The sequence below is a fragment of the Astyanax mexicanus genome, chromosome 23, assembly GCF_023375975.1.
Source record: "Astyanax mexicanus isolate ESR-SI-001 chromosome 23, AstMex3_surface, whole genome shotgun sequence".
NCBI classification, from domain to species: Eukaryota; Metazoa; Chordata; class Actinopteri; order Characiformes; family Acestrorhamphidae; genus Astyanax; species Astyanax mexicanus.
The window spans coordinates 11,040,171-11,184,349 of NC_064430.1; the positions used below are offsets into that span (position 1 = coordinate 11,040,171).

Below are 144,179 nucleotides of genomic sequence, written 5' to 3' on the forward strand. Positions count from 1 at the left end.
TGTGTATATGCCGTTACTTGGCAACACGTCCGCGGAGTGATACAGATTTAGCGTAAGAAGGCCATGCTGTTATCACAAATATTAGCATGGTTAGAACACTTCTCAACTTCTCAATCAGATTGTAAGATCGGAACTAACTGTTGTATAATCTGTAATGCAGCACACATGCTATTTCAATAGGACATCACTTGTCCACATGCTGCAGATGTCCCAACAGCAATTGTATGTTTAAATTTAACATTCTTTTATCTGGCAACACACCAAACATGGCAATACCACCCACAGTGGACAGTACAGTGGATGGTCATGATCACGACTGACAATGTCCTGTTAGGATTGTCAGTGCAAACAGTCAGTGGTGACTTCGGCAGAGAAATCACAATTCATACCACATTTTCTAAAATTAAACCTCTGAAACCAATGCTGAGAGTCTACACTTACAGTCTACAACCTCAGCTTGATTGTTTATTGCAAATCTAAGATGGTATACAGAGGAAACATTACAAAAATTGCCACTGTCTAAATGTCCTTACAGACCTGACTGAATATTCAATATCAATGTTTTTTCATATGGCTTATCCTGGCAATATCAGTGCAAGCACATATTTGCATTGATATTGTAAGAATGATACATGCAGAATCCATGCAGGCTACCTCTTAATATCAGAGTGAAGAAATTCATTGCCAACAACCAGACAAGATTTCATTACATGTGAAGCATTAGGACTCTACTGTCTGTAGATGTTCTGAAATAGTAACACTAAAACGTGGTAAACGGGCTGTGTTCAGACTACCTGCCTGAATCTAACCCTAGTTTTGTAACTGTAAATGTCTAGTTGTATTCAGATTCGTTTCTGAGAGTCTGGACAGATAGACATGATATGAAATCCATGAATTGTTGGATTCAAATCGCCATTTGGAAGTGATTATAACTGGATTTGTGATTATAACTGGAGATGAGTCTCAGTCTAATTGCTTTAGATGGTTAAATCAGATTTCAACAAGACAAACAACGAGCTCATTAAATCCAGAGTGAGGAAAAAAAGTTAGTTGCTGACTCCTCCTTCATTTCCATGGATACATTTGTGATGTCCAGGCATGCAAATCCAATCTGATATTTTAGGGTGCACTCATGTCTATGTTACCTTCTGGCCCTCTCCCTTTAGTTAGACTATTATAGGCAGATCTGCTGGAATATAAAGCCACTCTCCCAGGGAGTCAAAACATGTTAACACGGTGACTTTAACATAATGGATTTCACTGTGCAGATTTGGTTTGAGAAACAAACAAAAAAAATCTGATTTACCTGCAGTGTGAACACAGCCTAAGTTAACTCTCCAAGCTTAAACCAGGATGTCAGTTAAACAAGAGAAGTCAAAGCAAAAACGAATATCCCCGAGCTGTAGTTTCTTCTTTTGTTAAAGTACAAGATCATGCAGTTTGGAGGTAGGCTGCCAGACAGGCTCCATATGTGCAGGCTTGTGGAGAGTCTATTTTCACAGAAAATAATCTACAGGCTGTTATTATTGTAGATGTGGAGCCCCGGCGGCACAGGTTGGCCCCCCGCCAGGGCCTGCAGACTTTGTGATTTGTTCATCTCTGGTAGTTATTATTGGTGGGGACTGTGGCACGAATTTCACTGAGGTTGGAGCGCCTGGACCACTTCTAACAGCCCAACGCTAGCTGCTACGAAATGACTGGTTAGAGAGAGAAACACTTCGAGAAAAAAGGAGAAAGAAAGAAAGAAAGAAAGAAAGAAAGAGAGAGCGAGAGACAGAGTGAGAGAGAATGTGATTAACTCTTGTTGGAAATGAGCCAGGGTTGTGGTCAGTAGTCTTGGTCTCTCTCTCTTTTTTTTCTCTTCAATGTTCGAGAGAAAGAGCAATGTCTGGAACAAGGAACCATTTTTCTTCTGTCTGAAGAATGCAGTCTAAATACAGGAACAGGGTTTGGACACACTTCATTGGACACTTCATGTTTTTTTTTAGTAATAAATAGAAAAAGTACACAGATTTGTCCTTTTCTCCAAATGTAATCAGTCAGACTAGACTAGAAGTTTGGTATGTGAAGTTACCTTTATTATGCCTGGCCCATGATACAGAATTTTTGGGATTGTAGATGATTTTAAAAGTGTGTAAGATAGACAGAAAGACTGTCTTTCCTGACAGAAATTTCCTGTCTTTAATTGTAGGTGTTCATCAAACTCCCAACAAACCACCCTACTATCAAACTATCTGCTCTGAATAAAACACCACACTGTTTAGAATTAGCTAAACCATTGCGATAGTAGTTGTGATGTGTTCTGCTCAGAAAAAGACAAGCGACGCTTCATTGGCAACAGTAGACGTTCGCCAGCATTTTGCTTGATGATGTGAGGCTTGAATGGAGCCGTTCTACTGCCACATGACGACCTAAGTTTCCCAGTCACCTTTACTTTGTTATAATATCACTGACAGTTGGCTGTGGAATATTTACTAGTGAGGACATTTTAAGAATGTATTTGTTGTACAGGTACAGCCATCCTATCGCAGTACCACTAATGATTGTAGAAGCACCGCCATCTCCGGTGGGCCATCAAATTAAGAGAGAACCACTGCTTGATGATGGTTATTACTGTCACTCTCCCTGTTCCAGTAAAGTTATAATATATACAGGATAATGGCTTGAGCTCTGCCTCTTTGATGCTATAGTACATTTGAACTCTGTCTGTACATAAGAATGTTTGACAAAGTTTTTTTTTTGCATTGTTCTTTCAAGAATTTCCCCTCGGGGATCAATAAAGTATCTATCTATCTATCTATTGTTTTCGGCCACAAAGTCTTGAATGGAAATGATGTTATACCTACAAGCTTGAATATCTTGAAAATCTTCTCTCTAGCACCAAAAGTATATTCCTGCCTGGCCAAGTTGGTCAGGTCTAGGTTCAGCAACAGTATGTGCTGAAAGAATGAGGTCAGCTGACTACCTGAATATACTGAATTTAGAACAGGTTATTCCATCAATGGATTTATTTCGTCCCTGATGAACACAGACATATTCCAATATGACAGTGTCAGGATTCATGGTGCTGGAATTGTGAAAGAATTTCAGGTTCAGGGAGCATGAGATCATCATTTTCACACATGGATTGAGAGAATTCACCACAGACCTTAAAGTCCAGATCTTAGCCTCATTGAGAATCTTTGGGATGTGTTGGATGGAGAAGAGCTGCTTTGAGCAGCGGTCAGACTCCACCATCATCAATGCTACAAGATTTTGGAGAAAAATTAATGCAACACTGGATTAAAATAAATCTTGTGACATTGCAAAAGCGTATCGAAACAATGCCACAGTGAATGCGTACCACAATAAAAGCTAAAGGCGCTCAAATGAAATATTACAGTGTGTGATCTTTTTTTTTTTGGTGGCAACATTTTTTTGGCAAGGCAATGTATATTGTTTTAATATACAGTAAGTGTGCTACAGTAGAACCTCAGGAATGCATTAGAAATAATAGCAAGTTTAAAATCCAACTTAATAGACTCAGCATAGGAAGGTTTTTAATACTGTTTGCTCCAAAAAAACAGTTTGGATCAGTTTCTGCATCATTATGTTAGAATTTGCACAAATAAGCTCTTGGTAAGCACATTCATAATTCACAGCACATCAGTGTAATGATAATGCGAGCTCTGTCCAAGCTCCAAGTAGGCCAGTGTTAGACAAATGTCTTCCAAAAGCATTTGCGGACTATTTTTGGGTTTGGGATTTTTTTTAGCCATGCTACCCAGGAGCATCATTCATTCAGCGGTGGCGTCCCCATACCAAAGCACCGCAGAATATGTATGTGTGTGTGTGTGTGTGTAGCAGCATGGAGAGATGTAAAATGATAGCATGTCGCATTAGGGGATGAAATTAACTCCATGCAGCAAATCAAAAACAAACAACATGTCAGTCATGGAAGGGCATGTCTTGGATTGTTTGTGTGTGTGTGTGTGTGTGTGTGTGTGTGTGTGTGTGAGTGAGTGATTGTGTATGTGTGTGTGTGTGGGTGGGTGTAGATAGGCCCCTACATCTATGTGTGTGTATGTATGTGTGTGTGTTTATATATGTGCCAATGACATGTTTACGTTCAACCCAATATAACCCTGCATATTCCCTATTTTTACGTTGCCATTTAATACAGATGGTGTTGGGTCGGGAGGTCAGCGCTATGCTATATTCTGCATAATGAAACTGAACAAGTCGGCAAGAAAACGATGATTTAATAACTGATAAGACAGACAAGCAGGCAAGGCAGATTTCTCATGTTTATTACCATTATTTTAATAGTAAAAGGCCTGTATACAGGAAAATCACATTTTTCTTACTTTTTACTTTTTTTCGTCTCCACTGATCATATAAGACACTTTGTAGATGTATTATTACAGATTGTAGTCCTGTATCTGTTTCTGTGCATACTTTATTATTATTATTATTATTATTATTATCCTCCTACTGCAAATCCTTCTACAATACAATCTGTTTGGTAATAATAAAAACTCTGTGAGTTAAAACAGATCCATTGCTGCTCTGTTTGTAGCTGCGCTATAAGCTCTGCATAATTGCTAGGTTACCTGTATGTGGCGGAGTAATACATGACAAGCTTCCGTTACAGTGCATTACCGGCTGATAATGTCACTCATAAAACACCTCACAGCCAATCACATTGCAGGGTCAGAACTTACTGTGGTATAAACACAATTATCCACCTATATTAATGTAGTCCATGGCAAAAAGCAAACTGTTTTTTTCTCCTTAATGTAAAAGAGGGGGCTAAAGTTAACACACATCCGTTTCAGTGCACTTTGTGACACATATGAATGCAGGAGCCCCATTTCCTCCTTTCTTGTCTTATGCTGTTCATTCACTTACCCCTTAGTTTACAGTTTCCAGCTCACATGTTCCATTTGCTGCCTTATCTGATGGAATTTCCGCAGCTTGGACTGAGCAACAGAATAATAACATGCACACATACGCATACAAAGGGTCTACAGTTAGTCAGTTAGTATACTCCAACATGCTCAATGAACCCCTTCAACCTCGGGCTTATTATTAAGTAATTAATACTAATGCAGAATCTACTGTAAATTATGTGGTAGCCATTTGGTTTAGGGTATCTTGTGGTGTCCCACAGGGCTCTATTTTAGGGCCTATGAAAGTGATGGTAAATAAGACAGTAATGTGGTTATTAGAGTGAAGAACTGAAATGTGGGCTTAAATGCAAAGTCTATAGGGTTTTATAAGCATGTGCACAAGTCTACTGTACAGGCCAAAAGTTTGGACACACCTTCTCATTCAAAGCATTTTCTTTATTTTCATGACTATTCACTTTGTAGATTCTCACTGAAGGCATCAAAACTATGAATGAACACATGTGGAATTTTATGTACTTAACAAAAAGTGACCTGGCCTCCACAGTCACCGGACCTGAACCCAATCCAGATGGTTTGGGGTGAGCTGGACCACAGAGTGAAGAAAGCAAAGGGGCAACAAGTGCTGCTAAACACCTCTGGGAACTCCTTCCTTCAAGACTGTTGGAAAACCATTTCAGGTGACCACCTCTTAAGGCTCATTGAGAGAATGATGCCAAGAGTGTGCAAAGCAGTAATCAGAGCAAAGGGTGGCTATTTTTAAAGAAAATAGAATATAATTTTTTTGTTGAATACATAAAACTCCACATGTGTTCATTCATAGATTTGATGCCTTCAGTGAGAATCTACAATGTAAATTGTCATGAAAATAAAGAAAATGCATTGAAAAAGAGAAGGTGTGTCCAAACATTTGGCCTGTACTGTATATGCCCCACAATACACTGAAAAAGGGCAATATATACCGGCAAAAGTATTGGGACACTTTCTACTAGATTTTGGAGCATTGCTATGAGCATTTCATTGCATTTTTGACTGTCAAAAAAAGGCCAGGATTTAGTTCACAGCTGCATAAAATGCAGTCAAACACATCAGACATACAAAACACACTTCACTACACACTCAGTTGACACTAATAACAGTGATATGTTTATACCCTTATATTACATTTACCACATCGCACACATGTTGAGGCCTGATAAACAGCACAGCACCAAATCATGTGATCACCTTGATCTTCCAACTGACATTTACAAATCTCCATCAAAACAACAAAAAACACAAGAAAAATGTAAGTAATGAAAGCTTTTCTTTCTTTTATACACGTTTTTGTTTAATTCTTTCTTATTTATAGTCTCTCTGTCTCTCCTTTCCCTGTCTTTATTCTTTCTCTCTCATCTGTCTCTCTCCATATTTTCTCTCTTTTTGTCTCTATCTATGTATTTTTGTTTCTCTGCCCATTTCTCCTATATCTATCCATTTGTCTTTTGTCTCATGTCCCTTGTTTTGTCTGTTTTCTCACTTCGTCTTTGATGTCTGTTTCTTTCTTTCTTATCTATCTTTATTCTTTCTTTCTCTCACTCTCTCTTTCTCTCTCCTCTCTCTTTGCTTTTCTGCAATCTATTAATCTGTCTCCTTTTTATTTATATTCTCTCTACAGCTTGTTTCTGTCTCTCTCTCTTTTTGTGTCTGCTTTATATCTACTGTATTTTCTATCTCTGTTAGTATTCTCAAACATGCTCAACAAACCCCTTTAACCTTAGTATTAGTTTACTATTCAATGTTAATACTGATGCAGAAACGATTGTACATTTTTTGGTAGCCATTTGGTTTAGGGTATCTTGTGGTGTCCCACAGGGCTCTATTTTAGGGCCTATGAAACTAATGGTAAATAAGACAGTACACATGTGGTTATTAGAGTGAAAATTAGAGACATGTCTCATTCTATCTATATTCTATCTCTGTTGTCTCTGTCTCTCTCACTGTCTCATTTATCTCTGTGTTGTCTGTTTTATCCCCATCTCTGCTATTTATATTGTGTATCTCTCTTTGTCTCAGTCTCGCTCTTTTCGTCTCATATTGTCGCTCTTACTCTTTAGTCTGTCTCATTCCTTTATATTATTCCTTTTGTCTCTGTGTCTCTTTCATATCTATATTTTCTTTCTTTTGTCTCTGTCTCTTTCTGTTCATCTTTTGTCCTGTTTATAGTTTCTATCGTTTGTCTCTGTCAATATATCTGTCTTCTAACCTCTCTTTCTCTCTATATTCCCTCACTGTCCCTTTTCTATTCACATGTTAACTCTCTTTCCCTCTCTTTTTTCTTTGTCTTTTGCCTCTCCCTTTTTTTCTACATTCTCTCTTATCTCTGTCTCTCACTGTTCATCTTTTTCCTATGTATACTTTCTATTTTTTGTCTCTGTCAGTATATCTGTCTTCTCTACACTCTTTCTCTCTATAATTCCTCACTGTCCCTTTTCTATCCATATGTTAACTCTTTTTCTCTCTCTCTTCTCTTGTCTTTCGTCTCTCTCTCTTTCTTTCATATTTTTTCCTCTCTCTGTCTTTTGCCCTCACTGTCCCTTTTCTATTCACATATTTTCTCTTTCCCTTGATCTTCTATTTGTTTTTTGTCCCTCTCTCTCTCTCTCTTTCCTACATTTCCCTCTCTATTTTTCTTCTCTTTGTCTTTTGTCTCTCTCTTTCTTTTCTACATTCTCTCTTATTTCTGTCTCGGTTTCTCTTTAATCTATATTTTGTTTCTCCCTTGTCTCAGTCTCTTGTCTTGTCCCTTTGATTTCTATATTCTTTTTTATGTATGTCCCACTTTTTTCCATATGTTCTATCTCTCTTTTTTCACTGCCTTTGTCTCTAATATATCTATATTCCCTTACTTCCTGACTTACTGTCTCTTAATCTGCTATCTTCTGCTATTTCTCTTGTGTGTCTCTGTGTATATTTTTTCTTTTTATATTGTCTCTCTCTCTCTCTCTCTATATATATATATATATATATATATATATATCCTATCTCCCCTATTTTTTTCTGCATCACACAAACATATTTTCATTCGTTCCCTCTTTCTTATCCATTTTCTCTCCCTTTTTCTCTGCCTTTTCTACCCCTGCTCTGCTTTTCTTCTTGCCACTTCATTCTCTCTCTCTCCCTTTTTGCCCCTTACTTCACACAAAGATCATTTGCTGTTCTGAAGTTCATGTTAACATAATTTCCACATGAATATACCTTATCAACACCATGATTATTAAAAGTAAATAAAGCGAGAGATAGTAATAGACTGATGCAATCCATTCTGAACTCACTCTGTTCACACGGACATAAATAGAAATCATTGCATCACTGTTTATTTCTGTCAGGGTGAATCAGTGGAAAACACAATGGAGCATTCAAATGGCCTTACTTCATTGCGCATTATCACTAAACAGGCTTTTATCAGCCAAACAGTTACTTCCTTATTAATGTAGAACACAACAGTCTACGCTAACAGTAGACTCTGGAAAAAGAAACACTGTTTACAGAGAACTGAAGGCAAGCGCTGAATCTAGGTCATAATCTTACACTGGATTTGTATACCTCCAAGCGCCATATATTCTAATGCCATTGTCACACACTCGTCTCTTTTGCATGACTAAACATGTCAAATAGTGGTGGAACAGGTTCCGTATGGAGATAGTCAGTAGATGATTATCGTTAACAATGTGTTTATCTCATTCCTAGTCTTTATACACATCCTGCAGATAAGCCAGAGCACCAGGGTTCAACATCTTCTGCTGGACAGCCATGCCCATTAAACTACTGTATACTCTCAGTTTAGTGTGCTGCACATGGAGAGTCGGATATGTTTCACAAGTAGCAGTAGGATATTAGGGCATCATATATCAACATAGGACTCTATTTTATCAATCTATAGACCAGCCATCAACCGTGCACCATTTTCAGATTGATTGCAGATTGATTTATGGCATGTCAGTGTGTCTTTGCTATCATAACAACGGAAAAAGTACACCTTCCATGGCTTAAAATGCACATAAGGCATGTAGTGCTTCTCTTAAAAACTCATAGGTGTGTTTTGGACATAACGTGCAATAAAACCAGTGTGTCACTTGACATTCCCTTTAAGAACCAAGATTGCTAATTCTCAACAGAGGAAACTGACCTGCTCATTCACGCTCGTTCATTCTGTTTATTGTTGATGTAAAAGTTTGCATAGCTGCAAACAGACAAGTGCTATGGGTTTGTGCACTACTGCATGTCCATGTAAATGTAACCAGCAGGAGTATACGTGTGTTGGGGCTGCGCCTGTGTTGACAAATTACTGACAAGATAGCAATGAACATCTGATTGTCAATGTTTGCCTAGGTTGTTTTCAGTAAGTAGTACACCTGGGTTTTTTGTTGCCAAGATATAGCAATATGCAAGAAATGTACCTGAACAGATAGATTTTTAAGGAAAAAAGGAAGAGGGGAAAAAAGCAGAGATGAGAAAAGAAGGAAAGAAAGAAGAGAAATATAAAGGAATTTCAACATTTTAGAGGAACAAGGGTGAATGGAAAAGGTTAAAAAAAGAAAGAGAAAGAGAGAAAGAACAAAAATAGGGAGGAAAGAAAGAAAGAAAGAAAATGTGAAAGGGAAAGGTTGAAAAAGGAAAAGAAAGAGAGAAAAAACAAAAATAAGGAGAGAAATAAATCAATCAATAAATAAATAAAGTAAGTAAGAAAGAAAGAAAGAATAAAAAGACAAAGAAAGGAAAAGGTGAAAGGAAAAGATTAAAAAGGGAGAGAAAGAGAGAAAGAACAAAAATAAGAAAGAAAAAAAGAAAGAAAAGGGTAAAATGGAAAGGTTAAAAAAGGAAGAGAAAGAGACAGGAAAAAAATAAGGAGGAGAGAAATAAATAAATAAATAAATAAAGAAAGAAAGAAAGAAAGAAAGAAAGAAAGAAAAAGGTGAAAAGAAAATTTTAAAAAGCAAGAGAATGAGATAAAGAACCAAAATATGGAGGAAAGAAAGAACGAAATTAGACAAGATATTACACAAGACAAAATGAAACAAAGAAGATGAAAACCAAAAATATATATGAATATGTGGTGCAAGAGAAAAAAGTAGAAATAATAAATAAAGGAATGAGAGAAAGAAGGGAACAAAAGAGAAAAAACAAAAATAAGAAGGAAATGAAGAAAGATTAAATTAAGATGGAAAAGGGAAAGAATGAATAAAGGAGAGAAAGAAGGGAAGAAGGGGAGGAAGGAGAGGAAGAGGGGCGTGCAGTAATGAAATGTGTCAGTGTGTTGAGAATAAGAAACATACTGAGGCATATAATGTAATTACTTACCAAGTTTCACAGGATGTCAATCACGGCCGTATCTCTGCATCGTTTAATGGGATACTGAAATATCCTCTTCAGCTCGGAGGCAATGAAGGCTCGCACTAATTAGTATGAATGAGGAGCGTTAAAATGACTAATGCTGTGGAAGACAGGTTTTAATTGAGAATAATATAATGTAGTAGTCTGCAAATTCATCAAAGCTCCGCACTAATTACTCTCCAGACTGCCGCTGCCTTTGAGAGCTGTTGCAGAACTAGCTTCTCATAAGTATGTGTTGTCCCTAGCAGAGGTACGCTAATTACTGATCCGCCAAACAAGGCCCCTAGCCTGCGCTACGTATTCGGATATTCAAGATGTAATCTAATAATTACTCTGTTCCTGGTTAAAAAATAACATTTAACTGCTTTGTTAGCATGGTTTTGACACACCCTTCACGCAGCTATGGGGCTTTGGTACCACTCTATTCAACAAGCGATGAATTATTCATGCGCTTCCTCGTGAAAAACAACTATTCACAATGCAGAAATGTGTGGACACACTTGCAGGAGTGAGAGAGGGTTTAAAAGTAAAGCTGATGCAGTGCTGCTATATGATTCAACATGGAACCCAAACTCACTACTGTTGCCCAAACACTGACTATGTAAATGTGGGTTAGACTATTAGATGTTCACACCTGGTCAATGGTCATGTGACAGGTTTTTAGATTGTATCCTGACTGTATCCTGATTGTACTGGAGTTTATATATAAACTGCTAAAACCCTACCAAAGAAAAGATAACTCGCTCTTTTATGACCTATAACACTTTGGCCAGGCAGTCAAACATTACATAAAATAAAACTGAGTACCCAAAGGAAGGTATCCCTGGTAAGTCTATACACTAATGAGGAGCAAGGAACTCTCTGTAAATACAGTATACTGTCAATATCGTCGCTGTCCAATGAAAAATAAGTATCTACATTTTGGACGATTTTTTATTTACTTCATAATTTGAACACACAAACTCTCTCTTACACTGTGTCAAAATTTCTTGATGAACAGACTAATAGAAATTCTCCAACATTTCATCTCTCTCTTGTAAAGTTGCTGTTTTGGAGATACTTGTTTTTCATTAGCAATGACATACATTTAAAATTAAAACTACTTCTTTATGAACAAGTGATGAACTTTGTCCCTAACTAAAACACAGACGAGGACCAGGAGAGACACACACATATATATATTTCCTATATTTTTAGAAGTTTCCACACACTGTTATTGTAATTTTTAAAAGGTTCCTCCCACCTTTAACATTCACAATGAGAGGGAGGGGGGTTTCCTAGCTATTAAACCCAAAAATCTCACTACTGCTATTTTGGCATCAGCTTAAAATGATGCCAACGATTTTTGTGTGTGAAACACCTCTCCCTCTAATTATGAATGTTGAAGGTGGGAGGAAACTTAAAAAAAAATTCCAAGAACAGTGGGTGGAAACTGTTAGAAATATAGGAAAACTGTATATATATATATATATATATATATATATATATATATATATATATATATACACTACGGCCCTGCACTTTCTTCCTCTCCCCCCTTCTCTCTCTCCTTTTTTCCCTCTCTCTTTCTCTCCATCTTTATTGCAGCGTCTCCCTCTCTTTCTGTCCCCCCCTCTCTCTTTTTCCCCTCTTTCTCTCCCCATCTCTTTTTTCATCGTTTTCATCTCTCTCTCTCTCTCTCTCTCTCTCTCTTTTTTGTTTAATAAGAAAAAATACTGAACATTTCAATATTTCCTTTTATTTGACATTTTTAAAGCTGATGTCTGTCAGTTTTGGGATTTAGGGTGAGAATGAGTAATTGCACAAAGCATGCGAAAGAATTATTTTGAACTGGGTGGGTGTGATGCGGTCTCCTTTCAGAGCCGATGAATCCGATTCCAGGTTATGTTCAGTCAGAGAAATAGTGTCCGCTCAGTCAGAAATTTCACTCTTCCTTTCTTTGGTTTTAAGTGAAAGAGCTAATGAGCTCTGAGTTTCCCCTTCTGAAGTCTCCATTGCTCCACCAGCCGCTCGCGTTCAGTAAAACTGAGCCGGATCCTCTTTTAGAATCTGTACATGTGACGTAAGTACATAAAACTCCCACAAAAAGTGACCTGACACCTCAGTTTTTAGAATGAATATATAGGCACGAATGGTCATTCCAGCACACTGATACCATTACAACACAATATTTTGTTCCTTCTCCACTCAGAAATGCTTCTGCTTTCAGTTTGGATAAATAACACATACTGCCACTTTATATGTTCTAGTTATATCGCTGCTACATCACGTCTTTTTTTCAGTGTATTAATTTTAAGATTTTGGAATATTACTTTTAATAATGTCATCCAATCCATAGGTGTGTCACAACATTCCTGGAACATTATCTCTGTAACGTTACAGGATAACCTTCCCGGAACCTTTATTTTAAAACATTGTTAAACGTTCCTATTACATTTTCTGTTTGCTGTATCTCATTTTCCATGCCTTTCTCTCTCTCTGTCTTTGAATTATATGGCCATATTAAGTAAAACATGTACAGTATATACAGTGTATGTGTAGACTACAGTATGAGAAACCTATAATAATATATGTCTGGCTCATAAAATATGTATGGTTATGTATGTGAAATATATATTTTTTATTTTAAAACTTACTGCACATATTTTTTGTAATAAACTTGCATAGATTAATTTAATATATATGTTTATCATTACATACAGCATACGAATGTATATGAATATCTCTGTCTTTCTGTGCTGCAGTGTGTGCAGCTTGGATACATTCACTTTGCATTTTATGTTGCACTCTGGGGGGCTATTGCCTTTATTACAGCATTCAGTAATGATGTGAGAGAATAAAGATTAAATCTCTCTCTCTTTCTCTCTCTCTGGGTGCCTCTCTTTCTCCCTCTTTTACATACACAGCACATACTCAACTCACTGCACACATGCACAATTTGTTACGTTTATCTATGTGGATGGATCCATGGTTTTCTGTGGTATATTGCTGTTTTGTGGACTTACAGACCTCTCTGAGAATGAGCATAAGGAAGGATATGTTTACTGTAGAAATGTGTAGAGAGAGAGGAAGAGAAAGAGAAGGGAGAGGTAAAATAAAGAAGGAGAGAGAGGAAGAGAAAGAAGGAGAGAGAGAGAGAGACCTGCAGATTCCCCAGCTGTAATGGTTTTCACTCTACATAAAAAAAAAACTTCATTATTTGTTGAAAAGATGGTGGAACAGAAGAGAGTAAATTTACTCTTGTTTGATTGGACGAGACCTGGCTGCCCTTTCCTCATTGGCTATTGGCAGCCTAATACGACCTTTCAGATATGTAAACAGTGAAGCACTAGCCATCTCTCTCTCTCAGAGTCCATAATCACACGAGCTCTCCACATTTCAGCTCAGCTTCTCCACAGGGGAGCGGAGGATATATCTACACAAGCTCTGACTTCATCAAGTACTTGGCAGTATAATCCCTCCTCCATTATGAAATGCCCATTTGCAGTTTATTACACTGTACTGCTTTGGGTTATTACGGATTATCAGACTTGTAATTAACATATGTGGGTTTCCAGCACTTGTAGTGCTGTGATTAGGCATATTTAGCCATGTCATTTTCTGGAACATCATCAGGCTTTACTTTAGCACTGTGCAAACATAGGAGAACACCATTCAGTTCTTTTTCATTCCCAATTAAACACTCTTAAAAATATAGTTGCAGCTTTAACTCAAAAACTTAAGTTAAAAAGCTGCCTTAAAGTTGACTTAAAGTTAAATCAAACTGGTTTTACTATTTACTCATAATTAATTCTCTTAATTCTTATAATTAACTCATGATTTGAAGTCTGATTTGGCTTTGGACTTCAAATCAGAGAAAATGGCTGAAATAACATAAAAGATGCAGAGCTTTCAGACCTCAAATAATGCAAAGAAAACAAGTTAATATTCATCAAGTTTTAAGAGTTCAGAATACAATATTTGGTGGAATTACCCTGGTTTAATCACAGTTTTAATGCATCTTGGCGCGTTCTCCTCCACCAGTCTTACACAGTGCTTTTGGATAAGTTAATGCCACTCCTGCTGCAAAAGGTCAAGCAGTTCAGGTTCTTGGTTTGATGGCTGTGATCATCCATCTTTCTCTTCATTATATTCCAGAGGTTTTCAATTTGGTAAAATCAAAGAAACAAAATCATTTCTAAGTGGTCTCTTATATTTTTCCAGAGGTGTATAAACAGGGGTAGATATGTTTTTAGTAAGTTAAATGTACAACATTTAACATATATTTTACATGCATATGTTGATCATTTACTCAACTAGTGCCTGTAAATTTTAATGCAAGTAATATAACATACATAAGAAGTTATAAGTACATTCATGTACTTTTTAAAGCTTTGTACACTATGCCAGATTAAACAAGTACCAAAGTATCTGTATACCAAAGTATCTGGTCAAGGATCAACTTGCTAAGGAATATTAGATTAATTTAACCTGTTTTCTAGGAGCCACATTACTTCCAAACAGGAATGAACTCTAACTAGAGCCGCGCTTGGCCTTGTTTTGGGTCTCCGACAGCGCAGGTGAGACTAGCGATGAATAATAGGGCTTTGATGGCACCGGTGGCGTTCGCACATTGGCAGCTGCGGTGTCTCATTTCGAGAGGCCGCGCCGCAATGGAGAGATCACATCCTTAATATGAGGGGCGCATAAATAAAGATTATTAGGTTAATTAATTATTTTGCATTTATTATTCTTTTATACCTCCGCATAATTACTGTGGGCCGCTATAATTGAATTTGAACTCGTGCCAGCCGAGGATAATTTGTTGTCAGGTTACCAAATGGTGACAATGTTGCCCGGCAGAGAGGAAATGACACGTTGTGTGCGTGCGGCATAATTCATCGCTGCTCCAACACTGACACCGAACCCTTGGAGAGGAAATTAATTCAGTTCAAACCCCCCCCCCCTCTTCTCTTCCCCTCCAACCAGCATAAACCCACCCCCCCCAACCCCTCACCGCGTGGCCAAACAACATCACACAGAGAAATAAATAACAACAGCAAATCAAAGCTGCTAATTCGTGCCGCAAATGGCAGAGGAGTATTCATAAGCAAACATATCAAATACAATAACAACATATGGGTTATGTAGTGCTAGGGAACCATTTCTGCCTCTTATTGTGCTTGTGTGTGTTTATGTACACCGATCATGCATACCATAATGACCACCTCCTTGTTTCTACACCCATTATCTATGTAATTAGTTTGTTTAAGCACAGAGTGTAGTCCTGAAATTTGTGTGGGTTTATGTATTAGTGTATTGTGCTGAGTGGTTCAGCCACAGCAGTGCTGCTGGAGTTTTTAAACACTGTGTTTAATCACTTACTGTCCTCCACTCTATTAGACTCTTCTACCTACTGTATCTGCTCCACCACGTAGATAAAGTAAAGTCAGAGACAGAAAATCTGAATCTGTTGCTGCACAGATTGTGTTGGTCATCCTTTAGTCTTTCATCGGTGCTCACAGGATTCTGCCAACTAAACTCTGCATGGTCAGAGGATGCTGTTGGTGGACTGACTATTCTCAGTCCAGCAGTGACACTGAGGTGTAAGCCAACACAGATTTAGCAGCTCAGGAAATTATGAAAGATCACTGAAGGACAGGGTGAAAGGAGGATTAAAAAAAAGAGCAGAAAAACAGATTACAGGACTACAGTCTACAATTATAAAACATATAAATACAACATTATCCTATATTTAGCTCAGGGAAGCTGAAAAAAATGGAAAATGAGTGTGGAAACAAAGAGGTGAGGTCATAATGGTATGCTTAATTAGTGCGTGTGGTTTATGTGATGTATATACAGCTCTGGAAAAAAAATAAGAGACCACTTAAAAATGATGAGTTTCTTAGATTTTACCAAATTGAAAACCTCTGGAATATAATCAAGAGGAAGATGAATGAACACAGGCATCAAACCAAGCTGAACTGCTTGACTTTTTGCACTAGGAGTGCAGGCATAAAGTTATCCAAAAGCAGTGTGTAAGACTGGTGGAGGAGAACATGCCAAGATGCATGAGAACTGTGTTTAAAAACCAGGGTTATTCCACCAAATATTGATTTCTGAACTTTTAACTTCAAATTTGGGACAAATGTTGTGTGTAGTTTATAGAATAAAACACCAGTGATCCTGTTACTCAAACATATACCTATAAATAGCAAAATCAGGGAAACTGATTCAGAAACTGAAGGGGTCTCTTCATTTTTTTCCAGAGCTGTATATATATATATATATATATATATATATATATATATATACAGTGCCCTCCATAATTATTGGCACCCCTGGTTAAGATGTGTTCTTTAGCTTCTCATAAATTGAGTTTTGTTCAAAATAATATAGGACCACGATGGGAAAAAAAGTAAAGTCCAACCTTTAACTCAAGTAAATTTTAAGGGGGAAATAAAATCCCTGACTAAGAAATAATTATTCTTCATAAAATCACCTGTTCCACAATTATTGGCACCCCTAACAATTCTTAGGAAATAAATTTAATAAAAGTATTTCTGTCACTTCTACAGTAGTTTACGAAGTTGACCAGAGTATGTAGGAACATTTAATTAGTAATTCACAACTTCCTGTTTCCCTGGGGTATAAATATGACGTGACACAGAGGCCATTTATCTTCAACATGGGAAAGACAAAGGAACATACCATTCAAGTGAGGCAGATGTGTGTTGACCTTCACAAGTCAGGCAATGGCTACAAGAAAATCGCTACTGGCCTACACCTGTCCATATCTACTGTCAGAGGAATTATTAAGAAGTTTAAAACAACTGGAACAGTGGTAAACAAGCCTGGACGAGGACGCAAGTTTATTTTGCCACCACGCACAGTGAGGAGGATGATAAGAGAAATAAAAAGTTCTCCAAAGCTCACTGTTACAGAATTGCAACAAATGGTAGCTTCTTGGGGTCACAAAGTCTCCAAAACAACCATCAGGCTCTATCTACATGCCAACAAGCTGTTTGGGAGGCATGCACGGAAGAAACCATTTCTCACTCACAATCATAAACGCAAACGTTTGGAGTTTGCTAAGCGGTACTGGGACTTCAACTGGGACCGTGTGCTTTGGTCAGATGAAACAAAGATAGAGCTTTTTGGCAACAAATGCTCTAAGTGGGTCTGGCGTAACACAAGAGCTGAGTATGCAGAAAAGCACCTCATGCCCACTGTGAAATACGGCGGGGGATCAGTGATGCTGTGGGCCTGTTTCTCTTCTAAAGGCCCTGGGAACCTTGTTAGGGTGCATGGCATCATGAATGCTCTAAAATACCAGGACATTTTAAAACAAAATCTGGTGGCTTCTGCCCGAAAGCTGAAGATGGGTCGTCACTGGGTCTTTCAGCAAGATAATGACCCTAAACATGTGGCCAAATCTACACAGAAATGGTTCACCGCACACAGAATCAAGCTCCTCCCATGGCCATCTCAGTCCCCAGACCTCAACCCCATTGAAAACCTGTGGGGTGAGCTGAAGAGGAGAGTGCAGAGGAGAGGACCCAGGTCGTTGGATGATTTAGAGAGAATGTGCAAAGAGGAATGGTCAAAGATCCCTCTTTCTGTATTCTCCCATCTTGTGAAACATTACAGGAGAAGATTAGGTGCTGTTTTGTTGGCAAAAGGGGGTTGTACAAAGTATTAACATCAGGGGTGCTAATAATTGTGGCACACATGATTTTTTTCCTACTGAATAAATTCACTTGAGTTAAAGGTTGTATTTTACTCTTTTTTTCCATCGTGGTCCTATATTATTTTGAACAAAACTCAATTTATGAGAAGCTAAAGAACACATCTTAACCAGGGGTGCCAATAATTATGGAGGGCACTGTGTATATATATATATATATAGAGAGAGAGAGAGAATCATTCCATGCTATAAAATATTGACTCTGCACAGAGGGAGTGCTGGAGTGGGACTGCCCTCAAAACACGGATTATCACTCATCTCCCAGCATGACTTCTAACACTTTAGGTTGGAATTAATTAGCTCTATATGTCTTTGATCCGGGCCTTTGGGAATAGCCTATAGAACACTGGAGCTGTGATACCATACGTGCAACAAAGAGTAAAGCAAAAAATAAATAAATAAATAGCACATACAACATATGTGATCATATAACACACTGTATTGTGAAAACTACACAGGGAATATATTATAGGCCCGAAATTAGGGTAGGCCGCAAACGCTGCAGATGTAACGTGACATGTACAGCCTAAAGGGGCGGATATATTCGCTAGTTATTAGAATGCTATTAGGGATTTGCTCTCATTTGTGAGATTGAATATGATCCAGCTCGATTTAATTAAACCTTGGCACCGATGCTGCCTGCTCAAAATTAAGGACTAAATCATTAACTCTCCCTCCGCTGTGCAACCAATGGCAGTGGAGTTGACTGTTATTGAACCAATTGTTTCTACGTTACATTCACACGTCTGTTGTTTGTTGCTGCTGCCATTGTTGTTGGCAGCGTTCACTTTCGCAATCTCGCTCACTGGCATTTGGGATCATTTGCAGACAAGAGTTCTTAAGAGAGAGAGAACAGTGTTTCACAAACTTGGACATTTATACAGTACATATTAATGCAGTCGCTTTCAATAGCTGGACTGAAAATGCAACATAAAAGAAATGGTGAAGAAAACCAAACACTAGCAACAGTTTTTAAAGGGGATGTATTATACCTCTTTTTACACAAAGTTAGAAAAGGTCTATGACATATAGACAACATGTTCATGAAGTTCTTTGCACAAAACAGCTGTTGCTGGCCACGCCATGTATCATTCATGCTTAACTGTGATAGAAGCACAAAACTCATTATTTAAAAGTACTTACATCTCTCTCATTGCTCATACATCTCATCTCATTTGCCACAGACCCACCCTGACTTGCCACAGATCCCTCCATCAAACAAAGTCTGCTGGCCAATGCTGTAGAGTAATGTCTGAGGTTCTCAACCAGCAGTCCAAAAGTGGGTGGGGCTCTGGTGGGGGTTGACTGGTAATGGGTTATGCCAGGATGGTGCAATGTAGGTTTCCTTAAAAAATAAAGGGATGTTTGAGATGTACGAATCTTTTAAAGAGTTTTAGCTAAGCCAGCAATCTTCACTGAACTGTATTTAATATTTTAGTTAATATTTATATGGTTATATTTGTTTATATAAGATTGAGGCACAAAAGTCCAACTCTCACTTGCCTCCAGTATCTCTGTTTCCAGCACCGAGCGGCACTTTAGGGACCATGAGAAACCTATTTTACTGTTTGTAAAAAAATATATATATATATCCTCCACCAGTCTTACACACTTCTTTGGGATAACTATATGGGGTTTATTACATTAAACATTAAATTATTACAAATGTAAGGACAGTGGGGAAACATCACCTTATGCCACTCCTGGTGCAAAAATTACAGCAGTTCAGCTTGGTTTTATGGCTGGTGATCATCCATCATCCTCTTAATTATATTCCAGAGGTTTTCAATTTGAAAAATCAAAGAAACTCATTATATTAAGTGGTCTATTTTTTTTTTCTTAAACAGTTCTTAACCCCATTTCTTTAGATGTTGCTTGATGCATGTCAATTATTTGACCCTTTTCAGACCAATCTTTCCCACCACCACAGGATGAGTCTTTTCACATTGTCGTTTAACAAATGAGAAGCTACTCCCTGCATCAGTTAGGGTAAATAACGTGTTGCCAGCGGAAACATAATCACCCATGCAGTTACTGTATTATCAAATACCAGGCTCTAACATATTTGTTTAGTTAAATCCAGGTGGTGACCTATTTCTTGGCCAGCCAGTGTATATTGACATAAAAAACACACTCTACATTCAGGTAGTTGTGGCTACAGTTAGTTTCTCATTAAACTGAATGGGATTTGGAGCAGAAATCTCTAAAGCTTGTCTCACCTCGCAAAAGCTAAAAGAGCCTGTTTCTGGAGCCAGCATGTGCAGGTCAATTGCCTGAGTGCATTATACCTTCACGAATCATCTTGTTTAACAGTTTGGGATAGCCAGTGTGGACTAAAGGTGTCTGTTGGCTTTCTCCAAACATACAATAATTCTTTCCAGATGTCATGACTCATCAAGCCAGCGCTTTCTTCCACTGCTGCAGCGTCCAACTTTTCTCCCCATTACGCTGATTTATGCATATTTGCATACACGCAAGGTGGTTTCCAAATGCGGTTTTCATCATAAATATTAGCTTGATGACAATAAAATGGCACAATTTTAATTACGACTTGTCAAAGGAGGTTTGAATTGAGTTTTATTGGTGAACATTTTTTCTGCTGTAGTGAATGAGCTGTTTAAGTGCTGGTCTACCAGCAGCTTCAGCATGCAGCCACTGCTCCTCTTTCCCGAGGCGTTTTTTTTTCTTTTCTTTCTCTTTTTTTCCTCTCCGTGTTTGGCTTATGCTGTCATGATACTTTTTGACACAGCTCTCTTTGACACGTTAATGCATTCTGATGCCTCTGTCAGTGACACACTATACAACTGGACAGCATTAGACAGGCAGAATGGAGGCAATTTTTCAAACTGCACGAAACTGCATTAGTACTGTGTTTAATACTTTGTGCACTATGTTGTAATATTCTATTTCCTATTCTGTGTATACAGTTCTGGAAAACAACAAGAGACTTAATGATGATGTTTTCCTTGATTTTCCTTGATTTCCTTGATCCATCATCCTCTTGATTATATTTCAGAGGTTTTCAAAGGTTTTCAAAGAGCTGTATAATACAGTGAGTCTGTTTTTTGTATCAATATTGGTATATGTTTTTGTTTTTTTCTGCTCCTGGGTTAATATGAATGACATAAAAATAACACTTCCCACTGTTGTTGTTACATTTGTCCAGTGACATATAGTGGATTTATTAAAAGATAATGACCCTTGTGTAGCCTGCATTTCATTTCCCTGCCCCTTGTGGTCACATTATGAAAATATTCAGGGATGGATATTAACCTGCTCTCTTAGACACAGTTGTTGGATTTAGCACAGGTGGTCACAATCTCTCTCTCTCTCCATCTCTCCATCTCTCTCTCTCTCTCTCTCTCTCTCTCTCTCTCTCTCTCTCTCTCTCTCTCTCAACCAATAGCTTTATTCAATGCTAATCACAATATTTGTCTTGGCACAGTTCTGAATGCGTTATCATAAATAACCCGATTACTGATATGCCTGCACACACAGAGACAGATTAATTTACCAGTTTAGGCTTCTTTGGAAAGGCTGAAGAGGAAGTGGCCTATTCAGATGCAAACAACCTGCCTCGGATTTGCAAAACCAGTTTTGATATTTGAATACATCACATGAGATTAAGATAAAACATCTCCTGAACAAATCTGCTGCTCCATAGGACATATTGTTGACATAGAGAAGAAGTTACATCCATTGTTCATACTGTTATTTTTTTATTTGTTGTTGTATATGTTCAGTGGGCATACATGTGGCTGAAACAGGTAGCCCAAAGAAAAAAAGATTTACATTTCAATTACACTTCACTTTTATTCGTTTAGTAGTTTTAAACCAGTACTTTTAGATACTAGTGTCAGCTTCTACAGTAGATGTCAATGCAGAACACAATTAATGATATTGAAAGGTATACTCCAAATTCCAAAAAAATAAAATAAAATAAAATAAAAATACTGCAAATTGACTTCACGCTGGTGTGCTTGTACAACAGTTTAAGAACCACTGGTATAGGGAAACAAACTTTTGTGTGGTGTTTTGTGTGGTGAATTAACATTGAATCAACTTTCATGTTAATAAACCATAGCTCATATTCGGGATGCTCCAAATTGTATGGAAGTGGGGAAAAAAATGCATGCCATGATGAAAAATTTACAATTGTATTTTTTTGTTTGTAAAACTACAAACAAAAAGTAATTACTACAAGTAGCTAAAACTAGAAACTCCTATGGGTAACAGAGTGTTAACAATAAACATAAATCAACCCTAGGAACACAGTAAAAAGAACTAAATACTATTTTTTAAATAAATGCCCAGCTGCCCGCCATGTTCATCCCTCCACTCCGTTTCTGTTGTCAATGTGTAGAAGGGGCGTGGCCGCGTGGCACACTGGGCGTGGTTAACTCGGCATGGGGGCGTGGCCACTCTCGGCCGCGCGCTCCTCTCGTTCATTCCGCTTTAGGAACAACAGGCTGATGGAGATTGATGTGGCGAGGAGGGAGAAAGAGTAACTTACCGAGAGCCGGCGGTGTGGGAGCTAGCGAGCGCAGCGTTACGTTAACGTGAAGTTTTCAGTCTTCAGTTGTTTTCTTAGCGCTGGAAGCGGAGGATAATGCTGACGGACTGTAGCGGGGCGACTCTACAACTAACTCATCCCGCAGAATCAGCAGCAGCAGCAGCTGCAGAAGAAATGGTTAACCGTGCAGTGATTAGCTGTTAGTGAGCAGAACTGTAGTGAACCGGACCGCTGATGAGCTAGCTAAACAAGCTAGTTAACCTCACTAGCGTGCTAACTCCTTAACGCTAAAGTACGGGATTCTGTCATTTTGGCGAGCGAGTTTGATTTGATGCTGAGAGGAGCGCTGCTGAGAACTACTGAGGAGGACTAGTGCAGCCTTACCCTCAGTTTTGTTTGTTTTTCACTTACTTTTCTGGTTTCTGGCGCTCTGGAGAAGACTGAGCGTGTTGGAGAGCACTTCGCCGGTCGTCTCTGTGCGTTTTGTCCCCCTTTGTGTCCGTTTTGGCGGTTGGCGGAGAGCCGTTGCGCTCGTGGAGCTACTCGGACATTTGAAAACACGCACATTTATTTGAACACGAATTTGAATTTTCGTGTCGCGCGGGATTAACGAACTTTTCCACTCCTCTTTCTCTCCTTCTGGTCAAGCTTTCAGTCAGTTATTTCACTAGCTTTTCACTCTTTCTCTTGAACTAACTCTCCCTCTATCTTCCTATATATTATACGTTCTCCCTCTCGCTCCTGTGCGCGCGCGGATCGTAAAAAAAAAAAAAAAAGACACCGGGACTCGCGCTTGCTCCCTCGTGCAGCTGCGCGTGGCTGAGGAGCGGGAAACATGGATGTACGCTTTTACCCGTCCGCCGGGGGGAACCACCCGGAGAGCCTGGATTTCTCGCACTGCCTGGGCTACTACGGCTACAACAAGGTGAGCAGCGGTGGCTTCATTGCTCTTTGGCCTTTCAGACCTTCAGACCTTCTTCCCAACATCCCGCCTCTTGTTGGAACTAGGGCAGCAAAGATTAGTCGACTCAAATAAACTAAATAAATAAACATTGGTCGACTCGAAATTTCTGAGTCTACTAATCGTTCTAGCTAGTTGTAACTGCAATGAACTAAGCTGCAGAAAGCAGTCCAGCCTTTATTGTTTGTATTATCTTTGTTTACACAATGATCAAATTTTATAATTCTATAAACATAAGTCCATTAGTCCTTTAGACTAATATGCTAACAAACTAATATATGTGTTTCATGGGTCAAAATGTTTATTTGCTTGTGGAAACTATGTAGAGTTAATGCAGAAAGACTAGACATCAGAGGTCAAACATGCATTATTATATTGATGGTCGACTAATCTTGCAATGCAATTCTTATGATTAGTCGATCAGTCAACCACTACTGATGCCTGCTATCCCCTCAATCACTTCTTTCTGTAAACATTGCTTCTGGTTCTGTGCATGTTTCACTTTACCTTCTCAAGTCTGCACACCTGTGAATGCCACTCTTTAGCTTCAATGCTACATCAGGGCTGGATCATAGCTATCTGTTATGTATCTTGTTAGCTATATAATTATGAGGGGGGCAAGTCAGTGTTGTCATGCTTCATTAGGGCTTTGAACCTTAACCTTGCACTGCCTCATCTGGGAAGCAGGTGGAGAGGAGTTGTGGCCACAGCACAGATGCACTTGACTCTTTGGCTTCTTGTAGCTTGTTAAAGTTCTCACATCAGTGGTCAGTAGAAGAGAAAAAGTGATTTCATGGATTCACACACAGTGAAATGAAAAAATAACAGTGCATTAGGTTAGCGAGGTTAATGCGATTATATTGTTGTATGTAAATTCGATTTTATTCATATTTAGTTTATCTTCAGTCTCAGAAAACAACACTTTAGTCACTTTAGCCCTGTAGTCAGCTAGCTATGTATGTTTCATTGTCCAATCACTGGACTGTTGTATCAGATTCCATTGCAATTTGTCTTTCCTCAGCCTTTAATGTAACCAAACACTCACATACATTTTACACAGTTTGATACTTAAAGATACTCTGTAAGTGGTGCCCGGACACTTCTAACCTCCACCCTACTTTATATGTTTCTTTGGGACTCTCAAACAGGCCTACTCTTTCCCAAAGTGGCTTGTAACATCTGAACTGCTACTACTAAAACTTAATCCATCCCATAATGAAGAGTGTCACGTTGCATTAAGGCTATGATAGCTGATTAAGAAGAGATTTACACGCACATAAACCAGTGGTTATGTGAGCCCTCCCAAACAAAAAGCTGAGAGCTCCTGTTACTGGACAATGAGTGGATTGTGCTGCCCTTGCCACATCGGGGTTGATATGATCGGAATGTTTTTCATTGGAACAGTTGTGTGATTTGGGGGGCCTCAGTGTTGTGAGAGACCCTCTGGAAATGTTGCCATTGGGCCACTTGAGTAGGCTTTTCACGGAAAGATCAGCAAAGCTTCCCAAAGCACTTTTACAGGTATCTTAATCCAGACGGGGGTTTATTTTTTGTGTCTGGAAAGTTAAGTACAATTCTTTTTGTAGGTCTTTAAAGCATTTGTTTACATTACATGCCTTTGCCATCTCAATATAGATTAGAAATACAAGTTTAAAATGTGTGTGTATTAGGTAATGTATATTTCCTTTGCTTTAAAATTTCATTCATGTGAATTTGGTGCAGCAAACAACAAACATGCCTGTGAACACTAGAATATAAATAAATAGAAGCAAAGCACTATGCTGTAACCGCTTGTCAATGCACTGTTAAAACGGTCATAGATTATTGACCATTAAGGCTGTGGGGTGATGTGTGCTTACTTCAGAAAAATCTCATGTGTTCATCAACGCAACTCAATATCTTGTGTCCTTCAAGCAGACAAGCACAAACTGCCACATACACTATGTATACTCTAATGATAGCTTAACCTGATACTTTCAGATAATCCTCTGTTTGCATACTCTACTTCTCTCTCTCTCTGCCTTTTTCCTCCTCTTCTTTCATAGAGAAGTAGAACACAAAACATGGAAGTGTCCTTTTTTTTGCACACGGCATAATGACTTGTCATGTACCTCAACCCTGCAGCTCTGGAAGTAGGAGAATGAATATAAAAAGCCCTGCTGTGCCATTTTTCTCTCTCAGGCAGATGCTGTTTTCTAGGTTTCTAGTAGCAGAGATGGAGATGGGCTGAGGTTGGGGGGGTGTCAGTGGCAGTAATGAATGGTGAGAATGTCTGCTTGGAAGTGTAGACACTGAAGTTAGTGAGGGAAGAGTTCTGACGACTTAATTTATTTAGTGTAGGGTGATATAGCATATCCCCTTTCTTGTATACTTGTATAGATGTTGCTCACCATCACTGATTTTGATATGGTGTTAACTACTGGATACTACAGCTTAATATTTATGACATTGGGGGATGGCCTTTACTAAGTGCTTCACATTGCTTAAAAGTACAGATCAAAACAGTTGTACACTTTTTTTTACAATAAGGCTACAGTCTTGTCAGTGTTAAATTTAGGTCAGCTGTACTAAGCATTTTGTCTGTTAGATTCCCACAAAAAAATATATTGGTATTACCTACCTTGAATATTGGTAGATTTTGGTTTAACTGTAACAGAAAAAGTACTTATTTACGACAAATTTACATTATGTAACATAAACAGGATGCCCAGATTTCATGATTTTTATTGTCACATCTTTACCACATGCACCATATAAGCCACTCCTAATGATCATTCCATGACATTCAATTAAATTATGAGTGCTGCTCAGCCAAGGCCTACCTTAATTTGTTACGGTAAAATCTGTAACATACGATGTTTGAAAGGGTAGTGAGCCCACATGCACACACCCACAGATATGCCCTAGAAACATATCTGATAATAAACGTGTAACAAAGCATTGCAGAGGATGCCTCAGTAATGTAATATAGGCCACTTTGTCTTCCTCATTATTTGTGGGATTAGAAAGTGGGGCATATTGCGCTCAGTTCTGTTTGTTCTTAAAATAGTGCGAGTGCTTTGATGCCACAGTGATATTTTACTTTTTTCATGCTGTATCACCACCGACAACACCCTGTTTGTTGAGTGTTATGTGACTTAAAACACATATTATATATATACAAATATATGTGCTGTATATTAGTTTTCCTCAGATGAGCGTTTGCGTTACAGAACTTCTGTCAGAGGAGTTAATCCAGATTTAATGCCCGCAAAGTCCAAAGCTCTTTGAAACGTCACACACTGCTTTAAATCTACAGCCGTATCAAAACGAGTGGCACGGACCTTAATTAGGCTCCACGATCAGGTCTAATGAAGCTGTGGCTGACTTTGGACAGTTGGATAAGGGAGATGAAAAAAAAAAGAAAAAAGGAATTGATATAACATGAAAGGAAAGGGAGAAAGAGAATTGTAGTAGAGAATTGGCTCTCAGGCTGCTGTTAGTAAAATGTCCCCAGGCATGGGGAAAAGGGAAATGGACTTGTTGTAATGTAGTGGCATTGGGGATTACAAATCAGAGCTGCAATCACTGAGAGTTTACTGAGAGAAAAAAAGAAAAAACTCACTCACTCTCATTGGCAACATGAAACTGTTCTTCCATGTATTTGATATAAGTTTGAATTGCCCTAAGGTACAGTATTAGGGCTGAGTTACTGCTGGTTATGTGGTTTTGGATTTGACAGGCTCTGGCGGGATTTGGGGGCGCTAGTTAAAGGCCCCGGTCCGCGAGGCTGCTGATTGGCTGCTGCTGCGGGCCGGCGCGCTGCTCCATGGTCCTGGGGTAATGAGTGCGGTTTGGGCTCAGTCTTTCAGTTTAGACAGAGCGCACACATGTGGTAGCAGTCAGGGGAAATTTACAAGAAAAATGGCCCACTTCTGAAAGGCTTAAGCGAACACATGCCTACATTGTTTCGGACGATTCTGTTTTGTTAATGTCATTTTGCTGGAAGTCAAGTGGAATTCTTTAACTCATACGCTTAAATGCGTGCCATGGGATCTCTGGTTGTTTTCAAGTGCTTCTGAATGTCAGTACACTACACTTGGGCCTTTTGATTTGTTTGGCCTGTGTCTTACAACAATGTTGGACTGACAGAGTCAGAGCTGACATGCTAGACCAAAGGCGCTCGTCTCGCAGTCATCTGCATGCCATTTGCGGCAATAGTTCTGTTTTTATTGTAGCTTTACAGTGATGTCAGGTATGCAACCCATTAGAGTAGATTAGTAGATCAAATCAATCACAGTTAGTCACTGTGTATAAAGCATAACTGTGTAGTTAATGTGGTTAATATCAATGTTTTTATTATTGTCTGCCTAGCTGCTTGTTTGAGTTGGTGTATTATTAATACAGTGAGCTTTCAAAGTGGGCTGGCCAAAGAAAATACATGAGTGAAAAAAATGAGATAGCAAGAGTAATTTGCAAGCATTACAAATAATGAGACAGCATTTTTCCTAGCTGAGTTTGTCTGTAGTTTGGTAATTGTCAGCATTTCTCTCTCTCTCTCTCTCTCTCTCTCTCTCTCTCTCTCTCTCGCTTGCACATGTTCTCCCCCACCTCTATCTCTGATGAAAAGATTCATTCAGTTATGCAAGAATGGACGTTTCTCTTTGTGCTTCTCTCTCCATGGCGACCCCACTGGACTTTGTGTCAGGAAGTGTGTGTGTGTGTGTCTGTGTGTGTGTGCGCTAGTGAGGGTTTGTACTAACAGATGGCGAGTGTGTACACACACGGGTGACAAATTGCCCCAGAAGCACGGCATGGTGGAACACACACTAATTTCTTTTTCTCTCTGATCGCATATAAAACATATTGAGGAAATCATAAACAAATGGAAGTGACTTTAATGGGCGTATAGTTAGTTAGTAATCAGACTGCGTCAGGGTTTGTGTTGGCTGATGTATTTGATACTGGGTGGATAATGTGTGGGGATGGTATTAAAGCTGTTGATGTGATGGTAGTGTTGGGTGGTAAAGCTGAATATAGATGTATGTCTGAATATATCTATACAAACTACGAAGAAAAAACATATGGATGCTTTGCACATCTTGGCTTTCAGTTAACAGCTGTGCTGAACTTGTCAAGATTTAATTACTTGAATGTCTTGCCCTCTTTTAAAGTGGTTGAGAGCATCAGTTGTAAAGTTGTGAAGAGAAAGAGTTGGTATACAGTGAATAACCCTATTTAAGTAATGCTCTAATCTATATTATAGAAAGAACTACTCAACTAAGTAAAGAAAAAAAGTACTTGATGGAACTGGCACTAATCAGGACTACTTTTGGTGCCCAGGATAAGTTAATCAGAGTTACCAGTCTTAGAAACTGCAATTTAACAGCACCACAGATAAGAGCATCTAAATGCTGTACATGGCTAGAACAGTAATGTTAGATATCTCAATGCTTTAGCTTTCATTTAATGTAGTACTAACATGAAAAGACAGTATTTGGAAAAGAAACAATTTTTAAAAACTTCAAATATTAGCTTGTTGTGAACTTATTTTACTCTATTAGTGTTATAATATACAGTACTACAAATCTTAACCACTTAAACATATGTTTATTTAGCTTTTTATGACATATACCACTATTGTCACACAGTACAATTACTAGTTAATTACTGTTCGTAGTTAGGTTCTAAATACTGACTTTACCCTAACACAATTTAACTCCAGCTAAAATCACCCAGCAGTACATGGTGGAGTGGAGTTTATTAAGGTGGTATAAAGGAAAGAATTGCTGGAACAAAGGCCTGATTGTGCTGATTGTGTCAGCCCTTGGAAACTGTTATTTAATGCTCCTGTACAAAGAACAAAGGAAAAAAGGAAATGAGGTGACAACCATCAGAGATGGTAAATTACAGAGGTATTTAAACTCATAGACCCTTCTACTCCCCTAAACACACACACACACACACACACAACCCACACACACATACTCGCATGCATTGTTACACCAGCACAAAAGCAAACAAAAACACCCATTCAGATGTGATGTGACACACACACACATTTCCCTGGGGCTACACTCCACTCCATTGTGATGGATCAGGCATGCAGGGGTTAAACTCCTCGCTCTGTTCTGTTCTGTGTTTGCACTGTTTGAGTGTACACAGCTGCTGTCATTTCGTCATACACTCCACACTGGAAAAGTCTATACCTTCTATACCTCTGCGTGTATGTTTTTCTATATAAGAGCTTAATTCTTAGTGTTACCTTCCCAGATCTTTACCATATGACCTTAACATGAACCAGAGCTTTGCCATTCTTAAGGATAGTCTATTAAACTAATCATGCAGTCAATCATTCATCCCTTACCTTTTAAAACTGTTACTCATGGAGACTGCATTGAATTCACATTTAGATATGTGTAAAATGAACAAACAAAAAAAACAAACAAATGGCCTTGATAAATATAGTAAATATACTGTATGATTGTACTGCAGCCCAAATGAGTGCAGAGCATGGTAACATAGTAGTATGCGTGTACAAAATTCACACAAGCACACAAACACACACACACACACACTGTATGCTTGCAAACCTTTCCCTATTATACGTGATGTTTTAATGCGTGACTAATATCTCAGAGGCCTTATTAGACACATAGGATGAAGCCTGTTAATTAGTTTTGGTGGTTTATATAGCAAGCTAACAAACAAGGTAATGTGGTTCGCTGCATTCAGTTCTACAAGAAACATCATTAATTTAGCTTAGAATATGTTAAAAACCTACAGCTTGGACTTTTTTATTAAATTTTGGCCATTAAAGAGCCTAAAATGGCACATAATGTAGGCTACACTTCAATTCCTGGCTGTTGTAACTACAAATATTATATATTAGTTTTATTTTTGTTACCAAATAGTTGTTTACGTAGGGATGTGTGATGTGATAAAATAATATCACAATATGTTTAAGGGGACTTTTGTGATAATGATATTCTTGACAAAGAACTGAAAACTATTGTAATAATTTTAGGAATATACTACTGCAACAAAATACCAATTTGTATTTTGGTAACCGATGTTGTACCAATTTTATTTTATACAAAAATACTGTAAAACATTGTCAAACATTAATCAGGAATAAATAAATCTGTAAACTTTTCTGTACTTTGTAAACAACAGTAATAATAATGTAACAAATAAATTATAAAAATGTAAAAATAATGCAAAACAATGTTTGCCTGAATGTTTGAAAATGTTGTATAAAATAATATGTTAACATTTTTTTTGTTTCAAAAAATACCCTAGTGCAGATGGTTGCTGAAAACAATATGCTCATATGTTTGAAAATTCCACACCAAACAGTCTATGTGTGTGATTTATGACAAGAAATTAAAAGGCCTACTGACAGTAGGTCTTTTGATTTTTATATAGATGCCCCAATCCTTTTTAAGTTCAGTTCAGCATCTTCTTTAAATATTTATCATGACTCAAAATGTGCAGAACATTAAAGGGTTAAACGCAGTGACAAAAGCATAGGAGCACGTGCCCTGCACCTGTCCGAACACTACAACACTACACAACACTTTACATGTTGAACACACCCACAGCACAGCTCACCTTAGCCCTGCCTCTTCAGAAAAAGCCTGATTGATGTAAACTAATCCATAATCCAGGTTGGTTTAATATCTGGAGGAAGTGGATACCTGTTTCAGACATGTTTAAATTCCCCATCTCAATGTTCTGTCAGTCCAAAGAACATTTCTGCTGGATTTATTTGTCAAGTGCCGTGCTGTTCCAGAGATCACTGAGGGGAAAAATGGTTTTATTTATGTATTTTTAGCACAAAGTTGAACGGAGAGAGTGAGAAGGCCTCACACATCTAGGGACTGGCCATGCAACATTTATTTTCCTTTTACTGATTTATTCATTTCTTCATGCTTTAGTCTCTGTTGCTTAGGAAAGTCAGCTGCGCGATGTGTGACATGTTTTGGATTGTTTCTTTTGTGTTTTCAGTCCGAGACTTCTGTCAGCTCCTGCACTTCCTTAGCAACACTGCAACAACACTGATAACTGTTGCCATGACGGCTGCCCAGACAAAGTGTCCTTCTATTAGTAGCGAAAAACGCTGGTCGCCAGAATTATCAAGTGTTGAAAGGAAAACAACCCAGGGCTTCTGCGATCAGGTTTCCAATGACAGCTCTTCAGATGGAGATTCTGCTGAAGAGGAAGCAGATGTAACAGTTTTGTTTCATGTTTCCTCAGACGTGTGCATGTCCAGGGAAACTTCCAGACTTTATTTTACGTTATTTCATTTCATCACTTTGTAATATCAGCAGTAGTGGGTCGTAAAATGGTAAACTGTTGAAGATGCCGTTGTCATCTGGATTTGCTGAACGCGAGGACGACATTGTGCTGCGCGTAATGTGATGACAGGTTTTAAAATGTGTGTCAGCTTCTCAAACATGACATGAACGTCAAATACATGACAGAAACTCATGTGTTTGAAAAGATTGGCTTAAACTGATTTTCAACATGAGTTTTGAGTTTGTACTTGGGGGGGACAGTATGAAAATATATTAGCAGTATCCTAAAGTAGTTCCAGATACTACTTCCAGATACTTTTCTGAGGACATTACGGGGATTATATATTCTGTACTTTTGGAACAGTGAGACCCAATTTGCATCTCCAGTTAGTCAGGCTGAAATTTGATTGCTGTGTGGGATGACATGTGCACATTCGCTTGTTGTGATGAAGTAATTACTGGTTTTTCAGTTGTACTTAGTTGTCTATTGCGTCTTGGAGAGGTGAATGCATTCAAACTGCTGTAAAATCTGGCTTAAATTTCTGAAATGGTTTGTTTGGTTTGAGTGATCTGAATTGATATTGGTTTTATCCAGATATAATCCAGACACTTAAGATGCATACATTGACCAGATTGCAGATGCATACATTGCTTTTTTCCTGAGGCTTTTAAAGACTGAGCTTAGATGGTCATGCTGTTCTTGGGTGGGTAGATGGCGCTTTCTCCCCTTATCACCCTCATTGTGATGCTGGCTGCACTGGGGTTTGTTGGCTGATGTTGGCTGAGTTGGTGATGCTGCACTTTCCTTTGAGTGATGTTGGAAAAGTGGTGATGGTGACTCCAATTGTGTTCGAGGGGAGGCTTGTTTGTGTCTTTGTGAGTATGTGAGTTAATTGGCCTAGCTGAAATTTATAGTGTACACTGTATATAGTTGTTTAGCAGTATTTCAGTTACTTACATATTTTGTCATAATTAACAGTTGCATACAATGAAATATCCTCATCTTGGTCACAGGTATCTGTGTTTTCCTTCTGTGCCTTTCTAAAGGCATGGGACAAAATATTGGTTTCATGATATATCATATGGTTCTTGTTTGAGATACATTATCGATATGTGATGTCAAATATCAATTTTCTTGAAACGTAGACACAAAAGTTTCTATACTAAGACTTCATATCATAGTTATTGTGAGCAATATAACATGATGATATGTAACATATGGTATCATGGATTTCTTACTTCCTAATAGTGCATTTGTTTAGTGGTTAGCCAAAAAAATCCACCATAATTAATTTAATAAAACACGAGTGGGAGTGCTATAACGTATTATATTGGCACTGCTGTATTATTATTGCAATTATACTACAGTTCCATTATCTAGGTTTATTGAAATTAGTTTTTGAGCTAAAAAGGATGAAAAAATACAATCGGTTTGGCTATAAACACTTTTAAAATAGTTCCATTGCTGCTCTGTTTGTAGCTGCGCTGTTTGGCTTGTAAGAGCTACATAATTGCTAGCTTACCTTCATATATGCCAGAGTAATACAAGGAGCACTTTGGTTACTGAGCATTACCTGCTGATAATGGTATTCATAGCGTGCCTCTCATCCAATCACATTGCAGGGTCGGAACTAACTGCGGTATAATAAAACATAATCCACAAGATAATATCAGACTCTCTGTGACAGCAGACTATTGGTAATGTACTAGAAGTGAGCGCTGGTGAATGTACCTCTACTGTGAAGACACTGGATGAATGTCAGAAAGATGAACTGCACAGAGACAGTCACTGAAGTGACCTTCCAATCATATCATATTCTCTTCAGAAAGATGAACTGAAATCAAATGAAGGGCTCATCTCTCTCTCTCTCCCTCTCGCTCTCTCTCTCGCTCTCTCTCTTTATTGATCCTTGTCCTAGATGAACTTGGACTGTAATGCGATTGTGGTTCCAGGATGAGAGAGTCACTCACTGGTAACAGTTGTAGTCATGTATCCTATAAATACACCCTGTAAACATATCCTATAAATCTGAGAGAGTGTGCTGTGTGGTTGAGAGATTGAACAGTGCCCTGTTCAATGGAAACACGATGATAATACTCTCATGTCCTGTGCTGCACAATGCGGCCAAGGCCATGGCAATCGTATTAGTGTTTGATACAAGAAACATGGCCATTGTGAAGATGTGAGATGAAGATATCTTCTCTCTCTGGAAGTATCTGTTCGCAATGCAGTTCCAGCACTCACACATGCAGTAGTGATACTTTTTTTGATTGATTATCTAGGTATGAGTACATGAAGGGATGTTGTGCAGCTGATAAAGGTAATAATATTAATATAATTAATAATAATCTGTAGCTCACATCTGCCTTTAGCCAGTGTGTGTGATCAGCTGTTAAAACATGCATGTTTAACCTTGTTAACCTCACTGCTTCTGCTATTGCTTTATTTGCTTTAGGCCATTACGGATTCTTCATATTGTGGATGTTGGGTGTTGCTGGGTATCTATTAAATTATTAAATGGCACTGTTAAACTTTATTAAATTTAAATGATTCTCTATGAAATGTAATCCTGTCCCTAACTAGAGGTAGAAAATATCGATATTGTATCGTATCACAATATTTTGTTTTGCAATACTCTATCGATTGTTGAAAAAACACAGTATCGATATTTAACCAATAATTGTTCCAAAAATCGACAGTGCGCCTTATAATCCAGTGCGACTTTTGTATTATTTATTAATTCTACCAGTCAAGTACATTTTTATAAAGGAGTTTTTGTGAACTTTTTCCAGCACCAAAGCTGGAGCAGTATTAACATTAGCTGCTTACTGCGCTAAACGCTGGCTCTTTCATTGTTCAGGGATGAGTATATCGAACTGTAGCCTGCTTGTTTAGCATGTTAAAACAAGCTACGTGGGACAAACTGATAGCTGATAGTGCCCTGGCTTACTAGAACACTCAGGCTTCCTCAATGTAGTGTTGTCGGGCAGCATTCACTAGCACTAAGCACTGCTGCTAACCTCGATAAAATATTGGAAGTGCTTTACTCACCCAAATAAACAGTATTCAGGAGAGAAATCTGTGAAAATTAAAAGAAGAAAATGAGACCTGCTTAAATTGAAGGGAAACATGGCGACACCCTTGTTCCTTACTATTGCCGCTTATAGTACGCCTTATAATCCGGTGCACCTTATAGTCCGTAAAATACGATATTAGTTTACATGTAAAGATTAATGTCTGACAGAACCCTAGATTGAACCAACATTTTTAACCTAAGTTTATTTATTAGACATTTAGTTGAATGTTGGGTATGTGTAAGTTGAGCTTCTAGAGTAGACCATCTAACATGACCTGAAAAGACTATACAATTTTATAAATATAAGAGAAAAGGGTTGGATATGATTCTTTCCACTGCATTTTTATGATGCATGTGTGAGTTCTCTTGCTGCTCTGTGATGTTCAGTGAGTCGCTTTGCAGCTCATATTTTTTCATGTCCTATTAAGCTCCACTGATTATAGACTGCTGCAGTAGTTAAAATGCTGATGCTAAAACATCAAACAATTAACATCATATATTTTCCCTTACTTTCATGGAGGAATGCCAGTGATGTGCAGTTTACCAGAAGAGGGTGGTAATCATTATCTAAAAGCACATCCATCCATAAAAGCAAGAACGGGTATTAAAGACATAAAAGAATTAAAGAAAGAGTAAATGTGTTATGTTAGTGCTACTATATGGAATAAAGCTTTAACGTGACTTTTTTCTTGGCTTAAATGCAGTATTGAAGCATACACACTACACACTACTGCAAAGCTTTAATAGTACAGATAGCGGTTCACATAGAACCATGTTTTTTTGCTGGGTAAAACATTATTTTAGTGGGGGTCCTCTATTAGTGAGAGAAACCCATTTCAGTACTGTACTTTTTAGAAAAGTATTTTAGCGAGCCAGTAATTTTAGCGAGCCAGTATTGTTTTACATATTTTACATTAGAAATAGTCCCAAGACGCTTCTATTTTTAGAAGTGTAAATATAGTAAAAACAATGAGAGTAGAAAACAGTATACCCCATTGTTCTACATGTGTGCCATTGTTCTGTTCTCTTCCTTTTTTAAAGAAAGGCACAAATGTAAATGTTCACCATGTAGGGGTGTGCCATATCATGTTGTACACAATTATATCTAAAAAAAATCTGACACAATAAAAAAAACTCCATAGCGCCATATTGCAATATTCTGGAGAGCAGTTTATTTTGCATGTTTTTTTTTTAAATACAGTTTTGTTTACATAGGTGCTTCCCCCGGCTTCCTCATTAGAAGGGAAACATGGCGACACCCTTGTTCCTTACTATTGTCACTTAAAATGCACCTTATAATTCAGTGTGCCTTGTGTATGAAAATAGACCAGAAAATTGAGGTTCATTAATAGTGCGCCCTATAATACAATGCGCTTTATAGTTCGTAACATATGGTACGCTTTTTTATAGGGTTTTGGGTCTGTGTCATTGATTGTCTAATGAACATCATGCATAGAAGGATAGTAAAAAGCTGCATATTAAAAGTATTTGGTCTCTGCTATGTTTATTGAACACTTTTAAATGTAACCCAGACTTCTTAGAGTTTAAACTATCCATGCTTGCTTCAGCCATTGAGTAAAACTAATGGAGGGTGTAATATAAAAATCCAAAATATTTAAAACAAACCTGTAATAAAAAAAAGATGAAAAAAAAAAGACATTCCGTCCATAGATTCCTATTTTACTATTTAATGTGCAAACACATTTGCACGTTTGTGAACAGACTGAAACATAAAACATGATGTTGATGTGTGTGTGTGGGGGGGAGGCTTAGGGATAATCATGTACCACGGCACAGTTTCACTTCCTGATTGTGGGTTTAATCTAATTGCACTGTGTGTGCTTTGTGGTCTGTAACTTGAGAGAGTTTGGGCCTATTGAGCGGCAAATACCAAAGAAAGAGAAGTATGGTAACTAAAGGCCGATTTGACCCAATAGCATAGCATAGCATATCATAGCATAGCCATGGACTAGAATGTCTTCTGTCTTTTTTTTAGTATTGTTTTGGATTTGTATGTAAATCTCTGCTATTCATTTAAAAATTGTTCCTGTTCCTCTTTATGCAGGAAGAGTTGTCAGTTGGCTTGAGAATTCGGTGTGTCATGCCTTTATTGTAACAGTGGGTATCAGTAGAGCACTTACACACATGTGTATGTGTATGAATAAGAGTGTGTGTGTGTGTCTGAGATCCATGTTATTGTTTGACAGAGAGAAAGAAAGAATGGGGCCAAGAAAAGCAGCATTGATTAAGAGATGCTGAAAAGTGTCATCAGATCGTCCTCTGAGATTGCTTTGAACAAAGATTTCGAAGGCTCTTTTTTAGTCAGGAATTCGTCCTCCTCTGGCTGGCAGCTCACAGAGAACAGGCTCACGTTGCACCAATGCCAACAAACAATGTGGAGAAGGTTTAGAGTGTCCTTGTCCTTTTGTTGGGATACGACTCGACATTCAGAACTTGATGCCGTTCCAAGGCACTCCTCAAATCCTCATTGTTTAAGAAAGCCAGCAATGGACCAGGAATGATGATTAGTCACATTGGTTAAAAGATATTTCAGTTATAACGATAGCCTCGGTCAGGAAAACACTGAGGTAAGCTTTTCCATAGATTGTTTTAGTTAGTTTCACTAAGTGTGGGGTCTGTATCATTGTTTGTCTAAAGAGAATATCCTATTTAGAAGCATGTATTAAAGATGTTTCATATCAAGGATATCTGGTATCTGCTTTGTTTACTGTGTCAAGATCCATGTGGATGTGCTACAATAACTATCATCATTTCTACAGATGTTAATCTGAATTTAAGGCACTTCAGATGCTTGGCTTAGAGTCTGAGCTATTTTATTCATTTTATTGCCATATGTTCAATATATAAAGGATTTTATATCTTCTTGTTACTACCATTATTTATTTATTTACTTATTCACACAATCAAAACCGGCTAAGATGAAATATTGCCTATTTGCTCTGAACACACTGTCAACATTTATTAATTTGTATTATGTTGGTGTTGAAAGTGTCAGTATTTGTTTTAGGCCATTTTCACACCTGCATATTTTATTCTGGTTAGATCAAACTGGTTTGTTTTGTCCCTTGATGCGGTTCGTTTGGACGCATGTGAACACAGTAAAAAACAGCTAAAAACCAGCTAAACCGAGACCCTTGAGAGGTGGTGGTCTCTATCTGATCTCAAGGTAACCAAACATTTAACAGTGTGTGGCCTCAACCATTGCTTGTCTAATGAATATTCCATTTGAAAAGAAATATATATATATATATATATATATATATATATATATATATATATATATATATATATATATATATATATATAAATGCTTTATACATCAAAAGCTCATTTGATCCTCCTTTTTCTAATGTATCCAATTGTGTTTATGTTTCTGCTTGATCCTGGCTGCACTGGTCTGGTGCAGTGGATAACACCACCACCTGCTTGTAAGCCTCTACATCCATATCATGTGGGAGACTAGGGTTCAATTCCTGCTCTGGGTGACTGGATGTTGTGCTACACCAATCAGAGTCCTTGGACAAGACTCCTAACATTACATTGGACTAACTTTGTAACAGGAACAACCATTAAATAAGAGCGTCAGCTAAATACAATAGATGTAAATGTAAAACTATTTGGTATCCGCTTGGTTACAAGGTGATGACAGTACAGGCTCCTTCCTACCTGCACTCGCTCCTGAAGGCTTACGCTACCTCCCGGCCGCTGCGCTCCTCCAATGAACGTCGCCTCGCTTTGCCAAACACTCACACAAAGCAATCCAGACTGTTCTCATACAGAGTTCCCCAATGGTGGAACAAACTACCTTCCACTACCAGATCAGGAGAATCTCTCACTATCTTTAAGAAACTCCTGAAGACAGAGCTCTTCAAAGAGAACTTACTCTCCTAACACCTCTAACTAACTAACTAATTCTAACCTCATCTCCTTCTTCCTCTTCTCTACTCCTCTATCCCATTATTTCCCTCTGACCTCCTTAAGGCCCTATCTATAGATGCTTTATTTTTAACTTCTATTATTTTTGTACTTAACCTCTTCTATTATTTGCACTTCAATATTGTAAGTCGCTTTGGACAAAAGCGTCTGCCAAATGTAATGTAATGTAATGTAATGTAATGGTTTACTGTGTAAAGAACCATGTGGATGTGATCTACTATAACTAATAATCATCTTTTCTACAGACGTTAACCAGAACTTGTTTTACCGACACTTCAAATGCTTGGCTTGTTACTGTTGCAATAATGAGCTTTTTATTCATTTTATTGCCATATACTCTGTATATAAAAAGGATTTTATGCTTGTTTTTTGTTACTACCATTATTTTTTACCATCATTATTTTAACAGTGCAGTTGTAGCCGCAAGTTCTGAGGTTAAATTTAATTAGTAATTGCACTCTAATTTTCATGACCTTAACGCTGCAGAAAGCAGAAGAAAATGAAAACCCTGTTAATAGTGCAGTCCAGGATCCAGCAGAAACATAAACATAATTGGAGACATTTGAGAAAGCAGGATCAAATGTGCTTGCTGTTCTTGCTAGACATGCCAGCTGAATCCTTTCTACAGTTTGCAGATGTCTCTCTCTTTGAGAATGTTGAAATAATTAGGCCTATATTTGGTGCTGCGGGGGTCTAATGATTATTTAAAAACAATATTTTCAGTGCTCACCAGGCTGTTCTTTCCAGCTCTGTTCTGCTTTTTCTCCAAAAGCTCCGACGCCTCTGATTTATTAAAGGAAACACTCTCATTGCCCCAGGAACAGCCATTTCTCCGAGCTGTTTTCTAAGAGCCAGTCAGTCATTTGTCAGCGTACGGCTCAAGAAGTATTTTGTCCCATAAATGTTAGGCCTTGCACACCCACACAGTTCTATTTCAAAGGTTGCCATCAGATACCTATCCATTTCATTCTCTATTCAGTGTTCCTTGGGTTTAACCGGTATTTAAAAAATCATTCTGTGCAAGGCCATATGTGCAAGTGCTCATAGAGAGAACATGAGGTAATTATCGTGCTACTCGATTCAGAGTAGAGTGTTCTGAAAACAGCAAAAACATCTTGCTAAATGTCCTTTCTTTTATTTTATTTTTTTTTCCTTTAATCCACTGAACAGACGCAAGGTAATCGATCCATTGATTTGAAGTAGCATAGTACATACACAGAAATGCAGGTTTAAAATACAGGTGTACAATTGGAACTGGCTAAGTTGTGCTGTGAACATGCTCTCAGCATTTGGCCTATGTATTAATTAAAATATTTTGTCAGATTTGTCTTTTAGGGCATTTTCGCACGTTTTAAATATCTAGTTAAATCAGGTGTGAACACAGTAGTAAATTTAGCCACATGATGACCAAAACAACTGCACTCACTGAGACCCTTGAGAGTATAAGGTCTCAGCCCACTCTCAAATTAACTTTGGTGTTTTGACTGTTCAGAATATGCGCTGAATAATCTTAATAAAAGGCTTAACAAATGGTGAAAAGTTCAGTAACCTAGCTTCTGGTTAACTAGTTACCTTTAGGGCATTGTGCGTCTTCAGGAAAAAAAGGGGAGGGGGGGGGGTGGTGCAAAAATGTATTATTATTGTCCATGCTTAATTTTATCTGTGATGGGGGGCTAAAATTAGCTTTGATTAGCTTTTATTTTATTTTATTTTATTTTCTCATTTCCCCACTGTCATCTGTTGCACCATTTAAGGTGGAATGAGAAAGTTAGCCAGCTAGCTACTGATACAAACTACTAGTGATCTTTTTTTATGCATGTTATGAAGAATTCTGCCATAAAACATTGAAACTACACATTGAGAAGGAAGAAGGAAAGAAGGAAAATACTTACATTTGTGGGTTTCTTTGGTCGCTTGTTTCGCCATCTTACCAGTGATTTTCATACCCCTTGGTTTGAAGTGTGCATCTAAAACTTTCTGTATGAAGGGCTAACAAGTTCTATCCCTTCCCCTAAACTACCCCTCCAGCCTAACAAGAATCGAGACACCCCTACCCCTTGGCGTGCATGTGCAAAACAGAGGGGTAGGGGTAAGTGGTAGGGCCAGTTGGTTGAAATGGGATTGGGCCTAAGTCTCCACTCATTCTGCGTTTGTTTAATTCCTCTAGTCTTTTCCTATCTCAACATTATTTATTTGTAGTGATGGACAATGGGAGATCGAGTGCACCCAATGCCTTTTATTAATGCAGAATGCAGGAGAATATAATGAAGTTCTAAAGAATCTATTTTCATGAAATCATAGTGATCTGTTTATTGCATTCCATAGTCTTTTGTTTGACCGCTCCTTGTTGTGATGCCAACAATCATGTACAATAATACTGTGTGATTCCTGCTTGCCCCAGTATGGACTGACAAAAACAGCAGGTGTTCAAATACTAGTAGGGCTCTGTGAGCAAAGAGTTCAGAGAGTGGGTGTAAATAAAAGACTCATTTGAATGTGCAAACAGTGAACACACTGAAAACGACCTGCAGGGAAGTTACATCTCTTTTTTTTGTTTATTGTGTGTGTGTGTGTGTGTGTGTGTATCTCCTCGCTGACTAAAGTAAAGCCCCCTTTCGCATTAATTCTGCGGACTCAAGTGCAGATCGGCCAAAGGCCCTTTTTGACATTCTTTCGCCGCTGCCACTCTGCCATGTTTATCTTTTCTCATCCTGCGATTCTTTGGGATTTCCCAACCAGGAAAGGTCCTCAAGCACAGCTGGGTGCTGTGTTATGGAAATTGGGTAACCATGTGTGTGTTTGCTATTGGCTTAAAAAGGTCATCAGTTACTGATCTTCCAGCTAACCCCCATCCAGCTCCCCCTCTGAAAAAACGTCATGCACCACTATTAGGTAGCAGAGTAATGTCCAAATCCCTCCTAATCCAATTCCGCCCAAGGACCAATACCGTGCCATTTAAAGTCATCTTCACCCAATAAATAAACTTTAATAGTCTCTACAAAAAGCTAATATAAATTGGAAAAGCCCCATCATCTTCTCCCAGGATTTTAATGGGATCTTTTATAGGAGTGCATTAGGCTGATAAGAATAAAGACCCTTTGTTTTTCCCTGGGAATGTAATTCACCATCAGTTTAAATGAAATTTTAGAAATTGTGCCACTTAAAACATTTTTCTTTTTTGCTTCTTCCATTTTTTATCTGTCCTTTTATCTGTCCTTTTGATGATTTGGTTCATCTGCACATGTCAATTAAAGATCCATATCATCATCATCATCATCATCATCATCACCATTACTACAGATCTCCTACATTATTTTGCCAAAAGTAACCACTCACTTGCTTTGTGTTTAATGGTGTAGGGCTTGCATTGAAGCTGCTTGGACACGGAAATCCATTCCCTAAGGTTCTCAACACTCTATACTGTTCCCTTAGGTAGTCTGAAGGCTACATGAAGTTTGTACGTCTTGTCATTTTTTGTTATAATATCACTGACAGTTGACTGTGTAATGTTTATTAGTGAATAAATTATATCACAGTACCACATTGGAGTTCACTGAGCTCCTGAGACAGACCCATTCTTTCACTAATGAATGTTCGAAGAAGGTTGATTGGAACACAACACATTGGAATTCATTAATTTGGGAGGTTGAGCGAATACTTTTGGAAATATAGTGTATTTATAATGCAGTTGTGAATCCTTGTGAATGTCTTTCTGCTCTTCAGTTTGGCCCAATTCTTCACTGTCAAATGTCTGCTGTATACAAACTGTCAAAGAGTTTTTGCATAATTTATATTTAGAAGACATCCTTTACTTTACTCCTCACTCTGTTACCCTTTCAGTCCATGCCTAAACAAAATTTGGCTTGTGTACTCTTTTAGCCCAAGGACACTCACTTTTTTAAAAGCCTGGAAGCTCATCCTTTTGGCTGTGCTTGACAGATCTACCCATAGCAATTAATCATTGGACTGTAGCATGTGCTGAGATGATAGCAAATCAGACACGTGGAGGAAAACAGGGACCTTTCATACACATGTTTGCACTGTCTTCCAGTTCACCAACCATGAAATTGTTTTCGCGTCCATGACTGCATGTTTTCCATTGTAATACAAACCTCCAGCTTCCTACAAAAGCTGACAACACGCGCAGATTCTTCCCTTTCCAGCTCCTCTCTCTCTTTATTAATGTGGCTAAATGAAAGCACGATCGAGGTTGATCTTTTTGTAGCGTATTTTGACACGTTTTCGGTTTTGATGTCAAGCAGCAAAGAAGAGAAGAGAATTCGGTGAGCATTAATTCAGTTCTGAGAGGAAAAAAAGAAAAGAAAAGATGATTGAAGCCGTGTGAGCCTTTCATAGAAACATATGGTTTCCCTCAGTGCTGATATTTATTTCATGCGCGTATTAAAAAAGCAGAGTGGCCGCTTTGTAGTCGCTTTCCAAAAATCGTACAGTGATTGCTTCATTGCTGATGTGATTTTTATTGGCCTCAGAAGCATCCTTAACAAAAACTCCAGCCCATCCCTCTACACTACAGAGCAACCCGAATGTTGCGTTTAGGTTCTAATAAAGTCGTATTAGGGAAGCTGAGCAGCTGGTTTCCATCTGGTGCTTATGAGGAAAGTATTGACATGGGGTGGGGGCATACATACTCACTACCCACCCCTCTGGTTGTGGTTTGAGAGTTTTGAAAGATTGTGAAAACAACTTTACATGTTGTGTGGATGGACTCAAGTTTACAGAAAGTAATATACTGTATCTTTGCTGAATAGTTGCTGAATATCTGTTATGGTACAGTGAGCCGATACACTAATTGACAACAATGTATAGATGTATTTTATAGCCTGCAGTTTGTAGACACCTTTTTACCCAAAAGTATTTATTTAAAGTTCTCTTTTAATTGCATTCATAAATTAAAGAATCATGTTGCATTCTGAGTTCCCACTGGTCAAAATTCCTGTTTGTTAAAAAAAGGAAAGCCTCTACAACCCTGAGCTCAGAATCCAATATGTCTGCCCTGCACATGAACAGTCCTAAAAGCAAAAGCATTATGTATAGCCACATATTTTTTAGGACATGTTTCCATGGTGTTACTGCATTTCGTGTGCGCGTTTCCACCTAGATCCACGTAAACACAACAGTGAGTGGAAATGGAGGAGCTACTGAACTACGATGTCATGCGATCGCGAAAGCCTAAAAACTTACTGGTCCTCCTGTTTTTCGATTACAGTCTGAATGCAAGAGTTTTATCACTGAGTAGAAGTGTGAAAATTCTTTCCTAAGACTCGCCCCCAAAATAAAAAGTTAGTACATTTCTCTTTTGTTAGTTTTTAACTTTCTTATACCGTGGTTTGTGTTTCTGTTGTTTATCCTAATGCTGAATATCTTGTGGAGTCCCACAGTGTTCCATTACAGGGTCTATAAAACTAGTGCTATAAGAGTATCACATATATTGGGTTATATACAGGATTTTTAAGGAGTTCCTTGTTAAAAGCTTTGGCATGTTTGGTTATATAACTGCTTTATGTGCCAGATTGATGAAAATCATCTCTAACCTTCCTCAACCCTCACACTCCTCCTCCTTCTCCTTCTTATCCTTACAGCTACTTTAAATTGCAGAGCTAAATTGTCAGTCAGGTTTTCTCAGGAGACTTGCAAGAATACAGAATTTCCTTTCTTCCTTTTTTATTTTTTTGTTCCCTTTTTTTGTTCTCTGTATTCCGTGATGTGGGAACAGGCCGCTGAAAGATTACATCGTATCATCTCGGCATTAACTGGATTTTGATTAAAGTGTTACAGTACAGTTGTCCAAGGTTAACCAGCCATAATGAAAGAGCGTAAAAATAATGACACGCCGGTGTGGTTTTATGAAAGCTTGTGACTGTTCAGTTCAAATTCTCGCGAACCTTTTATCATGGACACTGTTTTCTTGAAGGATTGTAAAGGTCATTGTTAGATATCAGAGAGAGAGAGAGAGAGAGAGAGAGAGTGCACTCTGTTATGATGAGGATGATGATCTTTATTACAGGGCTTTTATGTGAGTGAGACTGAAATAGTAACGAAATAGAACCTTGTTCACTCGTATTTTCGACAGGAAATCCATTTGTTTCTGTATTGTTTTGGTCCTCACAATTGCAGCCGAGCATTACGGAGTTCATTCAGCCTCATAAAGATACCAGAATGGGTTCTTTGGAATGGTGCCATTGATTAACTGCATTTAACTCCGTGATAAACCTCTCAGCGAATGGCAGAGAACATTTCTGCAAACATTTTATTATATAATCTCATGGGACAACACTATAGAAATAAAACAGTCAGTGTACAGCTTGTACAGCAGTATAGATTAACTGTCTAATGAAAATAACTCAACACACAGCCATTATGTCTAAATAGCTGGCAACACAAGTGACTACACCTCACAGTTAACATGTCCAAATTCTGGCCAATTGTGTGCCATCCCTCATTAGAGATACAAGATCTCAGGTGTGCATAAGGAGTAGGGCTATTTAATTTGGTGTTTAAGTTACAGTTCTCTCATACCAATGGATATTCAACATGTCAACTCATGGCAAAGAACTTTCTGAGGATGTGACAGTCCTCAACATGGACGCTACATAGAGGAAACCTTAAACATCTTAGCAATCTTAGCCACCTTAGCAATTTGAGTGTGAAATGCTGTGTCTGTTGTTCAGAATAATGATCATTATCACCATATATTGAATATTTTACCTTGATTACGATTAATCAACTGGGCTAATTTATTTGAATGAGTTACGGACATACATGGCATTGCTCAGTTGGCTCAGTGTTTGAGTTCCACTTTATATTGCTTCATGCCTCTGTCTAAGTCTGGATGGAAGGGCGGAGTACACATGTATTAGCATGTATTTAAGGAGACGATACATGAACACACACAGCACTAAGTAGTAACAGGATGATATAACGATGAAGATGGATAAGATATTGGTATGATGATTTTCATACATTTTCGTTTGTTTAACCCAAGGTCATATCATAAATATGATATATTGTTTTTACCAAGATATTGTTTTTACCAAGGTTGCATCTAATGCTTGTTTTGGTAGTCAACTAATATGATTTTGAGCACTTTTTTAGTTGATTATTCAATTATTATTATTTCTTCAATACCCTCCATCACTATAAAGTGTTAGAAACAGAGTAAAGTTGGACCTTCACATTTCCAAAAGATGTTTAAAAGTGAAAAATACTGATATTTAATACTTATTTCTTTGCCCAGCACATTGTGACAACACTGAAATTTAACACTGAAATTTGCAGTGGACTATATTGCCCTTAAAATAGTTGTAGCTATATATTTTTTACCATATTGCACAGCTATAATTCTCTACCAGTTTTTTGTCCAAGCCAAGACCCACTTGTCCAGTCTTTGTGCAGTCCAAACATCCAGACCTGTCCAGTCTTTGTGCAGTCCAAACCTCCAGACCTGTCCAGTCTTTGTGCAGTCCAAACCTCCAGACCTGTCCAGTCTTTGTGCAGTCCAAACCTCCAGACCTGACCAGTCTTTGTGCAGTCCAAACCTCCAGACCTGTCCAGTCTTTGTGCAGTCCAAACCTCCAGACCTGGCCAGTCTTTGTGCAGTCCAAACCTCCAGACCTGACCAGTCTTTGTGCAGTCCAAACCTCCAGACCTGGCCAGTCTTTGTGCAGTCCAAACCTCCAGACCTGGCCAGTCTTTGTGCAGTCCAAACCTCCAGACCTGACCAGTCTTTGTGCAGTCCAAACCTCCAGACCTGGCCAGTCTTTGTGCAGTCCAAACCTCTAGACCTGACCAGTCTTTGTGCAGTCCAAACCTCCAGACCTGGCCAGTCTTTGTGCAGTCCAAACCTCCAGACCTGTCCAGTCTTTGTGCAGTCCAAACCTCCAGACCTGGCATGTCCAGGCCATTACACCGTGCACTCTGACAAGCCCTTTTGTAAGAAACGCTACAATGTCAAAATGCCCAGTTTGAGTGAAATGAGTTTGGAAGTTTTACAGCTCACTTGTTACCTTTAGCAGTCTCAGAGCAGCTCTTTATTTCAATTTATTTCAAAGTCCTGCCAGTGCTCATATAAAAATAAACACTCAGTCTCTGGATAGCATGTAATTCAGCAGATCTCTAGTGCATGTTCTGCTTTGAAGAATGTTCTCTGTGTGTGTGTGTGTGTGTGTGTGTATGGCTGTATCTGTTCACTTGTCCACTCGTCCCAGGGTAGCATGTAATTCAGCAGATCTCTAGTGCATGTTCTGCTTTGAAGAATGTTCTCTGTGTGTGTGTGTGTGTGTGTGTATGGCTGTATCTGTTCACTTGTCCACTCGTCCCAGGGTCACCAGATGTAGCAGAGCAGCTGCTTTGTTCAACAGTAGCAGAAGGTCTCCGATGCAAAGTCTGTCTCTCAGTTCAATGCTGTATTGTTTTATAACCATTCCCCCTTTAACTCACCCCTAATAAACCTCTCATAGGAGAGCATTCATCTTCTCCCACTTTCTTGGCTCGCACGTCAAATCGCTTGAGACTAGAGACTTAGAGAAATAGAGGAAAAGAAGAAGAAGAAAAAAAAATGCTGTTTGCACAAGCTCGCCTCGACCCCTCAGTCCACTCACTCCTCAGCACCAGCAGCATTTTGCGAGCAACGTAGTAAAATCTGGAGGAAAAAGGGAAAAGCAAGGTTACGATTGCAGCTAATGAGGCAGCAGAGGAGACTCAGAGAAAGGAAACACTGACTCTGTTTGACTTCCAGTATCTGTAATTACCCTGGTGATCAGCCATTTTTGCTCTGCCTCACAAAAAAAAAAAGTAAGAAAAAAATAGAAAGAAAGTGAGGCCTATTCATCTGTGTTCTGTCAAAGGCTGAAGGCAATTAAGTTGCTATCTGCTTTATCTCTGTCCCTTGGCCACTGTAATAGAGGTAGTTGAGATTAAGTAGAAACAGAAAGGGACAGTTTTCGGTCTGACGATGCATTTGCTGTACGAGAAATAATGCAAGAGTAATGTGTTTCTTAATTGGTTCATTGTTTAATCGGTTTATTGCATTGTATGTGAAGAAATCTATTGGAAACAATGACCATTGTAGGACCCAATTTCTTTTCTAGTTTCAGCCTTAATCGTGAGCACCTGAATAAGCAATCAGATGGCATGTTCAGAAACTCTTACATAGTAAACATTATTCAATAAAGTGATTAATAAAGATATTGTTCCAGTCAGATTTTTAATAAATTATAGTGTTTTAATTCTATTAAAGTAGTTTAGTCACTTGCAATTTATTTCCTTGCTTACAGTAGCACAATATATTGTGATATACTGTATCGTAATCCCTGTATCGTGTTACGTATGTAGATTTTTACACTACACAGCCCTAATTCACATGTTGTGTCAGAACTCGGATGTCAGAGTTTCTAGAAGTTCCTGGTAGGACATTTTTAACTGCAATGCCCTCACTGAATCATACTTAATAATTTCTCAATTCATTCTTAATCTCATTGCTTAGTTGCAATATGAGTTTTATTGTCAGTATAAACACATAGAAAAAGAGAGAACTCAAATTGCATTACTCATATGCAACAACAGAGGGAGTGCTTTACGCTGCAGACTGTGCTCATATGGCAAAACCAGAATAGAGGCATATCATAGCCTGGGAAAAAAAAAAAAAAAACTTTGGGAAGCTTATAGTAATCTGGTGTTTTACATTGAATATCAGGACATTTAATCAAAGTTATCACATATTTGTACAGCTGTATATCACTAGTGAGTGATACAACAACACAAGGAGGGTGATGTCTCTTTTTGAACTGCTGCTGATGATACAGCATTGTCGAGTAGCATCACAGCGCACTCGGAGGAAAGCGCAGCAACTCAGTTCTTATACATCAGCTCACAGATCAACATTACTTTAGAAGTGATGGGGGGAAAGGGCTCCATCTACCCACCCAGAGAGAGCAAGGCCAATTGTGCTCTCTCAAGGCTCCGGCAGCTGATGGCTAGCTGCATGACCAAGATTCGAACCAGCGATCTTTTGATCAAAGTGACCATTGTAGGACCCTATTTTTTTTTCTAGTGTCAGCCTTAATCGTGAGGACCTGAATAAGCAATCAGACAGCATGTTCAGAAACTTTTACTTAGCTGATGGCAGCTGATTGCTAGCTGCATGAACAGGATTCGAACCAGTGATCTTCTGATTAAAGTGGCAGCACTTTGATGCCTTGGACCACTTGGCAGCCCCAACAATACAAATTCTGTTTCATTGATTTTAGTAGAACTTTGTTTCTCAAAGAGTTCTTAGAGTTTAATCAAATTGTGCAGAGCTTTTGCTATAGTTTCTTTATCAAAGGCTGTTGTCATCAGTGGAATACACTGTATAAGCACTTCACCACCAAACATTTTTCATTCTGTCTATTCCTTTTTTGTCTTGTTATCAGCTTGTGTTTCACTGTGCTGTTTAAACACTGGTTATTGCATCAGGCATATACAGTTCCTAGGCTGTAGTGTAGTGTGTCTAATCTTAATAGTAGCAATATTGCAGTTAGAAAGTGTTTTTTTTGGATCTAGTTTCAGCAGCACTGCAGTGTGGTCTTGTATACAGTAATTGTTTAATCTGTGTGACAGCAGTTAGTTGGTAATCCCAGCACTAAATTACTGTCTAATCTCAGTAACTGTGTAACTGTGTGTGTTTGTGTTGCCACAGTGTTTAATGTCTGACATTACAGTGGGAAAGTGCTAGCGTCCACCGCGGCTGGTTCTGTAGCAGGAGAGAGAGAGAGAGAGAGAGAGCGTGTAACCCCTGTGATTCTGTGGCGGGAGAGAGTGTTTGCGTCTAATGACTGCGAGAGCTGAAGGGCTAGCCGAGCTGAGCCGTGATATTTGGAGTAATTCTCCGGCACGAGCGAGCGCTCGACACTTTAAGGGGACGCCGTCGGACGGCCACAAGGTTGAGAGCTAATTAGAGCTTTAAAAGCCTATCAGTAGTGTGTGATTGCTGGCTGTGCCGGCTAAACGGCTGTTATTTGGTATGCTTGGGAAGTTTCCCCCTCCCAGCGAGGGCTCAATAGACAGCAAATTATTTTGGTTTTAATTGCTTGTAGGTGGAGACACGAAATAAGGGGGCATATTTGTGTTCAATCTGCTGCATTTTTTTTTTTTTTCATCACAATGTGGAGGAAAACATTGTTAGCGGGAGTTAATTAACAAATATGAGTAATTGCTCTATGCACATACTCATCAGCGGTGTGTTCACAACAGGCGAGCCTGCGAGTGCTAACAACAAAGTGCTACATAAATCAAAGTGCTTTTGCTTTGCCAAAGCAGAACCCTTGGGAGGTACCTTAGTGCTTAATTAGAATCTAGAAGGATCTTGTTTTAAGTGTTGGGTGAACGAGCTCTTGAATAACAATGACGAATTAGGCCCCAGAACGCCAGCTGTGTGTTTTGGAACATGGAAAGCATTATATGCTATTTCTACATAGTTAATAAAGTGCTACGGGGAGGGCGGCCTGCCAAACACACTCCTGTTCAGCTAGATTTGCAGGGGGTTATTAATGCCGGTATTACTGTTACTGGCAGCCGCTCTGCCAAAATTAGTCCGGAGTGTTCATTTCAAAATTACCCAGATGGGGTTACATGGACTGTATCGATTTTATGAGTCTATTTATGAAAGATTTTGTTCTTTCACACAGCGTAATATATGGAGATGTGTTGTAAAACAGCATACAACTCCATAACACAAGACAGCGTAAGACAGCGCTGTGCTAGACTTAATTCACGGGCTTGTATGAAAATTAGATCAGCATGCTGTTGGCCACACAGTACGGCCGCTTTTCAGTACGGTGTTGCTCTGAGTGGTCTTGTTGAAAGACATCCAGCTTGAGGGTCATCAGCATGCAAATCGTAGTAGCGCAGTCAAAGAAAGCGAAGCCTATGCCCACGTAATTGGCCAATTATTACTGCTTAATGTAATCTGCAGCTTCATTTTTATTAGGGTTCAAGCTCAGAAGGTATGTAGGAAATCTTTTTCATCTTGTTATGTTTTTTTTTCCTGAGAAAAACTTTCGGGCAGCCTATACTGGAAGTTGTAGAGACGCAAAACATGGTAGTTTGATGTAGCTCTAGAAACATGAACCTAAATCCATACAACTTTCCAATTTGGACCGTGAAGCTCCCGTGAAGCGTGAATCATTTTTGCAAACTAATCCTAGGATTTTTGACCAATCCTGACATATTTGGTATTGAAATTTTAACAATTGGTCAACATACGTGAATTAGTTCTTCTGGATCAAAGGCAAATTTACTCCAACAACTATAACTTAAGACAAAATAATCAGTACATGATTTAAAAGTAGCATGCAAAGTTTGGCAGACATACGTAAAAAGGAGGCTGGGCCAATGCTAAATAACTGATTCTCTGCAACCGTAAATCCGATCAGGATGAAACTTTGCAAGCAGAACAGTTTATACAAGCTTTACAGGATACTCAGAGGGCAGCTTCATCATTTAAAATGTCTGGATACCATAAGCCAATCAGCATCCAGCAGTCATTTAACAGTCTTGTCAGCAGACTTATTATTATTTTTTTCATTCTAACTCATTGTTAGGCCTCATTTGGCATCATTGTTCCAGTTTTTATATATTTTTTGTCTCTGTTTGAATTAGCTTTTTTTGCTGTACACTATGACAATATGTTGTTTCACTCTATATAAATTGAAAGTCACGGAGGTCGTATATTTCTTAGTGGTACACACACAGGCCTGTGGAAGGCAGAATGCTGCCCTGAACACCAGCCAGCGTTTGTACCGCCACATTGCAGCAGCAATATGATCATTAACTCATCCCAACAAAGGAGGAGCACGTCATTGAAGAAGCTATAGAGATTGCAGTGACTGACACTTGTGAGAATAGTAATGCAGATGTGCCACAGACGGGCATATGGACTGTCTGTCTAGCTTGGCACCAGAAACAGCCATCTGGCCCTAATTATCCCTTAAACATGCTTTGTTATACATGACAACTCTGATCTGACAGCATCTCTACCAGCGTGTGAAGTGCGGTGCCTCTGGCTAGTGAGCGAGGGGAGAGTGACAGATTCGACTGCATCAGTCACAGGGAGTTTGATTTGAATATCACTGGATGAAATGAAAAGACCAGGGGGGAATAAAAGCCTCACTTGATCTTTGGAGCTGTCAATTTTCCCGTTTTTTAACTGAGTGCGATTTTCATACTGACCCTCATAAAGAGAATGATTACAGAGACACCTTGTAGAAGGATCAGCTTTGAAATGAAATCTGCTCTTTTGAAGAGCAAAATGAATATCCCAAGGCAAATTTCCTGCAGGCCACCAGATACCTTTGGACAGTTGAAGAAATGTTCAGTCAAAAACCCATTGAGATTTCTCATTTCTTCATTAACCTGCTTTCTCCTGTCTCTTGTGTTATCTTCTGAAGATTATTTTGAATTTGCTCTAAATTACAGCCTTAAATTACCTCAGTTTCATTCAAAAACAACAAATTTGTCAGCAGCATCTGACAAACCAGTCTCCTTCAAGACCGTCCTTCAAACCAAGTTAAACTAAAGCATTGATGTCTTTAACAGAGGCAGTATGAATGAATGGCAAGACGAAGACTTCCATTCTGTGTGTGCTACAGCAAAAGTACAAAGTCTTGGTAGAGTTATGGATGACCAATAATCAAATCATCTTGAATCATGTCAAGCAAATCTAACTTCTGTTGAAAATCTGTCATGCAGATTTTTTTTCTTACAACATCTGGAGAAATCCACTGTTTCTCACTAGGGAAGCCATCCAGGTGCTTGTGAAGTCTCTTGCTACTTCTACTCTTGTCTACTGCAACTTCAACTGTTCTGGATACTCTTCCTTTCTGAGCCATCAGTAGGGCTCTATGGTTTCACAGGGCCTATGATTTAACAGATTGAATCAACCAATTGAGAAATAAAAGCACACAAAAACCTGAAAATATCCAAAAAACTGTACATTTAAAAATAAGACTTTTTTCTAAACAATTTAGAAATGCCTCATGTTTCAAACGCCAATACCAAGAGCTCTTCCAGCTTCTCATACAGCTCTGCTTGACCCACCATCCTTCAAGACCTATAGATGTTGAAAACATACATTCATACTTTTCTCTGTCCTGCATCAAGGTGGTGGAATGAACTTCCATAGAGTGTCTGAACAGTAGAGTCACTCTATGTCTTCAAATGCTGACTGAAGACTCATCTATTCATCGGAATGGCAGCAGCTAGCTTAAAGTATATTTTGATTCTAGCCTTTGCAACCTAGCTAAGGATATTTTAGTTCCTTTGGATAAATGTGTCTGCAAAAGGCCTTTAATGTAACTATAAATGTATTATATAAGTGTGTTCATTTTCATGTTTTTTTTCTGACTTCCAGCTAAATTTCCTGGAGAGGGACTGTCAGAAAAAAATGGGTGTTTTCTGAGTGTTTTCTGCTACTGGCACACTTTACATTAGCAGTCTACTCCAGGCTTGACTCGGCCTGTTATTGTCAGTAATTGTCTGGGCAATTTGTATCAAGGTTGAGAAGGCCTTGCGCAGACCCAAGCTAACTGTGCTAAGTGTAGCCTACACACCAGGTCCCTGCAGACCTCTTCCATGCGACAGAGAGCTCGAAAAACAGGTCAAACGCACTGGCCTAATGAAGACAGATGACTGTGGAGGGCTATGCTGCTGCATGTGTTGGGGAAGATGCTTGGCTTGTAGGGTGTTTTTCTGGAGCTTGGAGTGTTTTCCCATTTATTTTGGTGCTTCTGCGCATTTTCCCATTTGGCTTTAGAGCTGGGGCTAAGGCTGAGGCTCATATGTTTCACTGGGTTTAGTGTGAGCGTGTAAAACTGTGGCTAAACCTAATTAGAGCTTAGCGCATTTCGGAGTACATTCTCACAAAAGCATGTTGAAGAAAATTTGATGATGATTTGAATGTTTAAATGATGGTGTGATTTGTGATGTGATCATAGTTCTATGATTGTTTCATTCTAAAAGAGCAGATCTATACTAGGGCTGCACGAAACTGGTAAACTGTTACATTGCAAATTTCTTGCGTCCGGACCGATCAAGAGCTGAGTCAGTGACGAGCATTCAAAACCCAAAGAAAACAGCAAAACAACAGTAATCTGACCTTTAATCAGGCATTTAGATGGCTTTTTAAAAGGTAAATAAGAGCATTTTTCTGGGATAAAAAATGTGAATTAAGCTGTAATTGGAAATATCTGTGGAAAACTGTGCTGCACTGAGGTGCACTGCTTTTGACACTTGCGTTAACAAGCACGTGCCCAACCATGTGGATGGAGGCCATGTTGGTTACGTTGTGTTTACTCCTGCCACTTCCCCTCATGCTTCTCAGGCAGCAGCAGCCTGTCACTCACACAGACACAGAGACAGCGCTGTGTATCTACTTCTTGTGTCAAGAATCAAAACATTGCAACATGACATGTTTGATTTAATTGCCTTCAGTGACATTGAAGTCAAAGTCACCTGTTTAAATGTCTAAATTCACGCAAATGACAATAATGGCCACAATATCAAAGACGTCAAAAATGATAAACATCAGGTTTATTTATCGTACGATGAGTTGATAACATTACTATCATTAAAGGCCTAAGTATAACAAAGCATTTTGACATGGCAGGGAATTGCATTATCAATTTAACACTTTTATATGTGGTATTTCCTTCATACTAGGGGTGTGCCATATCGTATCGTAAGTGAAAATATCGTGAACGATATTATACCCTGAAATATTGTGCCATATCACCCACCCCTAATTATCGCATCAGGGTTCTACTTTTTTGCTGTTTTTAGCAAGAGAAAAATTCACACTGTTCTCATTTCCCATTATATGTCTACTAGAGACAGATTATATGACTTTAATCCTGGATATATGGAGATATTTGGAGTGCATTACTAATATCATGACAATCTGAATCATTGACTTCTGTTACAAATCTGATAAAATTATTTTTGTTTAATATCTCAGTTAGCCATAAAATTCGAAATCATTTTTCTAATTCAGTGTTTTGTCATATTGCCAAAAGTATCGTAACTGTGAAAATACCATGAAATATCGTGATATTATTTTAGAGCCATATCGCCCACCTCTACTTCATACCTCTTCTTTCAGAGGTTTATCCCATAACCTGCATCAAAGTTCATGGTATTTCCCTGTATTCGTTTGTATAAGACTGTTAAAGCCATCATTTCTGCCATCTGCCATTTGCTGGAATGAAAGACGGAAGAAAGGACTGTTTCATCTTGTTAAATGTTAAACTCTGAACGATAAATAGGGGCCTGTTTCTTGGAATGTTACTTGGAGCTCGATGATTGACGTGCACATTAGTGGCGACTGCATACCAGCATGTAAAGAGGAACGTTTCCACTATTGCTTGTTGTTTTAGTGTCAGTGTCAGACTCTAAAATAAAAAGAAAAATCCCCTTAAAACCCCGTAAAAGTGTTTTTCCTTTCCATAATCACTGCTTTGCCGTTAAAACCGAGTTCCCGAGTTGCACCTCGTCACGAAATGAAGTCCCCTAAAAACACGGCCCAATTTCACGCTGTAATTCTTTGTTCTGTCATATTTAGCATTTCCTTTAATCTCCCTGCCGTCGCCCTGCATTTCGGAGAAGGAATCATTTTACAGTGCAACTGAACCAATCCTTCAGTGCGCCTTTGTTCACGAGCACTCTAAAATGTCACCGTAATGACGAGAAATGAATGGCGAAGATTAGGCATTGTAATTTCCCCCAACGCTGCTATCATAATCTCACTGTTCTTTTGAAATGGAAAATGTTTAAGATGACAGTTCAGGTGTAAATGTGGGGGGATAAATGAACAAGGTGCTCAGAACAGATTGCTCTTGTCAGCAAGAAGAAGAAACAAACCTTTTGGAAAACGTGAAGCTGTCAAGCTGCTGTGCTTTAAAAAGCTTATGTTGCTGCAAGCTTGTCAGTTAAGTGTGAATAGAGAGTAATTGATATACATTTGATATGGGAACATGATGCCACTGAATAGCTACATCTACACCTGTCTTTCTGCTCATAAATCCTCTCCTCATTAGTTGCTTAACATCTGAAATCTGAGACTGTAATTTGATTTTCAAGTTCTTTATTTAAATAATACGATATCGATTCATATAAATATGAGATTGATCGAAAAATAAGCCTATTTTTTCTGTGTGTTTCAATGTCATTCATCTGGAGAGCCAATATCTCAGTCACATTTAGAAAAAAAAAATTGTGTTCCGCCTTTGAACCTTTCCACCTGAATTTTTGCCTTAAATACACCAGTTTAACAGTTTCAAAACATGCTATTTCTTTTTCTTTCACTCGATGCTGCTAAAGCCTGCTAGAGTAGTTAAACAAGGTGCGTCTCTCTCTCTTTTTTTTTTTTGGTTTTATGTTTCACCTTATATAGTAAAAAGAGTAAAACAAAATCAATTCAAGCATTAAATAGTTTAATTCTATTCCAAGCCTTTTTCATGGACTTTAGACAGTGAAGTTCACAGAATCACAGTCAAGTGTCTGTTCACATTACAAGCATACTGTTGCTTTTACAGTATTTCTTGTACAAATACAACTTTAGTACTCTAAAAAAAACTTCTTTATGTCTAAACGAAACCTGTAATCATGACTAAAATATTATATTCCTTAAATCATATCCGAACCATGTGAATCTGAATCAAATTGATTCTATAAATCAGTGGTGATACCAAGCCCTACTAAACAGTCTCTTCATTTAACAGGTGAATAAGGGCTTTGAGTATATGCACTATGTTGATACTTTTGCCAAAAAGTAAAAAAAAAAAACAAAAAAAAAATAAAATGCACAGGGTTATTAAACATTGCGTCAAACTCAAACTGAACATGCACGTCCTCGCAGTCCAGTAATTTACGCTAATTAGCTTCAGTCACACTGTTAATCTTTCTCCGACCTGTTGATCGCTCCGTTTCTCGACACATTTCTGGAGGGCGGCCACAGCAGCGTTTTCAGCAAGGCCCTTTTGTCAGGAGCGCCAAGCTACACAGCCACAAATTGGAATGTGGCACAGGCCTGGGAAGGCAGCCAAGATTTAAATTAGACAATAACCTTTGCCCCCCCCCGGTTTCCTCTCCGCAGCTGTAGGCCGATCCATTTGTTTAATACACTGAAGCTCTGGCACAATAATGGACTGATATATGATTCAGCTCTTAGCAGTTTGTGTTTCACAGATTTATAGAGACTGAACAACCGGCTGGCGATGTAGCGTCCGCGGTCTTATCGAAAGGGCAATAAACGGGAACAGGGCAGCCGGGAGTGGGCAAACTGCAGCGTTGTTTTCATAAGTGCATCAAACCGCGCGGTGCTGCGGCGGAGAGGAAATGGAAAATAGTGTTGGCTAACATCAAGGAGAAACAGGGTTTTCACTGCTGAATGAGCATATCAAAGTAGCAGTGCATAAAATGGCTTTCAGAAGAGAGGCTTCTCTTCAGAAACGCACAAACTACACGCGTAATGCTTTTTGAGGATGAGCGATTCCTGTTTTGAAAATGGTCTCTTTTGAAGTGTTTTGAAGGCTGCTGTTCTGACACAGCTATATTCACTATATTCACATTTCTGCGCGAGCTCACTCGTGCACGTGTGTGAGCACATTTTTAATAGATGTGAGATGTGAGCGCTGCTGCTGCTGCTGGATGCCTGTGTAGGCAGGCTGATATGTGTAAACTTGTCTGTCAGTGCTCTTGGAACAAAACCACATATAATTTGAAAATACCAACTGCCTTTTACACAGTGTAGTGTGTCATAGTGTGTCAAACTTGCAGGATGAATAGACCAGAGCTTAGAAAAACTACAAAATGATGTGGAATAAAATCGCTTTTCCTTTTTGTTTCCTTTGAGAATTAAGAAGGTTTTTGTTTCACCTTTAAAAAGGAACATTTTGGAGATAAAAAATGCATGTTCTCAGAGAGCTGATATGCATATGTATACATACATACATACATACATACATATATACATATGTATAATAGATGATGGTTAGCTGACAGCCAAACCTTATTCAATGCTCACTATGATGAGCAGATCCAGGCTTTTTTAACAAATCGGGTATCTGCATTCTGATCTAATCTATGCACTATTAACTGAGCAAACACAATAAATAAATTCTTAATACATAAATAACCTCCTTAAATACCACAAGTGCAGTGTGGTTTCACTGTGTGAACATTTAAGTCGCAGACTGTAACTGCTTGATCATACAAGTTGGAATGCATGTTATAGAACATTGAAGAATGAATTTGACAGGGCATTTTTGTCCATACTGCAAAAATATCTCAGTTATGTTGGACTTTGCATTAACAAATACATTCTATTCCATTTTATTCTTTTGAATTACACCTGGTTTGAAACAAAACTATTGTGGAAACGCTCCAAAACAGCTCTAAACAACTCCTTTAGATCTTATAAGGAGGCTCAGTAGTGCACACACACTAAACAAAGCAACTTCTCCAGTGTTAAAGCCACTGTGAGTGTTAGAATGTAACACTTGCTCTGCTTATTTAATACTAACAATGTTGATTTAACAGTTTTGGCCTGGTTGAAGTGAGTTTACTGCAGACTGAAATATAAGATAAGATATTAAACAGATTATAATGTTTAAAATGTTGCTCTAAAAGTTGCTACACAACTAAATTCAGACTTTTTGACTTTTTTATTTTTTCCTGAGCAGTTTATATATTTTCATTTTTACTGGTGTATTCTAGTGATTATAAACAGCTTATAAACATCTGATACCACATATTAAGAACGCATTTCCACCACAAAAATGATGTAAAGAAAGGCAAGCTAGGTCCAGAACTTGTAGAAGACTTTTCAAAAGACTTACTGGACCTTCAAAGTTACTGCCATCTATAGGCAGTGAGGTGAAACTTCATCCACTTCTATTGACAGTGCAGTAGTACAGCAATGATTTAAAGAAGTTTAAAGTAAAATAAATGGATTTATTGTTTAACTGTAGTATCAGCAGTGTGTTTGAGGTTCTAACCCTAACCCCCTATTGTGGCCTAGTCTATTATCTCTACTCTTCAAGAGGAAAGAGTCTGAGCTCTTAGTAAGGATAAGCAGCAGCAAAAGAAGAAGAAGAAGAGGAAGAGGAATCTGGACTGAGCTGAGTGGTGACTGCCGTGGGAGAGTGAGAGCAGAAGGAGTTAATGGGGGGGTTCTCATTAATTGGAGGTGTTTAGACATGACAAAATGGCCTCGCTGCTAGGAACAGGTCTATTACACCACGGTAACAGATGCCGGGCCAGTGGGTGGCAGCTGATGTCATCAAACTCATTTCGGCTCGGCACTTCTGCCAGCTCCTCGGTCACACAATTTCGCTCCGCCAGAATGAACTGCGAGGCTTAAAGCTTTCTGCTGAGTTGGATGCAGTTTCAGATTGTGTGTGTTTGTGTTTGGCTCTCAGATTTCTTGTTTTGTGAGACTTTGCTGATTGGGCGTCCTCCGAAATCTTAGTTTACGAAGTCTCCGCTGATATCTACAGTACTTTGATGTCAGAATTAGATTTCTTCAATTGATTTGATGTTACAGCAAATATAGGGTAGCACAATGAAGTTACTTAACTGAAAATCTAATTTTTGAAAATGTCCCATTTACACAGTCAATCTACAGATTGTTGGACAAATTGTCACGTCATTACCCTTATTCCCTGCCATTTCCCTTCTGTGCTCGTTTTTCTCTGTTTGTTTACCTTTTCCTTCTTCCTGCCTGTCATTTTTCATTTTTAGCCTGTGTTCATTTGTAGCTCCGCCCCCTTATTACCAGTCCCCAGGTGTTACCTGTTTCCTTTCCTGTCTTGTTTGTGTATTTGAGCCCCCGTGTCTTCAGTGCTAGTTTGTCAGTTCCTGTACGTGTTTACATCTGTTTCGGTTGCGTTTATGTTCCTGTTTGTACCAGTGTTCTTGTTTGTTTGTTTTCTATTTTAAATAAAGCCGTGACACAAATAAATATATATGTATGCCAAATAAAGGTATATAGCTGCACAGCTACTGTAATACATATAGATGTTTAGATAAACAGTATATGTCCAAATATGTTCGGACATTGGGGCTGTGTGTTTGCAAGAACTTGTGCAACATTGCAAACAACACATCACGATACATGTTTTAAAACTCAATATTTTGCAATTATTTTAAATCATTTTTTTTAAAACAACTTTCGAAGTATAATATATTATTCTATAAATATATTCATACAATCAAGTTGGTTTTAATGACAGAGCACAAAATCAACCACTTCTGACACCAATCTTTACATGTAACTAAACCTTAATACCAGATCTATACTGAATCTATACAGTATTGCAAAACAAAACATCATGATACTTGGATATATCAATATTTTCATAGACTCCTTGTGGATACTCCTTCTAATAAATGCATCTGGCTACTTAAAAAAAATAAAAGATTTCTTTGCTTTGCTTTGAACCTGTTGCTGACAATAGCGTAGGATTCTCTGTATCAGGTATGCATGAATCTATTGGCACCAGCAGGTTGTCCAATGCCAATAGATTGTCCAGTTTACCCGCAATATGTTTAGAAAAGTATGTTGTACTATTTTCCACCCTAATACCATAGAATAATGTCATATTTCCCACTTCTAGCTACACACATCTTCTTGAATTTTTTGGAGCAGATAAACTAGTGGTTCTTTTACCTTCTTTCTGATTGGATAGGATATTTTTTCACTCATAGGTCTTAACTGTAACTGTATATGTTGTTGCTAATGTTGTTGGTGAATCACATACTAGCCTCCACAGCCTATTATAATCCAGTCAGCCGATCTCTTGCTCATTAATTAGCTTCAGCTGCCAGATGAGAGATGTTTGAATGGGTGAATGGGAGAAAAATGTCATTACTATAAAGCAGAACTCTACCTCCATCTGATTAATCAAGCGGAACACATGCAGGCAACAAGAATAGGTGCATTTCTCATTACCAGAACAGGAATGGCTAGCTTTTTTATTACCTGGAGTCAATTTCATGTCACGCCTATGCTGCCAGGAGTCGGACAAAAGAGCAGATCCAATTTCACTGCAGACTCTCCAGTTACCTAAGCTCACTTAAGCAAATGTGTTGCACACCTGATGCCTAAATGGGTTTCGAATAGAAGTATGTGTAATGCAGAAATGCAGCTTACAGCTACAGGCTGGAGGTTTAATACAGATCTTGGAAAGTTGCTTTTTTTTCAGACTTTTTTTTTGTCCGTTCCTCCTCATTCAAGCTATCGGCAGTGTTGATAAACACCAGCATGTTACCACAGTCACTGCAAGGCCCTTAAGCGCTGCTATCACATGTACTTCAATCTGTATAAGTACTGAACACAGATATAGAGCATGCACTGTAATAGATATCCAGTGACACGCGATAAAAAAATCGAAAAGAACTGAGCGATTTTTAATTGGACTGTCAAGGGTTAAAGTGTCCCCTTTGTGAACAGGCAGGAACAGCTCGGACAAAATGCACAAAGCAGGGAGAGAGAGAGAGAAGGAGATGGAGTGCGAGAGAGAGAGAGAGAGAGAGAGAGAAGGGATTGGAACAGCCTTTGAATGAAACTGTCAACTGCTGAATCCAGGTTTATGATAACATCAGCTCTTTTCTTTCGGCTTGTCACATGCTCTCTCTCTCTCTCTCTCTCTCTCTCTCTATCTTACACACGCACACACACACATCCTCCTCTTTTATCTCTATCTATCTGCTTATGTATTTTCTGGACAATATATTTAGTTTTTGTCTGTAAGGTTTGATTTAAAAGAGAAAGAGAAAACGAACAAGAGAGAGATGTTGATGGAGAGACAGTATGGCTTTAAGGTGCATTCTTTCTCTCTCTCTCTCTATCTCTCTCTCTCGCTTTCTATCTCTTTTATTACACACACACACATACTCCACTCTTTTATCTTTATCAATCTGCTTATGTCTTTTCTGGACAATATATTTAGTTTTTATCTTGGAGAAAGAGAGAGAGAGAGAGAAAGCGAGTGAAAGAGAGATGTTAAAGGAGAGAGACTGGCTCTAATGTGCTGCTCTCTCTCTCTCTCTCTCTCTCTCTCTCTCTCAGACTCTAGTCTCTTGCTGGGTTTAAGGCTGGTGTGTAATGATTTGAGCTCTAAACTGAGTTTTAGCAATCGATTTCTCTTGCGGATCAAAACAACCAAGCGTTAGCTCTCTCCGCCCGGCCCTGCTGGACCAAAGAGCAAGCTTACAAATGTACTTCTGTGATAGTGTGTGTGTGTGTGTGTGTGTGTGTGTGTGTGTGTGTGTGTGTGAGAGTGTGTGTGTTTATGTTTTCGTGTGTCTCTGTATGTAAGTGTGTGTATGTGGGTGTGAGTGTGTGTGTGCGCTAACACTCTTTGGGAGACTGCTTGCTGTTTTTGAATAGCCCCTGTGATCTATTATGGCCAGCTGCACATGCTCTGTGCTGTATTGGTTTGTAAATGAGAGTACATTTAGTGTAGAGAAAGCTCCCAAATCAAAGACAACCCCCACTGAGCCTCCTCTCCTTACCCATAATGCAGCAGGGCGCGTACCTCCGCCTCTCCACGCCGACCAATGAGAGGCCACGAGCTGGCAGGCGGCCAAATCTTAAAGAAGATGATAAAACGAATGGTTGGGTGGGAGAGCTTGCGAGGCGATGAGTGAGTGAATGAATGGGTGAATGAGCGAGTGAGTAAATGGGTGAGTAAGTGTGTGAATAAGAGAGTGAGTGGGCGAATGAATGAATGATTGAGTGAGTGGGTGAATGAGTAAGTGAATGAGTGGGTTGGTAAATGAATGAATAAATGATTGAGAGAGTGGGTGAATGAATGTGTGAGTTGGTGAATGAGTGAGTAAATTAATGTGTGAGTGGGTGAAAGAGTGAGTAAATTAATGTGTGAGTGGGTGAATAAGTGAGTGAGTGAATGAATGGGTGAATTGGTGAGTGAGTGAATAAATGAGTGGGTGAATGAGTGAGTGAATGTATAGGTGAGTGGGTGAATGAGCGAGTGAATTGGTTAGTGAGTGAATAAATGAATGCGTGCATGAGTAAGTGAATGAATAGATGAGTGGGGTGATTGAGTGAGTGAATGAATAGGTGAGTGGGTGATTGAGTGAATGAATAGGTGAGTGGGTGAATGAGCGTATGACTAAATGAATGTGTGAGCAGGTGAGTGAGTAGATGAGTGGGCAAATAAGTGAATGAATGGGTGGGTGGGAGAATGAGTAAGTAAGCAAATGAATGGGTGAGTGTATGAATGAGTGAGTGAATAAATTAATGGGTGAATGAGTGAGTGAGTGAATGAGTGAGTGGGTAAAAACTTGAGACAAAACTTGTGCAGCCATCACCCCTCCATATAGTGAACAAAGGCCTTGTTTGATTGGTTTCTGTTAAAATGATTGACATAAACTTCGTCTTTTGCTTACGCCCACTGGTTCTTTGGCCTGCACTAGCGAAATTGCGACCACTGGCTACTGCATAACATTTTATATACAGAACATGAAATCCCACAAAGCACATTGTAATTTTTTTCCAGAGATATGTTTGACCACCATGTGTAAAATCATGTGGCTCTAATCTTATCAGGATTCAATTCAGATACCAGTCACATAAAGTGATCAGGTGTAAACAGGGTCAGTGATTCTCACATCCTCACTGAGCGGCTTTGAGTTGAGCTTTGTCGCAGCTTAAAGTGAAGCGCTTTCAGATTCATTGCGTTTCAGTGCGTCCGGGTGTAGTCTATTACACAAACATAAAAGCTATATCACTGCTGTGATTTCCCCTTTGCCGGCTTGTGGTCATGCACAACACATCTTTTCCAAGCTCACCAATGGAATCACTGCAAATGCGAGGGCAGGAGTGGTGCAATATTATCCATACCTGGGGGGGGAGTGCAAATAATTTGGCACGCTATAATAGACACCAAGCAGTTTATTTCCCCACGGACACACGCGCATAAAAATATGCCTGCGCTAAGGTTATGAAAGCCTGTCCGGCCAAGGCATAAACAAGAAAATCAGATTGCTAGGGAACACAAAGCTGGACAATAACAGACACCCCAAATATAATAGCCACTAATATGGTCTTTATTATTCTTGTGCATGCTTGCTGGGGTGGATCATAAAACGAAAAAAAAGAGTTGGAGTTATTTATTTTTTTTCTGACTTTTTTCAGCAGCTGCACCACTTTTCATAGTTTTTACAGTTTAACCTTTGGACATCTGGAGTTGTTATTGTTATATTAGAAAACCCATCCCTACTAAACTGGGTAAGTGTTATGTACCGGTAAGTGGGATTAATGATATATGGCTGTATCTATGCAGCCGTAGTGCACCATCTCACCATCCCTACAGCAGACGCTCTGATTGGTTCACTTATTAGATAGTTAGTTAGTTAGTTAGTTAGTTTAGGGGCGTGTCCTTACACTCCTTACTTTGCTCTAACGAGCCACTCTCCATGCCCTTCTCGTCCAGTTAATTACAGAGGCTTCATTGTCTGATCTGACCCACTTCACTCTTTATTTCTCTGTCATTCTCTCTCTCTCTCTCTCTCTCTCTCTCTCTCTCTCTCTCTCTCTCTTGCTCTCTCTCTCTTTCCATTTTCTCTCTCTCTCTCTCTCTCATCCCCCCTCACGGCTAATCTGCTTTGGCGTCCGGCTCAGTGTCACCCTGCTGTGAGCGCACTAGCATTTACACACTCTCTGAGGGTGTGAGAATAACACACACTCTCCAGGCCTCGGACTGCATTGTACATCCTTACACTCATCCTTTTCCTCTCTCTACGCTTCCTCCAGTCGCTTTAGAGTTTAGTACTTTTTTCTGTACGTTCTCCTCATCCTTTTATCTTCTACTCTCTTCAGTGATAGTCGAGTGTAGTGGCACAGAGCCCGTCAGAAAATCGAACCGAATCAGTACCTGCTTTGAGCCAAGAACTTCGAGATATTACCAAGTAAAGACATCACGTGCACTTGCAGTAATGGACGTTGGAATGGCTTTTGAAACAGCACTGAGTGGATGTTTGTGAGGAGTATTAAGTCAGGGGAGTGTATGTTGTCTCTGCTGTGGTTGATTTGGGGTGTAGTTTCTGGGTTTTGTATGCAGCAGTTAATATTCATGAGGTTTGTGATGTGCATGGTGGGGGCTGGGGGTTTGTGCTGGTGGTGTGGTGGGGGCTGGGGGTGAAGCTGAGGGGGCCAAGCACAGCATGTAATATAGGAGCATCACAAATTAGGTCGATGCTAAGAATATAATCGAATCGAATATAATGTTGAATATAACTAGCAAGGCCTTTGTTGGCAATTCGTGCAATGATACAAGGTTTACGTCTCAATAAGCTAACCGGCTAAAACTGTAAGCAGGGCGATATATTGTGATTGTTTAAATCAAATTCTAGGAGTTTTTAAAAATATTTATTACATGTAAACTAATTTGCTTTTGAAATTTGATACAACAAAATATTGCAAAAAATCGAAATATCGAACTACTCACAATATAAACAATATATAGCTCTGGACAAAAATAAGAGACCACTTAAAAATTATGAGTTTCTTTGGTTTTACCAAATTAAAAACCTCTGGAATATAATCAATAGGAAGATCGATGATCACAAGCCATCAAACTAAGCTGAACTGCTCGAATTTTTGCTCCAGGAGTGGCATAAAATTATCCAAAAGCAGTGTGTAAGACTGGTGGAGGAGAACATGCCAAGATGCATGAAAACTGTGATTAAAAACCAGTATTATTCAACCAAAGATTGATTTCTAAACTCTTAAAACTTTATGAATATGAACTTTTTTTTGTTATTTCAGCCATTTCTCATTTTCTACAAATATATAACAATATTTGGAATTTGGGAAAAATGTTCATTTTACTCGAACATATACCTATAAATAGCAAAATCAGAGAAACTGATTCAGACTGATTCAACTGAAATATGTCAGAATCAGCGATTTTAAGTACAGAATGTCCTATCTATGTATCCATATCTCCATATTGCCATACCGCAATAATGGTTATTTTCATTGAATAAAAAAAATAAATAAGATAAAATATACAATAAGTAATTCCAAGTACTTTTAGAGCATTTCTCTTTCTGTTATGTACTTCTATGTAATAGGCCTGTTACAATAACTAATAATTGTATTAATATTTTGATATTTGATTAAGATATTTTGTTCCAAAAGTTCTGAACGATAAGCAATATACCACTCAAGCAAGACCACTTTATGCAAATGAAGAAAAAAACATAATAATACTGGTACATCTATTTAAACAGAAATAAAGAGGAAAATTGTATTCATTATTAAAAATTAAGAATATTCACATTGAACTATGTGTAATATTAATAATTTTAAATGGTCTAAATAAATAAAACATTAATAGAACAAAACCAATAAAAACAAAGCTGACATACAATCTGTTGGAGGTCAATATATTGTATGATAAGTAATGTAATAATGTAATTACTGTGATAGGCCTAAATCTAAGCCTAACTAAACACTAATCTTAGCCTCAATAACTCATAAACCACATCCCATAGGTCACATGCCTATCCTAAAAACATATTCAAAAATGCACAAATCATACACTCCCATACACACAAGCACGCACACACAGGCACGCACACACAAGCACACACACTACTTGCTGTGTTTGTGCTGCAGCTGCACTCCCATTAATGATGAAATGAGGCATGCGCTTCCCACAATGCACTGTGTGAGCTCTCTCTCTCTCTCTCTCCCTCTCTATTGTGCATTTTTTGCTCTTCAATCTCACTTGCCCCTCCTGGGACTGCACACACACACACACACACACACACTCTCTCCATCTCTTGCACTCGCTCACTCACACACACTCTATCTATCTCTCCTCCCATCTCTGCATTGCTCTGGCTGCTTGGACAGCGACATGTCTGGACTTCCGCTTGGAAGTCTTAGAGAAGAGCCAGAGCACTTCACTGATAACAGAACAGAGAGAGAGAGAGACAGAGTCAGAGAGAGAGAGAGAGAGGGAGAGTGAGAGAGATGTAATAAGTGATTCGGTGAAAGAATGATGAAGAGAGCCATTCATTCTCTTTTTGGACAGATGTTCAGCTGATTGTTGAGGGTTATTCTCCCTATGTGTGTGTGTGTGTGTATTCCCTCCTTTTTCTACAGTGCTGTTGTGTTAGGTGAGAGCTCGGCCTGATCAGCCAAAGCCACCTGCTCTACCAGATGCTTGGAGGCATGTGTGTGTGTGTGTGTGTGTGTGTGTGTGTTTGAGAGTACTAGTGTGTGTGCACACTTGCGTGTGTGTTTCTGCAGATTGCTGTTGCATTTTGACATTAACATTTAAGCTTGCACACCACTCTCACTTTCTCTCTCTCTCTCTCTCTCTCTCTCTCTCTCTCTCTCTCTCTCACAAACACACATACACTCTGTCTCTCTCTCTGTCTCTCTCTCTCTCTCTGTTTTTCTCTCTCTCTCTCTCTCTCTCTCTCTCTCCAGGGCATAGACTAATTAATGGATACCATTCGCAGTTGATTAGCTACAGTTCCTTCGGTAATTACATTCGCATACTAACCACTCAGAAGAAAAGGGGTCTATAACAAAGCAGCAAAAAAAAAGAGAGGGAAAACAAATGAATGCTCTTCTCTTTTTCCTCTGATCTTAATTTGTTTCTGCTTTTGTTTGTCCTCCGCGAAAAAGGAAGCACATGTCCCGATTCTCCTGCTGCCCAGAGCGTACAGGAGTGAGTTTATATTAAACACATAAAGACATGCTGAGGAAACTCTGAGGAAATTGGGCCTTGAAGCTCATGTGTAGAGGTTTTTTGTTGATGTGTGTGTGCTTGTGTGTGTGTGTGTGTTTGTGTGTATATATATATATATGTGTGTGTGTGTGTGAGTCTGTGTGTGTTGGCTGGGTCCCTGTGGGGCCCGCCGTTCTGGCCCCTCCAGCTGCTGCCCCTTAATTCTTTATGATGCTGTTGCATTGTTCTTACCTGTCAATGTGATGGCCTCTGTACTGGAATAAAAAAGAAAAGAAGATTTCCTAACAAGTGTAGATGAACGCGGGCTATAAATCTAACTCTTCTGCCTCATGGGATTAATTATTGCACCTGGCACTTGCAAGCCATTTCGACACGCTGCATTTGTGTCAGGTAATTTGATCAAGTGTAAATGCTTCTCTTCAATGCGCTTTTGTTCCACTTTTAGCGTATGTTTTCTTCCAGATTGTTAGTTTTAGTTTTTATTTTTTTTTATATTTTTGAGACAGTTTTCGCATTGTTTGTGAGAGGAAAAGAAAAAAAAAAAGAAGCGAGAGTACAATAAAAGCTCAATGCAGAAATTAATATACTAACAGATAAGTCTAACAAAAATCTAAGCATTAGTAGTAATAGTAAAGTGGTAGATTGGCTCTTATTAAATCCTGCATTAAATTTGCTGACCTTGGCTTCTAACACTTGTGTGTGTATCAAGTGCTGATAGAGAATTCTCAATAAATCTACTCTACTGTGTTTTAGACCCAGTTTACACCTGGTTTCTTAATGTGACTAGTATCTGGATTGTGTCCTGATGTGATTTTTATCACATGCTGTTTGGGGTTGAATAAAATCATCAAAAAGCATATTTGCTTATTGTTATGCCGCAATCTGCATGCTAAAAATAGTTGTTCCCTCTTAAAATGTCTAATTTTGCATAGAGGTGAAATAGAAATATGGTGAAATAGTATGTCACAATATTTAGAGACGTTTATTTTTTGATACACAGTATTTATTGCGAAGTTTTGAGATGCAGACAAAATGCATCAGCAGTGGCAGATTCTTTAAAACTGGTGTTCAAGTACATTTTCATGAATAGTGCTCAATTTTCACTTCACAGCATGCTAATAAATCTTTAAGCTTAGCAAAACATGATGCTGATATGAGAAACAAAATGGATCACAACATAAAAAACTAGTGGTGTAAATCAATCAAAAATTTGATCTGAGTAATCACAACAATATTCTGTGATTAAGTGCGATGAACCACACTTGTTCTGCTCAAGTGGATATTTTAATGTAATAAAATTAAAAAATGTAAGAAATGTAAAATGCAGAGCATTCAAAAAATCAAATATAGTGAGAAGATTCTGTGTTGCAGCCCGTACATCTGTGCAGTGTACAGCTGCTTTAACACAGAACACTGCTCTTAAAAACACAGTGTGTAAGCAGTGAACACAGCACATACTGTGCTATTAGTGTGTAAACAGCATGGAGCAGCAGAAACAGCATTTGTTCATAGCATTGTATTATCTGGCTAATCAGACCTATCAGATTAAACTGATCCTAATCAGCAGTTTAGCTCAATTAAAAAGAAGTGTATTTCATAGCTGGGTCGGATCGAGACCAGATCACACTCCCACTACAAGTGAATTGCGTAAAAAATTAATAACGTGTTTAGGGCTGGGGCGACGCGTCGACATAATCGACGTAATCGATTACAAAAATACATCGATTTGCATAACGTGCATCGGCGCGTCGTAAACATGGCGGCGCCTGTGGAGAGCATTAGAGGTTAGATCGGGCCCAAAAATTCCAACTGGCTGTTTTCGGGCTGTTTTAATGAGCGAAATATGATCAGAATTATGTTAATTAACACGGTAACATAGAAGCATAGAACTATTATTTAATTAAAATGATTTTTAAGAACAGCTAAACACAGCTCTGCAAGTCAAACGCGGAGGAGTTCACGTGCGAGAGACACAGAGAGAGAGAGAGAGAGAGAGAGAGAGACACAGAGAGAGAGAGAGAGAGAGATTTGTGTGTTCTGGTGAGAGCTACTCACAGGTGAAGGTTCTCTTTGATCTCCTCGTGCTCATATTCTAGTCCCATTCATAATTCTGCAGCTCCCTCAGTGTTTTCTGCCGTATTTTGCGGCTAGCGCGAGCGCTTACAACTGACACCGCGGACCGCGAGGTGCCGCCGCGTTTGTGCCGAATCCGACTCTCTGCTGAATCTGACTCCCGCTTCGCGGACAGAATCGGCACAACACCCCCGCTGTAGAACTGCGGTAGTGAAAACAGCGCTTATAAATAAATTAGTTTAGTTTCACTTTCAGTTTTCGTTATTTTTTTTTAAATAAAAATATAATTAAAAAACAGACGCCTACATCTCGGACTATTTTCTGGAGCCCGGGTCGGATTTACGGGCGGGCCTCGGGTCATGTCGGGTTCGGGCAGAGAATCTAAGCTCTAGAGCTTGGACTCCGGAGAGCAATCTCCAGCTACAAAAAAACGCCAGCGGGCATCTAAAGTTTGGGAGCATTTCACGCAAAAGGGCAACAATGTGGTCCTCTGCCATACGTGCAAAAGGAGCACTTGAAGCGCAAACATCCAGGAGCACTATGTCAACAGGGTCACACAGTAAGTTACCGTTTACATCAGGGTCTCCGCGGGTGTCCTTAAAAAGACTTAAGGCTGTCTACCAAAGGTTTTAAACCTGCCACAGGCAGAAATTATACATTTTTGGTTTATATTTGTGCATGGCATTTCGCAGTTTCCAGAAACAGTAGCATTATTCATAAGTTCAGGTGTTTAGCTAAGCTCTAGCTGCCTTAAGTTATTTTAGCTAGCGCCGTCGGCGCTGCGGTGTCACACCGTTTTCTGTCACCGTCGGAATTTTGTGACGAGTGCTCACGGTTATGAGCGTTCATTGGCAAAACGGAAGCTTTCTATACCTACACCTTACCCTCAGCCCTAAACTGAACCGTTTTGGCCAGTCGGGGTAAACATTAGAAACGAACACGTTTCGAATCGGCCAGTGCACCGGTCTGCTGAGAACTACTTGCCAGTGGTCACAAAATCTAGCGGTCACAGAAAACAGTGCAACACACGGTTGTGGTGTATGGGAGCTTATCCATTTTTAGCGTTATAGATCTAAACAACGTGCTGTACATGTAAGTGATTATAAGTGTGGGGTTTGGTTTAGTAGGCTTGTGTTGTTGTTGTTGTTGTTATTATATATAAATATAGTAATTTATCGTTTGCTTTAAAACGTAAAATAATTATTTAAATATGTTTCTCAATGAATAGATTAGTCGACTAATCGAAAAAAATAATCGTTAGAATAATCGTTTAAAAAATAATCGTTAGGGACAGCCCTAAACGTGTTTCTGATTCCAAATTAATCGCATGCATTTATGTGAATTCATGCGACAAATCTTTACTATATTTGACAAGAAATCCATGATCAAGTGTGTCATAATATATAGCTGTGTTCCTTCACAAGATGCAAGATGAACGTTTCTTCTTAACTTCTGCACTGAAACTAAATGAATAGTGTAGCTTCAATAGCGTAGCTAACAAGCAATGAAATTCACTGTTACCTGTTATAGAGACCCCCAGTGCTTCATAGCAAATGTAAGGAAGCACAGATCTATCTGTTCTCTTATTATTCCAGTACTCCAGTACTACTGAACTTCAGTCTAGCACACCCGGCGCGTTTTTCACGAGCTGCTTCCCAGTGCCAGCTTTGCATGGTCTCCCTGGGTTACTGAACATTAATAACATGCCTGTGCATTTCAGCTCCCTCCTTTGTGATGCAAACCAGGCTGTGTTTCCTGAATACAGACCAGTACTGAAGAGTGGATTAGATCAGCCCCTCACTTACACCCCCCCCTTCCACCTTCCCTGCATACGAGAGAGAGAGAGAGAGAGAGAGAGAGAGAGAGAGAGAGAGACAGAGAGAGAGACTTTATACTAATAAAACATGGAAAGCCTCATAACATTTACAGAAGGCTTGCTCTTTTCTGCTATGCTGCTATTTATTCTGCTGGTCAACAAAGCCTGCTCTACAGCTCTGTGTACAAAAAAAAGGAAAAAAAAAACAACAGAATATTACTGTTTATCTTGCTGAGTGAATGATGTAAAATGACTGTCTAACACTCTTAACTTCTGTGTTTCCATTGCAGTTCAGCAACAACAACAACTACATGAACATGGCTGATGCAAACGGCGCTCTGCTCGCAGGCGGGGACGTAAGTAGCTCCTCACCGCTGCACCAACACCGCCAACGAGCTCATTATCTCCCACTGTAAAAAGCTGTGTTAAGCATCAGCAGGTCAAGCTTTGTTAACTCCGAACAGCTCCGAACAGGAGCCGTAGCCCTAATCCCTCTTCAGATGCAATATTGTTTTGTCTCATTAGCCGAAGATTATTTTTAATGATAATTGCCATCTTTACATAGTACGCAGCTTCCAGAGACTCTTTCCTTTGGGCTGTTTTGGCAGGCTGAACACTCAAACTCCCCCTCGGCTGTGTTTTAGGGTTGAATATACAGTAGGCAAAGTGTTTACTAAGTGATTCAGTAGTTTTGACAGAGACTCACATTTTGCATTTTTTTCCCATTGCTAACACACTAAAATGACATGCATAGCACAATTATTAACCGTTTTTTTCTGACTATAAGGCGCACCAGATTGTAAGGCGCATTAAGCAACACTAATAAGGATGCCTACATCGATGTGAGCAAGGGTGTCGCTTTGTTTCCCTGCTAATGGGGAAGCTGGGGGAAGCGCCTAAGTAAACAAAACTGCAATTCTTAAAAAAATTTAAAATAAATCTTTAAAAGTCAAACGAGCGCTGGATTTTAGTCTACACAGATTTCTATCCTGGTGAATTTTCAGTGAAGTTTCTCCAGCACTAAGGCTGGATGCATTAGCATTAGCCGCTAACCGCATTGCTGGCGGGCACTGTCAGCTAGCTGTTTATCTCATGTACCTTGTTTTAACACGAACTCGGAATGGCTAAGCAGCTGTATTTATATGGCATTGTCTGTTAACAGAATAGTGTTACTGCATAGTATATTGGAACTAGGGCTGGGTGATATATATCAAAACTAATATCTATATATTTTTTTTGTTTTACTGAAAGGCAACATTTGATATATACTATATATCTTAATATTTTTTCATTCCATAAGGTAATAACAAAAAGGTCACTTCTGAGACTTCTGGTCTACACGTTACAAATAGTATACAACTACTTTTATTACCATTCATTCGTAGATAAATAATAGATATATTCTATGAATGGGAAGATCATTCGGCTATGTATCGGTATTGACAAACTGGGTGAAAAGAAAAGCGAACTTTCTGATTAGAACTAATTGAAACTCAACACATAGCAGTCTACAGCTCTGGAAACAAATAAGAGGCCACTTAATGATGTTTTTCCTTGATTTTACCTAATTAAAAACCTCTGGAATATAATCAAGAGAAAGATGGATGATCACAAGCCATCAAACCAAGCTCAACTGCTTATTTAAATGTTTGCACCAGGAGTAAAGGCATGAAGTTATCCAAAAGCAGTGTGTAAGACTGGTGGAGGAGAACATGCTCCATTTTCTACAAAGAGCTGTATATCGATATAAACAATACTGTCTCATCTTATATCTGGTATTAAAATGCATCAACAATTCTTATAAACTTGATATATTGCCGAGCCCTAAGATGAACATTCATCATTTACTGGTCAGGGCCCAGTTTTTCAAATGCTTCTTAGCTTATTAAGAACATTGACAACCTAACATGGAGAGAGAGTAGGAGTGCTCAGTGTAAAGGTCAACCATCTCAACCATCTAAGAATCATCTTAGTGCTAAGCACCTTTTAGGAAACGCACCCTAGGATTGTTATATTTTTGGAGTGTTTTTCAGGGCTTAAGATCACAGACACATAGGAGATACCTGCAGATCCTTATCTCTGACCTTAGTGTTCTTTGGCACTCGTTGAGGGTTCTACAGCTATTGCAATGATTCTTGTAGGACACTTACGCTTTGAGAGAGTAGCAGTTGTGCTGAATTTCTTCCATTTTGTACATTATTTGTCTGAGCATGGACTGACAGAAGCCTAACCCTGTCAAGGCTTATGATCTTCAATAGCTTTTCCTTTTGAGGTTCATATCTGCCCATATTGCACCTGAAGCCCAAAGGGCTTTAATGCACTTGAAGAGAACTCTGCTATGTGGGTGTATATACTGCAGTGACTTGACATGGTGGTCAAGTAGTCTATGTTGTGCTGGTATGTCTGGTATGTAGGGGTGTGCCAAATCGGATCGTACGCGATAATATCACCAACATTTTTGAATATCGTGAACGATATTATACCCTAAAAACATTGTGCCGTATCACCCACCCCTAATTATCACTTTACAGTTTTTAGCAAAAGAAAAATTCACACTTTTCTCATTTCCCATTATATATCTGCTAGAGACATATCTGTCCAGTATAATTTATTTTATTTTAATCCTGGATATATGGAGATATTTGGAGTGCATTATTATTAGTATCATGACATTCTGGATCATTGACTGTTACAAATCTGATCAAATTCTTGTAATTTTTAATATCTTAGGAAGTGTTGTGACATAAATCGTATGCAATAATAAAATAAAATTTTCTGTTTGTTGCAGTAGTGTATTCTTGAAAAAAAATATATAGATATATATCGCCAAGAGTATCGTTATTGCGAAAATACCATTAAATATCGTGATGTTATTTTAGGGCCATATTGCCCACCCCTACTGGTATGAATAGATCAGACACAGCAGTTGGTTCTCTGGATTGATGGTGCTCCATCCAATACTTTTTGACCCTACAGAATACTATGAAAGTCCTCACAGCACTGCTCCAAACTCTAGTAAAAAGACTACCCTGAATAGTAGATACTGTAACTACAAAGAAACAACAATAAATGAACAGTGCTTATATATGTCTCTAAATACACTCGTCTCTCTACTGAAATCAATATAATTCCACTATCTTCCAACCTTCCCGTTTCATCTAGAGACTGTCACAAGCTGGAAGGTGTGAAGCATTAATATTCTCACTTCCAGAACTGTAAAAAGCCCAGAGAACACAGAAGGGAAAGCAGCCACCAACTCAAACCTCCACTGGACAGAAAATAGACTCACTTGGCTTTCTAAAACAGTTATTTGTCATGATAGTTAGTCTTTGTTATCGATTTTTCGTACAATATGTGGACATAACTAGGTCTGTCGCGATAAGATTATTTTTTTTGTGGACAATATATATCGGCCCAGAAATGATTGCCATAAATTATATTATTGTCAGTTGACATCTGACCTATTGATAATAAAATAGCATTTGATTTTTTTTTTTTTTTTTTTATGAAATACTATTGAATTTTTAAGTGTTTTTAAAATAATAACATCTGTGTAGGGTAGTATGTGTCTGGCAAACATGCTTGAATATAATATCTCAGGCTAGTTTTTTGTTTTGATGCTTTTTAAATTCTAATCTTTTAATGTGCCGAGTAAAAGTTTAACGGAGAGTTTCAGAATCAAACAGGAGCAGATTTGAGAGAGAGAGAGAGAGAAAGAAGTAATAAGAGTTTCAGTATGAGATTTCATTAATATTAATCTACTGTATATATATATTTTTTTTTTACTTTCTCAACTCGATAGACGTGATGCAGTGTGTATATCACTAAAACAATGCTAATATGTTACCAGGCTCTTAAAGCTGGAGGCAAACTTTGACAGCATTAATTATTATGCTATTATTTTATCATTATTATCAAAAACATAAATATATTATACGCTGGTTGCATTAGCATTAGTGGCTAACCGCCAGCGCTACACCGAGGAACCCTGAGTGTTCCAGTGTGCCAGGACGATATTAGCTAGCGGTTTGTCCCAGCTTTTTTAGCATAGTAAACGTGCAGACTACAGTCCAATATACTTCTGATGCTTCTGAATGGTGAAAGAGCTAAAGCTTAGCGTGGTTAGCGGCTAATGCTAATGCTGTTGGAGAACTAAACTGAAGCTCCTGTATAATGCTGGACTTCAGCGGAGTGGCTTTACTGCTCCTTACAGACTGGTATAATTCATACATGAGGCGTACTGGCGATTTTTGGGAAAATTAAAGGATTTTAGGTGCGCCTTATAGTCTTAAAATTGCATAATTTATTGCATTATTTTACTGCAAACTTTTAGTCCAAACAAAGCTGATATTGTGGCAGGTCTAACAGTGATATGGCTGCTGATCCTGTATCAGTCTTAGCTGATGTGATGATTTGATTCAGTATTGAGCGCTCTTTACTGTGAATGCAGGTAAGATTGGATCTAAACTAGATGTACGGACACTCTAAGAGGTGGAGTAAACAACAGATGGTTGATATGTTCAATCTGCAGGCTGCTAACTGACTCAGGTGATGTTGTTGAAGCTTAAGACGAAAAAAAAAACTGTTTATATATTCATATAGGGGCACAAAGGGAATAGGGAAGAAGATGCAGACTTGCAGGCTTGCATAGAAATCTTGTTTCATCTATAAAAGCAGAAAGGGATATAATCTCTGCTTATTTTTCTCTCCATGTCTATTCTGAGAGTTTAATACAGAAAAAAAGAAGAAAAATAACTATATCTTCTTGGTTCACAACCTTCCCTCTTTTCCTCCAGTCTTTCTCCCCCCCCTCTCTCTCTCTTTCTCTCCCTCTCGTACTCAGACTGTCAGTGAGAGGCTGCCAATGTGACTGAACTGCATGTATCATAAATTCTGCACCTCTGTGACTCTGGCTTGCTTCAGTAACACTATGTGATTGCACTGTAAGATGAGAGACTGCTCTGCTTTTATAGCTTTGAGCTTGAGTAACTGTTTCTCATGTATAACACAATCTCTGCTCTCTCTAACACACTGCTGCAACACTCTCTGTCTCTGAAAAACCACCGTTTCCATGCGTCTACCAGGTTCTGAGTGCAATTCTATCGCATTGAAATGGAGAGACACCTCAATTATTATCCAAGAACCCAGATAGCGTGGGCTTGTGTGCGAACTGGCACACTTGGGTCTCCATTCAAAGATAATAAAGGCAAGAATTATGAAAATATTGCCTAGGGATGCACTGAAATGAACATGTTCCTTAAATTGAATAACCTAAGTGTATTCATGTCAAAGGAAAAGCAATTACAAAACTACAATTTAAACATATTTATTGAACACTTTAACGTTTCTAACACCCCAGCAGACATAGCAACATAAATTCGTAATTTTTCACTTTAAATCCTCAGTCTTGTCATTCATTTGTTTAGCTCAGAGACTGTAAAAAAAGATGGACACCATGTCGCCGTTCCCATTCATTCAATGAAAATGAAGCCAAAATCTTCCACCATGTTGGCGATTCTGAAACCTACTGCAAGTCTGTGCAGTAGAGACCAGAGGAGGAAGAAAGACAGCCTACTCATTTAAATAACCCCGCCCCCGAGGGATGCCTCCACAGAGCTCACACAGTCTATGGTCCCGCCCATACAGTCATTGGTCCCACCCCGGCTAGGTGTAACCCAGCCCTTTTACAATAACCACACCTTTTTGAATAGAGCTAAATAACGTTTTAAAAAACGAATTCTGTGGGGATATAAAAAATTAACAATATAAGCAGAGGTTACACTAGCTGTTGCATTTAAATAATGGAGGTAGAATTACAGTATATTGGAAGAAAAAAACGTGATTGAAAATTGTCTGTTTTGCCATTGAAACCTATGGGGATGGGTGGAGTTACACAGCTTTCTGCAACCGAACAGCAGAGGGCGCCTGACATGTGGTGGCTTCACTTTTGAGAGACGATGCTCTGTCCACAGCTATACACAGTCTATGGTTTAGCTAAAAACCAAAAGTGCTTTTGTGCCATTTATCAGCCAAATAAATTCTAAATATTCAGTATATTGCTAAAAAATATTGTTCCTATTGGTTTAAAGGAAGGCAAATAATTCTATTTACAGCAAGACCTGTCACAATAATTACATTATTAGATTATCACACTATATATGGATGTGACCTGATAATTTATTCTCAGTATTGCCCGAATTTATGACAGTTATTCCAACAAAAGCAGGGTAACCTCTGTTTTAACAGCACTGATTTCAGTAGAAGCAAAATAAAAATGAGCACTGTCCCAATACTTTTGTCCATGTACTACATCTATACTGTAGTTCCTGGCAGTGTGTGACACACATTTGGAGTTAAAAGGGTATTTTACATGCCAAACTGTCTAGCGATGCTCATAGCCGGGGAAAGCCCAGCTGTGAGGGCCCTGTAGCAGCAGCGGGGGCCGCTAGCCTAGCAGTTCTATCTTCATTTCCATTTTATCAAAAGGATAAAATTCATTTCATTTTATCAACTGTTTCCCTCTCCGTGCTGCAGATGTCACACTGCTGCAGGACAGCCAGTGTGGAATTAAAAGAAGCAGAAGGGCTGAAATATACAGTATTTAAGCGGCTGTGCGTATTGTTTCTGGTAACCTGACCTGAAGAGACATTAAGAAGACATTGCTCTTCTGTGTGGTGTAATTGGACAGTGTGACGGGTTTTTGGTGAGCCCAAATGCTTCGTTAATCTACTTAAAGTGTCGACAGAGAGGAGAGAGAGAGAGACCGAGAGAGAGAGGAAGAGAGAAAGAGAGAGGAAGACTTGGAGGTGGGGTGTTCCTGATGGATCCAGCATTAGCCAACTCAAATGTTCTTCTTTTACATGTTCAAAAATGTCACAGTATTAAGGCCTTTTTGTGCTGAGTAAAAAATTTTTGGAGAAAATTTATTTGTAATGTAATATCTAATATGTTTTTTTTTGCTCTCTTTGTTTTGTAAATAGACTCTGAATAAATAAATGAATAAAATATGCAGAAATGCTATCTGTCAGCTTTGGAATTTTTGGTCTAAAATGCCTATATAGGCCTCTAGACTTCGCTTCAACACCCATGTTTGCCTACATTGTTGATGTTTTCCTATTTATTTTGAGGAGAATACTGTGAAATAGAGAAGAATGCGACCTCTAGTCACATTGCGCCAATTTGAAATTAGTTTTTCATTTGTTTTCTATTTAAACACATGACTCTGTTGGCTGGATATTTCTGGTAAGACACTGTGAGTGTTTAAGACAACCAGCAGCACTGCTGTGACTGATGTACTTACTTGTACCAGCACAGCACGTTAACACTAACACACCCTACCATGTTCAAATGTTCACTCCAGTGCTGAGAAAGAATGATCCACCACTCAAATAATAATAGTAGCTGTGCTGTGGTGGTGCTGAGGGGTCCTGGCTATTGGAGAACAGGGTTAAAGGAGGCTAATGCTAAGTTTGCAGAGAAACAGATCACAGGACTACTGTCTTCAATAATAAAAATACAGAGTGCTTCATTTGTAGTGTACAAATGTTGCATCATTTTGGATAGATACAGTAGAACATCCTATAAGGCCTGAAGGATAATAATAATAGTAATAGCTAATACTCTTACATGTGCTCTTACACAGCTCACACATGTTAAAGACTCCTGTTTCCTCCATACTGACGGATGCTAACACAGTCCCATTCGGTCCCGTTTGGCAGTATCTTCTATCACCCCCAATCAAATTACCCACATGAATCTGCTCATGAATACGTCGAGATGGATTTCACGGAGACCAGATTTGCAAGACTCTTACCACCATGTTGTCATTCGAGGAGCGCAGCTCTCTCTGCTTTCCTGACATCGGACGCTCGCTTCCATCGATCCAGTCAAGAAACTGTACGCTGTAATTGCAACACACAGCCTTTCTGACAAGTGCTGGTTATTGCTCTTCTCAATTAGATTACCAGGTTTACGGTTTATGGAGAGACTCTGGATATTGCTTCGTGATCTCTGCATTTCTGAGCCCAGTACATTGATTGCATGGACTGGATCAATGCTCGGGTGGATGGATGAACCTACTTGATTAGATTGCGTTTTGTAACTTCAGTCTTTAACAGTATACTGTTTCCATGCACTGTGATTATGAAGTGAATAAATGAAATACATGCTCGAAAATTGAGATGCATTTTTTTATGCACTCTATTGACAGCCTCTAGTGTATATCTCACTTGTTAAAAATAGAAGTGTGACCAAAAAAATCTCCTCTACTTACAAAAACACACATAGTGGTTACCATGGTATAAATATAAGGTCAGAAATGTTAACAATACACAGTGATGTGACAATATATATGTTTTTGTTGTCTGGAATCTGGAAAAAAAAGCAGAATTGTTGCTAAGGTGTTGCTTAGTAACTAGAACAATGTTGCAATTTTGCTGGTTGCTATGATATTTTAGGTGGTTTCTGTGGGATTAATTAGTGGTTGCTAGGATGAAACTGTCATAGTCTGTTGCAAAGTCATAATTGGGGGCTAATACTGTAGCTGTGGCATTTCACATTGCTGTTTATTTGTAGTTGTAGGTATTGATGGGTGGTTGCCATTGTGTTGCTATGTGGTTGCTAAGTGCCAACATGTTGGGTGTCATGGGGTTTGCTAGGCATACCACAGCAGCCACTTAGAAAAAAACAGTTTTACCCTGCCAACCACAAATTAACCCCACAGCAACAACCTGGGATACCGTAGCAACCAGCAAAAGCAACACTCTGCTTTTGCAATCACTCAGCAAAACCTTAGCAACAAAGCTGCTTTTTTCTACTATAGGTTGATTATTTGGCTTAGTGATAAGGTACTAGGATAATGCCAGAGGGTTGCTAGGGTTGATGTGGTATTACTTGGTGGTTGTGGTGCTTAGTAGTATTTGATCGTGCATTAAATTGTTTAAACTAATTGGTTGTCATGGGATACAAAGTGGTTGCTTTGGGATTGCTTGGTGGTTGCTTATTGCTAGCTTGTTGCCTCCTGGGGATTACTGTGGTACCCTGTGTGATTGGTTGGGTGTGAGTATTTGTGTTTGTATCACAGACTTTCACCATTCATTTTTAATTAATCATGCTCTGAATGTGTTTCTATACAGAAACCATATTTCCAATTTAAAAGCTGTACACAGAGGCACCAAGTGGTCCAGCGATTTAAAGCGCTGCCACTATGATTGGGATCGGGAGATTGCTGGTTCGAATCCCGGTCATGCAGCTTGCCATCAGCTGCTGGAGCCCCTAGAAAACACGATTGGTCCTGCTCTCTCTTTCAGGGTGGATAGATGGATCTCTTTCCCCTCATCACTCCAAAGGGTGATGTCGATCCGCACAAAGCATCTGTGAGCTGGTGTATTGGAACCGATTTGCTGCACTTTCCTCCAAGCACGCTCTGAAATGCTGCATCAGCAGCAGTTTGAAAAGAGGCGGTGGCTGACCTCACGTAACAATCTGGAGCTGGATCGCTGGCAGAAGGATATTTGTACTGTGCCGTTGTACTATTGTACCGCTAAACTACATATTACATATGTGGAACTGAGGTTCTGCTGCAGCCGCAGCTGCATTACTGGCAGACAGAGCGTTAGAGCAAAGACTCCGAGATCAAATCAAATCTAGCTCAAAGCAAGGTCACTTACAGAGATGGGAAGAGAGTGACCCAGTGCAATGATCTTATTTATTTCTACACACACACACACACACAAATACACACTCATACACAAACACACACACACACACACAGTTCACTGTAACATACAGTAAGTAGTGAGTTCCAGAAAACGATCCCAGTCTGGCACCTCTTCCCAGCCCAACACACTGACACACTGATACTGACAGCTGACAACTCCCAACACCAGACATGCCCCCACTACACGTCTCAATTCACATTTACACACACACACACACACACACACCAACCCCACACTGTCTCCTGCAGCAGATGTTAATTTGGATCATCGTTAGCAATGGGACAATGGGAACACAGCCACACTCATTGAAGATCTCAATCTTTCTTCTTTCTTCTCTGTTTCTCGTCTTCTCTGTCTCTCCTTCTCTCTTCCACCCACTCTCTGTCTCTCTTTCTTCTTCTACTTTTCTTTTCATCCCCCCTCCTCTTCATCTCTCTCTCCCCTTTAGTCTTTAGTCTGTGCTTTGTTATTCCTAAAGGTCACGGCCATGTTTGTGTTTTCTCTCTGCACCAAAAAAAAGAAAAGAAAAACTACACGAAAAAACGCAACGTGTGGTCTTTGGAAGTTGCATCAGACGCTTTGCTTAGCTTTGTGTTTTAGAGATATTTAGGTCAGGGGGCACTGCTCTCGTTCCCTCTCTCTTTTGCTCTCTCTCTCTCTCTCTCTCTCTCTCTATCTCTCTCTTTCTCTCTCATTCTCATTGTTATTGTGAAAACATGCTGGCAGTGCAGGTCTTATTCACAGAGAAAGGTCATGGGGCAAAGTAAAAGAATACCCCCATTTCCCTCTTCTTTCTGTCCCTCTCTCTTTCTCTCTCGTATTCTCTTCATCTCATTCTCTCGCTTCCTTTGTCCCCTTCTCTCTCTTTCCTTCTTTTGGCCTTCTGCCCCATTTTCCAGTTTGGCATTCTCCTTTACTTTCTTTCTTGCTCATAAACACTCTCTATCTCTCTTCATTCCACTGTTTCTTTCTTTTTTATTTCTTTCTATCTGTCTCTTTTAGGGCTGTACGATATGAAGAAAAAAGTGGGGAGTGATAACGCTCTTAATTATCCCAATATTGATATAAAACACTGTAAATAAGCTTAAATTGGCTGCACTCTTTTTTTCAGACTATGAAGTAGTATGTTGTAAGGTTCACTGTGAACCTCTACCTCACTCTACCACACTCTGCCTCACTCTACCTCACTGTACCTCAAGCTACCTAATTCTACATCACTCTGCCTTACTCTGCCTCACCCTGTCTTGCTTCACCTCATTCTTTCTCACTCTGCCTCACTACCTCACTCTTTACACTGTCTTGCTCTACCTTGCTCTGCCTCATTGTACCTCAAGTTACCTAATTCTACATTACTCTGCCTAACTCTACCCCCATCTACATTATTCTGCCTTATTCTACCTCATTCTGCCTTGTTTTACTTCACTCTTCCTCACTCTGTCTTACACTGCCTCACTCTGCCTTGCTTCATTTCATTCTAACTCACTCTGCTTCACTACCAAATTTTGATTTGCTTTACTTTTTCTTGCTCTACCTCACTTTGCCTCACTGTATCTCACTCTACCTTGCTCTTCCTTACTCTGCCTAGCTCTACCTTATTGTACCTCAAGCTACATAATTCTAAATTACTCTGCCTAACTCTACCTCCATCTATCTCACTCTGCTCTGCCTTATTCTACCTCTATTTACATCGCTCTGCCTTATTCTACCTCTATTTACATCGCTCTGCCTTATTCTACCTCTGTTTACAACGCCTCTGAATTATTCTACCTCTATTTACAATGCTTTGCCTTATTCTACCTTACTCTGCCTTTGTTCTACTTCACTCTCTATCTCACTCTGCCTTACTCTGGCTCACTCTGCCTTCTTCCCCTTTTTCTAACTCACTTTGCCTTACTACTACACTTTGATTAGCTGTACCTCACTCTACCTTGCTGTACCTCACTCTGCCTCACTTTAGCTCACTCTACCTTGCTCTACCTCACTTTTCCTTATTGTACCTATATTCTATCTATATTGCTCTGCCTTATTCTTCCTCACTCTGCCTTATTCTGCATCACTTTATCTCATTCTGCCTAAACCTACCTCACTCCATCTTGTTCTGCCTCCAACCTTATTACATCACATGAGCACAGTCAGCATCAGACTTCTCAGTTCACTGTTATTCACAGTATTATCTCAGCTCTTTCACTCTTTGTCTTCCTTATGCAAACTCATCACGTCATCACGATGATGATAACAATACGATTTATCTTACAGCCCTAATCTCTTTGGACCTCCCCAGTCCAGTTCTCTCTGATCGTTGGTCTGTCTTCACTCCTCCTCTCTCGACTTTTGACTTGCGTTTTTAACACAGCCGTCTGTAGCGGCCCTGTTTTGATTAGAACACATGGAGGGAGTAATGAGCCCACCTCCGGTTTTGTGTGGATCTCTGAACAGTGCTGGCTGGAGGTGATGTTAATATGTTCTACATGCTGTAAGCCTCAGGCCTCGGCGCTGATGAACGCAGAGCTACTCCTGCACATGCTCTCAGCTGCAGGACCAGCAGTGAAAGTTAAACACTGGACTGAAGCCAGAGAGAGAGGGGGGTTGGGGGGTGGGAGAGAGAATATGGGTGGAACGTTTGGAATACTTGCTGCTGGAAGTCATCAGCACTTGTCAAGGCATGGACAAATTAGGTTTAAATGTTTGTGTAAATGTGTGTATTTCTGTGTGTGTGTGTGTGTGAGCCCTACAGCAAGCAAGAGAATATTTTATACCCTTAAATCAAACACTGTGTCACCATATTCCTGCCTCGTTAACCCTATCAGGGTTTCTGCACCAGCGCAGTAACATAGCCTCAGATACATTTTAGGTTGTGTTGAAAAATATATTTTCATGAGACAACACTAAAGATATGACACTTTGAAAAAATGTCAGTGTACAGCTTGACAAAAGTGAGTACACCCTTTCAGTGTCCCATGAAGATATAATAAAATATTGGCAAAAATTTGACTGGTGTACTCACTTTTTTGAGATAATGAATGATCATGTATTAATAATGTAGGATGGAATGTTTGTAGACGTGCACAGCTGGAATGTATGGACAGTTGGGATGCACAGAGTGGGAAATGTATTTAAAAAAGTATTTAAAAGAACATGCTGTAAATACATACAGTAAATTCGCTGTGCCTAGCACAAATATGTTGTCTATGCTTGTCTTGTCTTGTTTCTTGTTTTGTATTATTTTGTCTTGTCTTATTTCTTGTTTCGTCTTGCCTTGTCTTGCTTTGTCTTGCCTTGTCTTGTCTTGTTTTTTTTCTTGTCTTGTTTTATCTTGTCTCGTCTTGTCTTGCCCTGCCTTGTTTTCTCTTGTCTTGTCTTGTCTTATTTCTTGTTTTGTCTTGTCTTGTTTTGCCTGGTCTTGTCTTGTCTTGTCTTGCCCTGCCCTGCCCTGCCTTGTCTTGCCTCTTCCTGCCCTGCCCTGCCTTGCCTTGTCTTGTTTCTTGTTTTGTATTGTATTGTCTTGTCTTATTTCTTGTCTTGTCTTGTCTTGTCTCATCCCGTCTTGTCTCGTCTTGCCTTGTTTCATCTTGCCTTGTCTTGTCTTGGTAAGATGGATTATTATTTGATTTTATATACCATGACACTTCAAAATAGAAATACATTCCAATTTCTTACTGAAATATATTGTAGTCTTAATGAATATTTCCATTTATTGACAAAAGTTTATCAGCTTCTAATGCTTGTATTGCTGTACGATATGCTCAAAAAGTTGTATCACAATATATTTTCTTAATTTCAACTGGAACCATATAATTCTGATATCATTATGAACAATATGAACAAACTACTGAAGAATGTCCACAACAATGTCTTTACCTACAAAATTCTCTGACCAATGAATTTGCCAGATAATGTAATAATGAGTAATGAGTAAAGAATGCCAGTCAATAACAGATAAATAATGTATAGATAAAGGTAAATATATGTATAATAAAATATCAGAAAATTCATATTACCTTTATTAAAACATTTCATATTGTGATAAACGTTGATATTAAATTAGTATCAAACTCTAGTTCATTTGTATTTTCCTTAGTACTTTTATAGATAAAGATTAGAGAGAATGCATTAAAGGAGAGCACTGATGTACCTAGATAGAGACAGATAGTGAGAGAGAGAGAGAGAGAGAGAGAGAGAGAGAGAGAGAGAGAATGAGAGGAGAAAGTGTGAAAGAGAGACAACGGTAAGAACATCTTGATCAGGCCGAGCCGCAAGCAGGTGAGAAATTCCATCTCCGAGAAGCCAAACTAAGTAAATTAAGCGTGACGGTGGAGTTTAATTCTCAGGCTGCAGGATTAGGCAGCTTTGATGAGCAGATTTGCAGCCGCTAGTGTGAGGAACAAAGCGAAACACTTCTGACCAGCCAAAATCATCTGTGAAAATGTGTTCTAAAGCCTGCCTCTCTCTCTCTCTCTCTCCCTCTCTCTCTCTTTTTTTCTCTCTCTCTTACTGTGCTCTCTTTCCTCTTTTCATCCCAGCATCATTCCAACCTCAGATTAACCAGTTTCTATCATAGCTGCCTGCTAGCATGATGGCAACATGATATTACAGGGCTTGATGTCTCTTTTCCCTCCTGCGCTCTCTTTCAGTGGACTGAGCAAAGAGTGAAATAGTTGCAGTTTTGATTTATTTTGTGGGAGTTAAATTGCTCAGCTTAGTGCTCAACCCCTCTAGCAATCCAGAAGATGTATTTGTGTGTCAGATTTGTTGGCACAGAGCATTATACAGCTGAAACTCCAGATAATCTATCTGTAATTTACACAGTTGGAGCATATATATGTATATATATATAAGAATAGAAAACCGGTACAGTATATACAGTATTATGCAAATGTTTTAGATACCTGTGGGAATTTTTAGCAAAGAAAAAGCTTCTTATCTGTGACGTAAGTGATTATTAGCTCAGTAAAGCTCTAGTATTACAATAAAAACAAACAGCAATTTTACAAAAAGCATTTCCTTTACATCTTAAAACATCTTCTAATCTCTCTTCCTCATCTGAGTTATTTCTAGTTCTTATTATATCAACGCCTGGTTTGGTAAATTGGTAAATTTGGTAAATCAGGTGAGCTGCTGATGGAACTGAACATATACACATGCTGGCTGAGGAGCATCCAGGAGAAACCTGGAACTACACTTTGTTCTTCAGCGTGGCTCACAGAATATAATATACTTTGTTATCAGGCAAAAACAAATATATATATATAGGTAGAGTTACAGGTATACAGTGAATAGCCATATTTGGTCTAATCCAAACTATGGCAATAACTACTCAACTAAGTAAAAATTGACTTTACGAAATTATTTAATTAATGTGCAGTCGCAAAGCTCATCAAAAACATTATGATGGAACTGGCTCTCATCAGGATCACATCAAGAAAGAAAGAGCAAGAGTTACCTCTGTTACACCCCAGATAAGATCCTACCTAAAGGCTTTTGGTTTGTTTTGGTTTGTTTAACATTTTCTTTTACTTTACTACATGATTCCTTATTTGTTGCTTCGTGGTTCTTTCACAGTTTGTCTCAATTTTGTCAAACATATTTCCACCTTAAAACAGGCCTTTTTTAGTATGTTAAACTTGTAAACTTTTTATTTGATGTACGTTTAATTAAGGTATTTATTCATAAAATTTTTTCGTTTTAATATTAGTAATAATTATTGTTTTTTTATGAATAGAACAGTGATTTTTGTTGTAATTAAATTTTTCATGTAATTAAACAGAATTGTTTTACACTCTCGGTAATGAAATGTGCATCTGGGTCTGTGCTTTTTAATCATGAAAGATGATATCAATATTTTTTTTAAAAAGCACATTGTCGATACAATAAAAAAATGTATCCCATCTCAATAAAATAAATATTGTAATATTTACCTTCAGTCTTTTTCCCTCTTTTCACACACAGACGTTTCACACTCCCAATCTCGGAGATGAGGAGTTCGAGATCCCGCCCATCACCCCTCCTCCAGAGACGGAGTCCGGACTGGGGCTGCAGGAGGGGGGCTCACCCTTCCCCAGGCTGCCCGAACACGCTAACTCACAGCGGGGTCCCTTCACTCCTCAGTTCCCCCCTCAGAGTCTGGAGCTGCCCTCCATAACCATCTCCAGAAACCTGATGGAACAGGAGGGAGTGGGCATCAACAATGGACTCCCTATGGTGAGCATTCGATCATCACTGTATTTACTAATATCCTCTGGCCTGAGGAAAAGAATATAATAATAATCCAATAAAATCCAGACAGATGCTGGAATATAAATAAAAAAAAAAAAAAAACATTTCCACACACCTTTACTGCTTTTAGCCAATTACATGCTGGAACCATATGAAAACAAGCAAAAGCAAGACAATTACAATAAGACATAAAAAAATAACTGACCTATTTAAATTATGGTTAAAATACCTGGGCAGTGCCTGTCTTTGTATTGAAAGCTGGATAATATTGAACCTAATCAACACTTTATGTTGAAACAAAATGAGATGATATGTAATTAGAGATGGGATATGTAGTACAAATATTGTATCATCATAGACATTTTACGATCCACAATATATATGTATCGCAATTAACGCACACACAATGCATCAGCAGTGACATGTTATTAAAAACTGCTGTAATAATGCTTAATAACTGTGTAGTTACACATTAACAACCCTTGTAATAACAGTGTAACTACTGGTAAAGTACACATTGTTTCTGTGTCAGATTAATAACAAATATGTAATGTAATTGCACGTGTTAATGTTGATTTTTTGTTTTATTAGTGAGGTTTGTGAGTACATAGTGTGTGTAGAATAAGTTGTGCTTACATAGATAAACATTTCTTCAATAGCTCTTGTTTGGTATGTAATTAGGGCTTAACAGTAAAAGCCATTACAAATATAATATTAATAAATTCGATACAGTGTTTTTGCAGAATTACTGAACTAAATATTGAGATACTTTGATATATTAATATTTTCTTACACCTCTACTTATATTCTTATACTTGTACTAATAATGCTCTCTGTAATGATATATACAATTGAGTCAGTGTTCTTTAAGCACAAGCAACATGGTTGATACAATAAGAACAGTTATATACAATATATATATATATATATATATATATATATATATATATATACAGTCATATTGCTCAAAGGGCTGGGAGGTTACTTGAATCAATTTGATTCAATCGATTACTTTTTTAATGCTTTTTTTTTTTTAAATGAGATAATCAAGATTGTTCACCTTTACGCATAGATAGTAAATAGTAGAAGACATTTGCTTCTATCTGTGATTCTCATATTTGGCATTTGTTATGTAAGATCTAAAAACTGTAATCATAACTGAGAATAGCTCATATATTTAAAGAATATATATATATATATATATATATATATATATATATATATATATATATATATATATATATATATATATACACATTTATAATAATAATAATAATAATAATAATATAATAATAATAGTGTTTCCAATCTCCTTTTAAGGATATTAACCAAATTCCCAGCAAGCTAAGCTAGTTTTAGCTAAACACCCAGACTTATGCAAGCCTTATGCAAAACATGCCAGTTCAGTTCAGTTCCTGCGCAAAGATGTTTGAATTCTTTCCTGTCTTTGAACTGGAGCCATTGGCTTGAGGGCTGTAGATGCATGCTCCTGGCTATTTGGAGAAACCTTTAACCAATATTGTGTATATACCATGGTGTGGGGATAAAGACACCATTCATAAAGGTCAGATCCATATATGAATATATTGCTTTCACCTCTCACTGTTATGAAAAGTGACACGGAACAGGACGTCGGCGCGGGCGTTCCCTCGCTCCAGAACGGTAATGTTTTATGATTGAGCTGTTATGATGGCTAATTCAAGGAAAAAAAGAGGAGTGGCTCCTAAATGCCACGGCAATATGAACGCATGGAGGAGGGAGAGAGGGAAATGTCATGGCTAGACTAGTTATATTAAACGCTGCTATTACAGAAATTAAATCTCTGTCGCCAAAATATGAATATATAAGAAAGCATGAAAGGTCATGAGCCCTGAGATGATGTGTGCATTCTTTTATTTTTTCTTCTTCTTCCTTTTTTATCTTTTTCCTCTTTCTCTTCTTCTTTAGTGGTTCCCTGAGTATTCCAATGGCATTTGACACTGAATATTAGAGGCAGGATCATTTCTCTAAACAAAGCATAATCTTTATGTACGCCTCCCCCTTCCTCCCTCCCTCCCTCCCTCTTTCTCTCCCTCCGTTCCTCCCCCCCACGCCACCATTTTGTAAAACTGCAGAGATGTTACAGATATTTATCTGCATTCCCAAGTGTGCAAGCACCATCAAATTTTACAGCTTTTCTTTCCCGCGCTCGTCCGGAGCTGCCGGCATGTAAAATAATTGCTGCTTTTAAAATATCCGCGCTGCGTAAGTGACCGCCGGAAGGCCTTTTTGGCAAAAAAAGAATTTTCATTTCATGGTCAGTTAGGCTCGTCTACATCTGGAGGAAGAACGGGAACCTTGACACAATTATGGGTCGGCCCGTTCTCACGGCACCGCGGAGGGATTAGGTCTGATTCTCAAACATTTATTCCTCTTTAGACGTGTCACCGGGCCGGGCTTCTGATTGTGTCGGGACTCTATTAAAGTGTGTTTGAGAGAATACAGGCCCTTTGCTCTTTGCCTGGTGGCTTTGTCTGTCAGTCATCACTCTCTCTCTTTCTGTCTTTCTCTCTCTCTTTCATTCTCCCTTTCTTCCTGTTACGTCAGTCATTTTCCCTCTGAACGATTAGATTTACAGCTTTAATGAAATCTTGATTCCTATCAGTTCTTCATCAGAGGTCACTGAGTGCTTAAAAAGTCACATTTTAAGATTTAAGACAAACCTGCCAAAGATTTTTCAATCCATGTATCCTCAGTCAATGCATGCTTTGTTTCAGATTGTCTCAGACTAAGTTGTTAAATAATTTCGATTGAACTTTATTTTTCGGACTGTAAGACGCACTTTAAATCCTTTCATTTTCCCCAAAATCAACAGTGCCCCTTATAATATGTTGTGTCTTATGTATGAATGCTGTGTATAAAGCTTGTTTGACTTTTAATTTATTTATTTTTTCTTAAGAATTACAGTTTTGTTTCCTGAATTAGAAAGGAAACATGGCGGCACCTTTGTTCCTTACTAGTGTCGCCTAAAATGCGCTTTATAATTCGATTATGCGCCTTATGTAATAAAATAGACAAGAAAATAGATGTTCATTAATAGTGACCTTATAATACTGTATGCCTTATAATCTTTAAAATACGTTATGTTATAGCTATGCACTTGAAGAATTCAAGACGAACAACATTTATATAGACAATGATTGAATGATATGTCACATACAACATACATACATAAAACATACAGTAAAAAAACTAATACATGTGATGTAAGTTACCTATACTTAACAGTATCAATCAATGGTTTTAATGCTTTTAATTACGTCCGGTGCAGGTGCATTGCTTTTATAATGGGTGATACAAGAGGCGATATTGTAAAAATATTATAATTGCAACAATTAAGGCAATTTTTATGATGTGTAGTATTTATTGAGATATTTTGACATGCACCAGTAGTGGCAGATTGTCTTAAACTAAGTTGTTAATCCTATATACCCAGCCTTAAAGCCTAATATATATTTAGTCTTTTACTCTAATAACCACATTACTCTCATATTTACCCTGTTTAGGTAGTCAGCTGACCTCATTCTTTCTGCATGTACTGTTGCTAAATCTTGCTGAAGTTCTTACAGTCAATACACAGTATTTTGCAGTGTATAATACTCATAACTTTAAGAGATAACATTATCTGTAAATCAAACTCAGTCAGTGAGAGTACCCACGCTTACAAGTCATTGCTTCATTGCTGCCTCCCTCTCCTTTACAGGATGACACATTATCACATCGCTGTAGCTTAAAGTCTTTCCAATCCTTTCATATGACCCAGAGCGTAATCCATGCAATGCTACAAGCCTCTTCTAACAGATACAAATGAACTGGTGCTAGCTCCAACAGCCCATGATGCCCATACTGACTGCTATCTGTTCTGCTTTATGAAGCTAGAACAGTGTTTTTTTTCAGTACATTTAGTTTTTTTATTGGCAGCTGGAAAGACTTTTGGAGGAGATTTGAGTCGTTAACTAGCATATACTCCTAGATTACTTCCAGATTGGAGTCAAAGCATATTTTTATTCATACTCTCCAATAAACCCGAAACTTTAGGGGGAAAAAAAAGAAATTAGTCAGTCAGAGTCAGTGTTCCTCACACACCTCTTTATTTCTATGCCAGATCAGCCAATCACTGTGAAGTTTTAGCAAATTAATCAACTTAAAGGGCTGGATAAAAATGCTTACTCAAACAGTTCACATTTAGCTTGCTCTGTCACCAAAAGTGTCCAAACACAACAGATTCGCTAAATACAAAAAAGAAATTCAGATGAGTCAGAAAAGTTAAACAAACACTGGATGTAATCTACACAGATTTTCGGCCTGAAAATGTTTTATTTGGGTGAGTAAAGCGGTTCCGTTTATTTACAGTAAGCTTAGATTTCCAGATTTCCACTAAAGCTGGAGCATTAGCATTAGCAGCTAACCGTAATGCTAAAGCTGCTCCAGCAGTGCTAACCGGGGTTAGCAGCAGGCTACAGGCAGATAATACTCACCTCTGAACGGCCAAAGAGCTAACGCCTAGCACGGTAAGCAGCTAATGCTAATACTGCTGGAGAACTGAACTAAAACTCCTGTATAATGCTGTACTTCAATGGCGTGGCTTTACTGCTCCATATAGCATGATAACTGGTAAAATTCATACATGAAATTTACATTTTATGTGCGTCTTATAGTGCGCAAAATGCGGCAACTACACATTTGAAAAGTTTGAGGGAAATTTTAAATTGTCCTCACATCATCCTCAACCCCATAACTGCATTTTTCTGCACTATAATACCATTGAAAAAAACACCAGCTGCCATTTACAGTACAGTAATATTTTTCTCTCTTTTCTCCTGTGAGACACGAGAGTTTATTACAACAGCAACAACCCGGCTAACAGGGAGGGCAGACGCCGGGATCATCCGCAGATGCTGGGTTCATTCAGCACGGGACCCCTCACTACAAGCCCCGGCTCAGAGAAACACACTCGTCTGCTGCCAGGGCGGCTAGCGGGGCCCCAAACATAAAGTCATTATTTATTTAATCGACTTTCCCCTAACAAGCTCCCCGCGTATCCCTTCGCTCTCGTTTCAATCTCGCTGTTGTCTCACGGCATGGGAGCTCTCTGATTTTCAGAGCTGCCCGAAACCGACGGGGCGGGACAGCGTCCAAGACCTGTTCTACTGATTCACAGAGCAAAGCGCTTCCTTTATCGAAACCTGTAGCTGCTGTTATTTAGACAGGGATTTGGCTGAAATTTAAAATATGGAAAAAGTGCTTGTTTGTGTAGAACTGACTTGAACTGAATGAATACAATTAAATATTAGGCAAATTAGGACAAGTGGTACTTTTTAGCTTATCTATTATTTAAGCCTTACTTAAGCGTCTAGTACTGTCCAAAAATGTAACACTTTTTTTCCAAAAACAAAACCAAACAAAATAAAACATTTGGTTTTAAGTTATATTACAGTTTAAAGACGATAACATTTCAATCTTAACAGAAAATTAAAAAAACTTTAATCGTCTAATCTCGGTTCCATTTTTGTACCATTTCTATTGGTACGTTCTTATTGAAATTTTGAAACAAAAAGTATAGATATTTTAAGACAAAAAAAGTTCAGAAAACACTTGTAAGAGCAAATTACAAGGTTATTCCTATTACAGAGTTGGGCCAAAGTAATGTTAGGAGTCTTGCCAAAGACTTTTATTAGTGTAGCCCAGCATCCAGTCACCCAGAGCAGGAATTAAACATCCTCCTACGTTCTCCTACATTGTAGCTTTCTGGCATGCGGTGGTGTTATCCACGCCACCACACCAAACACCATGCAGCTCAAATACAGTACATGTAGACCACATGTAAACAGTGAACAGTCAGAATTGTATCGGGTTTAAATACACCTGCTTGAATTTTTGTACCAGGAGTAAAGGCATAAAGTTATCCAAAAGCAGTGTGTAAGACTGGTGGAGGAGAACATGCCGAGATACATGAACAAATTAAAAACTAGGGTTAGTCCACCAAATATTGATTTCTGAACTTAAAATCTTTATGAACTTAAATCTTTATGAATATGAACTTGTTTTCTTTGCATTATTTGAGGTCTGAAAGCTCAACATATTTTTTGGGGGGTATTTCAGCCATTTCTCATTGTCTGCAAATAAATGCTCTAAATGACAATATTTTTATTTGGAAATCTGGAGAAATGTTGTTCGTAGTTTATGGAATAAAACAACAATGTTAATTTTACTTAAACATATATTAACTGTAACTATAAATAGTCTCTTTTTTATTTATTTTCCTGAGCTGTAGATAGCGAACAGAAAATGTTGTATTAAGCAACAAAAACTGAAATGTAATGTTAATTTAGCCTGACTTACTACCTAGACATATTATCACAGGCAAATGTCATTGCCAGTGTAAGACCTTTACAGACCTGCTGTTTTTCTTTCCAGAGAAGTATGTAAAAGAGATTATTATAAAAAATTCACTTCTCCTTTTACTGTTTTTCTTTTTCTGCTGTGCCGTAAAGCTTGTGTGCACTAAGAGCACAACAGGGTCATAACTGTCTTATTACATAAGCAGATGATTAAACACGTCTGCTTGCATCAAATTCATGATTTGCATGTTATTTACTTTAGATTAAAAACACAAAGGCCGTATATCACCTGCGTGCAGATGCACTGTTTACGTTAATGGCTCATTGCTAAGCGACGGGGAGATTTGATTGCCCTGAAGAGTTAGTTCCTCTTTTTTTTTTCGGGAATAAAAGGCTGTTCGTTTGTCAGCAGTCATTGTGTTGCTGCGAGCGCTGGAGGGTATTTGGGTGTTGCCAGGTGTTTGTCAGATGAAATGCAGAGCGGTTTAAAATGTAATTCTTCACAAAGTGGCAGAACCTTTTCTACTGGCTCTGAGAGTGAAATGGAAAAGACGAGCAGTCTTGCAGAAAGAAGCGATGAACAGTATTCATCTCTATTCGCACTCTGTTCACCTTGCTCTCTTTTTCTCTTTCTTTTTTTCTCTTTTATATCTCTTTATCCATCTTTTATTTTCTTATTGTTCCTTTTCTCTTTTTCTCTTTTCTCTTTTTTACTTCCCTTTCTTGTTTATCTAATATATCTTCTCTCTTCATCTTTTTTTTGCTTTCATTGCATCTCTTTACTTATTGTCTCTCTTTCCATATATATATATATATATATATATATATATATATATATATATATATATATATATATATATATATATATATATCATATCTAGCTGGCCACAACCGATTATAGATCTTTAGCTTCTTTTATGTTTGAAAATCAGTTGTGATGTCAGGGGACCAAAATTCAACATCAGTCTAACATTTGTTGTTTTGATGGATACATTACTTTGATTTCCTACAAATATTTGAAGTCTGTACAACATTGTGGCTTGATATTAATACTAATTGATTTTTTTTTTAATATGTAACTTTGATTTTAACCAAAAAATCGACATCTGTGTAATACTGAATTTTTTTTAGGTCAACCTTTTAATTAATTAAATCAAAAAATGAAACGTATTTGCTACATTAGAATTCATGTTGGTTCTGAGATCATCATCAATAGACATTGAGTGCTTGGAGGGTTATACTTTTCATCTCTCTCTCTCTCTCTCTCTCTCTCTCTCTCTCTCTCTCTTTCTCTCTCTCTCTCCTTCCCCCCGTCTTTATTTCCCTCTCTCTTCCCATTATCTCTTCACTTTCTCTCTCTCTCTCTCTCTCTCTCTCTCTCTCTGTCCTCTTTCTAATGATTCATCCTTCTATCCCTACTTGTTTATATCTCTCTCCCTCACTTATTCTCAGTCTCTCCATGTGTTTCATTAATTTCTCCAACTGTCCAACTGTTTCAGTCTCAATCCCTCAATTCTTTTTTTATTTGTCTCTTTATTTTCCTCTATCCGTCCTTGTACTATACTGTTCTTTCTTTCTTTTTTCCACTGCAATCTCTCTTTTACTCATCCACTGCTCATCTATTTTCTCTCTCTCTCACTCTCTCTCTCTCTCTCTCCCTCTCTCTCTCTCTCTCTCTCTCTCTCTCTCTCTCTCTCTCTCTCTCTCTCTCTCTGTTATCTCCCTTCTAACCTGAGTAGTTCTGACATCGGTTGTACATCAATTTCTTAAAGTGGATTTTTTTTTTCTCCCGCCCTCACCTCCATGTTTCTTTTTTTTTTCCTTACCCATACATTTCTTCCCTCCCTCTCTTTCCCCCCTTTCTTCTTCTTTCTTTTTTTTCTTTTCTATCCGACTGCCATTGTGACATATTGGGCCGGTCATAAATGAAAGATATTGATGCAGGCATGCAATACCTGTAATGAAGTCTCAGCCTGACCTTCTGCGTGATTGATTCTGTAATTTGGTTTTCTCAGCCAGTGCTTGAAATGAAATGAAATCATGTTGAACAAGTTTTAAATACCCACAGCACGGAGACAGGGGAGGGAGGGGCCAGTCAGATGCTGTTATAATGGGGGAGTTTGTGTGTGTGGGGGGGGGGGGGGTGTAAATTTGTTTTTGGGTTTGAGAGTAAGAAAGCAATGCAAAAAAGGGGTGAAGAGATGTGAATACTGTTTGTGTGTGGAGAGAGAGAGAGAGAAAGTGAGAGAGTACTGTGAAAAGCAGTGAGTAAAGCAATTTATCTTGCCACCATTGAAAAATTCCATTTTTCCCCAGTTTGGTTGAAGGAGGGAAGCTACCATTGCAGGTACCAATGCATAAACGGTTGGGGAAATAAAGCCGGGCCGTGTTGGTTTTAAATGGCGGTGCGGGAGTGAATTTGTGCAGAAAACTGATAAACTATCTTTAAGTGAGCTGACCTTTTCACGCTGGCCAAAGTTACTGCCAGAATCATCCTTATAATTACCATATAGATGATTTCAACCCCCACTCTCTTTCACCTCCCCCCCCCCCCTCCACCAATGGAACATTTCCAAGAGCACAGTGAGGCTGATTGAATGGAAATTGAACTTGTTAACATTCTTTTCAGTGTGGAACAGCTCATACCAAGCTGCTTTTAATAAATTCGCCACCACCTCCCTCCCACCTCTCGCTGTTTCTGCGGGCAGTATCTTTTAAGAGCAGACCCAGGGCTCTCGGCCCATGACATGGCTCTTTAAAATTTCATTCCCTTTCCTTTTTGGAGAGAGAAATAAGGAACCATTGGCGTTTTTTCAAACACAGCTGTTGTGTTCACGAGTGCAAGTGTTAAAGACCGGTCCGCGTTATTGTCGGCGGTGTAACTGCCTCTCTGGCGGTGGCTGGGGCGCTTTGATGAAAGAGGTCTGGATACCGTTTGAAGTAGAAGCAAATAGTCATCGATCAAAGGTGACACAGTGTTTGACATGAATGTTGTTAAGTACTGCGTGGTGTCTGATTCCTTTAGGCACTTTCCTGCAGACTGTAGTGTCTGCGCAGTCGATTTCAAGTGCACCAATATCTCACGCTAGTTAGTAGCAGGAACTGTATCCCTTGGACCTCAGTACAAAAAATAAACTCATTTATTTTCTTTCTATTTATACACTTGGAAGTGCGGTTCAGCTAATAATCAAATGAATGATTGAGTGAAGAATTTAAAAAAATGCACACTTTGCCCAATCAATTTTCACCAAAGATATTATTTTGCTTTAAAGTAAAACAACCAGCTGGATTTAAATGCCCAAGTGTTGTTCAAATGTGGAACGTATAAATATGTGTAATCTGTAATTCATTTCCATGATTTTTTTTTATGACGTTTCTATGCTTTTTGCATTCAAGGCAAACTTTCGTGACCATACGATTTTTAAAATATCAGTGCAGACATGGACAATAAAACTAAAAATCAACCTAAACTAAAAAAAAAAAAAATGATTATAGTAGGTCTAAAATCAGAATTAGATAAAATGTTGACACACAATCTTATATAAAAAAAAAAAATTGTGCCAGACCCTGAGAGCTCCACTCTGAGCTGACGTAGTTGTCAGATCGAAATAGATTTTCTCACACCGATTTATAGACCAAAGTTCCATGACTTTTTCAAAACGTTCTGGGTATTTTCTGCCTATTTTTGTTTTTTTAAATGACTTTTCCAGGGTTTTCTTGACTGTATGAACCCTGAATGAATCTGCTGTGTTTGGGCACTTTTGGAGACATAGACCAATTAGCCCTCCACCATTGCATTTCTAGCAGTCCCCAGTACCCAGTGCTACAAATGAATGATTAATCAACCATTTTTTATAATAGCTAATTGTTGCAACCCTTTAAAATAGTAGTATAAGGTAATTGAAATTATCAGATTATATATTTTTTTACATCCACTATTCAATCAAATGATGATATTGCCTAGTATCGGACCAATATGGATAACATTTAAAGTTATCAGTAAATAAAAAGCACAGGCATTATATTATTTGGCTTGTATTTGTTATCAATTAACATTCCTATTTTGATCCTGGTTATTATTAGCAACTGTTCATGATAAGGATACTCTTGGCAATATGAAACAACTCTGAATAAAAAAAATATATTTCAAGAATACACTCATGCAACAAAATTTAATTTTATTATTGCATACGGTATAATATAGCTCACCCCTACTTGAGATATTAAAAAATACAGGAATTTTATTAGATGTGTAACAGAAGTCAAATATCTCCATATATCCAGGATTAAAGTAAAATAAATGATACTGGACAGATATAATCTGTCTCTAGTATATATGCAGTATAATGAGAAATAAGAACAGTGTGAATTTTTCTTTTGCTAAAATCATCAAAAAAGTAGTACCCTGATGTGATAATTAGGCGTGGGTGATATGGCACAATATTTCAGGGTATGATATCATTTGCGATATCCTAAAATGTTAAATTACATTATATTTTTGGCATGTATTTGTTATCAACTAGCATTCCTGTTCTGATCCTAATTATTATTATCAGCTGTTCCATGAATAGTTAAAGAGTAAAGAGGCTATAAAACCTGAACATACGAAGGTCATTGACTGGTGAAATGTAGCACAGCCTTCAGCAGGTTCTATATATGATGAGCTGACCCTCTTAAAAACATCACTGTGAATAAAGAGAATAAAGAGGAGTCAATAAAGATTTTCAGGCTTTTCCACAGGAGAAGTGGAGAGATGGGCTGTCTGATTACTTGGGTTACATGTAGAGAGAGAGACACACACACACACACACACACACACACATATAGGCACACACCCACACACACTACACACAACACAGGAGGGAGCACAGGACACATCTGGCCCTTTTGTTCTCTAGATAAGAAGTTATTTACAGATTTATGAAGACTATCAAAAGCATCTCCGCACATACAAGCTGCAGCTACAGACAATATTTCAATCAAAATGCAAATGGCAGCAGTGCAGCAGGGACATGAATATACAGATTGGTTATCGACCCTCTTCTCACCAGTCAGGCCGCTCTGACACGAGGAGCCTTGTACCACTCTACTGATACTATTAGTTAATTAGTTAAAGTAGGTATTAGCCAATAACATTTTAGCAGGTTAGTTTGTGGATTTGTTTTGTGCTTTGTTTGTTGGTATAATTATATTATGAATATTATACTGTATATATTCAGCTTAGGGGTGGGCGATATGGTCCTAAAATAATATCACGATATTTCATGGTATTGGTATTTTCACGATAACGATACTCTTGGCAATAAAACATAACAATGAATTTAAAAAAAATCATATTTCAAGAAAACACTACTGCTACAAAATGAAAATTTTATTTTACTAATGCGTACAATATGATATAGCAAAGCCCTACTTGAGATTTTCAAAAAATGCAAGAATTTTTAATTCAGATTTGTAACAAAAGTCAACTATCCATAATGTCATGATACTAATAATAATGAACTCCATATATCTCAAATTATCCAGGAGTAAAGTAAAATAAATGATACTGATCTGTAGTAGATATACAGTATAATGGGAATTGAGAACAGTGTGATTCTTTTTTTTTTTTTTGGTTAAAAACAGCAAAAAAAGTAGTACCCTGATGTGATAATTAGGGGTGGGTGATATTTCAGGTTGGCACGATATTTCAGGGTTTAATATCATTCACAATATTTAAAAATGCACGATACGATATGGCACACCCCTAATTTAGCTTGGTGTATATATATATATATATATATATTATTTGTATTATTATCACAAGGCTGTCACAGTTACTATATTATTAATATAGGTTAGAGCAGGACAATCTGAGGGCACTTTAAATTGATTTTAAATGATTTTCCTTTTACTACCCAACAACAGGAATTGATCAGTAACATCCCTTGCAAAGCCGGTAAAAGATTACAACATTCTTTACAGTAACAAAGCTAAACAAGAGGGACTATCAGGCTCTGGAGTGCTGCAGCCGTCTAATTATTGGCTCTATCATCAGGAGAGCACCAGTTCGATCCACAGCCAGAAGCAGCAGAGGCCTCGTTTCCTCAGTGTTTGCTGTTGCTGGGATCTGTTTGTTAGCTGATCTGTCTGTTAGTAACAGAACTGGCAGTTAGAACCTGTTTACACCTGGACTGGGTTATATTGGGTAAGACCAAACCACACAAAAATGCACATAATAAAATGCAGATAATAACATTTACCATGTAAACTATTTATTGAAAATCTTTGCTATGCTTTTGAACATGGATACAGTATTGCGTTACTTCAGTATACAGCTCTGGAAAAAAATATTTTTCTATTTATAGGTATATGTTTGAGTAAAATGAACATTGTTGTTTTATTCCATAAACGATGGAGAACATTTCTCCCAAATTTTTAATAGAAATATTGTCATTTAAAGCATTTATTAGCAGAAAATGAGAAATTGCTGAAATAACAAAAAAGATGCAGAGCTGTCAGACCTCAAATAATGCAAAGAAAACAAGTTCATATTCATGAAGTTTTAAGAGTTCAGAAATCAATATTTGTTGGAATAACCCTGGTTGGTTTTTTAATCACAGTTTTCATGCATCTTGCCATGTTCTCCTCCACCAGTCTTACACACTGCTTTTGGATAACTTTATGCCTTTACTCCTGGTGCAAAAATTCAAGCAGTTCAGTTTGGTTTGATGGCTTGTGATCATCCATGTTATTTTTTTCCAGAACTGTATTTTTTTTCTTATATGCTTAATATCAAGTGAAGGCTTTTTTATTATTATTATAATTATTATTACAAACATGGTTCTGTTCTGAAATTTTACTGGCAATTTTTTTTGTAATCCCATTCAACCAAGTAATCATAAAAACACATTACATATTTGGCTTGTTTTTTATGTGCTTGTATTCCTGCAGTTTTTTCCAATTTACTGAAGACGACCTGTCTTATAAGTCTCAGTGTGGCTATTTAAGTCATTTCATATGATATAATCAGAAGCCTGCTGTTAACAAGCCCTGACTCTGACCCACAGAGCTTCAAACATTTCACTGATGCCCCCCGCTTTTTTTTTTTTAACTCACTTCCATATGGCGCTTTCCCACTGTACAGCCTGGAGAGAAATCATTCCTTTTACTCAGTGTTTGGTTGCTGTTAGGTGAGTGTCACCGCTGGGACAGTGTTGAAGAGTTATTACACAGATGGTCGGAGCTAATGAACACGGCATGCATCTCTCTCTCTCTCTCTCTCTCTCTCTCTCTCTCTTTCTCTCTTTCTTTCCCGCTCTGTTATGCATGCTTTTTTCTCTACAAGCTTTTCTACTGCTCTCTCTTTCTTTCTTTCTTTTACTCTTTCATTGAAATGTTCTAAAGCTCTAAAGCTCTGGAACTGTATTATTTAGTAATGAACATACTCACACACTCAGTCGCCTCAGTCATCATACACTCATACACTCACACTGCATTTAAAACACATTCTGCTCTGCAGGGGTTTTAACCCTTTAACATCCTCTCTCATGTGCACATCTATAAAACATTTGAGATGACATAAAGAGACACAGACACAAAGCAAAATACAAAATTATTAATAGTAATAAAATATTAAAAAAACATATGCTGCACCTCATTTGAACTGGGAAGTCGAGATTTCTTAGGTCAAAGTAGGGAATTTGAACTGGAATGCTCCTACAGGTCAGAATTACTCCAGGGAAAGCAACCAAGTTCAGAATCCAAGATGGCTGCCCCCACATCAACAATAGTAAAGCAGTTTTATTATACTTATAGTTTATTATCACTTCTACCTTTTTGAGTCTCATTAAATCAGTCTTACGCAAATCATGTCGATCCTCTCTCTGTAAACATGTTTCCATACTGTTTTGATTTAAAATAAAGACGCTGTATATGAGTTATGAACAGGCTTTGCTAACAATGCTAACCCGTGACAATGCTAACAGTGTCATCAGCATGTCTCCAGTGATTTCTAAATAAGAACTGAAACTCCACTCTACTGAAAGACACAGTAACCTAAAGTGAGTAGTATTAGCCTAAAATACCCCTGCTGATTAGTACTAATGGCCCAATTGTTGATATATATATATATATATATATATATATATATATATATATATATATATATATATATATATATATATAATATGTTCTATATATTCTATGTGCTCTACCAAAAGGGAGTGACATTCAGCAGAAGTTAAAGGGTTAATGTAAAGCAGGTCAGTAACACATAACAATCAGGGTCACAAATAACAGAAATAAATATTGTTAAATGGTTAAGGGAGGTTAATTTCTCAACTGATTATTGCAATTTTGACACTAGTCAACCTTCTAAAGCCAAGTGTACCATATATGGCTGCAACACCATTGTGGTAGAGGAATAGAAATGTATCTTTATAATATATGCAATAAAATAAAATAATCATATGCAATCAAAGCAATAACAAGTATTACAAATAATAACAAATATTAAATAAGTAATAATATATTTTATAATTGATTAAATAAAATCAGATACATGTTTTCTGCCTCCTTTTGCTAAAACTTACAAAAACAAATTTGCAATTTGAACAATTTTAAACAATAATAAATAAATAACAATGATTTGTTTTTAGTATTTAATAGTTTATTTAACAGGGACAGTGTACATTAATTAACATTACTGTAAATGCACCAGAATTAGCCTAATGGCTATTTTTCATCCGTTGTCCCTGGACAGATCTTGAAATTGTCTACCAAAAAACCACATTAAGATTACAATGAACAATGCAAATATAAAAGAGCAATAAAACAGATATAACACAGTGTATAAGTTTGCTAAAATACAGCTGTAGCTGAAAAGACAATCTAACTAAAGATACTTTTCCCATAAAAGTTTTTAAGCAAATATTTTTTTTTGTTCAGAAGATCAAATCTCAATTTTAGCAGTTTTAAAGGGTTCAGACATTAATAAACATTACTAAATTGTAATGCTTAATTGATACATGAGTTAAATAATTTATAATGGCTATTAATACCTTAACCAGTATCAATTAGTGTCATAAGCACTGTAAATGAATGAATTCACTCTTATTGTAAAGTGTTCCCAGCAGGTCTTGCCATATATTTGCCGTGTAAACAGCCTACGGATAGGGAGTGGATTTGGCACGAGGGCGAGCGGAGGGAATAAAAGATGGCGAATCCAATCTGCGTGTGTGAAAAGGTGTTAGAACATTGTTCTGGAGGACAGGGTTCCATGCAATAAGGCCAGGTGCAAGACTTTATGATGTGTTGACACTAGAGGAGATTGAGTGGGAGTCTCTGCATAGCAAATGGAGAGAGGCAGTGTGTGTGTGTGTAAGTACTGTATATGTGTGTGTGTGTATGAGTAAGGGAGAGAGAAAGAGAGTGAAAGTAGAAAGTAGAGTGTAGAAATAAAGAGACAGAATGATAATATAAAAGAATATCACCTTGCTGTCCTCGGAGGCTGTTTTGTTTGGTTTGGTGCCAGTACTTTCTCGCTCTTTAATCATGTTGCAGTATGAGACTGGCAGCTGCTGTAATTTCCCACTCACTTCAATCAATGCAAAACACTTTATATCCCCCAGAACTGGCTGCTCCCATATACACACTCTATCAGCGTTCACACACACACACACACACAAAATGCTGCCATAGCTGGAATATCATTCAAAGGATAAAAAAAAATATATGAGGATGGCATGGGTATTATATTCAGAGAAAGAGAGAGAAGCAGAAAGAGAGAGAGAGAGAGAGAGGGCCAGCGACACGTTTCAAATCTCATTCGAGCCGGGTGATTTATAGACTTGATTATACAGAAATATTTTCCCCTCTCTTTGGCAGTCAAAGTGTGATATATGAAACCTGCCAGCCGATAGATTTTCATCGCCAAACATGCGCCGCCGTATCATTTTGTGCCTACATCACCAGCTCCAGTACAAGCCGTAACCTTCAGGATGTCTGACTGCAACTGAAAATGTATGGGATTTTTATTTGGTCACTGGCAAAATGCACACAGACTTACTGGAGTAGTTATTCTACTTAATGTGATTTTGTGGCTTTGCAATCTCAGTGGCTTCCCAGAAGACCGGTTACATTCCTTTGGCAGGGGCAATATCTCACTGGTTCTTTTTGGCATGCGGTTATTAGACCGCAGTGACAAAAGGCATGTGTTCTGCTTGTATTAATAAAGATTGCACATGTCCCGTTTTGTCTCTTTAGGGTGCAATTCAAGATTATTTATATATATATATAGCACAATATTATGTTTAATAACTTTCCTTCCCCTGTGACTGAATCACTGGATTTTTTTTTTTTTTTTTTGCTTTAAGCAGTTGAAGTTACTTCATGTTCCCTTTTCTTGATTTTTTTTTTTTTTATTTTTTTTTTTTTTATTGGCTCTCTTTAAGTTTCAGTCAGGATTTGGACTTGAGTTTAGATGACGTTTTTGAAGGATTTGGAATTTGTTCTAAGTCTGCTTTTTCTTTTTCTTTTTGCATTTCATACAGTGAATAATTGTGTTGGAGAACATCCAAAAATAATGCGTTGTAAATTTATCAGTTCAGGCCAGGAAAAGCAGCATTATCTGCAAATTATCTGCATGGATTTTTATAGATAATCAGGTTTCTTGAGCTATAGAGTGTAGTGTAGTATAGATAGTACTGGGTAGTAAAGGGATTGAAGGATAGTGTTGGGCATTATAGGGAGTGTAGGGTAGTATAGGGATTAAATGGTAGTACAGAGAGTATAGGGTTGTATAGGGTAGCATGGGGTAGTCTAGGATAGTATAGGGAGTGTTAGGTAGGATAGACTAGCCTAGGGTAGTATTAAGAGTGTAGGATAGTCCAGGGTAACATGGGGTAGTCTAGGATAGTATAGGGAGTATAGGGTAGTATATGATATTCTAGGGAGTGTAGGGTAGTAAATGGTAGTCTAGGATAGGATAGGGAGTGTCCATAGTCTTGGGTAATGTGGGGTAGTCTAGGGTAGTATTAAGAGTGTAGGATAGTCTAGGGTGACATGGGGTAGTCCAGGGAGTATGGGGTAGTATATGGTAGTCTAGGGAGTATAGGGTAGTATATGATAGTCTAGGGTATTATAGAGAACATAGTGAACTATAGAATAGTGTACATAGTGTAGGGAAATAGAAGGTAGTCTATGGTAGTCTAGGGTATTATAGAGAGTCTATTGCAGTGTAGATAAGTGTACGGAATGTAGGGTAGTCTATTTTTTTTCTTTTTAAGAAATTGATGCTGTTCGCTCCAGACCAAAGACAGAAAGGACTGTCCAGTCTATCTAGACAGAAGTTGCACAGACAAAACATGGACATATTTAGGTTCATTCTGTTTACCATCAAATAAGTCTAAATAAATGTAAGAAACTTAGAAGCTTGGAGTATTATATTTGTATTTACATGTTTTCATTCTGTCTCAAAGTTTTCTGATTTGTGTTTGATGGGTTTGATACAGCAGGTATAACTGATAGGAACTATATTGTTTGCTTGTAATGTAGCTCTAAGAGACTGACTAGAGAATTAAAAGAAGCCAGCCATTAAAACCAGTCATTGTGTCAAAAGTGTAATTGCTGAATTAGATACTAGTTGCAGTTGATAATCAGTTTGTGCTGTGTGTGTGTGTGTTACAGGGTATCGGACAGTCCCAGTTGCGCCAGTACCCTCCGAACCCCACCATGGTAATGCGTTCGATCATCAACATGAACAGCCCAAACACTATGATGTCACGCAACCAGCTGACCACCATTAACCAGTCGCAACTAAATGCTCAGCTGGGCCTCAACATGACTGGACCAAACATCGCCCACACCTCTCCTTCTCCACCGGCAAGCAAGTCAGCCACGCCCTCTCCTTCCAGTTCAATAAACGAAGATGATCAGGACGAGGGAACTAAGGTGAGTGTGTTTCTCTCTTTCCTCTATTCAGCAACTATTCAGAAGTAACTAACTTCTGCCTGTCCGTACTTCCTTTTCTGAACTTCTTCTGAATGTTCTCAAGCAAAAATAGCAGATTAAGCAGCTTTCTGAGAGTCAGTCTCTTATTCCGTCTCTCTCCTTCGCAGATCGGAGAGAAGCGTCCGGCCCCAGATGCTGGTAAGAAGCCAAAGACGCCTAAGAAGAAGAAGAAGAAAGACCCGAACGAGCCTCAGAAGCCGGTCTCGGCCTACGCGCTGTTCTTCAGAGACACTCAAGCAGCCATCAAAGGCCAGAACCCCAATGCTACATTCGGGGAGGTCTCCAAGATCGTGGCCTCCATGTGGGATGGCCTAGGAGAAGAGCAGAAACAGGTATCTTAAATAACTCAACGGCTGCAGCTGAACCTGTACAGCTGGGATTTACAGTGTATATTCATAAGTTCATCATATTCTGCATTACCAGGGTGCTTAACTGTGGGTGTCAGGCCTGTAGACGTGGGCCTGTCTGTGGTTGTTTCCACAAAAGTGGCTACTAAAAAAAAAAAAGAAATATGTATATATATATATATATATATATATATATATATATATATATATATATATATATATATATATATATATATATATATTAAAACAACAAATAAATCTACATTATCTCTGCTCATAATGGCATTTGATGAAGAACATTTGCCATCAGCCTCTTTTTAACACGTGAGCTGTCACCTCTACTAACATATTTTACATTTACACTACAAGTGTGAATTAGTGATCTGCCAGCAGATTGTATATATTACCTGCAGTCATGTATAAAGTTTCAACAGGCAATTATAAGTTCTATAAAGGCTGGGTAATATGGAAAAAGTATTAGATTATATCAGTATACATGATATTTATCTTGTTAAACATGATCACAGTTTAAGTGCATCAGTAGTTTTAGATCATTAAAAACAACAATCCAAACACTCTCCCATACTGAGTACAGTTATATTAGGTTATTAAAATTGTCCTGTTTTTAAACTAGACTAATTATTAGACTAACTATTTTTCATGAAATTCTTAAATTCTTATTTTTCATGTTCTTAAAGCATTGCTTTTAGCCTCAATATGCCTTAAAATGAATGTTGTCAATATAGTCTTAAAATAATATTAGGATGTTGCTGGTTTGAATCCTGGTAATGCAGCTGGCCATCATTTGCCGGAGTCCTAAGAGAGCACAGTTGGCCTTGCTCTCTCTGGGTGGGTAGATGGAGCTCTTCCCCCTCATCACTCCTAGGGTGATGTAGTTCAGCACAAGGTATCTCTTCGCTGATGCAGTAGTTTGAGATGGTGGGACAATTGGCCTAGCTAAACTGGGAGAAAATGGGGGAAAAAAGAAAAATAGTATAATAATTAATAATAGTTTTTCAGCGCTTACTATAATCTAGGTAATATGGCAAAACACGTAAAATATATTAAATTAATTTTAAGAATATGCTACCACAACTAAATTAATTTTATATAACAGTTTAATATAACGTTAATTAGAAACAAAAAATAATAATAATGTAAGAAAATAAAAAATGTACCATAAAAATAAAGCAATGGAGCAAAAAAAAAAACATAATACTAAAAAACAGAATATTTAGATCATGCATATACATTAAAAAAATAAACAGTATATACAGATAATACATTTAAAGCTTAAAATGGTAATTTGCAGTAAATAGTGAAACAATAAAAAATGACTGACAACAGAATATAGAATACAATAGTCATCAGAATATCCTTGCTGTCCTATGAAAAACACTTATCTCCATTTTTGTTGATTTTTAGTTTACTACATAATATGAACAGACAAACTGTCCCCTACACTGTGCCACAATTTCTTAATGAACGGACCAATAGAAACTCTTCAAAATGGCCAGAAATAAACTCTTTTTTTATTGACTTCCATTGAAAGTTTACAAGGTTTTTTCTCTCTCTTGTAAAGTTGCTGTTTTGGAGATAAGTGTTTTTCATTGGACAGCGACAATATGTTTTTTTTTTTTAGTTTAAATATTATGATGATATTGTTATGCATTATGACACAATGTGGTACACCCTTGTTGTCAATACAAGAAGAATAAATATCTATAAATATCTAGAAATTGCCCACAAATAGTCCTAGATCATTTGTAAATTCATACAGACGTAAATTCAAAAGACTCCTAATTCTGAATTCTCTCTTTTTATACACCTGCTCTCACAAAGCATGCCCTCCTATCACACTTCCTCCTATCACAGACTCTGTAAAATGAATGTTGAATGGCGTTCAGCAGATGAAGCACTTGTTAATTACCTGCTCCTCACACCTTGCTGCTTCTCTCGTCACTCCAGGTTTACAAAAGCAAAACAGAGGCAGCCAAGAAGGAGTACCTGAAAGCCCTCGCTGCGTACCGCGCCAGCCTGGTGTCAAAGGTGAGATCTGCCTCCCCCCATCTGCATAACCTCTCTTTCTCTCTCTCTCTAGTGCTCTCTCTCTCTCTCTCTCTGCACAACAGAGGTGCAATGATAGCAGGTTGTAAAACCAGCTAATGAGCATGCCTCATTAATTCCCAGAATCTGCCTGCTAGCCTGTAGCATTTGCATATCTGATACTGCCTGCTAAATTATTTGCTTATATTTGCATATTTGATCGTCTTACACACGGTGACATCTCACTGCTGAGCCGTGCTTTCTTTTTTCTTTCTTTTTTTATTTATGAGAACTTTATGAAACAGATGAGAGATTATATTGAACGCTTAGATTATATTAAAGCTGGTATGACAAGGTATGAAGGCTGTAATTTAATTAAGCCTCGGCAGTGTAGCTAGAATAAAGACAGTGTGTTTATGTTTCTTTTCTTAAGCAGAATATACACTGATTAAATGTGACATTATGGCCACCTCCTTCTTTCTACACCCATTATACTTTTTTTCAGCCCCACTGAGCGTATCAGATGCTGTTGGTGAACTTTTAATTTTAGTCCAGCGGTGACACTGAGGTGTTAAAGAACTCCAGCAGCACTGCTGTATCTGATCCACTCATGCCATCCCAACACTACTAACACGACTAGTCTAACACACCAGCATCATGCCATTCAGTGTCAATGCAATGCTCAGAAACAGTCACCCACCACCAAATTATAGCTGATCTGTGGTGTTTTTCTCTTCTGTGGGGTTCTGACCATTGAAAAACAGATTGAAATGAGGATAATAATAATAACAAAATATACAGACAAACAGACTACAGGACTACAGTGGGTAGTTATAGAAGTACTATTGAAAGTGGTCCTTTATGCAGAGTGGAGCTAAAAAAAATGGATAAGAGGTGTAGAAACAAGGAGGTGGTCATAATTATTTCGCATAACTGAGACTTAATTTTATTGGTTACAAAATATAGATTTTTTTATTTAAGCCATTTCTCACGTATTTGCAGAAAATAAGAAATGGCTGAAAAAAATGCAGAGCTTTCAGACTTTAAATAATGCAAAAAAAAACTTCATATTCATAAAGTTTTAAGAGTTCAGAAATCAATATTTGGTGGAATAATCCTGGATTTTAATCATAGTTTTCATGCATCTTGGCATGTTCTCCTCCACCAGTCTTTCACACTGATTTTATTTTTTTTCCAGAGCTGCATATCTGAATTCACAGGATATGAATAAACAAATAAATAAATAACCAAAATGGGCAGGACTAAGTCAAGAGGTTTAAAGTATCACTTTCAGATAGATTTCCATTAATTGAGTTAACTTTCTTTGACACAGACAACCAAATTTAGTTAATTGGTTATTACACCATACCTTAGCTTATTTTTTAGGTATGTATTTGTTTATTTAAATTTAATGTAATATTGCAAGACTTATCTATGTCAAGTACAATGAGATGTACAAGTGAATCATCAATAAAAGTGTGTATATGTGTATGAATATGTAAAAAAAAAAAGATATGGCTGTAAATATTCTTAGTATATTCGTGTTGTAAACTAAATCAATGTTTTCTTTGCCTTTGTTGCCAATGTTATGCAAGTACATTATTTGTTTATGCACTCCTGCCTGTTTTGGTGCTTTCTTGCTCTAAAACTTCTGATTCAACTCATCAGTTTGTTATTAAAAATCTAAATATTAATTTATGTTTGATGTATACACAGAGACTCCCAAGCTTCCAAAAATTTAGAAAAATATATTTCATACCATAGAGAAATATATTTAATAGCATATTTCATACCCTCTCTCTCTCTCTCTCTTTTACAGGCTGCAGCAGAATCAGCCGAGGCTCAAACCATCCGTTCGGTACAGCAGACCCTGGCCTCCACCAGCTTGTCTCCGGGCCTGGTCATGCCCTCCCCGCTGTCCTCACCTCTCTCTCAGCACCCCTCCATGTCGGCCGCGGCCCAGGCGCTCCAGCAGCAGGCGATGCCCCGGGCCATCGCCCCCAAGCCCCTGCAGATGCGGGTGGGCAACAGCCACATCGTCACCTCCATCACAGTGGCCCACCAGAACATGGGCTCCGGCGTACCCTCGCAGATGCTGGGCCAGATGGGTCCTGGCGCTCCGCAGCCGGCCGTGCCGTCTCAGATGAGCCCGCCCATGCAGCCCCCGCCGCACACCGCAGCCATGCAGCAGCAGCAGATGCAGCAGCACTTGCAGCACCATCAGATGCAGCAGCAGCAAATGCATCACCAGCAGATTCAGCAGCAGATGCAGCACCAGCATTTCCAGCATCATCTGCAGCAGCAGCTGCAGCAGCATCACATGCAGCAGCAGCAGCAGCAACAACAACAGCAACAAATGCAACATCAGCAACATCAGCAGCATCAACAACAGCAGCAGATGCAGATGCAACACATGCAGCAAATGCAGCAGATGCATCAGATGCATCAGCAGCAACAGCAGCAGCACCAGTCGCAGTGTTCGCCCGTTCAGCATTCGCCCGGGGCCCCCCACTCGGCGTCGCTCGGAAGCCCGCCGCCGGCCCCCCAGCCCCACCCCTCCCAGATCCAGGCCCACGCCCAAGTCCTCTCGCAAGTCAGCATCTACTAAACCCCCCTGAATCCCAGAGTCTCGACTCAGAGAGGAAGAAGTTTGTTTTTAAAAAAAAGCGCTGTTTCAAAGTGGCTTTTTTTTCCAAAGTTGCACTTAAGAAGTGTGTGAAATAAGAGAAATAAGAATGTTTTACAAAAGATCTGTCCTTTGTTCTAGATGGATACCCCCGACGTGTGTAAAATAGAGAAAGAAATGGACTAAAAAGGTCTTGCCTGGACTTCTGTCTATAAAATAGACAGAGCTATGGTGAGGAACGGAGTGCCTGGTTGTTGTTTTGTTTGTTTTTTAATCTCAATGGTTGAGGTTTAAGACACTGTTTCATGACATTATCGAAGCCAGAAGTGACAGCTGGATCGGCTACAGTGACAAATCTCTCTTTTTTCTCTTAATTTAACAGTAAAGCTTTATTTACAAGGTCACCACTGGTTACTGTCCTACTAAGGACCACGACGGGACATTGCTGAATTGACTTTTTTTGTTGTTTCGGACAGCTTTTCATAATTCAGAGGAATAAACGGATTTAAAACGGGAATTTTAAAACTGCTAAAGAAGGCAGAGACACACTAACCTTCTAAGCCCACTCTGTTTGCTCCTCCTCCTACTCAAGTTTCTGTAGATGAACCTTTACATACATTCTCAGCCCCTTCAGAGAGAACGGACACAAAGGGAACTTTTATTTTGCTCTGCTCTCAACAGAGGAACATAACTCACTCTCGAACCTGCTGTACATGAGCTGAGAGGAGAGGGAAGAACTTCTCCTTTAACCGACTTCTCCTCAAGAAACTCGTCGGCTCAAGCGTGTATAAATAGCACTCCTCTCCCCCCAAAAAAGGAAAAAACCTTCTATGTATTTGTATTTACCTCAAAACTTTAATGAATTTAAATTATGTTTCTGTTCAGTTTTTTTTTGTTTTTTTTTTTCATTTTGTGTAATAAAAAGTGCATATTTTAAGGATATTTTAAGGAGAAATTGCAAAATCCAAGGATTCAGGCCAATGGTTTAATGAGTAATGTATTTTTACACGATTCCTTGACACCACAGACTTACGGAAAGAGAGAAATGAAGTAAAGCAGGGACATTTTACAGTGTCGAAGCTAACATGGGGAAAAAGATGGAAGTATTTTCTGCCAGCTGTAAAAAAAATATGATGATAAAGAGAAAAAAAAAAAAAAAAACAAGCAAAGCAAGGTGTACATTTTTCATATCGCCTGTTGTAAAGTTTTAATACGTGAGGCTTTAATTCTGAAGTCGGTAAGCTGACCTGTGGATTGCTCCATCGCATAGTGCATCTCTGCTCTTTTTCTACTTTTTTATGAGTTAGCAGCGATTCATTTGTTTGTATTTTTGCTTACAGATCAAAAATTCATCTGCTTTTAAAAACCTGTCCATAGAATAAAACACATTTCAGTAGACTCAACCGGCTTTTGAACCCTTACTGGGAGCGTTCTTTTCCAACTGCTTTTGTTGTTTTGCCACCGAAGAAGAAACAAACTGACAAAAAGTGAAGTAAAGAGACATTCCATCCTTAATATGATACTAGCCATACTTTTGTATGAAGTATTACACTTCTGTGTGTCTCGATGTTTGCAATTAAAAATAACAATCACAAACAAATATTTATTTCAAAAGAATCGATTCATTTCAAAGATTATATTAGCCATACTTTTGTATGAAATATTTCCTCGATGTCTCCTTGTTAGTTATTAAAGATTTAAAAAAATAAAGACATCCCTAATTCAAGGATTCGGTTTGTTTCAGTGTTGGGTTAAACGTGTATGGGACGAGGGTCAAGGGTTTTGCTTAAGGGTTTCAGGTAGTACTTTTTATTATTACATATATGGGTCAGAAATGAATCATGGTGCACCTAAGTAAACAAAACTGTAATTCTAAAAATAAAAAAACACACTTTTAAAAATCAAAGGAGGTCTGGATGTGAATTTACACAGATTTCCCTCCTGAAAACTGTTTATTTGGGTGAGTGAAGCGCTTTAATTTATTTACAGTAAGCTTAGATTTCCAGTATTTTAATGCGAATAGCGGCAGCACTACACTAAGGAACCCAGTGTGAGTGTTCCAGTAAGCCAGGCCGCTATCAGCTAGCCTTTCATCCCACATAGCTCGCTTTAACACGGTAAATATGCAGACTACAGTCCACAGTGGTTAGCGCTAATGCTAATACTGCTCCAGTTACTCTTTGCAAACAGTAAGCTAATCAAAAGAATGAATGATACACGGATTGAAACCTGTAGAATATATAACCCGGACTCATAGTGGGAAAACAATGTTTGAACAGGAATTGCAGACCATTACTGGGGATTTCTGTTATGAGGGAATGTCTATCTGTCTAACTGCTGTATGAGCTTTAGAGCTTCAGCTAGGAGGTGTGTGTTTGTGTGTGTGTGTGTGACATGCAGGTGAAATTGGACATGTTTACAGTGTGTTACCATCACTTGTCTCAATAGCAGTGACATTCTCACTGACCCTGTTCTTGGATATAGCTTCTTTCTTCCTCCCGCAGCCCCCCACTCCGTGCCTACATTTCTAAGATGGCCCCAGGGGTTTCTCTCTCTCTCTCTCTCCCTCTCTTTCTCCCTCTCTCTCTTTTTCTGCTTGTTAAACGGGGGGAGGGGAGGACCTGCAAGCTTTAATTATCATAAACACACAATAACAATGTGCATTCTCCTTTACGCCCACTCCTCCTATCCTTCTGAAATCCTGTCACCTGGAGCCTCCAGAGTTTTTTAACATTAAGCAACGTGCACTGATATCAACAGGTAAGGTCAATATATCAATATTGAATATATACTTATATTTATAACTTGTAGTTGATTCTTTTGTGTTTTTTTGTGTTTATATATATAAAATATATAAAAAACTAAAGTACAAATGCAATAAATAAAAAAAAATGTGATGGAAATACCTAAAATATACATTTTAGAATAAAAAAAAATGTACTGACTTAAAATTAAGATCAACAAGACCCAAAATATATTTACTGTAAACATGAGCTATAGAAATAACAAGTACACATAAAATAATACAAATACAAAAATACCACTATGTGATGAAAACTTTTAAAATACATTATTTTTTATTTATAGGTAATATATAACAATATTTTGTGATTAGTTTAAGGTTTCCTAAAATTGTATTTAAACTATTACCATACATAACCTTGCTTGCAGTATCGCAATATATTGTGATATACTGAATCATAGCCCTTGTATTATGAAACATATTGTATCGTATTTCCAAGTTCTTGTCGATCAAAACTATCATACATACAGCTTAAAAATTATGAGTTTTTTTTTATTTTATTTCACCAAATTGAAAACCTCTGGAATATAATCAAGAGGAAGCTGGATGATCACAAGCCATCAAACCAAACTGACCTTACTGAATTTTTGCACCAGGAGTAAGAGCATAAAGTTATTCAAAAGCAGTGTGTAAGACTGGTGGAGGAGAACATGATGCCAAGATGCATGAAAACTGTGATTAAAAACCAGGGTTATTCCACCAAATACTGATTTCTAAACTCTTAAAACTTTATGAATATGAACTTGTTTTCTTTGCATTATTTGAGGTCTAAAAGCCCTGCATCTTTTTTTTTTTTTTTTCATTTTAGCCATTTCTCATTTTCTGCAAAAACATGCTCTACAATGAATTTGTTTCTTTTACTCAAACATATACCTGTAAATAGCGAAATCAGAGAAAATGATTCAGAAACAGAATTGGTCTCTTATTTTTTTCCAGAGCTGTATTTGTCTGTAATATCAGATATTGTGCCAGAGTTCCCAAATTGGTGCAACCCAATAATTTATTATTATTATTATTATTATTATTATTATTATTTATTTTTTTTTGCTTAATAGATTTCTCAAAACTGCATTCCATACATAATTAGCCGGTATGTAAATATGTGCCCAGTTTGTGAGCGAGAGGACGCTGGCGGTTGGCTCTCAACCCTGTTTCCTCTCTCATTGGAGGAGAAGAAGAAGCAAATGAAGAAGCCCGGTTTCTCTCGCCGTGATTAATTGCAGCATCTGTCCTGTCAGAGGGAGGGGGGGTACGAGGGAAGAGGGGGGGGCTGCGAGAAAACTGCAAATAAGCGCTGGCAACAGTCTTAAAGCGCCTGCGAAGAAATGAAAATTAAAAACAGCGAGTGCCGCACGTGACCCGAATCGCAATGACGAGGTTCGCGAGCGCGAGAGGGGGAGTGGGCTCGGGGGGAGGAGGGGTAGAGGGGGCGCGGGAGCGGGGGCTATCACGTGGCGCCGTGTCCATGGCGACCGAACACATCCTTTAAAACAGGCCGTAATGAGGAGAGCAGGGCTGCCAGTTATTATTCAGCTCTATCTGGTGGAGTGAAGCATCAATAATGCATGCAGCGCCTTGTTATTCTATAACCCCGTTATCCGCGCGGTCACGCTGTGGACAAATATCTCACAGCGAGGACCGCGGCTCACACGCCCCAAACTAAATAACACAACACTGATTCCTCCAGCACTGATCACACGTCGCTCCGCACTTAGCTGATTACCCATCGATTCCTCTTGAAGCTCTACTGGATCCGTGAAAAAAACGCGGCAAAGTGGCTTAAAATTAATGTGTGTAATAGGCCGAACGCACAGCCAATCATCTTCTCGTATTCAGTGTATGAATATTGTATTTTACCTCAATTTAGAAAAAGAAGCTTTTTTCCCCCCGTTTTCCTTCTTCTTTCGATTTACAGTCAGCAGGACTGCAGAGCAGGGGATTTACTAGTTTAGGCTACTGTATGTTTACCCTGTTTACTCAGTTAAATGTAAAGAAAACGGCTGAGAAATCCATTAAAAAAAGAAATAAAATAAACTTTCAGAACCTCTAACATAATTATGCCCAATTTCTATTTAACCCTTTCAGACCTGAATTATCTCCAGTGATGATAAAAAATTAAGAATGTTGTTTTCTGTCTTTAATTCACTAAAATGTTTAATATATATATATATATATATATATATATATATATATATATATATATATATATATATATATATATATATATATATCCCACTAAACAAAGAGACGTTGAAACGACGTCTTTTCTAGGTCATTTTTGCACGTCCAATTTTGGTCTCCTGAAGGTGCAGACTGTGACGCCAGACGACGTCTTTTTTCTGACGTCTTCTGCACGTCCAGTATTGACGTCCCCCAGACCTCCGGATAAGGGCTAATTCTAGTTTAAATTAAGTCATTGTGGACGTCTTTTCTACGTGAAATTTACATGTATACGTTTTTATAGACCAACTACTTTGAGGCTCCCTGCATAACTGTAGTGCCATTTCAGACGGTGGCAACTGTTCCATTGTTCCAGCTTCAGCAGTTAACTGGAAACGCATACAAAGCTAAGCCAAACAATTACTGGAACAGGTTCACAACCTTCTGGAACTAGTTATGCACGTTAGTTATACACAATATGCTTTACAAATAAATTGAATTTCAACCCTCTCACTTTTTCCAAAACATGTCAACCTGCAAAGAACCAGTAAAAGCAAGGGATAAATTAATTACCCCCATCTTACCACTGTTGATTTTAAATTGACCCTTTCTGTTTGGGGAAACATTAATATAATAATAAACATAATGAGTAAATCTCATTTGGGGTTAATGCCTTTATTTTACATCAACATAACATACACCTTAGATTCACACCATAACAATTTCACTAAACATTTACCTTCCCTTAACAATATTATACCTTCCCTCAAAACTATTACACCTTTAACATTACACCTTCCCTTAACAATATTATACCTTCCCTCAAAACTATTACACCTTTAACATTACACCTTCCCTTAACAATATTATACCTTCCCTCAACACTATTACACCTTTACATTACACCAGGGGTCTCAAAGTACCGGCCCACGCGGTTTCATACGGCCCCTCACGGGTTAACAAAATAAACATACATCTGGCCCGCAATTCAATTTAATTATTTATGCTTTATTATGTTCGTTTTCATATTTTATCTTAACTTGTATTTTGGTGTGTGTGTGTGTGTGGTTTTTGTTTTTTTTTTGCTTACGCTGCGTTGCCTGCTTTAGTAGTCTTCAGTAGCCTTCAACAGTCTAACCTTGCAGCCGTGGTGTGTCCACTAAACTCCGTAGTTATAAAAATCCTGAGGTTAGCAGCGTGCTAACTAACCTGATTATAATGTAATCCCAGCAGTGCCTCCGTGACGCTGCTCTAAACTGCTGCTGTTAGCTGCTTGGGCTGAAAGATGAACTGTAGAGAGCTGTATTATCCGGTTAGTGGGGTTATTTTATTTCATACACAGAAGAACTTAAAAAATTTCAAAACGCTCCAGACTGGCTAAGCTGAGTCCTGTAGCCCGTGGCTGGGCTGTAGCTCTGACTAAGCAAAGACTGCGGGCTTGTGGTGCTGCAGCTGCAGCTCCGACTAGTGGTTGGATGAGGAACTGCTAAATCTGAGGAAATGCTAAATCTGTCACAGCTCACAATTTTTGATTTTATATTTATTAAGCCTTATTTCAGTATCAAACATTTTGATCAAAGTTAATATAACTTGTATTTTATGTCATTTCTATTCACTTGAATAGTTTGGTTCTTGATTGATGGAGTTTTTGGATTTCATAACATGACAAATTAAAAGGATTTATGTTAATAGCGCAACAAGCAAACATTTTTCCATGCAACTGTAATATTTGATTGAATAAATAGTATATTGAGAGTTATTTAACATTAAGGAGTAATTACATTCATTTTATATTACATCTGGTTACATTTTCTTATATTTATAAGTTACATCTGGCCCTCAGAGGACAGCCAATATGTCAATGTGGCCCTCGGCAAAAATGAGTTTGAGACCCCTGCATTACACCTTCCCTTAACAATATTATACCTTCCCTTAACACTATTACACCTTTAACATTACCCCTTCCCTCAACACTATTACACCTTTAACATTACCCCTTCCCTCAACACTATTACACCTTTAACATTACCCCTTCCCTCAACACTATTACACCTTTAACATTACCCCTTCCCTCAACACTATTACACCTTTAACATTACACCTTCCCTTAACACCATTACAACTTTACATTACACCTTTCCATTACACCTTCCCTTAACATCATTATACTTTCATTAAGATTCTAGGTCCTGAGAGACAGCGGTGTGTCCTCCACGTCTTTGTGGTGCATGTTTGAGATGCTCCGAAGTATGAAGTCCTCGGTGGCTGTCCCGTCACATTTCATGACTCCATCTGCACAAGTAGAAAAAGACAAATTAGAAATCTCAGAAAATGTTGAAGATGGCCATTTATTTTTTTCCCACAACAAACTATTTTAAATTGCCTTATTTATGTAATATTCACATAAACTTACTTCTTCATGCTATGGCTTAGCTAACGCTAAGCTAACGATAAGATAACGCTAAGCTAAAGGCGGGAATACACATTTAACACCTGACGAGAATTATCGTGCCGTTTTAATTCTCACACATCATATTAAGCTATTTTAATATTTTTTTTTTCCCACAACAAACTATTTTAAATTGCCTTATTTATGTAATATTAACATAAACTTACTTCTTCATGCTATGGCTTAGCTAACGCTAAGCTAACGGCGGGAATACACATTTAACACCAGACCAGAGTTATCGTGCTGTTTTAATTCTCACACATCATATTAAGCTATTTTAATAAATGTTTTCCCACAACAAACTATTTTAAATTGCCTTATTTATGTAATATTCACATAAACTTACTTCTTCACACTATGGCTTAGCTAACGCTAAGCTAACGGCGGGAATACACATTTAACACCTGACGAGAATTATCGTGCCGTTTTAATTCTCACACATCATATTAAGCTATTTTAATTAATTTTTTCCCACAACAAACTATTTTAAATTGCCTTATTTATGTAATATTCACATAAACTTACTTCTTCATGCTATGGCTTAGCTAACGATAAGCTAACGATAAGCTAAAGGCGGGAATACACATTTAACACCTGACCAGAATTATCGTGCCGTTTTAATTCTCACACATCATATTAAGCTATTTTAATAAATGTTTTCCCACAACAAACTATTTTAAATTGCCTTATTTATGTAATATTAACATAAACTTACTTCTTCAGGCTATTCAAAATGCACTTGATATTGCCCCCAGTTGCCTAGGTTAATTGTGGGTGCCACAAACGTATATAACTTAACGCTAGCTTAGCGAATTTAGCCAAAGACGGTTCTTTGATTTAGCTTAGATTGGCTTATCAGCCTAGCTCTGGTTAGTGCATTGACTTAATGACCGGACAATGCTTCTACGTTAAAGCTTCGGTTACAGTAAATATTATTTGCATTACGGTCGTTCTCAAAAGTAATTCCAATTCCATTTTAACTATGGCCACTGTTTAGCTATCGTTAGCTAGCTAGCTAGTTAGCTAACTGCCTGGGAAGAGAGGCAACGCCAGCAGGTTCAGATGATTTAAGACCACAGAGCTAAAACAACTAACACTACAAATACATTAACTTATACATATCGTCTTACCTTATAGCTTGGCAGCTGAGTCCGGTCCGGAGCGGAGCTGAGCTGAGCGAGCTGAACTGAATGAGCTGAGCTGAGCTGAGCTACTGCAGCAGCCAAAAAATGTTTAGCGTGTTTTGCCTCGGCATATCAGAGTGGAGTTTATGATGACGTGCGGTCTCAGCAAATCAGAGTAGCGTTGACTGGTTGAAATCAACTTAACAATTTTCCACATAAATTGCATTTCCAAATAAAAATAAAAACATACGTAAATAAATACCTACATTCATTCATTAATTAAATAGATAAAAAATATAATACTCAAATAAATAATTAGAAATAAATGATGCTTAATCATAAATAATCTATATTCATAGTGATTAACAATATTGATAACAACAATTTTGACATACATTTAAAAATAAATATATTCTTAAATAATGTTAATTTCCTGCACCTGTATTAGACGTCCCCATGACGCCCAAAAAAGTGACCTAGTCCGACGTTCAAATGTTTAACTGCATATTGACGTCCAAGTGGGGTCATAGTTAGACGTCCAAATAGCGGACCTAGTTTGCACGTCGTGTAGACGTACAGAATTGGTCTTGGACCGACCGACGCAATATAGACATGATCTTCACGTCCATAAGACGTCTAATGTTTAGTGGGATATATATATATATATATATATATATATATATATATATATATATATATATATATTTTTTTTTTTTTTTTTTCATCGCATTGGAAGCCTGTGTGTAATATTTTATATTTCATATTGACCATCTATTTGTCTTTAAGCTCTACTTTGCCCGTTTTTTTAACCTTCTCCAGTGATAGAAAAAAATTAAGAATGTTGTTTTCAGCCTTTAATTCACTACAACATTTATTGTTGTATATATTATGTATTTATTTTATTTCCATTGCATTAGAAGGCTGTGTGTATTAGTATTGTTATTATTATTATATTTCATATTAACCTTTTTATTTCATAAACCATCCCTAACCAGTTAAAAACATGATTAAAAAGGGATCTAAATCACATTAAATTAGTAAAAATTAGTTGGTAGTACTACTAATACTGTTTTCCAGTGTTTTTGCAGTGGATGGGACCAAGCTCTACTGTTTCACTGTTTTATAAACTTGTTCACAGGCTGGTTTATGGTCTTTATTCCGGCTGGACAAAAAATATATAATAATAAAATAAAGAAAATACATAATGTGCATTGTAATGTAAAGGGTTAATTATTGTTTATTATAATTACCACTACAAACATTTCTAGAATGATGCACTTCTCACCAAATTACTGTAAATAAACACTAAACTGGAATTATGAAAACATTAAACATATTGTTGGACTATATATAAAACCAAAACTACTCAGACCGGATGCCTGGGATTCCAGGTGTGAAAACCCTCAAAAAGCATAAAAAATGTATTAAAGCAGGTGTGAGTTACTTCTGAACAGCATAACCCTTCATTAAAGCTATCATATCAGCACTATGTATAGACACTAGTTCATCCTGTTACATGATCTGACCTTCTGTTTTTTAATGGAACAGCCCACTTTACTATAAATGCAGTGCTTTTAGTACATCTCTCTTTTTCTCTCCCTCTATACCTCTCTCTGTACCTCTCTGTCAATCTCTCTCTCTCTCTCTCTCTCTCTCTCTCTCTCCCTTCTATACCTATATACAGCTCTGGAAAACATTAAGAGACTGAGATCAGTTTCTCTGATAATTTGCTATTTATAGGTATATGTTTGAGTAAAATGAACATTGTTGTTTTATAATATAAACTATAGACAACATTTCTCCCAAATTCCAAATAAAAATATTATCATTTAGAGCAGAAAATGAGAAATGGATAAAATAGCAAAAAAGATGCAGAGCTTTCAGACCTCAAATAATGCAAAGAAAACAAGTTCATATTCATAAAGTTTTAAGAGAGATCAGTATTTGGTGGAATAACCCTGGTTTTTAATTACAGTTTTCAAGCATCTTGGCACCATGTTCTCCTCCACCAGTCGCACACACTGCTTTTGGATAACTTTATGCACTTACTCCTGGTGCAAAAAAGTCAAGCAGTTCAGTTTGGTTTGATGGTTTGTGATCATCCATCTTCCTCTCGATTATATTCCAGAGGTTTTCAGTTTGGTAAAAATCAAAGAAACTCATAGTTTTTAAGTGGTCTCTTATTTTTTTCCAGAGCTGTATATACCTCTCTCTACCCTCTATCCCTCTATACCTTTCTATCGACCTCTCTCTCTCTCTCTCTCTCTCTCTCTCTAACTTTCTATCACTTTCTCTCTAAACATTTTTGAACCTGCATGTGTGTGTGTGTTTGTATGTTCCCATGTTCTCAGCCTGCGTGTGTGTGTGTGTGTGAGAACAGCTGTGCACTGCTCTGTTTGTGTGTAAGCATGCTATTGTTTGTTTGGTGTGGGTTTGTGGGTGGATGGATGAGTGTGTGTATATATTTATATTTAAACCATTGATCAGAAGAAGCAGATGCCATTCGAATCCAGCTTTAGACGCGTTTAATGATGGATTGGTATCTCATATTCTTTTGCTGACGCTCTGCTGACCAGTGCGCTGACCCTTGCGGCCTGTGGCCGGTCCAGATCACCACTTGGGGAATAGAGGAGTGGTGGGCAGGGGTCCTCATTCTGGTGATAGAATGTTTTACATGTAAAACATATGCATGTATATAATAAAAAATTTAAAAAATCAAATTGTATAAAAATATAAGTGCTCTTAATAGAATATTATTACACAACATGATATTACACATAATTGTTATGAGATTATATAATAGTAATAAATATGCTGTCTAGTGTCTGAGACAAAAGTCGGCCTAAAATGAATTTTAACATTATATGAACTCTATAAGTCCGGAATATATAGCACATTGCCTTCTCCGACACGTGTGAAGTCAGCTACCATTGCTTTTTGAATTGTTGCTTATGCATCATTGCACCCTCGGAGGGAAAGCGCAGCGACTCGGTTCCGATACATCAGCTCACAGATGCCTTGTGCTGATCAACATCACCCTTTGGAGTGATGAGGGGAAAGAGCGCCATCTACCCACCAATAGAGAACAAGGCCAATTGCCCTGATATGCTCTCTCAGGGCTCTGGCAGCTGATGGCAAGCTGCATGACCGGGATTTGAACTAGCGATCTCCCGATCATAGTGGCAGCATTTGGCCAGCTGGATCACTTGGCGCCCAACACTAGGTAATTTTTTTTTATCAAAACATAGGCAAATTAATGCAGCTATAATACTAAAATGTATAATAAACATATATTAACAGGCCAAATGAAGACCTTTAAAGGTTGCCTAGAATCTCTTGAAAATAGATTCTAGGGGTGTCACGATTCTCTAAATCCTCGATTCGATTTCATTTTCGATTTGAGGGTCACGATTCGATTCGATTCGATTCTCGATTTTCTTGTTTTTTTTTCTTGTTATTATTTTATGCCTCATAAAATTTAAATAATATATTTATTATTATTATTATTATTATTATTATTATAAATATTATAAATATTATTATTATTATTTATTAAGATATATATGGTAATGCCATCTAGTGACTTTTTTTGGTAGCAACAGTGTGCACTATTAAAACAAGCAGTTTATCAGAGCTGTGTGTGGATGGCTGGTGAAACTGCTCGCTTACATGAAGCTGCAGTTCTTCATCAAACCACTAGTCGGAGCTGCAGCAGCACAAGCCCCGCTCTCTTCACTCAGTCACTACTTCAGTACAGCCCAGCCACGGGCTACAGGGCTCAGCCAGTCCGTTTTTACTGTTTCTGTAAACAAATAAAGGTTTTAACCCCACTAACCGGATAATACAGCTCACTACAGTTCATCTTTCAGCCCAAGCAGCTAACAGCAGCAGGTTAGAACAGCCGACACGGAGTCACTGCTCGGATTACATTATAAACAGGTCAGTTAGCGCGCTGCTAACCTCAGGATGTTTATAACTACGGAGTTTAGTGGACACACCACGGCCGCCAGGTGAGTCTTTTAAAGGCTACTGAAGACTATTAAAGGCTATTAGAGGTTATTGAAAGCATTATTGGGGGGCAGAAATCAGTACAGGCTGGTTAGATAAGTGATGTGGTGAAACTGTGACTAGCGCTCTCACAGTGATGTTTATTAACGTCATTAAAACAGATTTTGTCAGGTATTGTCTTATAAATATTTACACATAACTTATATCTGTCCTAAAAAGCTTTTATTTTAGTCAGAAACACGCTTGTGTTTACTTTATCTGAGAGAAAGATGTTTTTTTAATTCAATGGAAAGCAACAGGTGTAGTCAATTATAAGTTTAAGATTTTTAATCCACCTCACTGTGATCTATAGTCAGTGTTCTCAAGTCACACTGACACACGCATTTCAGCGAGTTCACACGCTCTCACCTGCGCGCACCCACCCCCGTTAGATACAGATTCCAAAACTGCGCGCCCAACCCCCGCCCCCCCCCCTCCCCCGTTGGACAGATAAAAAACAGTGATCACACTCCCGCCGACACTCAAAACTTGAGAGCCCTGTCTATATTTCTATAAATCCGTTTTCAGTTTCTCCTCCGTGGTTGAAAGGCAGCTGTCTCTCACACAGCAGAACTGAGGGCGGGGCTGCGCTCATGCAGCGGCTCTCTATTTAAATGAATAGGATGCGCTGTGTTGGTGCCGCGCCATTTGCGTAGCGCGCTGCGCTATTTGCGTAGCGCGCGCGGGAGGGATCGTCGATCCTCTTTTTGACTTCGATACTCGAGACCATGACCTCATTTCGATTCGATTTCAATAAAATATCGAGATCGTGACACCCCTAATAGATTCCTATAAATACTTTTAAAATTTAATAGGTGAATAAAGGTGGTTCAAGCTATCAAAAAAAAATTTGACATTTTGAATTGTTAAATGTTTCTATAATACCATAATCCAAACTTTGGAAAACTAAATAAAACATACAAAAATGTTATCTTTAAATGTTAAAAAATGCTACCTTATATTTGACGTTTTATCCCAATACTGAAACTATTACTAATAAAACAAATCTAAAAGTTAGTAAGAGATTCCTCAGCTCTGCTCCTTCCTTCACCCCATAACTCCCCACCCCCGCTCAGCTCTGAAGGGCAGGCATGAACTCTGACATGACTTGAGACACCTGGTCCTGAGCAGACTCAGCTTAACCCGCCAGCACAATGGCCCAGCTTTGTGTAGGAACCTGCAGAACCCGAGACGCGATGGCAGCCATTGTTTGGAAGATGCTGACCCTGCAGTCTGCTGGACTGAGGTTTGTTCAGGCACTGTTGACCTTTCGGCTGCAGCAGTGAACCTTTGTTTGTTGGAGCACTCGGGCTTTATATGAGCTCGGCGAGCTCGGGCCTGGAGTTACCTCTGCACAAAGAACTTGACTTTCAAGACCAAAGGTGGGGCAGAAGGCCCAGCAACTTGCCCTCGTCGAGATGTGGGAGGAGCTAAGTGCACAAGTGCACTGAGTTGGGTTGTCATAAGCGAAGAATTACATTTTATTACCATTACTATTTTTATTACAGTTCTCTTCAGTTCATGTACACTGATAAAAATGATGAGTAAAATTTACTTAAAAAAAGAAGTTTCTTTCTGTATTTGCTTTTTTTTAAGTGAATGTAATTTCAGATAAATTTAAGCAACTTCAACTCGGTTTCAAGACTTAAAGGTTACATAGAGAAATAAGCGAACTGAACTTCAGTCAATCCTTCCTTTTAGTAAACTTTACTTAATTTATTTTTGATGGATCAATCCTTTTGTTTTAGTAAACTTTACTTAATTTATTTTTTGCTAAATCAAACCTTTCTTTTAGTAAACGTTACTTAATTTATTTCTGCTAAATCAATCCTTTCTTTTAGTAAACTTTACTTCATTTTTGCATACAGTATTACCTAATTTCAATTACTTAATTTATAGTTTTATACATAATATACTGTAATTCCTGAAATTTAAATATTTTTAGTTAAAACACAAACACTTGAAATCATACCTTATGCTGCAGACCCAGAAATCATACTTATGCTGCGGTTCCCTAGGCCAGCTGGCTAACAGGTTCTTGCCTAGCATAGTGTACTGTTGCATGTTGCATTTGATTTTGCACTTGCTGGTCATGGTGGCCAACCATCTTGGTCCTTGGCAGGTTAACAAGCCAGCTGGCTAAAACTATAGTTATTGTGAAATGGTCTGAAAAATGACTCAAACCGACAACCTCAACTGGCTGGACATTGGTCCAAGAATGGACGCCATTACTCTAAAACCTTCAAGCATTCAAGTTCAAATTTAAGAGGTTTAGCATCATACTAAGGAACATATTAGATGACTTTTAAGATTGACTTGTTTGGACACCGTGGCCAAATATGAGATAGAAATTGCTGTATTTGAAGAAGTACAGGTTATGACCCATGAACTCAAGAGGAAAGGGAACATCCAGATTGTTATCAGCACACAGTTTATTTTAAAATCTTAACAATGGAGCTCCAAAAGATACTTACATATCTGTAAAGGTTTTAGAACGGCATATGCTTCCATCCAGACAATGTCTCTTTCAAGGAAGGCCTTGCATATTTCGGCATTTCCACACTGCTAAACCACATACTGCATCCATCACAACAGTTTGGCTTTTCAGAAGAAAAGTTTGGTTTCTCAATGGGTCTAAAAAAGTTGAGTATTTGACTGTTGAGCAGCTAGAATTCTACATTATACGAGAATGGGAAAACATTCCTCTCTATCAAAAAAATAAAAAGATCTGGGGCTGTAATTGGATGATATTAAAATTCACCTATTCGAAACATATCATGCAAACTCATCTCATAATATGAAGTAGTGGAAGCCAAACTATTTTGTTTCGCATTTCAGTCATATCTTACCTCTCCGCCGTCACATTTCTTTTATGTAGTTTCTCCTCTCAATCGCTTCATGAACTCCTATGGTCTTAATATCAAGGCGATGATTTTAGTTTTAAATCAGCAATGCAGAACTAAATTCCCTCCCAGCTGCAGATCAAATAGGCTTGTGGCTCCCTCCGTTCCGATAGCGGGAGCAGAACTGGCCCAAATTGAAGTTTAAATTCCAAGAAAATGGTTTTCTCTGCCGCAGAATACTTATGCGCTTTTATTAATGTCAAGTGAGATTATTCTGTGGAGCTAAATTTCATGCTCCCTCTGCTTTGATGAATAGGCTGCTTCGGCACCCCTCCCAAAATAAGAAGCCTTCAACTTTCACTTCACTCAGAATTACTCCAGTACACTGAAACTTAGCAGCTAACACTGCAGACGTGTGTCTGAACTGTAATGGTGTTTGGTCTTTATGTTTAAGTCCTAGAAATACTCATTTTACTAAGCTACCAGTTTAAACAGCTTCATTGGTAATGGGGATGTTAGACTTTGATTAATTACAGACTAAATTACAGACAGCATTCCTGGCTATTCTTGTGTTTGTGTATTTATACAGCTCTAGAAAAAAAATTGAGACCACTAAAAATGATGAGTTTCTATCATTTTACCAAATTGAAAACCTCTGGAATATAATCAAGAGGAAGATGGATAATCACAAGCCATCAAACCAAGCTGAACTGCTTGAACTTTTGCACCAGGAGTAAAGCAGCATAAAGTTATCCAAAAGCAGTGTGTAAGACTGGTGGAGGAGAACATGCCAAGATGCATGAAAACTGTGATTAACAACCAGGGGTATTTCACCAAATATTGATTTTTGATCTATAGGTAGAACAAGCCTAAAATCATTGGTTCTACATAAACTATCTATTTTTAATTTAGTGCTGTTTTGCTGGTGCGAGTGGACCAGATGCAGCAGTGCTGCTAAAGTTCTTAAACACCTGAGTGCCACTGCTCAACCAGAAAAATCCATCTTTCTCTTTAGCTTTTCTCCTCACTCCACTCCCTCACCTTATTACCTCTTTTTCTCTAGTGTTTTACTTTTTCTCTATTCATCATTTTTCTTTTATATGTTTAGTTCTACCCCATTCCTTATATACAGACAACAACGTCCTGTGGGCACCATCCTGTGGGCAATATCCTGTAGGCAGTGTCCTGTTGCCAATGTCCTGGCAATCATAAAGCAAACCACCATGAAACACCTTGGTAATACCTTAACAACCACTTACAAATACCATAGCAATCATAAAGTAAACCAATATGGAACATCTTGGCAACACCTTGGCAACCACTTGAAATACCATAGCAATCGTAAAGCAAACCACAATGAAACACCTTGGAAACACCTTGGCAACCACTTGAAATACTGTAGCAATCGTAAAGCAAACCACAATGAAACACCTTGGAAACACCTTGGCAACCACTTGAAATACCATAGCAATCGTAAAGCAAACCACAATGAAACACCTTGGAAACACCTTGGCAACCACTTGAAATACCATAGCAATCATTAAGCAAACCAACAAGAAACACATTAGCAACACCATACTACTCCCTTCTTAGCAAAATCTTAACAATCATGTAAAATACCGTAGCATCTGTTATAACCACTACCTGGAGCACTTGGGCAAAAACACCCTAGAAACACCTTGCATACCAAATAATTAATAACATAATAAAATAAAATACCTTAGCAACCACCTGATATAGCATTGCATCCATGTAAAGAACCCATTATCAACATACTGTGCTGTATCCATTATCAAACAACACCAAACCTACACCTAAGCACCTATGCAACCCCCTGGTATACAACCCCCTGGTATCGCGTTGAGGACGCCTCAAGGTGCACCAACACAAACACAGGTTGTGTATACACATTCCTCCCCCCCGTTACCGGGAACGCTCTCCCTGTCGTCAATCTCCGAAAGGTCACTGGCCAAACAGATTCAGTCCCAAATAACTCAGAACCGCAAAAATAAGCCTCCCTCTCTTTTCCTCTGTGCTTCCTGTGGAGCTGAAGTGAACTACAATCCTTCCACCACTGCTTTACAGCCTCAGCAGAAATCTAATAAAGATATTTATTCAACGTTTTTATTTTTAAAGTGGTATGACTGTTCTTTGCTTTGCTCTGCTTCACCCTGTTCCTCTCTATCTTTTCTCTCTTCTCTGTGTTATTATTTTTCTCTCTCTTTTGTTTAACTCCTCAAGCTTTCATCTTTTCTTTTTCATTCAGTTACCTCCCACTTATTCCACTTGCCCAGTCCCTCTTTCTCTTTTTATCTGCTGTTCTTTACTCTCTCTTTTTTCTTTAATTTACCTGTAACTCTTTGCTCCACTTTGCCTTCTTTTTCTCGTTAGCTTTCTTCTCTTCTTTCCGTCTTGCTTTCTCTTTCTTTCATATACTTCTTTCTCTTTGCTCTACTATTTTTCTCTTTTTATCCCTCCATTCTTCCTCTTCCCTTTTTCTTTTGCTCTCCTTCACCCATTTTTCTCTACCTTTCCATTGCTGGCTATATTTTATCTACCTCAACCCATTCTTTTTTAGCTTTCCTCTTCTCTTTTTCTCTTTCATTTACACTCCTTTCTTTGCACTTTACTTTTCTTTGTTTTTTTTTCTTAATTTTCTCTTTTCTATTTATTTCATTTTATCTCACTTTGCTCTGCTTCATGCCCCCTTTCTCTTTAGCTTTTCTCTTCTGTAATTATATTTTTACTTTGCTCTACTTTATTCCCTCTTTCTCTCTGATCTTTTCCTCTTTTCTTTTCTTTTTTTATGTATTTATTTACCCATTATGGTCTTATCTTACTTCCTCCTTCCCTCAATTTTTCCTTTCTTCTCTCTAGTTTCCATCTTTCACTTAACTAACTCTCTTTTGATGTACCTCACTCCCTCTTTCTCTCTCTCACTTTTTTCTTTTTTTCTTTAATTGCATCTATTTGCTCTACCTCACTCCATCTTTTCCTTCCCCTCTCTTTCTTTTATTTACCTTCATCTGTTTGTTGTACTTAATCCCTTCTTTCGCTTTGGTTTTCACTTTTATTATTATTATTATTTTTTTTTTCCATTTACCTCACTTTGCTCAACCTCACCCCCCCTTTTTACATTTCCTTTTACATCTCTTCTTTTCCTTTTCCTTTCTTTAGTTTACCTCCATCTCTTTTGATTCTCTTTTTCTCTCTACCTTTCTTCTCTTCTTTCTCATTCTTTAGTTTACCTCTAAACTCTACATCACTTCCTTTTTCAAGTAAGTTTTTCTTCTCTTTTTTCCCTCTCTTTTTGCTCTACTCACTCCCTCTTTCTTCTTGTTTCTCTCCTGTTTTCTACAACTTTTTAGTTTTTTTCCTCCTCAAAAATTAGCTGAATATATGTAGGTTTTTCTGTTTTGTAAATTTAAGGCGGTATGAGCAGTTGTGTTTAAGCAGGGCTGGTGTGGGCTGTTTGGACAGGGCCTGCATGTAGTTAGCATTTTTTGGTTCTGGTGTTATGGCTGTGTTTATTTAGTGCTGCGGTGTCGACTCGTTTTCTACTGTTTTTCTTTTCCTTCTTCTTCTTTTTTTTCCTTTTTCCTTTTTGGAAATTGCTCTGCAAGCTGTCGGTGATTGAAGAACACTTGCTTTGTTGTGACAGGTCAATGAAGCCAGTGGCTGACAGATGTCTCAGTGAGAGACAGAGAGAGAGAGAGAGAAAGAGAAAACTATAGTTATATAGCTCTATAGTTTCAGTATACAGTGATCACTGATCAAGCATAACATTATGACCACTTTCTTGTGTCTACACACATTATCCACTGGCCATTATCTCTCTTATCAATTCCTCTAGTGTTGGGTTTAGTTGTATAGTATAAACGTTTGAGTAACACTTTTTAAGGGTACCCATAGGGGCTTCATAACATATTCATAAATACTGAATAGTGCATTTATAAGGCTATACTTGAATGTTTATAAAAAGTCTATGTGACAATGCATACCATCGTGTAGATAAGATTGTATAGCATATTGGATGAATATCATAATTAGATTGAAATCAAATTCATTTCTAGATGCACTGATCAAGTGTACACTGATACACCCATTATACATATTTTTATATATATATTTTTTTCAGCTCAACTAAGCATATAGGAGCACTTTGTAGTCCTGTGATTACAGAATGTAGTCCTTTAACCTGTTTCACTACATGCTATTATAAGGCGCACTATTCATAAACATCTATTTTCTGGTCTATATATTATACATAAGGCGCACTGGATTATAAGACTCATTTTATGCGACACTAGTAAGGAACAGGGGTGATGGATGTTAATCTTCACAGATTTCTCTCCTGAAAACTGTTTATTTGGGTGAGAAAACTGCTTGTGTTTATTTAAAGTAAGCTTAGCTTTCCAGTTAGCTGTTAGCAGCTAAAGTTGCCTGATAAACCCTGATAATTCTGGTAAGCCAGGACAATATTAGCTAGCGGTTCATCCCACATAGCTTGTTTTAACATGTCTCTGAATGGTGAAAGAGCTAGGCTTAGAGTGGTAGCAGCTAATGCTAACACTGCTCCAGCAGGTTTAGCCGGGGTTAGCAGCAGACCACAGGCTGATAATACTCACCTCTAAATGGCCAAAGAGCTAGCGCTTAGCGGCTAATGCTAATACTGCTCCAGCCTTGGTGCTGGAGAACTAAAATGAAACTCCTGTATAATGCTGCACTTTTTGGGGAAAATTAAAGGATTTTAAGTGCACTTTATAGTGCAAAAAAATATAGTAAATTATTATTGTCCCCACAGGATCTGGTATGGTGGTGGTGTGTTCATTTGTGCTGGAATAAGTGGCGCAGAGACAGCAGTGCTGCTGGAGTTTTTAAACAACATGGACTGAAAATAGCTAATAATGGATGTAGAAACAAGGAGAAGGTCATATACTGTATTTTAAAACTAGTTTATTTGCAGTGATTAGGAGGTGACTCTGATTTAACTATTAAATAATAGTTATGTATAATAAAAATTATATATTAAATAAATAAAATTGTATTACACTAATTTAATATAATTATAAATATTTTATATTCATCTTTTACAAGTTATGTAAATTTGGTCTCATTTATTTTATTAAACGTCTTACATCATGTTGCAGTTACTGTCACAAGCTTTATAAATGCATTATTCGGTGCTTTTGAATGTGTTATGAAGCCTCTATGTAGGTAGCTTTTACATTGATTAAGTGTTAACAATATTTGCTTTGTTTCTTCTTCCTGATGTCACTTTCCAACATCCATGTAACACCACTAGTACCACCCACAGTACCACCACTACCTCCTCCTCCTCCTCCTCCTCCTCCTCCGTCAGTGTTTTCTAAGCACAGTGCTTGTCTGAGTAAAGCAACTCTCCCCCAGAACGACTTTTTATTGCGACTTACTTACCCCGTTAATGCGCGCGATTACCAAGCTCAGGACGTTTCCTAGCGACGGCGCTGATAGAGAGCGCTGGAGGAGTGCAGTGATAGATGGCATGTGCACGCTGTGTCATATCTAATTAACTCTAACAGACTGTACAGAGCATTATTCCAGCACTGCACGGAGAATCAATAAACACGGAGCACAACCCCCCCCCCCCCCAAAAAAAAATAAATAAACACACACTCCCCCTTTTATATCACTCTTTTTACCAGTCTCATCAATTCCTCTCTCTCCTTTCTTCTTCTGCATCATTTCTACTTTTCTCTTTTCTTATTCCTCCCTCTCTTATTGTAATTTCTTATTTTTTTTAACCCTTTCTTAATTTTCTGTGCTATACTTTTTCATTTCTCTAACCTACCTGTACTCTATTTCTTATTTTCTCCTTATATTCATCTCTCATCTCTCTCTTCTTATTACTCTTTTGCTCTCTTTCTCTATTTTTTACACACATCAACCTCTTTATCTTCCCTAACTTCTCATCACTCTTTCTTCACTTTCTGTGCTATACTCTTTCATTTCTTTAGCCTACCTTTACGCTCTGTCTTACTTTCTCTTTCTTTTGTTCATCTCTGTCCTTCTGATCTACTTTCTTTTCTCCAGCTTTCCTCTCTTCTTTCATTCTCTTTCTCCTTCTTCCTTTCATCTCTCTCTCTCTTTTCTTTCCTGCTTTCTTTTCTCTATCATCTCTCTCCACTTTTATCTTTCTTTTATACCTGTTCTTTTTTCTCCAAAGTTACTCTATTATCTCAATCCCTCTTTCTTACTTTAAATGACCCCTCTCTCTTTGATCTGGTTTTCTTAATTCTAGCTATCCCCTCATTTTTTTCTGCCTCTTTTCTTTTCTTCCATGTATCTCACTATTTCTCTATTTGCTACATTCTTTTTAAATCTCTCTTATTCTTATATCTCTCTCTTTCTCTCTTTCCCTTTCTTTAATTAGTAGTCTTATTCATAATTGTTCTCCTTTCTTTTATGTTGGTATCTCTCATTTTATTTTGTTTAGTGCTTTCTTTCTCCTTCTCCCTCCTTTTCTCCTTCTTTTTATTTGTATGTACCTTTCTTTTCATTGTCTATATTATTCTTGCTTCCACTCTTTCTTTTTCATCCCTATCTCTTGCACATTTTTTTCATTATCTTTGTTTTGCTAATATTGTATCTCACAATTTGTACTACTTTCTTTATTCTGCTCTTTTATTTTTCTGGCTTTTCCTCTATTTATATTCCTCTATTCTATTTCCTTTTTTCTAGACTTTCTTTCCTTGGCTTTCCCTCTTTTCTCTCTCCAACTTTTTTCTCTTTTTTTAATTGATCTCTCTCTTTGCTCTCTGTTTTCTCTATTATTCTTCTATAAACTCTCTCCCACTCCTTCTCTCTTTTGACTGCCTCACTTTCTCTTTCTCTGTAGCTTTCTGTTAATCCTTCTTTCTTATTCTTTTCACCTTACCTACTCATTCTCTTCAACTTTCTTCTTTCTCTTTCCTGCATTCTCTTTTCACTTCTCTCTCTCTCTGTTTGCTTTGCTTTCTTTTTTCTAGCTTACCTCTTTTCTTCCCTTTTTTGTTTTTAATTTTTTTGGTTTTACCTCTCTCTTTTGCTGTACCCACTTTTCCCACTCTCTCTCTTTCTCTCTCTCTTTCTTTCTCCATCTTTTCTTATGTTAATATATTTCTCTCTCTCTTTCTTCTGCTCTTCTCCTTTTCTTTTTTGTACCCTTCCTTTTCATTTTGTCTGTATTGTTCTTGCTTCCACTCTTTCTTTTTTCTCCATCTATCTTACACATTTTTTATGATTCATCATTGTCTTGCTCATATTTCTTTATTGTTCTCTTCTCTTTTTCGGTCTTTATGTCTCTTTTTCTTTTGTTAACCTCTCTCTACCCCTCTCTCTCTCTTTTGTCCTTGTCTGTATTTCTTTCGCTTTTCTCTGTCTCATTTTTTTTTTCTCATCTCTCTCATTTTTTCTTTCTTTGACTTTGTCTTAGTCTTATTTCTTCATTGTCTTCTCTCTCTCTCTCTCTCTCTCTCTCTCTCTCTCTCTGTGACAGTAGACAGATCATAACTGTGTCTGCACTGTTCCTCTGCAGAGGCAGGTGCTCTATAGACTCCATTCAGGATCAGGGGGCTATTCAGCTCGCTCTTCTTCCACTGCTTCATTCATTCACGCTCAGCAAAGCACCATCTGCTCCTGTTTAGCCCTGAGCACCCACAGCTGACCACGGCAAGAAGCAGCAGAAGAAAAAAGCAGCACCCCAACAGCTGTTCCCAAACAAAACGCCAACAAAAGAGGGCAGAGGGAGGTGAGACACAAGATTCGGGGCAAGGAGTAAAAAAACTGAGAGAGAGAGAGAGAGAGAGAGAGAGACTGTACACTTTCATCCAGACACAGAGGGAAAGCTCTATTCAACAGGAGGGGAAATGGTTAATATATGGTTAACAGCGTAAATCCGTTAGTGTAGTCGAGTGAGTGAACTTGGTGAACTCCAGGATTTTGGTATATTGTGGATTGTGACCATTCAACCTGAAAAAAGTCAAACTACAGATCTGGAAAAAAAATAAGAGACCACTTAAAAATTATAAGTTTCTTTGATTTTCCCAAATTGAAAACCTCTGGAATATAATCAAGAGGAAGATGGATGATCACAAGCCATCAAACCAAACTGAACTGCTTGGATTTTTGCACCAGGAGTAAAGGCTTAAAGTTATCCAAAAGCAGTGTGTAAGACTGGTGGAGGAGAACATGCCAAGATGAATGAAAACTGTGATTAAAAACAGGGTTATTCCACCAAATATTGTAAAATACTCAACTTAGTTTTTAATGAAATAATGAAAGAATTTCCCTTTTAGGAAAGTATTTTCAAGTGCGGTCGCAAAGATCGTTATGATGAAATTGGCTCTCATCAGGACCACTTCAGGAAAGGAAGAGCAAGAGTTCCCTCTGTTGCACATAATAAGTTAATCAAATAACAAATAAATTCAAACAACAGAATATTTTGGTTTGTTTAACACTTATTTTAAGTTACTACATGATTTCTTATGTGTTCCTTAATAGTCTAGATGACTTCAGTATTCATTTACAAAGCTGAAAAAAAATATATATAAATATTGAAATGTGAAATTGGTGCTAAAAAATAAGTTAAAATGTCAAAGATAAAACATTTTGAAGGAGATTTTCAAGGCGTTTCGATGCATTAACCAAATTTGGAGCAATTATCCGTGATGATTCTTTGCTCAGTGGGAAACGCAATTTCTGATTATGTGCACAGTCAGCAGCAAACCTGACTACAAATTTTTCATCCCGCAATTGCTTTTCATTTGTCTGCGTTTTGCGGCGAGAGCACACTGAGAAACCCTTCATAGCGAATAAAACAGTGGGACGCTTCTTACGATTTTATCTCTTGCTCGATTTGATTAATTAGAGCTAATTAATTTGGCTGCGGTTGGAGTTGGATGTATTCAGTAGGACGGGGCTGGATGTGGTAAGTGGTGAGGATGGAGGACAGGGAACTGAATGAGGGACAGAGCAGGCCCTGACCTTCACCTCCTCCTGGTTCTGAAGTTCCCTCTGTGATGTGCAGCGAGATTCAGAGCTGGAAAAGCTTAGTGAAGTAGAAAGTTGTGTGTAATGGATAGATCATGACAATTTTCCACCAGACAGTTCAGGACATGTGTTGCTTTTCTATTATAAAACAACTGCAGTGAGAGGAGGAGGGATTCTCTGTGCAGAGCAATTTAATTCTTAATCACCAAACGATCAATTTATAATAATATCCATATTCATAATTTAGCTGTTTTTACAACCCCTGGCAAAAAGTATGGAATCACCAGTCTTGGATGAGCACTCCTTCAGACATTTCATTCTGTAAAACAAACTCTGATCAAAAACATGATACAATAATAAGGTCATTCCAAAGTGCAACTTGTTGGCTTTCAGGAACACTCAAAGAAATGAAGAAAACATTGTGGAAGTCAGTGAATGTTACTTTTATTGACCAACCACAGGGAAAAAAATATGGAATCACTCAATTCTGAGGAAAAAAGTATGGAATCATGAAAAACAGATAAACAAAAGATGATTCAAAATACATCACTAGTATTTAGTTGCACCACCTTTGGCTTTTATAACGGCTTTCAGTCTCTGAGGCATGGACTTGATGAGTGACAAACAGTATTCTGCATCAATTTGGTGCCAACTCTCTTTGATAGCAGTTGCCAGATCAGCTTTGCAGGTCGGAGCCTTCTTGTGGACCATTTTTTTCAATTTCCACCACAGGTTTTCAATTGGGTTGAGATCTGGACTATTTGCAGGCCATGACATCGACTGAATGTGTCTTTCTCCAAGGAATGCCTTCACTGTTTTTGCCCTATGGCACGATGCATTGTCATCTTGGAAAATTATTTCATTATCTCCAAACATCTGTTCAATTGAAGGGATGAGAAAACTGTCCAAAATGTCAATGTAAACTTGTGCATTGATAGAAGAATTAACCACGGTCATCTCCCCAGTGCCTTTGCCTGACATGCAGCCCCATATCATCAAGGACTGTGGAAATTTGGTTGTTTTCTTCAGGCAGGCCTCTTCATAAATCTCACTGGAACGGCACCAAACAAAAGTTCCAGCATCATCACCTTGTCCAATGCAGATTCTTGACTCATCACTGAAGATAACTTTCATCCAGTCATCCACAGTCCATGATTGCCTCTCCTTAGCCCACTGCAGTCTTGTTCTTTTATGTTTAGGTGTCAATGATGGTTTTCTTTTAGCTTTCCTGTATTGAAATCCCATTTCCTTTAGGCGATTTCTTACGGTTCGGTCACATACATTGGCTCCAGCTTCTTCCCATTTATGCTTCATCTGTTTAGTTGTACTTTTTCGGTTTTCAAGACAAATGGCCTTAAGTTGCTTGTCTTGACGCTTTGATGTCTTTCTCGGTCTACCAGTACGCTTGGCTTTAACAACCATTCCATGCTGTTTGTATTTGGTCCATATCTTGGATACAGCTGACTGTGAACAGCCCACATCTTTAGCAACCATGCGTGAAGAGTTACCTTCTTCAAGAAGTTTCACAATCCTCTCTTTTGTTTCAAGAGACATTTCTCTTGTTGGAGCCTTGGTTCTTGCCACTCTAATTCGTCCAGCAGCCCTCCAAGGTGTCATGACTGCAGGTGTTTTTAACTGCAGACTAACGAGCAGATCTAATCTGAGGCAGGTGTCCATTTAGGGAAAGGAAATTGACTGGGTGTGTCCTTATTTTCTACCTTCAATTTGAGTGATTCCATACTTTTTTCCTCAGAATTGAGTGATTCCATATTTTTTTCCCTGTGGTTGGTCAATAAAAGTAACATTCACTGACTTCCACAATGTTTTCTTCATTTCTTTGAGTGTTCCTGAAAGCCAACAAGTTGCACTTTGGAATGACCTTATTATTGTATCATGTTTTTGATCAGAGTTTGTTTTACAGAATGAAATGTCTGAAGGAGTGCTCATCCAAGACTGGTGATTCCATACTTTTTGCCAGGGGTTGTATTAATGGTGCTGCTATTTGTGCCATTGCTACTTATACCACAGTTAGTTCCGACCCTGCAAAGTGAATGGCTGAGAGACGTTCTGTGAGTGCCGTTATCACCCAATAATGCACTGTAACTGTAACCGAAGCTCTCCATGTGTTACTCCGCCACATACAGGTAACCTAACAACGATGCAGCGCTTACAAGCCAAACAGAGCAGCTACAATTAGAGCAGCAATGGAACTATTTTAACTTGCGTGGTTATAACTTGGTTATGAGTGTTTATAACCAAACAGATCATATTTTCTCACCCTCTTTAACTCAAAATCTTTCAATAAATAGCGATAATGGAACTGTGGTGTAATCACAACAATACACTCAAGAGTCGTGCTGCGGCCTTAATACACAAGAGGAAGAATGAACATTGTTGTTTTATTCTATAAACGACGCACAACAATACTCCAAAATTCCAAATAAAAGTATTGTAATTTAGAGCATTTATTTGCAGAAAATGAGAAATGGCTGAAATAACAAAAAATATGCTTTCAGCTTTCAGACCTCAAATAATGCAAAGAAAACAAGTTCATATTCATGTTCAGAAATCAACATTTGGTGGAATGACCCTGGTTTTTAATCACAGTTTTTATGCATCTTGGCATGTTCTCCTCCACCAGTCTTACACACTGCTTTTGGATAACAGTTTGGACACTCATCTCACCAGATCTGATTTATAAACTCCAGCTCAAGACCAGCTGATCATCCAGAAAAAAAAAAAAATATATATATATATATATATATATATATATATATATATATATATATATATTCTGGCCAAAAGCTAGCTGAGCTGGATTTTTATCAGGATTGACACATTATATTTAAATTTTGGTTTGTTGCCTGAGAGCAACAGTGTGCCTTAGAGGGTTAATTAATTACTTACTAATGACTAAAGTAAAAGTAACACCAATACACACCTTTCCACATTATGGTTCATTTGAAACATTTGAAGAGTGAAATAAAGAGAGAGAGAGAGAGAGAGAGAGAGAGAGAGAGAGAGAGAGAGAGAGAGAGCAGATTTTTGTTCTGCGCTGATTCTACACTCATTTCATCATTTTATCACTTTGCCGTCAGCTTAGCACATGACTGAGTGTTCCTGCAGAGTTCCATTGAGTTCAGTGAGTGAATAAAGTGTGACCTGCGTCAGTCAGGCTAACAGCAGTAGCAGCACATGCTTATCCAAAGCTCCCGGTTGCCACTAGCCAAACTGTAAATTGCGAGTTTAAAGTGTTCATTTGTCTTGATGCTGACACTTTCACTTCACCCAGGAATTACCCAGCATTCCACCATTGCGTTCCACTCTTTCAGAATTATAGTGATATAATACGGGGAATATGACATGATCCTGATAATAACACTCATTAAATAGCACGTAGCTCATATTTTATATCCTATTTATACTGTCACATTAACACAGTTAAAAGATCTACAGTACTGTGCAAAAGTTTTAGGCACCAAAGCAAATTACACTAATCCATTTTTCTCACACATACAGTAAAACATTACAAGGAATTCTCATTTTTAACTAAGTTAATGTTATATCCTGTGAGCCAAGCTGAAGAACAAAGTGTAGAGATTCCAGATTTCTCCTGGATGCCAGGTGTTGATATGATAAGAACTAGAAATAACTCTATTAAACTCATATGAGGAGATATTATTAATCATAGATAAGCTTTTTCCCTACTTAAATTTCCACAGGTGCCTAAAACATTTGCACAATACTGTATATCAAACCTTTTTACTTCCAGACTGAAGTGAGACGCTTGCAGTAAAAGTTAGGAGTGATTTTATTAATCAGAGCTGAACCAACAGATATGATCTGAGTACAGACAACAGAGATTAACAAAAGATGAAAAATACGGGTCAAAAACATTCACACAGGTGAACTAGCAATTGTGCATGACAAAATCTGAGACAAAAGCCAAAAATAGGTCACACACTACTTTGTGACAAGTTGAACAAACAGACTGGTTTATATACATGGAAAAACAGCTGAATTGAATCAGAGATCAGGTGAGGATGATCTAACAATCGGGTGCTTTTTGGCTGGTTGAGACACATGACTGAGAGGTGCATTCTTGCATTCTGGGAGTTGGAGTTTGTGAAGGTGGAAAAGTCTGTGTGTACAGGCATTGGAAAGTGTGACAATGTCAGTGTAGGTAAATTAAAGATGCCTGGGACTTTTTGTATTTTATGCTTTTTTTGTTACCATAAATGGACACCCCAGAAAAAGATTTTTTGATTCATGTAATACTGAAGATACTGAATTTATCTATACATTTTAGAAAGAAAGCAATGAACGTATGTCTGTTGATGTCTGTTTAGATTTTTTTATTCAGTCATTGGTGCACCTGTGTTTTTTTCCATTGCCAAGATAGCGATACGCCAGAAATGTAATCAAACATACCTCACTTTCAGACCACCACCACATCCATCAGTGTAAATATATTCACAAGCATATTTGCTGTTTAAATGATGAAGGCACAAAGTGTGATAATAGACTGTTGGCGGGGTGTAAGATAGCAAAGTGTATCCCACCACGCCTTGCTCAGGGTGTAACATAGGGCCCTCCATGTTAATTCCTGTTAAACTTTATTACTGATAGTTTAAACATCCATCTATTAAACATTCATTAATTCATACAATTCACAATTTATAATTTCATACATACTGTATAAAGCTGCCTTTCCTCACTATCACAACATACTCCTCGATCTTACACCTCCATGTAATTCCCAAAAAGCCCGTTTTCATTTAATTTACCTGAAGTACATAAATAAATACAGACTAAACCATATCATATTGTATACAATAATATTGTATTAATATTAATTTTTCAATGACAAAAAATTGTGTTGTGATAATAATGCTATTCTATCTAGAAATCAGTCAATTTTGTATTTGTCTTGTCATGTACTGTGAAGCTTTAAGATGTTTTTTTTAATAATGTATAATTGTTTATGTTTATAGTTTATATGCATGGATTATATATACATTTTTGGTACATTAGTATTTCATGCAAAATCTTAAGAAGTTTCTGTTGTTGACAAAAAATATTACAAAATATACAGACTTCTTTCGTTTTTACTGAATACTTATGTCCTACAAATATACAAAAAAGAAATTACATATATTTTGTTGCAGTAGTAATCTCTTGAAATAAATATAAAAAATATTTTTCATTATTTCATATCGCCAAGAAAATCATTATCACAAAAATGCTAAACATTCAGATTATTTTGGGGCTGTTTTACTCACCCCAGCTAGGTAGAAAAATCAGGCTAGGGAATTTCATGAACATTGTTGTGGTCGATGTGGAAACATGACACAATGATTTTTTATTGATAGGTTAATTTAGTCTTTATTAGCAAACCTTTTAGCATTATTCCAATCTTACAAAAACATACTGTCTCATTTCACTGAATATTTTATTTTAGTTTTTCTTTGTGTAAGAAAATAAGCTTGTATAGCTATTCTGTTGTGTGTTACCATATGTCCCAATCACCCTTAATTTACTCTAATTTGCAAAGTGGCTGCATGTTTTAACCAATAAAGCAATTAATCAGTACAAATTACCTTGAAACTTTTCCATTATTAACTGCACGGTCAAAAAAACAATCTGCATTAGACACACAAATAATTTTTTAAGTACATATCTTAATTATAAAGTACAAAAGATATTTTAGTTATATTTTTTAAGGATTAGATACACCATAAAAAAAAACTAGTAGACAACAGCTACATTGATTGTGTCTTCTTTTTTTGCATTTAAAACGAACAGAGAAAGAGAGAGAAAGAGAGAGAGAGAGAGAGAGAGAGAGAGATAGGGGCGGGTCAGAGAAGAGAGTTGAGTTATTGATCCTGTCAACAGATCAGGCCTACAGGCTGTGCATAAGGAACTTGATTAAGGTTATTAACTGGTTCAGCGGCTGATTGATCCACTCATGCGGTTTGATTTTATTGAATGAGGCCACAATGGCAGAGCATAGTTAGGAAATCGGTTGAGGGAAGCAGCTGCTTAGAAGGAAAGCTCTGTGCTAAAGTGTCTTGCTGTGCTTGAACATGCTGACTTTAACAAGGTGTAAAAGTTTAGGGCACTACCTGGCACCCTGAACAAAGCATATCGCTATGCTCTTTGGTATCTTACACCCTGTCAACAGTTCACGCCTTGCGCACATGCCATTAAAAAGGCATCAGAGTTTAGGAATATATCTACACTGATGGGCGTGGGGAGGTAAGGTGTGTTCAGATACATTTCTGATCTGTTTCTGTTTGGCGGCAGAAAACACTGCTGCGCCTCTGACCGATTAAAACCCTGACAACAGTCAGTCGCTCATATAAAGTATATTACTTGCGAAATATACCCCTGTTTGTTAACCTCTTAAGCTACAAGCCTATTTTTACCCATTTCCGCCTTAAATTACATACTCACATTTGAAGGCCTTTGACTCTATTATTGAATAAATTTAGAGGCAATTTTATGAATTAATATTACTTAGAAGCCTAAGTAATATTATGCTTCTAAGTAATATTTAAGTATAATTTTCATAAGCAAGGCATATTTCGCCCTAAATGATTATTTTCTGAAAGGAGATACAGCTAATTCGGCCAGATGGCATATTGGGTGTCTATATTGAACCTATAATTATTCATAAAAACAGCCAGATATTAAATATTACATTTTTGAGAGTGTTAAGAGGTTAAACACTGTTGCCTTAAAAATGCTGCTGGCACATTTTGACTGCATGAACATGCAGGTCAGTATATCCTCTACTGAGAAGCGCAAAGCGGCATGCTGTTAAGATACCAACGTGCCAAAGTCAGAGCTCATATGGCTCTTAAAGCACCTATAAATCATTAAATACAGACCCTAAGGGTACTTTCACAACTACTTTGTTTGTTCCGGACCTAAACAGCATGTTTTTAGACCTGGAAATCTTCAGTTGTTTGTTACAGTGTATACATTTAACACATTTGATTAGATTTGGTTTTACACAGTTTACATGAGTAGACTAAAACTCTTTGCTTTGTCCTGTTTTCATCATCTACATGGGCTGCGTGTTGCTATACTTCACACTGATTGTTTTATAGAATATTGTCAGTTTGGCCAGTTGTTTTTTCAAGTGTCATGCCAAAATGGAGCTAAAAAGAAACTCCACTCCTTAAGTGAATCGTACTCCCTTCAAGTGCAGGAATGTTACACAGTTGAACAAGAGTTAATCTACAGTTAGAGTAGATACAGTAGTCAACTCAGTTAATCTATTTGTGTCCATACTGCTGTGAGACATTAAGAAGAATCGGATTTCGACACAACTTTTCATTCTTCTATTATTTCAACTTCTTGCAATTGGTCTAAAAGTCCAAACCATCTAGGTTTTTTCACACTGCAAACAAACTTGACTATTGTTCAGTTGATCCAGAACAAGACCACCACATTTGGTTCATACATGCTATTTTGGTTCGAACCAAATTGGAAAGTCTGAGGGCCCTATGTGTGTGATTTAAAGCCGGCAACTGTGCACCGTGCAGCTTGATTTAGGGTGTGTCAGTGTGACTTTGCTATTGTAATGATGGGAAAAGTACACCTTGCGTGGCTCAAAATGCGCAAAAGGCATGTAATAATTCTCTTAATTAATCATGAGTGAGTTTTTGGTGTAACATAAAATAAAGTCAGGTGTGCTCTGACTTGCTATTTAAATAGTGCATGTGTCCAACAGGTGTGCATGAGTGCGTAACAAACGGGGATCACTACAAGATAGTAACAATAGTAACGATAGTAACGTCTGACTGTTGACGTTGACTGTTGTAGGTTGCTTTCAGACAGTGGTGCACTCGTGTTTTTTTGTTGCCAAGATAGCAATACACCAGACATTTAAATGAACATGTCTCACTTCAAGACCATCATGCCCATTGTCGTGGATATATTTTCAAGTACTGTTACTACTTAAAGATACAGGCAGAAGGCTTGAAAATAGACTGTTTGCAGGGTGTAAGATTGCAATGAGCATTTTAGGGCACTGAAAATCCAATCTAAAAAAATATGCACTATTGTGACTTAATACAATCAAATCTTCACAGCAATGCTAACCCATAATCTAGTACAATGCCTTCCCTGTTTACAATTCTAGCAGAAAGCAGAATATACTTGGTTTTAATGCACTTTGTTTTTTTAGAGTAAACTATAAAAGAGAAGGCAATACTAATACCTGTGAGAATTTTTGGGACAATTCAAGCCTTGTTTATTATTGAAAAGTATAAAATATAATTGAAAAAAATGCATTATAATGAAATAAACAGTCACATACTTATTACAGATTTTCTGAGATGTTATATGTTTAATGATGGCCCTTTTCTTTGTTTTGACTATCTGGTCATTAGACAGATATGGATGTGTCTGGTGATTTTTACTAGACAGGGGGCGTTTCTTCCTTTCTTTATCTCTAAGACCCACCCACCAACCAACACACACACACACCACACACACACACACTAACACACACACACGCACAAAACATTTTCTTTTTTTTTTGGCAATCATAGACTGGTTTCAATTCAATTTGGGGAGGCTATTTATCATACAATTCCTCCTGCACTAATTCTCAGTTCATGATCTTCCCCGGGTTCATCGATCAATGTCAGGTTGACAGGACCCCCACCCCCAACCCCCAACCCCCAAAAGCTGTCTACATGCATAAGGGCCTCATTTTTTATCAGCCGTGCCCTAAATTTCTCACAATCACTCCATCTTATGAGCCTAAACGAGCCGAATGTGTCTGGCTTGATGAATGAGATCAGAGTGCGAACCCCCGCCACATGTTTGCTTATTAAAGAAATGTCTATATTTGGAATAATTAGCAGATGTGTCTGCAGCTGAATGTGTTTGTTATGTGGGTGTTTATTGTGCGTTACCTAGGGGTGTGTATAGGAGTGAGAGTAGGGCATGCTTG

The 144,179-nt window shown here is 38.0% G+C and overlaps 1 protein-coding gene and 1 long non-coding RNA gene across 2 annotated transcripts; one reads left to right on the top strand and one right to left on the bottom strand.

Annotated features, from left to right (window-relative positions):
• The first annotated feature begins 22,428 nt into the window (after positions 1-22,428).
• On the top strand, positions 22,429-112,176 carry tox3 (TOX high mobility group box family member 3). Its single transcript, XM_015605234.3, has 7 exons — positions 22,429-23,426; positions 71,742-71,807; positions 87,117-87,368; positions 105,431-105,694; positions 105,862-106,086; positions 108,070-108,150; positions 109,967-112,176. The coding sequence occupies exons 1-7, from the start codon at positions 23,337-23,339 to the stop codon at positions 110,753-110,755; spliced, it is 1,767 nt and encodes a 588-aa protein (XP_015460720.3). The 5' UTR covers positions 22,429-23,336; the 3' UTR covers positions 110,756-112,176.
• Positions 45,712-46,646, bottom strand: LOC125787235 (uncharacterized). The gene is made up of 3 exons (XR_007429153.1): positions 46,578-46,646; positions 46,400-46,475; positions 45,712-46,365 (listed from the first exon to the last, which is right to left on the bottom strand). It is a non-coding gene; the product is annotated as an uncharacterized LOC125787235 (long non-coding RNA).
• Positions 112,177-144,179: the final 32,003 nt, after the last annotated feature.

What these genes read in the sequence shown, in the direction of transcription:
- tox3 (XM_015605234.3), top strand. Translation starts at nt 23,337, where the DNA reads ATGGATGTACGCTTTTACCCGTCCGCCGGGGGGAACCACCCGGAGAGC. An exon ending in ATCAGGACGAGGGAACTAAG is followed by an intron (nt 105,695 to 105,861) that starts GTGAGTGTGTTT and finishes TCTCCTTCGCAG; the next exon opens with ATCGGAGAGAAGCGTCCGGC. An exon ending in TAGGAGAAGAGCAGAAACAG is followed by an intron (nt 106,087 to 108,069) that starts GTATCTTAAATA and finishes TCGTCACTCCAG; the next exon opens with GTTTACAAAAGCAAAACAGA.